General features: G+C 41.0%; 1 protein-coding gene and 1 long non-coding RNA gene across 2 annotated transcripts; one reads left to right on the top strand and one right to left on the bottom strand.

Annotated features, from left to right (window-relative positions):
• Nucleotides 1-2,327: 2,327 nt before the first annotated feature.
• LOC131837554 (uncharacterized) lies at nucleotides 2,328-12,545 on the bottom strand. Its single transcript, XR_009356158.1, has 3 exons — nucleotides 12,457-12,545; nucleotides 9,962-10,053; nucleotides 2,328-2,412 (listed from the first exon to the last, which is right to left on the bottom strand). It is a non-coding gene; the product is annotated as an uncharacterized LOC131837554 (long non-coding RNA).
• A 28,150-nt stretch (nucleotides 12,546-40,695) lies between these two features.
• BLID (BH3-like motif containing, cell death inducer) lies at nucleotides 40,696-116,027 on the top strand. Its single transcript, XM_059170920.1, is given in 7 exon segments — nucleotides 40,696-40,789; nucleotides 41,608-41,754; nucleotides 88,730-88,854; nucleotides 88,857-88,970; nucleotides 88,972-103,275; nucleotides 104,261-104,446; nucleotides 113,138-116,027. Coding segments are annotated over 5 exon segments (558 nt in total). The 3' UTR covers nucleotides 89,050-103,275; nucleotides 104,261-104,446; nucleotides 113,138-116,027.
• Nucleotides 116,028-144,179: the final 28,152 nt, after the last annotated feature.

Raw genomic sequence — 144,179 nt, 5'->3', positions numbered from 1 at the left:
AAAAGACTCCCTGGTTGTGACAAGGAACATATATAGGAAAGAAACCCATGTGGGTAGCACAGGTACAGTCCACCTCAGGTGCATGGGCTCCATGAAGGGGAGGAGTTTTCTGGATCTTGGTCCTTTATTCACAGGGTGACATGGGAGTCACTAGACAACTTAATCTTTATGAACAAAGCTGGCCATTCATTTGCTGGACTTTGGTCAGTAGGCAGTGCAGAGTCACTGTGTTTGGACTCTGACCAGTGGGCAACAGATCTTCACCAAGAGTGTTTGAACAGAAGAGTGACAGGATCAGGGGCATTCATTGGGAAGGCTAAACTCTAAGTCGCACGTAAAATGGATTACGGTGGTTAGATACAATTACTGGGAAACCAGTGGCAAGAGATAGCAAAAGCCCAGCAGAGAAAATATGAGAACTTCACCAAGGACAATTGCAGCAGGAATAAAAGAAAGGGATTAATGCAAGAAGACGTGGAGGAAGAGTGGTCAGAGCTTGGCAACTCAGCAGCCACAAAGGAGGGCTCAGCCAAGGGAAGAATGAACTCTGCCATGGTCACTAGCCGTGTCCCCAGGGAGCCACTGGGCGCTTGTCCAATGGTGGGGGGTTGGGGGGAATAATTGGAAATTCTGTGGGGTTTTTTTGCTAAGAAAAAAGGAGGGATCAGCAGTGGCCTGTTAGCAGTGCATACTTACCCCCATAACCTATTATAATGGGTGGAATGGGTCCTTGATAAAGGGTGAATCAAGATCAGAAATAGCGTGTTGGACACAGGTTTGCATTTGCACGATGGGCAAAGCCATTGTGTGGATCCCATTGCTGCTGCTATGCCCCCCCACCTTAATGGGGATGATATCTAATACTTCACTTGCTTTTTGTTAGTGGGGATCTCTGCACACAGAAGTGGAGAGAATTCCACAAAGAACTGAGAGGAAAACATTTAACAGAAAATGCCATGGCAACATCCCGCACGAGCAACAATATCAGGTGACTTGCAGTGTTTTAAATTCCTCCCCCTTTCACTTTTCTCGTCACCATTTCTCGACTCATAAATCCAGGGCTCTGATGCCAGATTTCCTTGGCTTTAACAGTGAAGTGAGGAATGACTTGCAATTAAGTTCTGTGTTCACTTCTGTTCTGCCACCTGAAGACAGAAGGCCTTGGGAGGTGGAGTGAACGTGGCATCTTACTGGGCTCCACAGTTAGAGATTGTAGCATGGGAACAGTGGGCATGTCCCCAGGGCCTCTCAGATAACCTGGCGGCACATTCTTTTATGCTAACTTCAGGATAAGAAAGAATATTCTTTGGATAGACAAAACCCAGATGACTAAAGCTCTTTCTTTAAAAGAAAATCCTTTAAAGGGGAGGGGAGGTTGCTCTTTCTATGATCCAGATTGATTTCTGGCCAGGGACCTATGAAATCTCCTGAAAACGAACAGCTTGTGAGGGTCTAGCTATCTTTTTCTTTTTCTTTTTTTAAATTTAATTTTATTTTTTCAGTATTCCAAGATTCATTGTTTAGCTGTCTTCTTAATTAAAGACAAGAGATCTGAATACTTCTCATACCCCGTTTGGTTTTCCATCTTGAAAGCTGCCTTTAGCCCAAGATGGTCTTTCTTTCCTTGGTTGAAAAAGCTCAGATCTATACTTCAATAACTGACACAGGAAAACTAAGCATCCCTATAGTTAAGTCAGGCGAAGTTCAGTCTGTGAAAGTTCCTCCAAAGCACAGGATTGTGGTTACTTCCCATTGCCAGTCCCCAGGGGGCCTGGAGCTTCTGGATGAAACAGAGCTGGGCTCCCAGGGAAGCCCACTCCTATGAGGGGAGCCAGCATTAACCCTCTTGCTCATAATGCCAGGCTCTTGAATAAGGGCGCTGAAGTCAGCTCAGGGTCCTCCAACGTATTTACCCATCTGAGAGTGAGCTTTGCCCTGATTCTTTGTCTTCTAAATTAAAAATGGCGGGTTTGATCTCAGAACCCTTTTGTTTGGGTAAGAAGGTTCAGTACTGGATGCCTACTCTAGGTATCTCTGGACATGTGCAAGTCATCTTGGCCTGTAGGAACAGTTCAGATTTTCCTTTCCAAGAGACTCTGTTTCTCCAGTCTGAGAATACCTTAGGACCCAGAGCGTGAACCTACAGTGCTCTTGCCTTCATTAACCATGAATTGATGCCAAGAATTGAGGATGCACTTCTGTAATCATTCCGTTGTTGTTCCTGTTGTTGGAAGGCTGCTTGGCTGATCTTGCAGGCACCTTTCAGAAGCAGTCAGTTCTCAATGATCTGCACATGGATTACATGCTTTGTGAATTATTCATGGATAATTTTAAATTCCAAATGGGCTGTGGCACTGCTTGACATGCTTCCATTAAGAGATTCCTCCATGTCCTCCTTTGAGCTAGAGATACCTAGGGAATGTGATGCGTTCTGATATTAGCATAATACAAAATAAACCAGGACCTAAACTTATTGAAAAGCCATCCTATAAAAATTTGCAAATCAGAAAAAAAAAAAAAAAGCTACTTTGGAGCAATCCCCTTGTGGAACTGGATTACTTCTGCCTAAACACATCCCTCCATGATTACATATGGCCTGTCATTTCGATACTGACTCCGTCTTCCTTCCCAAACCAGAACTTACAAAAATGTAATTGTAATGTTATGAGAGGTTATTGACACATATAAATTCTTTTGCCAACTCTAGATCCCATGAGGCTTGCACTAAAAGCTTCCCTAGCCCTTTCTCAAAACAGTCTTCAAGGGAGCTGACTCTGAGCCATCTTGTCCATCTTGGATAGCATGAAACCCAATCAAGCAATGTAAATCCAAAGTGAAAATTGTTCGTGCCTCCTCCCCTCTTTGGTAAAAGCATCCCATGCTTACTCCACCTTAAAAGTGGAACGTGCCCTTTTTGTGTGCAGAGACTGCCCAAAGTGGGCCCCCTGATCTTTCCAGGGAGGGAATGTAAGCAGATCCCTGAAGAAACCACTCAGCTCAGCAATTTTAGGCCTTGTTGTAATTGGCCTGGCCTAAAAGAACTCAGCAAACTGCATGTGTGCCAAGGAAAATGCAAATGCTTCCCTGAAACAGGCGTTTAGGGTGGGTGAGAGAAGGCTCATCTGTGAACCCATGAGAAAAGCAAGACAGACAGAAAATTCAGGAAATCAGAGAGGCTCCTTAGGGACCATTTCTTTGACTTAGCCATGGGTGGTGGCCACACCAACAGAACTGGTCAGACCAGGCAGGGCGAGAGGGGTCGAGTGGGGAAGATCTTGAGTAGGAGGCATTCTTCTTCCATCACAAGTCTCTCTTGTTTCCCTCAAGAGGTAGAGCTAGTCTTCTTGCCCAGTCTGGCTCCCCATGGGTTGCCTCCATGGTCCCTTGCTGGACTCAGCATCCACCACCATCCTCTGGAGCCTGGGAAGTTAATGGGGGTACTGCTTACTTCTGATTCTCTCTGGCTTTTCATGTCTCTTTTCTGTAAAAACTAGAAACCCAGTTTTGTATGTCTGCTATTTTTCTCCACAGCGCCCTGGAATTCTCTCCAGTTTCTTTCATGCTTGGCTGCCCTCTCCTCATTCCTCTTTATTTGTGACCTCCATGAGAGTGGGCCCCTGTCGTCCCAACTGCATTCCTAGTGCTTACCATGGCCGTTGACCCATAGTAGTTACTAGGCAAATGACTGTTAATTGACTAACAGTAATACAGATTACTATGGGATATTTGACAACGTGATTTCTTAGTAGTGTTTTATTTCTATTTCTGTGACGTAGCTGAGCATATGGGAGGTGTTTAGTCAACACTGGACGGATTCAGATTTTTTTGATGAATGAACAGTCTTCCACAGCCAAAAAGGTACTCTTGACTCCTCTCCTCTGAAAAATGAGCTAGTCAGGGTCAGCTGGGTGGCTTAGTTGGTTAAGCATCTGATTCTTGATTTCAGCTCAGGTCCTGTTCTCGGGGTCATGGGATCAAGCCCCCAGTCGGGCTCTACTCTCATTCTCCCGCTCCCTCTGCCCTTCCCCCTGCTTGCTTGCTCTCTCAAATAAATAAATAAAATAAATATTTTTTAATAAAAGGAAAATGAGCTAGTCAGAGAAATGGAGAAACCAAGTCCTGTGATGAGTCCAGCTTCCTTGCTGCCTCATGCACTCACATCTTTTCTGGGCCTAGGTCTCCCTTCCCCTCATCATGCAGCCTTATCCCCACCTCTCACCATCTCTTGAGATCCAACATGGTCTTGGAAGCAGCTCTAAGACCTCCCTGGAAGCTCTCTCTTCACTTCAAATTTCCTTTAAATTTAAATTTTAATTTACCTTTAAATTTCCCTTACCAATCTCCTGTTTCTCTTTCCCCCTCCATCCCTAACCTCCATGTCCTTTCCTCAACCATTTCATACCCTCTGTCCCCTCTACTCAAACACAGGTGCATTCTTGAATGCACTGTTTTTCTCTTCTGCCACCCTCACCAGCTTTCCACTTGAATTTACAGCCCTGTCCTGGGTCCCCACATGCAGGCTGTTCCAGACACAGGCTGCCTGCCAGGACCTCAGAGCTCATGCTACTTCTTCCTCACCCACAGTTTTTACCTTGTTTAGTTATCTTGCCTCTAGTCTTCCGTCTCCCACCTTGCACTGGAAGGCTTGCACACACATGCAAAAGACAGTATAACACACAACAATTTCACCTGCGCTTTTACCAGTAATGTGTAGAACTAGAGGTGATATTTTAACTAGAGATGATATTTTTAAAATTTACTCTAATTCTGACTTTTAAAAATCCTATTCACTTAGGTTCTGTATTTGTACTAATGGTACCATTTTTCTTTTTCCGTGTTTCCTTGACTTGTTGGTGCATTCGGAATGTGTACCTTTTGCTTGCTCCACATTAGAATGGCCTGTGATGAAATTAGCTTTGGAGGTGGCTTTCAAACTGAGATCAGGTGGTATTCAGTTGGGGAAGATATGGAATGAATTCAAACAGGAGGGGTGGGGGCGTCCAACAAGAAGACTTCTAAATCTCTTTTTTAAAACCTGAGATTCTCCTTAAACTGAACAGAACGTAGGAGTTTTACCTTTTCCTTTGTGTTGTCCCCTCTACAGAAGGGCATTTGCTGCACCTAGGAGGTGCTTAAATACTGGACTTAGCTGAGACAGTGAAAATAAATAGTGCTGTTCGAGGGAGAAAAGAGGACAAGGCAGCAAGGCTACTCTGGATGGAGGTGATCTTATTAGGTTGTGAGATCCCTCTGTAGGAGTCGAATGCTTTGTATGCAGATCAGATCGCACACAAACGTGTTTCTTTTGTCCAGCTTTTCCTTTCAGGCCTCGGGTTGATCATAGAAACAGAGGGATCCCCACGGGTGGTTGCAGTCCCATAGGTCTGTGTGCATGGCCCCCTCTCCTTGACCAAAAAACTTGCTCTTCTAGCCTTCTCCAGACAGAAAGTAATCTTTCCAGTCTAGGGTTGAGCTAGCAGAATGTTTTCCTTCTAGTGAGTCAGATAGCACTCTCTTAGAAATTTCTCCCCATTGGCTGCAATCTATTCCCTGATGCTCAACAGAGCAAAATCCCATCCCTTTTCTGAGAGCCCTTTGGACAGTGGAGGACAGCCATTATTTCTGATCGGGAGTTTTACCTTCATCTGCCGGAACACTTTCAATGTTCCCAGTTCCTCATCAAGTGATTTCCGGTCTTTTCTATGCTCTGGTTCCTCTCCTTTCAGTGGACTCCATTTTGTCTAGCACAGGGTTGGAATGGGGTGCTCTGGCCAGCTTTCTCACCCCATCTATCCTCCTGTTTGTTCTCTGGCCCCTGACATGGTGCCCATCACGTGCCCGACCTCGTGGTACGTTCTCCTTGAACAGAATCTCCGGGCTTCTACTCCTTCTTTCACACCATTCCTATCCCCCAAAGCCCTCAGTTCTAGATCCATCTGCATGAAAGGGGGTTTTGTTTGTTTGTTTTTGCAGCTTTCCTTGAATTCTCCAAATCCTCATTGCTGTTTTATACTTGACTTGAGTTGATAACGAAGTTTAAGTGTCTCCGGGGCTGGTTGCTTTTTTTCCTATTTAGCCCAGAGCCCAATATAGGTCTGAGAAACAGATCTTGAGTCTGTGATCAGGAACCATATCACGAATCAACTTATCATCCTCCTCTTTTTGGTGGCACATAACTCCTGTTGTCTCGGGTGTTTGTTTTGTCTTTATGCCTTCAGTGTCTGCATTGCTTATGGAAAAAGAGCCCGTGAGGAAGGTTTTTAATACATGGAGTTTTATGGTTTTATTCCAAGCTCAGTCTTCCCACGTGATTCAGTATAGAGCTGCCACCAACATCAAGGAGCGAGTGGAATTTAGTAGGGATCAGTGGGAAGCAGCTTGAGATTGGTTTGCTGAAACTAATATGGGATGCTTTCGGTTGACCCCCTGGCCAGAGTTCCCTTGCCAGGACAGCTAGAAGAGTCGATGAGGCAATGTGATATGGTGAGAAGAGCTCTCGGCTTAAACAGATTTAGGCTTGATCCCTATCTCTGCCACTTATTTCATGGTCTGGTAACCACTGTGACCTCAGTTTCTCCGTCCATAAAATGGAGTTAACCTAACCTCACAACCAAGGTCTTAGAACTGGCATGATGGTGGAATGATGTCACAGGTCACAACCCACATGGCGAGCTCTGGCCAGGGCACTGCTGTCCTTCTGCAGAGTGTCTTTATTCCATCCCCACTGCCAGCCCCGGTTCTGGGAAAATAAGAAGCCCAGTAACAACCCCAATAGGCCATTGGTTGTTTTGACATTTTACACGATGACGAATTCTCTCCTGCAGGCTGTCTGGGACTTTCTATCTATGTCATACGCAGCACACTGTCCTCATGGCTGGGGAGTCCATCAGTGCTCCTAATTGTGCTGCTCATAGCCCTGCACTGGGGAAGGGCAGTGAGCATCATTTCCTGTTCTCTCCAGAGACAGAGCATATAGTCTAGACACACTGGGCAGGGGGAAGGCAGGAAAGCTAAGCCCTTAGCTCCACTGACTGTTTTCCTAGTGCCTCGGACACCTTACTTGGCTATGTGAGCCTCTGGTTCTGTTTGCAGAAAAGAGTAATTAATATATTTGATTTCCTACCTGCCTGCCAGGGTAGGAGAGAATGAATGAGACTGTATCTCTCTGGAGAAAGTTACTGTTTGGACATACATTGTTTCCATCAAGGTGGGGAGCGGTAAATTGCCAGGTTCCAAAAGGTGGTGCACCTACACTGGGGAGAGTCCTGGAGGCTGGACCTTCACTCTGCTCAGAGGACGGAGACCACGCCTGTCTCTGCAGAACAGCCCCTTGTGAATGTCTGACTTTATGATGCATTTGTGCGGGTGAGGGAATTGGACATGAGGCGGAGGCAAATGGTTGCCAATCACGGCTTCCCATACAGAGCCTATGTGCAAGCCCATGACTCACGCCACACTCACCTGGGCTCAGAGACCTCCAGGCACGGAGAGCTCTGTCTCCCCCAGAATATTCCCCTGATGAATGACGGAGGGTTTCAGCTCTGTGTCACACAGAGACACAGAGGCGCTTCTTCCTGGTGGAGCCTGACTGCCCCCCCCACCCCCACCCCCAGGCGTGCACTCTGCTCTTGGCCCTCCTCCCTCCAAGGCTCTGGCCCAGCTGTGTCCTGCCTTGCCATGCCCCGCATCTCCCACAAGGGGGAGCCCCCGGAGGGCAGTGGAATTTTGGAAGCTGAAGTTTTCTCCTCCTGTCCTCTGATTTTCGCGCTTGACCCAACTGTGAGATTTCTTTGTTGCAATGTTGGGGTCTGAAATAACACTTCTGGAGGCTGCAGCCGAGCACCACAGCTGATGCCATCTTGTATTGTTTGTTATTAATTACCTAGCATGATCCACAAAGAAGGAAAAGTAACAAAGAGCTTGAAGACTTTCCTGGCTCCCAGGCCCTGGATGGAGGCAGGCGGCCTCAGACAGGCAGAACCAAGGAGGTGCCCGTGACTGCACAGCCCAGGTAGGTGCCCGGGAGAGGACGATGGAGGGGCTCACGGGAGTTGGGGGACGGGGGTGTCAAAAGGCACAGAGTCCCCTGATGGTGGGAGGGTGGGTGGAGTAGACCAGGGAGAGTCAGGAGAGATTAAGAGGGGAAAGGCAGTGCAGAGAGACTAAGGGAGAGCAGAGGGAGGTGCCCCCAAAAGGAGTGCAAAAGAACAAAAATGTTCCTAGGATGTGATGTGGAAGGCTGACTGCGGAGCCGGAGCGGAGAGGGAGGGTGTGTGAACTGACTCAGAGACTTAAACTAGCTTGAAGTTGGCTCCAACTCTGCCGCCCAGAAACTTCAGAGGACAGGAGAGGCCGAGTCTGAGAGCGGGTGCTCAGCTGCCCAAGAAGATTCAGAGCGAGTCAGTATATGCCTGAAAGTCTGTCTAAGTCTGGGCCTTGTATGTCATGTAGCCACACCCACTCCGGACTCTGGACTTTCTAAACTGGAAGGAATTCTGGTCTGATGGCCTTTTCAGGTTCTCTCTGCTCCCAGCTACTGTCTCAGACGGTCCCCTTCTTCCCTCCAGGCTCCCGCAGTCGCTCTGGGTAATGGACCAGGAGTCAGAAGTGCTCACTCTGCTACTTAGCCAGATTAGCTTAAGCAAGGAGACGTCGGAATCCCCTTTTTCTTTGTCTATAAAAGGGAGATAATAATACATTACTGATGAGCCTTATAGGATTTTTCTGAGGATTGAATAAGTAAGATAATGTGAATAAATGCTCCTAATAGATTATAATTGCTAGCTAAATAAAAGATGGCATTAATAATAATTAATCAGTTAATATACCCTTACGCTTCTCAGTGGGGTATTTTTCTACTGAGCTTTGGAGGAACATGCGTGTACTATTTGTGGGAAAATTTAAGTACATGATCTCTAATTGTCACATCCCTTTTTAGAGCAACCTCTTTGGCAGTTAAGTGGGAAACTTTGTGTTCTTTCCCTTTTAGCCACCTTCATACATTCTCTTTCCCTAGTCTCAGCTCCAATTTCCTAGTTCACAAACATGCAGATGATGATTGATGGTGTCTGCTTGGCTATCTGGACGAGGGATTTGTCTGTGTCCTCGACACTGTGCTGCTGGCATACATGTCACAATGTGTCTCAGGCACCTGATCAGACTTGACTTGGAAGAAGCAAATAAGAAGCTGTGTTTATAATCCCATTGCCATATTCCCTGCCTGGAATGTTCTTTCCGGACTACTTGTTACTTACTCATTAAAATATCTCAGATGGGAAAATGGGGTTTATGCTCAGGATCAGGCTCTTTCAGTCAACCCATGAAGGCTGGACTTGGCTTTGGTACCTGTGGACACATTCACCCTTTCTTTGGGTTCCAGAGGCAGCGTGGTGTATGAGAAAGGTAGTGTGGACCGTGGATGAATCCCTTGACCCCCCTGAGCCTTCTCTTTCCATCTCAGATGAAGTTGCTACTACCCTTTCTTACTGCATCCAACTATACCTGTGAGGCACACATGAGATTACACCAGAACACTCCAGAAGTCTGTAACTCTACAGCGTTATATAATTATATATAAGGCATTGTCAGTGTTCTGCTGCATGTCCCTTACTAGTGACCTCCCCATATTTCACAACTGTAATTATTTTAAGAGCTGCCTGTCCCTGATGTTCATATATTCTCCTATTTCTTTTCTTGTCCCCCAACTGACTAATAAATTAAATATCGATAGAGAGTATTAAGTTTAAGTCATACACCTACTCTCCTTCAAAAAGTTTGTATGCTCTCTAAAGCATGTGCCTAGCTGCATCATAGGTCCACAGACTGTATTTTTCTAAAGCCACTATAAACATATATAGATGTTCCTTCTTTCCAGCAGGTACTTATTCCCCTTTTAATATAAAATACATGCAAATGTAGATTTGAGAAAACACATGGGCTGACATTCATGCAGCATACTCACTCAGAGAGCACAGTTAATGGGGAAGAGGAATGAGCACAGCACCATATCAGCATTTCAGCAATTCTGGAGTCCAGCAGTGACCGCAATACACACTTCATGTGGTTAAAAAAATCATGGATCAATTTCTTCTCTGTTCCTAGTAATGAATATCAATACTGCCTCTTCCAGACAGATGCTCAGCAGCTCCAGATATTTTTAAATGAGTTTTTTTCAAATACATTTGCAAAGTCAATTATTTTGAATCTCATCTGAAGCAATTAAAAAAAAAAAAAAAACATCCTGACATTTCAGGTGATATTTTTTCCCAAGTAAAATAATTATAAATAATACTAATTATGAACAGATCATTCAGTTACTCTCAGCCTGGTTCAACCTTTAGGTTAATAAACCAATCCATTAAAATTCATCTTGCTCAAAGGACCAATTTGTTAAAAAATGTAGTGACCTTTCACCACAAGTATGATGGATATTTTCTTTAACAATAATCAGAGCTGTCTTTCCCAGAAGAGAGTGTGGCCAAGTGGTAGACGTGGTCAACTAGGGGTCTGGTAATACTTCTAGATTAGGTACAAAGTGATGTTTATGATGACGAAGATGAATGGACAAAATGGAAATTCTGTTTCAAAAACTACCTTAAAGAGAAGTCTGAAAATCTCAGGACGATTGCTCAGAAAAACTGACAATATCATTCTTCACAGCAGGAAGGGTTTTAGATATGCCCCTCTGTCTTCCTCTGGTGTTCATTCTGTCCAAAGATGTAGGGCAGAGATTTGCAAATAGGGCTCATGGGCCAAATCCAGTCTGCTACCTCTTTCTGCGAATAAAGTTTTATCAGAACAAAGCACAGCTCTCCATTCCCATATTGTCAGTGGCTGCTTGCCTACTCCAAAGACAGTCCAGTAGCCACAAAGGGTCCTAAAATATTTATTATTTGGCCCTTTACAGAAAAACTTTGCCAACCCCAGTGGTAGGATGATGAAAGACAAGTTATCTTTGAATTTCACAACACCAACTAATATTTGAACAGCACCTTACAGTTTATCAAGTCTGTTATTTTGTAACAGTATTATTATCCTCCTGTCACTGATGAAGACATTGCAAACTTTCCCATGGCCATACGGCCATTAACTGGTGTAGGTAGACCTTGAGCTTCCAAAGACGGAAGGTTGCTGCCCTAAGGGCCGCCATTGGAGCAGCAGTGGAGGTGGCTCTCAAGCCACAGTCATGGTTGCCTGTCTCTTTCAGCCACCCAGATGTGGTCATTGCCATAGGATAGGAGAGGAAGTGATACTCCTGACATTCCGTTCCCTCTTATCTGACCTTGGCCTGGGTGATTTTACGCTCGTTCTGCGTCTGCGTCCCTCTTCTCATCATCAGAGCAATACTAATAAACAGAAAGGAGGAAAAAAAATGCTTTGCAGTCAAACAAAGCTAAGCTTTATTGCCTCAACTCTCACTTATCCATACTGAAGGAATGTATCCGCCCCAAAATTGGCACCGTGGCATGGATATTCTGTAACAAGAGGAAACAGAGATGTCTTTGTTTTTGGAATATGCTATCTTTTTTTTTTTTCTTTTAAGTTTGCTTTTTGAAATGGCAAATCCCCTCTTAATTACACACTGCTTTTACTCGGTTTATTATCAAAATTATACTCCCCCCACCCCGCCCTGAGCTCTTTTCATCTACTAGCAAGGTGAGCCATAAGGTGCTAGATACTAGGAACAAGGAAACCTGGAAGGAAGACCTTGCCTTTGAGATCCATAGACCTAAAGCACGTTGTTTGCAGAGACCAAAGGTTTTGTTAACCTTAATGCTTTCTTGGAATGGAAGTAAGGGAGACAATAATAGAGATGGCAATAAGACACTCCTATGTCAAACCTTCTCTGTAGGTTCCAACCCAAAGATGAGGATTGAAACAACTGAGCTATTTCACTTTTTCCACCCAACCAACCTTCATCTGGAGTGCCCACTGTGGTAGGTGCTACAAGGAGTGGAAGGAGTATCACGTTGACTAAGCTCCAGATACTCTACTAACTGATTTATTAGAGAAACAAGCATGTACATTTGTGTTTATAATACAAATTAAAAATAAGTAACAGAATGGAAGTACAAACAAAATCTGAGCGTGCTCAAAGGAGAAGTTGTTTCTTCTTATTAGACAGTCACTGAAGATCTTGTGGAAGAAGTTTGCATTTTCTGAGACCTGAGCATGTATGGGTTTTAGGCATTTGGGAATGGAAGTAGGTGGGCGTTCTAGGAGCAAGCAGAGAGAACAAAGTCATAGAGCAAAGCATAGGACTTGTGTGTGATCAGAAAACCATTCACTGCATTTCAAGCATCTTGTTACACAGGAGTGGAGGAAGATAAGGTCAGCAAAATAGGTCAGAGTCAGATTCTAGAGGGCCTTGAAATGTAGGTTAAGAAGTTTGGTCCTTACTATGTGAATGATGAGAATCAGTCCATGTTTTTCTGCAGGAAAATTGCATGATCATACCTGTGATCTGAGAAAAGATGTAGCAGATGTTTGGAAAGGTCTTGGAGGCCAGGTCACCAGTGAGCAGCTAAAGCAGTGGGCCAGGTAGGATGAGAAATTTACACCTTCATCTTCTGCTCTCCTCAAGAGACAGCTCCTCTATAACCTGATTATAATAAGGTTATAGCCCTGGCTGAGGGCTTTCTGAGGCCACTTATTTAATGGCATGCCAATGGCATTTACTCATAAAACCAAAAAGCCATTGGGGCCAGAAATAGGGGTTTTGGTTACTTCCCCAGACAGGATGCAGTTGGGGTGATTATACATGTGATTCATTGAGGTCGGGAAACAAGCCCTCCACAAACAAACACCCCTCCCCTCTAAGCCCAGTGACTCACAGCTTCTTCAGCTTGGAAAGCTCTGGACTCCAGGCAAAATTTGAGGTATGATGTTAAATCACAATTCTTCAGTATTCATTGTTATAAGAGAAATATTTTTACTCATTCTTTCAATTGTTCAAGCCAGGAACATTGATTGAACTCTTACTGTTTTAGGCACAGAGAATGTGGAGTTGCAAAACATGGTTCCTGACCTAAAATCTTTCCCAGTTTATCTGGGAAAACAGCATCAAAAAGAGGTAGAGGGATGCCTGGGTGGCTCAGTGGGTTAAGCCTCTACCTTCAGCTCAGGTCATGTTCTTAGGGTCCTGGGATTAAGCCCCACATCAGGCTCTTTGCTCAGCAGGGAGCCTCCTTCCCTCTCTCTCTCTGTCTGCCTCTCTACCTACTTGTGATCTCTCTCTCTTTGGCAAATAAATAAACAAATTTTTTTTTAAAAAAAAGAAGAGGTAGAGTATCCAACAAATGCTATAATAAAGAAATGCAAACAGTACCAGAGGGTCAGAAGAAGGACCCCTAATTGCTTTGAGAGTGGAAGCATGGCTTTGACAACAGGTCTGAAACTGTTTATCATGTATTCATTCATTCATTCATTCAACAAATAATTATCAGGCACTTCCTGTTTGCCAGGCATTGTTCTAGATGTGAGATTTCATAGTTTTGTGGAGTTTTTATCCTAGAAAGAAGATCCAAATATTAAATACACTTGAGAACCAAACAAGCAAATCTCTACCCTCAGGCAGTTTACATTCTTGTAGAAGAACATTTCAGAGAGTAGCAACTAGCACTTTGTTCCCAAAAAAAAAAAAAGAACATAGACAGAAGGAAGCATGAATCCAGCCCTTGGAGAAAGAATGGAGAAAGATGCCTCAGGTTTGGGGGTACTCAATATGACAAGAACGCTTATATAGAGACCCAAATTAAGATGTACAAGTTGCCTTGACATTCTTTGGCTGGAGTTGACAGGCAGAAGATGGATACTGTTCTCACATAGAGATACCGAGAACTGAGTTCCCAGACATTCTGACTTTTCAGCGTCCATCAGGAAACTGAGTGTTGTGGTTCGGACTCTGACGATTTTTCCGTACCTTCTGTCTGAGTGTTCTGTGATGGCCCAGTGCCATGAACATAAAAACTCAATATACTGGCTCCCTCCTTGCTTAAATAATATTCAGGTCAAATTCTGTAACAGCCAACTCTGACTTGGAGGTCATGCTTGATTCTCATTTTATCAGGTTGTCTAAAGTAACCAGGCCATGAGGTGGTTATTGTTATGGTACTCGTTGGAATGGGATTTGACCTATATAAGGAAAAGAACTAGGACAGGAATAGCTCTTCAGCCCATTACAGACTTGGAGAGATCCAGTATAAGCAACTGCAGAATCACAGAGCTGGAAGGGACTCAAGGTGACTTAAGGTGATCCTGGCACCTGCCTCTGGGCACATATGTGCCTGTCTGGAAATTTAATATAAATTCTAGAACTTATTATTTTAACAATACATAAAAGTTTACCCATCCTGAATATAGTTTCCTTTTGGGTAGTGATGCTGCCTAGCCTCGGACACGACATCTTTAAGAAGACCTCAGAACCTATAGCATATTCTTTTGGATATATTTAGTAGAGGAAAATCCTTGTCTTTGCAAGATGTTTTGCATTTTCAAAAAACCAAATGCCATATCTAATTGGTCCTGCTGAATGATACCATTTTTGATTAAAAGTGAATTTAAATGCAGCTATGAAATTATGAGGTGACATTTTTGTTTTGCTCATAACTGGTTCAAAAAGACCTTAGTGGCAATTGCAAAAGTCATAAGCTTATATTCCCGCAGATGGCTAACTTGAGGGCACATGAGCTCTGGTAAGCCGGACTGTTTCTCACTCTCCTTGGTGAGCTACTTGAGGTCGAGGAACATGCCTTGTTTGTTTCAAAATACCAGCCTACCACAGAAACAGGTGTATGTCAGGGGCGATTTGTTGAATGAATTAAAAAACAATAATGTCATCACCTCATATTCACATCATGAATTCTTTGTCCATTTTTATTTATTCTTTTTTTTTTTTTTTTTTTTTTTTTTTACCACAGCTGAATCCCAAGATCACCTCTTACCTTAAGGCTAATTAGCCAGCAAATGGCAAGGCAGTACTCTGTTGTAAACAGAACACTGTTCTGAGAAGAGAGTTCAGGTTCTGGTGTAGACTCTGTTTTGAGTGGCCGGGGGAGTGGCTTTGGAGAGGTGCCTAAGCCTCTGTCTCCAACTTATTCCATCCTTTATTAAGAGATGGAACTAGATGATGGAATGTTCCATCTGAGGAATAAAATATAGAGGGGTTACTCTGTACCTATCTCTGTATTTGTTGTGGGAGAGTCTCTTTTTAAGGTCTTGGTGTTGATCAGGATTCTGTGTTCACAAGTGACAGAAACCCATCCTGACTTAGTTGAGGTACAAAACCACATTCTGGAAGGGCAGGGGTATACCAACCTCCAGAAATTACCAAAATCGGGGACTCAGGTGCTAGTTACCATGACACACTTTCTCCAACTTTGTCTTCAGCTTCCCTCTCTGGGTCAGTTTTATTCTCTCCCATCTGCTTCCTCCATGAGCCTGGAGAAATGTGTACAACTTCTGGAAAGTTCCCTGTGCAAAAGAAAACAAGATTCCGTGGCTGGTGGGTCCTCTTAGCACCAGGGGGCTAGCCGGCGAGAGGGGCAGCTCATCCAGAGAAGGGGTTGCTGTAGAGCCAACACAACAGAGCCCCGCTAAAGCCTGCCGTCCCCATTTGTCTCCCAGTCCCAGCCTCCTCCTCTCGTTCCGTACACATCGGCTGGTGACCTTCTACTCTTCTTGGAGGCTCTACTCAGCTTCACTGTCTCCGAGGGCAGCCTGCTTGGGCAGCACAATTCCTTCCTGTCTGTGCTCCCACAGCACCTGGAACCCATCTGTACCGGGAAATAGAGCTCCTCATGACGCTGGCCCTGGTCTATTTACAGACCTCTCTTTCCCAGGAGATTGGAAGCTCCTCCAAGACACTAACTGCCTTAATTGGCTTTGTGTCAATTTATCAGATCTATTTATCAGATTATTTATTTATTAATTATCAACAGCCTACTGTGTACTAGGCTCTGAGGATTGAAAGACAAGTAGCCCAAGATCCCTGTTCTCAAGATGATCAAGGTCAAGAGGGAAACATGATGAATACAATAAACAGACACTTGCAGGGTAGTGGGTGGGATGAAGCCACCACCGGCATCTGTGCTGGTGCTACGGGAGCCCTGAGCACACAGTGTAGTCCCCCCCTAAACAAGGATGGGGAGAGGGAGAAGGCCAGAGGACGTTTCTAAGAGGTAGAAGGAGGCTGCGCCTGGTAGGTGCTGGGTCCTGCTGAATAAGAAGATTGAACCTGTTCCTGTGGGGGTTGGGGGTAGGGAGTATTCTTTGCCATAGGAACAGCCTATGCAAAGCTCAGGGATGCCTGAAAGTAGGATGTAATCAAAGGCTTCTGTTTGAATGGCAGAGGTAAGACAGAAATACGTGAAATAATTGGGAAATAACTTTCCAATGACGTCTTAATTTTACAGTACAGTCCACTAGGGGTATGGAAAGATTGAGATCACCAGGGACTGACAAAGGAAATCCTTCAAAAAAAATATGGGTATTGATTCACCTCATGGGGAGTTAGTACTAAATCTGAAATTAGAGAGTCTGAGTTTGAATCTCACTCTGCCAGGTATTAGCCTGGTGATACTTTCTCAATCTCTACTTTATCATTCTGAAGACTCTCAGAATTATACTGATAAAATAAGACACGTAAATGAAAGTACTTAGTAAACTGTAAGGCCCATTTATAAACTTGCTATTCTTTAAATCTGATTATCTTTAAGACAGAGAGTTCTTAATTGACAAGAGTATTTGGAAGATATGAAAAGATGCATAAATATAGTTACATAGAAAGATACGATATTCATGCTAAGTGTTGCGTTAATTTTACTTACTGGCTCAAAATTTTGGTTCATGCTATTGCAGAATGCAAGTTAATGAGGGGATGTTGGCTTCTTATTCATTGCTGATTCTGAGGATCGGGTAGAGAAACACTGCCTCAGGGTATGTGGTTGGACTCAGCTGGACATGTGACATGTGGGGGATTAAGTCATTTAGATGTTGTGACTATCAGGTGTTCTCTCTGCTAAGGGAACTGCATTTTTTGTAGGCAGGTTTGCCTAACGATTTCCTTCTAGCAATAGAACCTTATGAGGTAAAAGTTCTCCTTCAGTGCCATGATTTCCTTCTTTTAAATGGTCATAAATAATCATGGCATTTTAAAGAGTTGTGCTGGTACAAAGGACCTGAAGAAATGTAATCCCTATGTGGCCTGTGTGTGCCCATCTTACCTCTGGTCAGGTGTGGGAGAAGGCGGCTAAGTCCATCCAACAGATACAGAATGAAGGGATCTGAACTCTTCAGGTGTATCTCAATGATTATTGATGAAAAACTAAAATTTAGTTGATTCAGTATGTTCAGGAAAATCAGTGAATAATCTTTACGCCATGCACTCCTTCGGTTCTCCAGAGCTCTTGCCTAGTGTGTGGAAAGAAACGCTTGCCTTGTTGTCCACGTCTACCACCAGTGCTAACTCTGAGCTGATCCTTACTGGAGAGGATGACTCTAATGCTTTACTATGTTTCTGTGAAGGCCACCCTGAGAAGCATGGGATAAGGCGTTGGAGATTTGTCACTCATTCTCATTCAGTGAATAGCACACAGAACCTGGATGTGGAGACTCACGGGTTTGAAGACATGGCGAGTTGGTAGTCCTCTCTCTGCACCCAGGGTTTGATCTACCTGGACCTCACTCTTGTGATGGCTGCCTTTCTAAAACTTACCTGAGGAAGGAGAACCTGGCTCCTTCCTTGGAACACTAGGTCTATGAGATGTTAACTCAAGTTCCACCAAATAACAAGGTAGTTCTTCAGTCAAACAAGTTGAGAAATTTTGACTATATCCCCACTGGAGATACAAAATGCATATTAACATACCAAAGGCTGCAAAAAAAGTTGAACTCTGCTTTCCCAGAGTTATTTAGCTATAAGATTGTTTTACTTAGTAATACTCATTAGCTTCTTGAGTACCTCTTGTTCCTCCACAGTACAGTTTGGAAAATGCTGTTCTTAGAGAAGTTTCAATCCCAATGGTTCTCTTAAATATCCCATTCTTTATTAAATTAGAGGTTTCCAGGAAGGGAGGCTACAATAAGCGGTCTTCTAGTCCATTTATCCAATAAAGCCCCATTTCCAAGTTTAATTCAGGAAAAAAAAAAAGTTTTTCTTCTTTTCCATTAGATTGGATAGCGCTCATGGAAAATCCATTGAAAATGTTGAGGTTGATGCTGCTTCTTCCTCCTCTCTGCTCTATTTCTTTCCTTTGTAAAGAATGAGTCTGGGTGTGATTTGGTAACTATTATAGTTTGTATTAGATGGGACCCAATAGAAACCTACTCGCCAGAGACAGAGTAATAGCCAGTAGTTTTAGCCATAATCACAAAAAAATCATTTCCTCTCCTTCAGTCTGTCCGTTGCTCTGTGACTGTGAGTGGTATCTTTATTTTTTAAATCTTTATTTATTTTTTTAAAGATTTTCTTTCTTTATTTGATGGGCGGGGGGAGAGCACGAGCAGGAGGATCAGCAGGTAGAGGGAGAAGCAGGCTCCCCACTGAGCAGGGAGCCTGATGTGGAACTCCATCCTAAGACCCTGGGATCATGACCTGAGCCAACATGACCTGAGTCTAACAACCGAGCCACACAAGTGTCCCGTGAGCCGTATCTTTAAAAAACTGTTTCTAAAAAGTGCTAAGACTGTGTTTTCTTTCCGTAACCTCTCCAAAGCATCCTTTTTTTCCTACCCACAAAACAGGAAGATACTAGACAGTGGGATTCACTCCCCTCAACACATGTTTTGTTTTATTCATCCTCTCAGAGGTTTTTATGCTAGCTTTCTTCTCTTATCACTGATTTCCCCTGCATCTCTTCAGATTTATTCAGTTCATAGGACATGATTTTACTTATGATGACACAGGACTTTGAAGCTGACCTCATTCCATTCATCTGTGTATCTTTTCTGCCAGCTAGAATTTAAAGTTGATCAGAGGTAGGGACAATATATTTAAATCTTTCATATTGTCTTCAAAATCTCACGTGCAGTGCTCTGTACAGAGTTGACACTTATGTATTTGAATGGGTTTAAGAATACTTTGCATGGAGTGAATGTGGGTTTAATGTCTATATATCTAGAACGTGGATGTTGGAGTCCAACTGACCTGAGTCTAGTCCCAGACCAAAGAAGTATGTGTGTTCTTTACCAAGTTACTTATCTTCTCTGAGATTCCATTTTCTGTTTTTTTCCCTTAAAGATTTTAGTTATTTATTTTAAAGAGAGAGAGAGACAAACAGCATGTGAACAAGGGGAAGAGCGGGGGAGGGGAGGGTAAGGGAGGGGGGGAAAGAATCTCAAGCAGACTCTGCGCTGAGTGTGGAGACTGACACAGGGCTCGATCTCACAACCCTGAGATCATGACCTGAGCCGAAACCAAGAGTTGGATACTTTATCACTTGAGCCACCCAGGCACCCTGAGGTTCCATTTTCTTTTACATAATGGAGATACTATATCTTTTTCAAGGAATACATGATGCGAGTAATCACTAGTTTATGTTCTGGTGTCCTACAGGTCTGGGTTTGAATCTCATCTCTGCATTGTGCCATCATCTTGAGCAAGTTAACCTCTTTAAGGCTCATTTCCCTATCTGTGAAGCAGGGTCTGTCATAGGATTTCTCTCCTGAAGTAGTTTGAATTAAATGGATTCAATGAAAAAATGCATGTGAAACTTAGAATGAGACTCCATACCTAGTAAGAATTCAATTACTGTCAACTGTTACTTTAGAAACGTGCCTAGTATACCCAACACCAGTGGGCCACCATTGGCAGACACTCTCTAGACCTATTAGAAGATAAAGGAAATTATTGTGCAACTTTCTCATGTGAATGACGTTCTGACTCTTTTAGCTATCTGAAATGGCACCAAGTTCTTCTGAAGAAAAGGCTTTCTTGGAAGGATCATGAACATCTGGATTAAAAAGAGCTTACATTCTCAAAGTGTAGGGGTTGGAGATATTTTTTATTGAACATAGCCATCTTGTGATCTGATTTCCTCAGGATATGAATCAGAGAGAAAAAACTGAATTTTTGTCTCAGAAAAAGAAGGAGGACAGGCAGAGGATTTTTCACTGGTAAGGCAATTTACACACTTGTCCTTTTCATAGTTAGTCATGGTCTATGATACATTTCATAGCAATGCCTATGAGTTTCCAAATCTGGAACGAGACTTATCAGCCAAATAAGGGATAAAGAAGAAAAGTCTTTTAATCCACCTAGTTACCATTCACAGAATTCTAGAAGGGGAACTTCAGGAAAATGACTGTGCTACACCCCACTTGCATTTGTTTCTTTAAACCCATTGAGAGAGAATTAGCTACTCACTTTCCAAATACCTTTAGCAGAATAGCAGAAGAATTCCATCACCAGCCCTACTGTTTTGTAAAAAGTTCTTTCTTCCTAATCTTTCCCCGAAACCATTTTTCTTTCCTTCTATATAACTTGAAGCTCACTCTTCTTTTTTTTTTTTTTTTTTTTTTTAAATATTTTTATTTATTTGACAGACAGAGATCACAAGTAGGCAGAGGCAGGCAGAGAGAGGAGGAAGCAGGCTCCCTGCTGAGCAGAGAGCCCGATGTGGGGCTCGATCCCAGGACCCTGGGATCATGACCTGAGCCGAAGGCAGAGGCTTTACCCACTGAGCCACCCAGGCGCCCCAACTCTTCTTTTTTTGCTTTCATATTGGCTGACCTAAGTTCACCTTAAAGTGTCATTGTAAACTTTTTAAAAAAGTTATTAGAGCTTATCCCTTAGTCCTTTTATTTTTCTAATCAAGCAAATTCATTTGAAAAGCTCCCTTAAGTCTGGTTTTTGCATACATCAGGTCATTTGAGGTTACTCTTCTGAGGGTGTTCCCCAGATATTCTAATAATAGAATAAAAAACACCAAACACTTTGTTATATTCACTAGGGTACCCTAGGACCTATTGCCACTCAAAATTCATTATAGGTGCTTAAATAAAATGTCAACTGAATAGATTAATATGGCCTCAGGTTTATAAAGCTTCTTTATGAAAAAGCTTTAACTTTCTCAAGAACTCTGTCTAAGGTTCTCTTATTTGCTCAGCGCTACCCCCCCCCCCAATCTTTTTCCCTCGATCCCCAAATCTTGCTTTTAGTTATAGACATAGAAAGTGGCAAAATGGAGGTCTGAGCTTCGGTCTCCAAATCACATGAGTTTATCGACTTAGTCTGAGCGTTTATTTATCAAAGCAGAGGTGCTAGGGTTTTGAACAATATAGACCCTCAAACTTAACCTCATACTCAGAAAATGAAGAGAAAAATGGAAAGAGTGCATATCCACTCTAACAGGTCTTTGTCTGGAACATCTGAACATCATGATTTTTTTAATTGCAGAATGTGATTTGTTCATAGAGACCTTTTAGTCTTCTCTGACCAACCGTGATCTCCAGTTTTCACTTCCTTTCTGCAAGCTTATCATTTTTTTCATGTGGCATCTCTGCCTTTTGTTCTGGGTATGAAGTATTAACAAGACGTGACAGGGCACTTTTAAGCTCTTCATCACCAAGATGTCTCATGGCGCCTCAGCTGAGTGTTGCCTGATCAGTGCGAGGACCTTGGGACACCTTGTGATGAAAAACTTGCTGCTTCTACAGGTTGTGTGTGTGCGTGTGTGTGTGTGTGCACGTGCTAAAATCAGCCATCTTTACCACGTATTTCATTGATTTTTCTAGAACTTACAAAGGTGAGTATTATATGATCAGGGAGACAAGGCCTTTCATATTGAGCTCTTCAAAGGCAGGACCCGTGTCAGAAATTTTTGTATCCCCATCTCCTAATCCATGTCATGGCACAGAGCAGGCACTTCATCCATAGTTCTTAACCAAAATCCGAAACTCAGTCTAGACTTTGTCCATAACAGTATGTCCTCAGATAGGTCACTGAGCTTATTACATACTCTATAAAATGGGATTTCTGTCTACTTTTGAAAGACCAATGGGAATGTGAGAGTTCCAGGAAATTGGGCCTTACACAATATTTGTGTTAAACTTCACAGACCAGATGGAGTTTAATGCTTAAGTAAATAACTTACAAACTGATGGCCCTTGTGTGTATACTCAAACCAAGGGGTTCTTGGTGACTTACTTGGGGATCAGTATTTTAAATGAGTATGTCACTTTTGGATAAATCCCTACAACCCTCCAAATCTGTTTTTTTCCTTAATTCACAATCTGCTTGGATCATCTTTATTGTTGGAATGGAATTGTCAACTTGAAGATATGCTGAGATGTGGCTTGCTACAATTTGGGTTCATAAATCTTAACAGGAAGAGCCAGGAATCCAGTGGCTAAGAGCATTGTGAAATCATTAAATCAGGTTTCTGGAATATGTGAGCAGCCTACTACTTTCTCATTAATCCGAGGCAGAATGCCCAGAAAGAGTATTTCATAAAGGTTAGTGCAAGAGGAAAGTCCACTGACTCATTGTTGGGTGCTGGATGACCTAGGAATTTATTGCATTTATCAATGAAAGAGATCTGTATTCTAACGTTCTTTTACTGGGGGAGTCATCATCAACTTGTAAAGGAACAATTCTGATGATTTATCTCATGTCGTTCTCTCAGTGGTTCTCAAACTTGAGTAGGCATCATCATTACTTGGAGGACTTATTTTTTCTTTTTAAGGGATTTTATTTATTTTAGTGAAAGAAAGAGCACGAGTGAGCAGGGGAGGAGCAGAGGATGAGGGAGAAGAGGGGGAAAGAATCTTAAGCAGACTCCTTGCTGACTGTTGAGCCTGACCCAGAGCTCCGTCTCATGACCCTGAGATCATGACCTGAGCCAAAACCAAGAGTTGGACACTTAACCAACTGAGCCATCTAGGCACACCTAACCTCCTGGAGGACTTATTAAATCACAGATAACAGGATGTGTCTCTCAAATTTCTAAATAAGTAGGGCTGGGGTGGGGTGGGTTTCCACAGTTTGCAATTCTAACAAGCTCCCAGGTGGTGCTGATGCTGAAGGTCCAGGGACCATGTGCTGAGAACACTGTGCTACCTGAAGATTGTCGAGACTGGTAAAAATAAATATTCCTTGGACCACTGCTCTTCTCTGAGACTACTTTCATAAAATGGGACCTAGATAACCATCAGTAGCACAAACCACAGGCAGACATCGATAGGTCAGAGTGTCTATATAGAACTACTATAAATATTGGAGAAAGAAACCCAGAATTGTCTTGTTGTTGTTGTTTCATGTTGAATATTCAGCCCCTTCATGATTTTGTAGAACCCACTGTTGTGGTCTTTTCCAAACTTCTTCTTGAGTCATCTGAAAATACTGCCTGAATCTTCAAAAGCAAAAGAGGGAAAATTTGTCTGCATTTTCCCCCATATTGTCATTTTTGGTTCCATATTCTTTCCCAACAAATGGACCATGTTATCCCAGTGTTCTTGCCTCTTGCTTTATGATCTAATTAGATACTAGCCAATAATCCTCTATCAAGTGATTTTAAGTCATGTACTTATTTCAGACAGGCATAATGTCATCAATTCAGATTATTTTCCTAGAGCCTATTTCATTCAATTCAGTTCAGTGCAATTTAACACCCATTGACTGACTATATGCCAACCACTATTCTGGATGCCTAGGAACAGGCATGACCAAGACCACCTACAGATTTCTGCCCTTGCAGAGCCTACAGTCTAGCAGAGACAGACAGATAGTAAACATAATACATAAACCAATACATTATATTTCTGGTGGTAGACCCTATGGAAAAGAGGAAATGAAAGCAGGGCAGCGAGGTTTAGGACTTCAGGGGCTATCAGGGGAGGGCTGTGTGTACACTTGAGCAAAGGTCCTCCAGGTAACACTACAAGCACGTATATATATCTGGGTAACTGTGTGACAGACAAAGAGAATTGCCGATTCAAAGGCCAAAAGGCAGAAGCTTGCCTGACATACTTACAGAATAGCAAAGAAGCCAGTGGGGCTGAAGCAAAATGTGTGAAGGGAAAGTAGTAGTATATCTGAGAGGTAACAGAAGCAAAGTCAAGACCATATAAGCAAGGCTTTGTAGGTCACTGGAAAAGACATTGGCTTTCATCTGAGTGAAATGGGAATCACTGCGAGGTATTGACTTTCAATGAAGGATCTGTCTGAATGTTGTATTTAGAATAGACTGAGCAAGGCAAGGATAGACACGAAGAGAATGAGACAATGCCAGTAACCCAAGCAGAAATAATGTGGCTTGAGCCATGGATTGGTCAGTAGAGGTGATGCGTAGTTCAATTCTGCATATATTTCTGAAAGTAGAGTTCAGCAGGACTTCGTGACAGATTGGATATGGAGTGTTAGAGAGAAAGTAATCAAGGTTTTGGCCTAAGGGACAAGAAAGATGAAATTGCTATTAATTGAGATGTAAAAGGCTGCAAAAAAACAGGCCTTCAGGGAATACTGGGATTTGGGTTTTGGATGTAGTGAGTGTGCCAAGTCAAAATGGTTGTTGATCATGTGTATGTGGGGCTTGTGAGAATATACTGGGTACATCTGGGCTACAGATGGAGTTGTCAGCATGTTGGTATTAAAAGCTGTGAGGCTCAATGAGATTATCAGTGAATGGGTATGGATAAAATAGTGAAGGCCAGGACTGAAGCCTGGGGGTCTCCAGCATTAAGAGATCAAAAAAGGAATCACGAGGAGAGATGGAGACAGAATGGCCATCAAAGTAGGAGGAAAAGTAGGGGGTATAATGTTCTAAAAACCAAAAGAAGGAAGTGTATCAAGTAGAGGAGAATGAAAAATAGTGTCTGTTGAATGCTGATAATCCATCGAGTAAGAGGAAGATTGAAAATCTACCACTGAATTTCACAACTAGAGATTATCAGTGACCTTAATGAGAACATATCTGGTACAGCGGTAATGGTTAAAGCCTGGTTTAAAAGACAATGCTAGAAGAAGAATTGGGGAAATAGTGAGGAAAGCTGGCTCTTGAAGTTCCTGCTAAGGGAAGCAGAGAAATGGAGCAGAAACAGGTGGAGAAAGTGAGGTCAAGCTGAGGGTTCGGTTGTGGTGATGGTGTTTGTGTTGGTTTGGAGTTGGGAGAAATAACAATATGGCGCACTGCTGGAAATGATCCAGTAGACAGGGACAGATTAATGTTTCAGGAAATACAGGAAGAATTCCTTGAGCAATTTTGTTGGGCTGGCAAATGGCCATAAATCTAGTATCCAAGCAGAAGATTTGGTCTCAGAGAGAAATCAGATACTTTCATCGACAGGATTGGGGATGTTGAGGGACACTAATGCTGGTGGGAGAGGAAGGTGGAGTGTTGAGACCCTATGCAAAATCCTTTTCCACTGCCTCAGTTTTCTCCCAAGAAGTAAGAAAATTATTCAAAAGAAAATAAAGCCCAAATATATGCTTCTACAAATATTTATTCAAAAAATAAAACAAAGCCAAACACAATATAAGAAGTATGCAATAAATGTTTCATTTTAAGAGTTTTCCTAAATGAACTGAACTGACCGAGACTTGAAAATAGAAATGTAATGTCTGTTCTATGAGGGAACCCTTCTTTTCTAACTGTCTCAGTATCAAGCAGGCATTTTTCATTGTCTCATTAATCTTCAAAATTGTTAAAAATTAGGGGTGTTCGTATAGAACATTTTTTATTTGACAGTTCATTGTGCATAAATGTCCATAATATTTTTTTTGATGGTGGATGTGCGTGGAGTGATTTCCGTGGGAATTCTACAGTGATCTCTTGCTCTTCATTTCAACAAGATGGCTGACCTCTACCATCTTATCAGTTACCATTTGGCACTTGGAAGACATTGGCTGCAGTTCTTAAACAGATATTAATAGGAGTTTTGGCCATACTTATATAAGATAAGGTCTTAAACTTAATCAGAGATAGGAAGGACACATATGATTAAAAAGAGAGAGGTATTAGACCCTTTAATCTAAATTATGTTTCCTCTCTGGGGTAAAAAAAAAAAAAAAAATATATATATATATATATATATATATATATATATATATATATATAAAAACACTTTCTGAAGGATTGAAATTATATCTTACTGCTTTGCTTGAACAAAATTTACAAAACTCAATTCAGAAGGCATTGCATAAATGTTTTGCAATTATAATAAAACACGTTTAAAAAATACTTAGTGGGGGTTCTTCATTGCTGAACCAAGTATGTTTGAAAAAAATAAGAATAACCATAGCATTGAACTCATAGGATTGTAGGGGAAGTGAAATGAGATTACCCATGTGAAGTGTTTCTTACAGCACATTGTTCATGGTAAGGGCCCAATAAATTATGTAGTAGGTATAAGGTGATGTGGTTCCTTAACAAATGTAAAATAAATTGTCAAAATTAGGGGAATATTCCCAGTTAGTGGTGTATTTTTTAGGGAAAGGTGGTGGCAGAAGGCTCCTATAGCCCCGCATTACTTTATTGAGGACCGGTGTTTAGCCGCGGAAGCATATAAGGACCCAATCACAAGAAACAATCACTGAGCATTATGTGCAAGGCATGATAGTAAGCATCTGAAATATACATTGTATTTGATCCTTATGATAGACCTGCACAGTAAGTTGTGCTAATTTTGTAGAGGAGGAAATTGAATTGGGGAGACATGAAATGCTACAATAGGCAAATCTGCAAATTGCCAAGTGAATTAAAATACCAAGCTGCCCACGAAAGAGCAAAATCCTCACCAAGATCACGATGTGATTTGACTTCTAAGTCCACAGTCTTCTTTCTACTACTATTCTACCATCAGCTTGCTCATCTAAATCCAACTCAAATTCAAGTGCATATTGCTGGCTTGGTCAGAATCAAGGAATCCTCTCACTTTGCTGTCTATCATGGGATTCAGCTTACAGTTCTGGACATGTATGTGGAAAGGACTTACACCTTGATATTAACAGAGCTTGAAGACAATAGGAAAAAAAATCTCACCTTTTGCCCCATGAGAGAAAAAGCTCTTCCCATTCCTGAAAGCTATAATATAGTTTCTTTAGAACCTGGCTGTGCTTCAAACTAGTATTGTTCTGGTTGATGAAAAAAAGAACGACCCCTCTCTCTTCCTACAGGAATGCCACAATGAAAAAAACAAAAAAGCAACAACAAAAAAGAAAACCCAACCTAATTTTAAAGATTTTCTATTCAGAACAAAGAAAAATCAAGAACAATAACTTTCTATTTTTAAGAAGGAAACCAAATGGTAGTATCTTGGTTTTAACAGCTTTTGGGAGAATTCTAAAGATGTAACACTCCCCTCATTCATGATAATCAGTTTTGAATACTGAAAAGCTCCATTTATGAATGAAGGAGAACAGTTTGGCCGGCAGAACAACTTACAAATATAATATTTAGTTCATGAATATTATGTAAATTCAATAAATTCATTAAATAATGAATATATACAGCATAACATTTTACACTTGAATTTATTCCAGAACAGAAAAGAAATCAATGTAAGCGTTTTGGAAAAAAGTGAATGTAGAAGTATCAACTCTCCACTTCTCAACCCTTTAATATTTTTATCTTAGTATGTGAAAATGTAAGCTCTCTGCTTTACCTATAGTTAGCCACCTAAAATAGGAAAAATGATGCCAGAGCATCAAAAAAAAAAATTTTTTTTTTCCTTTCTATAACCTAGGTGGGAGATGCAAAGTTCTCATCTGGGAAGGGGTGGGAGAAATGCCTGGGTTTCCAACATGAGTTTAGTAAGAGAGTAACTATGTATAACCATATGACAGATTTATACTTCAGTAGGAAAAGAAAATGCTCATTCATGTCTGCAAAGACCAGTTGAGGACAGTTGAGAACAGGAGAAGATGCTGTTAACTAAAGCACAGAGCTTAATGGCCAAAAGGGTTGATAAAGATAGAAATTACTTACTAAGAGGAACTGTGACTTTCTTTTCCTCCGAAGAATCTAAAAAATCTGCTTAGCCTGCTTCTCTGATAACCTAGGGGCTCTTCCCCTGGGGGAGACAGGCGTCTTGCACGGCTTTTTCTCTTGAGCACATCAGAGTCCCACCTCCCCATCCCCATCTCAGGACTTGGCTTATACGGCATATGGCTTCTATACATTATGCCACATGTGAGGCTTGCTTGGCTGTTTCTCATGCCCAAGGGCCAGCTCTCTTGCCCCCTTTGGCTGTTTGCAGAAGGCCTGAAATATCTCAAGAGAGAGGAAGAGAAAGAGGAAGAGAGCAGAGACCTAACTCAGCTTCCTCCAGCTTTCATCCATTTCATCTGAGCACTCCCTGACTCATCCCTGAGTTCTCCACCCCCAAGCAAGGTCCACCAAATCCCAGCCCCCCCCCCCCCCCCATTCATTGTGGAACATTTTCTTTAGCAGTGTCATCTTGCTCTGAGATGACCAGGAATGCTGATTGTATTCGAGTTCTTTCCACCAACTCTTTGAATTGTTGTTGCCCTTTGGCAAGCGCCCTGTCACCCTCCAGGCTCGGAGGCATTCTATGAACACCTCATTCCATGTTACTTTCCTTGTTTCTTTTTTTGTAAATCCTCATTTAGTTTAGAGCAAGTTCTCTCTCTCTCTCTTTTTTTTTTTTTTCCTCCAACAGACTTGTCTTGGTAAAGATGGAGAAGAGCCAGTAAACTTGGCTTCCTCGCTTCTGCTCACATGAGTATCATTTATATTTCTAACTATTATGCAATTGTCATTCAAGCCCTGTGTTTCCCCAGGTTTCTGTGGAGGAACTGTCTTGTTTGATCTTTGCGATGCTGGTACCCTTGTAGAATTACCCATAGAAAAACTTGATGACACTTCCGTGGATCTTGTAAAATTCATCTTTGGGGTAATTTTACGGTGTGTGTTTTCCCCCTTGAATGTTTAAAAGAGCTGGATTTCTGTCTCTTTGCAGAGCTTTCTAGCAGCTGTGTCTCATTTGCTTTGCAAGGGCATTGGAAGAAATTGCTATTTTGGAAGCTTCTCAACATATGGGATAATTGTATAAAGCACTTTACAGTTTGCATAGTGCGTTCCCATTATTTTACCCAGTTCATTTCTCAAAGAAGCCCTGGCCGTGTTGATTATATTTTTCAGAGAGAGAGAAGTAGAGGTACTGAAGAAGTAACAGAAGCTTGGCAGGTCAATTTAGCTCACTCTGGAATTAATCAACAGATTAAAATCTCTTCTTTCAGATCCTTCAATACCCATGATCAGAAAGCCTCAGGCTTGAGACACCTGGTGGTTCAGTTAAGCATCCAACTCTTGATTCTGGCTCAGGTCATGATCTCAGGGTTGTGAGATCGAGCCCCAGGTCAGGCTCTGCACTCAGCGCAGAGTCTGCTTGTCCCCCTCTCTCTGCGCCTCCTTCTGCTTACTTTCTTCTTCTCCCTCAAGCAAATAAATAAAATCTTAAAACAAACAAACAAGTATGTGCTTGGGTGGCTCAGTCTGTTGAGTGTCTGACTCTTGATTTTAGCTCAGATCATGATTTTAGGGTCTTGGGATTAAGACCCATGTCAGGCTCTGCGTTCAGTGAGGAATCTGCTTGTCTCTTTCCCACTGCTCCTCTCCCTGCTCAAGAACTCTCTCTCTCTGGAATAAATTTAAAAAATCTTTAAAAATCCCTCATGCCCTTTGATCTAAATAGGCAGACAGACATACTTTCTGTGCATCTGCAGAATGGGTAGCTAGGCTAGTGTTAGGTCTGCCCTAGCCAAGCATTATCTGAGGGACTGAACATCGGCAACTGGGCTGTTCAGCTCTGGTATTCAAAGTGGTAAGTGGATGGCTCGAAGCATCAGATTTAGGATCAGACTGCCTGGGTGGAAATCCAACTTCCAACCTTTATCAGCTGTGTAACATTGGATGAGTCACTTAAACTTTCTCAGACTCATTTTTCTTATCTGTCCAATGGGGACGTTCATCACTACAGCGTGGAATTGGTGTAAGGCTGAATGGATCACATCCAGGCAAGGCTTTAAGCACAGCACCCAGCACACACTGTGAGCCCTCAGTAAATGGTAGCTAGTACCATGTTGTGGGCCCAAAGGGGCCACTGGGCCATTCTTTCCTAAGATTTACTGAAGCGGATTTGTCTCATGAAATTACACATATGGCCCCGTCAGGACCAGAGAGAGTTGGTGGTCCTAAAGAGGAGGCTTATGGGGCAGACAGAACTCACTAGTATTCGCTCTTCCCTTAAGAATTGTGATATTTATAACTTCTGACTCTCTGTCATTCTCTTCAAGACACAAATGACGATGTTGCTCCTCTTGAATAATGTGGGAAATTCACAAAGGGCCCGGTAACGCTGGTACCCACAGCATCTTAACCTAGGATATTTGGGATGGTAGCGCACACAAAACAGGCAAAAGACGACCTTGGTTTTCTTACCATTCCTGGTGAGAGTAGGATGTAGAGGAGACAGCAGAGACATGTCTGCTTGTGAATGTGTTCTCGCTGAAATACAGAGGACTGAGTCCTGCATCTCTGCAGTTGTCTGGGTAGACTGAGCAAAGCGCTTTGCTGTTCTGTGCCTCAGTTTCCCCAATTAGAAATGATGATTATAACATCCACAGAATGACCAGTTGGTATGCTATTTGCAGGGGTTTTCCCATGGCAAGTGCCATGTCCTGGGAAGCTCTTTAGTCCCATGAAAACTGGGATGGTTCATGCCCTAAATATTTGCCTCCCGGCTCATCATGTTCACCGTAAGAACAGTGGATATAAAGGTGCTTTGGCATTTCATGGACAGAAGAGTATAATCGACTCAATTCTGAACACCTGGGGTCCCGAAGTAGTGCTTTGGGTTATCGAAAGAAAAACATGGCAATAATATAGTATGTCACTTCTCAAGTAAGAGTATCACACTTTCATTCTTGGTGCATAATTGTATAAACTGCTTAGATGTATGTAATGTGGCCGGCAATATCCATTCATGGACTCTTGTATGTTTAAATCCATGCAACTAAAGGCACACACAAGCATACCCATATGGGAACAGTTAAAATACTTTCAGGTCATGTCAAGGATGATTTGCATCCGAAAGACCTCATATGAAATATTTTTACTTGCTGAAAAGTTCTGTTTTTCACTGAAGGCGTATTTTTGAAATACAGTGATTAGTGATTTGTCTTAGAAAACTTCAAAGAAAAACAAAATAGTCTGGGAAAAATGGTATAAGGGACCGTCTACCTGGTATCTGCAAAATGAAGTTTTCACCAAAGGATAACACTCTATTGCCAGGAATCAGCCTGAGGGGCACCGTGTTCAACAGATGTGAAAAAATATTACCTAGTGTGCACACAGGGGAATTAGTCTCCAAAAAAAATGATTCATTTTGGTATTTTTCATAACATACACATTGCACTCGAGTGGAACTTGAAAATGTACAAGTGTGTATTTGCTTGAAAATTCAAATGTTTTCATTGACTTTTTTCTAAAGATCATTTATTTATTCTTAGTGTTCCAGCATTCATTGTTTATGCCCCACACCCAGTGCTCCATGCAGTCCGTGCCCTCCGTAATACCCACCACCAGGCTCACCCAACCTCCCACGCCCCCACCTCTCCACTGACTTTTGTGTTTTACCTAGAGGCATCCAGCCAGAATTCAAGCCGGTATAAGACCTAGAAATGCCAAAGTGAGGCTTCTTGTAGACATGCATAACAAGATAACTAATGCATAAATAGTACGTATTAATTAGTAAAGGCATAAAAAAGAGTAAGTCTGGTCCAACTCAGTTGCCTCTATTAAAAAAGAGAAGTGGTATTTATTTTAAAAATTAGACTTTAGGGGCACGTGGGTGGCTCAGTGGGTTAAGCCTCTGCTTTCGGCTCAGGTCATGATCTCAGGGTCCTGGAATCAAGCCCCGCATCAGACTCTCTGCTCAGCAGGGAGCCTGCTTCCCTTCCTCTCTCTCTGCCTGCCTCTCTGCCTACTTATGATCTCTGTCTGTCAGATAAATAAATAAAATCTTTTAAAAAATAAGACTTTAAAAATAGAACACCTTTTTTTCTGCTTGCCTTAAAATAGGACATGTGACCCTCTGAGAAAATCTTCAGACACTCCAAAGACCCTGGACGAGTCACTCGATTTTTCTCTATCCCCGAGGACTGAACTGCAGCCTTGGGTTCAAGGAGGACACTCAGTTAAACCTTGTTAACTTATACTGAATGTTCCATGTGTTCGTCCTAATTCAGAATTACATAATGAAACCGGAGTGAAAAGGGCATGGTCCACCATACCACATTCAACTTTTCCCCAAGGAATGAACTACTTTACCTCTCAGATAGCAAAGAACTCATTCAAAAGCAGGGCTGAAGGCTGTTGGAGTTATTGTTGTTTACATTGCCCTGGACAGAGGAGGAATTATGTTGGCTTCAAAGGCCTTTTCTTTTACCTCCCATCATGGCAGGCGAGTGCAGGAAGAAGCCTTCATTCCGCTCCTCCGTTTCACAAATGGAAACCCAGAGGAGGGACCGATTTGCCCAGGGTCACAGATTCAAACCTTCCCACAATATTTCTTAGTCTGAATTTAATTTTTTCACATCTCACCAAATAGAGCTGTAGGTAATTTTCCTGGCTTTTTTTTTTAATAGTTTAGGAGACACCCTCTCCGGCATTGCTACATCCTCAGTCCCAGCCCCACTACTCTTTAAACAACTCTGCTTCCTTCTGTCATTTTCTCTGCCCTCTGACAATACACTTGAAGCTCCCCTGCAAGGCCTCAGGCTAAAGGAATCTTCTAGATTCCCCAAGTGCTGTATAAATATGAGGGTCATTCCCGTACTTCTTCCTAGGCCAACGGCCTCTGTTCCAGTGATGTGTAGCTCCGTGCTTCTACTGATTTCTTTCAGGCCTCTGAAATGTGAGGCAAGTCTTTGCTCTATGGTTAGTTTAGCTGATGATGAGGGCAGGCTGAAACTCGTGATAGGGCTAGACAGAAGCTGAAGCAAACTGAGGTCAGAACTTGAAGAGAACCTCTAAGAAGACAGATTGCCAGTGGCTCTTAGAGCGTCCTTCCCCTGACAGCGATGAGGCCTGAAAGTAGAAAAATGACGGTCTCCTATGAAGGGCACATGAGGGCAGAAAGATTTTTCAAAATTTGGCCCCAGAGAGAGGAAATCTGGTTGATATTTATTCAGCCCCTTCCTTTTAAGTCTTGATTACCCTTGGCTCAGTTGGTGCTGAAACTTACACACGAGCGACAGGTGATTCTTATGTAAGAATGGAATCTCGGGCGTGATAAATTTGGTCTCGAGAAATCACAGCTCAGTCGCTGCAGATGGCAGTGTCATGATGGCAGAGTTAGAGAGAGAGACATCCTGCCGGGCTGTGGGCTGCCTGTGAGATGGCTACTCAGTTCAGAACTGTCTGAGCCAATTCCTTGAGCCTCAAGGTCATGACCAAGGGGTCCAGCCCAGCTGAAGGGTTGACATTCATTCTAGCAACTTTCTCCCCTACTCCCTTGGACGCTGCTCCTGACTCATTCCCACTCACAGGTCCAGCAAGAATCAGGTTATGTGTTCTTTGTGAATATCTTTATAATTTGGGGTCTTGATCTATCGTAATTCGCCTCCTTTGGGGGTGAATTTTGTGCTTGTAAAGAATTGCTTACACTATAGAGTTCATACAACCTGGTTGGTTTGGCCAAGGAGACATTTCTACCCAGTCCATCCCTGTCAGGTCCTGCAACTTTCAGGGCACAGGCTTTTAGACATAGTTTTGAGGAGCCTGGAAATCCCCCAGAATGGCATATACACACAAAAACTGTGAACATATTTAACCCCTTTCTAGGGAAAGCATCTACAGTGCTCATAAAATTGTTCTGGAGAAGTCTGAGATCCATCCAACAAGTTACAAGAGTCACCAGTGTAGATGAAAGCAATATCCTGAAGGCATTACTTATTCTCTTCAAACTAGATTTTCCACTTTGAATTTTAGATTGAACTTGACCAGAGATTAGAGACTTAAGATAAGCTTTGGAGTCAGACTCTTGATTCTGTCTTAGACCCTTGCTCTACATTTCCTCACTATGCGACCTCAGACATGCCCCTCCTCTGTGCATCACATCTTTATGTAGACAATGGATAAAATATCGCCTACCTCATACTGTTGTAGGTGTTAAATGGGAAGATATGTATATGTCTTGTGATATACCTGGCCTTTGTTTACTGTTCCATAAACAGTGGCTAGTAGTGGTGGGAGTCACACAGAGCTCATATCTCTGAAGCATGTGGGAAACGTGAATTATTTTACTAGGCATTCTCTTGTCCATTCCCACTCTCCATTCTTTTTTCTTTAAAGATCACCACAAACATGACTTACTTTGAAAACTGTCGACAAGAATGGCTTTATGTGAGGATATTTGTCATCCTGGTATTATGTGCTGCTTTTCTACTTGGGATTTGTGGCCGACAGTGTCCTATCTCAGTCTCTTGTTTTAGAATCAATACTTCTGTAGCAAGTGTAATTTTATTTTGAGATTGTCCAAAAAAATTTCTGAAGAGAGAACATACCAAGAGTGAAAAAACTATGTTTATGAAAATATCACAAGGGCTCAATGTGATGTACTAGGAAAACATGCCAGCAGATTCCACTGTTTACCCATGAGATATATATCCTGACTGTATTGATAGATACTATTCAAGGGAATGTGGAAAATTCCTTCTATATGTGCACTTCTCTTGCTCTAGCTCATTGCCTAATCCACAGAAGGTACTTAATAAATATTTGTTGTATGGTTGGATGTACATTATATTTTCATTATAACACAAATACCATACTACTTACATCATACTTACATTGAGCCAATAAGGAAAATGCAATCCTCCCTCATGAATACTTTTATGAACATATTTCTGAAGCTTAGCTGACTGATAGGCAACTAGAAGAAAGTGCCTTCTACATCTGTTTTCTATGCCAAAAAGGAATTTTAGAGAATATGGGTGTAAGTCTTTGGAGCGAGCCTTTATAAGTGTATGTGAGTTGCCATTTAGTTTGTTAGCTGTTGAGTTTTGCAATTACACCCATTCAGGTAGAACAGTACAATAGGAGCCCATGAGAATCTTGTGGATGTGCCCCCTTCTCTCCTTCTCTCCACCTTACTGTTTATAGAAGAAATACTAAGCAAGAATCACAGTGACATTGGCTTGCTGGACTTAGGGCTGAGACCAAGTAAGGGCCGGCATGTTCTGCATGAAATTTCTAGAGCCTTTCCTCCCAGTGGGAAGACTCATCTGAGGAGTTAGGGGAGAGATAGCTGTGTTGCCAGAAGAGCTGCCAGCAGCAGCTGGCTTCTTCATGAGAATGATTGAACCTAGAGCGTTGGCATCCAGAAGCAAGTCATCATGAGGGAGAACCATAGAAATGGGGAGGTCACGGGAGCAAAAAAGAATGAAACAAAGAAATGATCCCCCAAGAGGACAGTCTTTCTTCTTTCCTTTATTGCAACTCAAAGCCCTGTATTTACCTTTGATTACTCAGAACTGTATCTCAGGTGTGTCTCCCATGTCACCACATATGCAGCTCTTCAGTCGTCCCTGTCTTAAAAGAACATAGAAGCAAACACAAGGGGTTGGTTCTTACCTTGTATTTCCATTTGGGAATGTGGAAAAGTAATCAACATGTATTGGGCATGTACAGGTACCAAGTAATTTTACTTATTCTCCAATTCAGCATGTTTTAGGTGGGAAAATTGAGTATGCACAGGTTAAGTAACTTATCCAGAACGGCCACCTAAGTGATGGGACTGGGTTTGAAACCTTTGGCTGTTAGCCCCTGCTTTTCTGCATGGACCACCTCAAGGCAGATAGGAAATCCTGGAAAATGAAACAAAAAGACATTCTTGGTGATAAGAAGTATTTGGTTTGAAGATGTATTTTCTTACTTCTTGCACTCCTTTTCAGTACAGACCAACACTGAGAGACAATCATTCATATATCTACACTTGTAAGCCCAGGTCCTCTTCCATTTTACCTACTCAACAACAGTAAAGTTTCCATTTCACAGATATGGAGGTCAGGCTCTATGTCTGCACGTTTGATATTAAGCAGACCACGAGGCCTCACAGGAGAGATGCCTCTCTAAGTGCCAGATCAAAGAATTGTTGTGGCCAAAACCAGGGCACATTGGTTTTCTTCGTACCCATCTTGACGTTGGAAGGAATTGCACTTGAGCTTGAATTCATTCTAAGTCAATATTATAACTCATTTCTGGGTCTCTTTTTCAAGTAGCTTTGTTTAGTGTTTGAGTGTTTGTCCTTCTCTCTGGATAATTTCTCAAATGCCTTCCATCCTCATCCTTTATCACTGCCACTCTTCCCTACTGAGATTGAATCCCTGGTACAAAAATCATATATTGAAGGTCAGGTACAAGTCATTAGCTGTCTCTGTGAAAACCAAGAGAAACACAAACTTACCACTTCGCAGTATTTGTTAAAACATACTGACACAGCTCCTGGGTTGGTGTCAAGGTCAAGGAGGTCAGCCCACACTTGAGCTCAGGCATTCGAGTTTGTCCAATGAGTCAGCCAAATGGGAATGTTGGGGTTTCTTGGCTGGATGTGTGTCAATATTTCTGTGTATAAAAGATGTCTATTTGCTATACCAGCTTTTGTCATCAAGCTAAACCATCAGCTTAACATGACTAATGCCCTGAGTACACTTATCTTTTCAAGAAGTTCCTTGCTTGCAGGGGCAGATAAATTTTGTTGAATATTTTTTCATCTTCTCTTTTCTTTCCTTGTCACTCCCTGATTATCCACGGTTTCCTTCATGCCTCCTCTACAACCCCTACAAGAGGCAATATACTCTTTCCTTGCCGAGTGCCAGTGCCAGCACACGTGCAGTTATTTCCACACATCTGCCTTCCCCACTAGAGTAGACATTCCATGCACACCCATTTTTCCCTCTTCTGTATAATTCATCTTCAGGTCGCTGGTGCCATACAATGGCTGGCACAAACTAGGCCCTCAACAAATATTTGTTGAATGAATGTAGGATAGAATGAATAGAAAAGCATGTTAGTTTATTTTGCCACACATTTGGCTTCACTGAAACATTTGGGTATCTTTCATTCTAACTGCCTCCTTCCTTCCTCAGTCAGTATTTATGGAGCATGTTTGATGTGTCAGGCACTCAAGAATATGCCAGTGTGAGTGAGACATGATCCCTACTGCTTTGGAAGGTCCAGAGTGGGTTGTACAGATCATGTTGGTTCTGAGTCAGGTAGCCGTTTTGTACAGATCATGTTGGTTCTGAGTCAGGTAGCCATTCTGTATGGATCATGTTGGTTCTGAGTCAGGTAGCCATTTTGTATGGATTGGATCATGTTGGTTCTGAGTCAGGTAGCCATTTTGTATAGATCATGTTGGTTCTGAGTCAGGTAGCCATTCTGTATGGATCATGTTGGTTCTGAGTCAGGTAGCCATTTTGTATGGATTGGATCATGTTGGTTCTGAGTCAGGTAGCCATTTTGTATAGATCATGTTGGTTCTGAGTCAGGTAGCCATTTTGTATGGATTGGATCATGTTGGTTCTGAGTCAGGTAGCCATTTTGTACAGATCATGTTGGTTCTGAGTTAGGTAGCCATTTTTGGTGAATCACCAGTCACTGTGGGTGGAGCCTGGAAGTGGCTCTTTGTGAGAGGATGTAGAGGAGGAAGACATTACCCTGATCTTGAGATGCTCACAGCTTCTGGGGTAGTGAATGAGTACATACATGAAATATGTAATTGATGCCTATCCTCTAAGTAGTGAGGTATGTTAGAAGTAGCTAAGTATAAAGCAATGACGTCTTCCCCCAATATGAAACCTCCCTGATATTTCCGTCTAGTATATAATTTATATGCCAATATTTCTTCTGTACTACTATGTGCTCAACACTAAGCCGGGGCTGCACACATGGCAGTGAAGAAGAAAAATGTGAGACTTGCTTCTAGGAAGGTGTAGGCCAAGACACAAGTGTCTGACTCATACCTGAAAATGAGAGTGAATATGAGTGAGCAGGAGTGAGTGTATCAGAGAGGAAGTGAAGGGAGGGGCTGGTAAGAAAGACAGAGACTTTCTTCTTCATTCCCCTGGGTCTAGGTCCAAAGAATTCCAAAGAGATGACCTTAAATCCAGGAGTTTTAGCTCTCTTCCTTAGATTTTTTTTTTTTCCAGAAAGAGGTTGATATTGTTGTAGTGACAGAAGGTAAGTTTAGTAGAAATATAAGAAATGTCTAAATAACTCCAGTAATCTAGGTTATTGGAGAATTAGCCTATCTTCAGGTGTCTTGTTTCATTGTGAACTAAGACTTCCAATGAATTTTCATTTAGCCCCTTCAGCCTACTAACCATGCATTATCAACATTTATAAAAAAAATTTTAGGGGCACCTGGGTGGCTCAGTCAGTTAAGCGGCTGCCTTTGGCTTGGGTCACGATCCCAGCACCCTGGGATCAAGTCCCGTATCAGACTATTTACTCGGCAGGGAGCTGCTTCTCCCTCTGCCTGCCACTCTACCTGCCTGTGTGTGCTCTCTCTCTCACTGATAAATAAATAAATAAAATCTTTAAAAAAAATTTTTTTAAGTCTCTTCCTACTTTTACAATGGCTAGAAGTGTTAGGTCTTGGGTTCATTTAGTGCATATTTTCTTGGTACTTATTATATGCCAGCCAGCATCCCAGGCCCTAGAATTCATCACCCTTAAGTCACTGACCCTGTGCTGCCATTGATAATACTGGTTTCTCTTCTATAAGATATATTTCAGGGGCACCTGGGTGGCTCAGTGGGATGAGCCTCTGCCTTTGGCTCGAGTCATGATCTCAGGGTCCTGGAATCGAGCCCCGCATTGGGCTCTCTGCTCAGCGGGAAGCCTGCCTCCCACTCCTCTCTGCCTGCCTGCCTCTCTACCTGCTTGTGATCTCTCTGTGTCAAATAAATAAATGAAATCTTTAAAAAAAAAAATACTGACCTAATGCTTAAGGTGCCTGGGGCACAGGATGGGCATGTTCACATGCATCATTTCGTTCCCTTCTCCCAATAACCATGGGAAATAGAGCCCATTATTCTGATTGTATATATCAGAAAATGGGGGCTCTGAGTGACTAATAAGTCACCCAAATATTTAAATAGTGTACAGAACACTTCAGTACAGATCATTTGATTTTAAAGACAGTACCTTAAGGAGAAATCTCAGAGTATTCTTATTAAGACTTAGAGCCATGTCTTGGTCACTCTAAGAAAGTCTCTTCCTACTCTTACACTCTGAACACTAAAGGAGGGGTTAATTTGGTTTTGAATTTTGTCCTCTAACCCTCTGGGATTTACTAGTGGATGCTATCACTTGCCATTTTTTTGGCCTGCTACACTTTGAACATGCTAGAGAGTCCCTCTTCAACTCAGCCATCTGTGCTTTTGGCTTTTAAATTCCATGAAAATGGCTGGACACATTCTTCTTATTTCATCCATACCCATGGCCAGAGGGAGACATTCTATTGGCTCTTTCTGGTAATCTTTCCTAACACTGTTTGCACTATCTGTTCCGCCTTCCCTTTCCTGTGTGTGTGTATTCTCTATATGTATTTTCTGTATTTTCTCATAATCATTACATTGTATTAATGTAATTATAACACAAATGTATTAAAATATTAAAACCGCATTTTTTAATCACTAACAACCAACACCCAGAGAATGTCCTTAACTGTTGATTTTAGTAATTAAAGGATATTATAAAGAGCAAGCAAATAACAAGAAGCTTCTGAATTTGAAAAGTATCCAATAAATAGAGCAAAGACCCACCAGCTGAAACCGGGTTTGGATTGTCCATCTCGTATGGCTGACATAGCGGCCTACCTAAACACAATGGATTGGATTAGTCCCGGGCATAGAATTTCGCAATTTAAGGAGCATTCAAGAGCCAACCCTTACACCAGAGAGAAGGAACTAAACTCTGGAAAGGTTAGTGATTTGCCCAAAGTTAAACAGGAAGGCAGCATGGGATCTAAAGCAGTGAATCTCAAAACTTTTATCTAGAGATAAAAACCAGATTGTTCCAACGCAGATTTCCTAAATCCCAGTCCCGGTTACTCAGATTCAGATCAGGAGTGGGACCCAGGAGTCTGCATAATTAACAAGCTTCCAGGATGATTTGGCAGCTGGTGGTCCTGAGGCCACGCTTTCAGGAACACTAATCTAGACTCTCTGGCCTCGAGACAGTTTCTTCCCAAAGGACTGTGTTGCCTCCCTACATTAGAAAACATTGCAAGCGGCACAGAAGACTCTCTGATTCCCATTAACTCTCTTATTTCCTGCCTCAACAATTAATTCCTGATTGCGTCATTTCACTGAGTAGGGTTCCTTCCCTCACGCAGCCCCCATCATGTGCCAGATGCTGTGCGCTAGGAGCTAAAGATATACAGATTTGAACCCAGCTCTGCTTCCAAGGAGCTCAGACTTAGCAAGAGGAGTAGCTACCGCGTCTTGAGGCCTTGCTTTGGATGTGCTTCTCACGCAACCATCTCTTGTCTCACCTTTAAGCAAGGCTGTACATAATAGCACAATGGTTTGGGAGCTTCTCGTATGATAGAATCATACATATTCTCTGCAACTTGTTCTTCACACTTTAATCTGTCTTGGAAGTATTTCTTTGTTCTTTCTTTGTACATGTCTAGTCTTCGTCACGGCTCGGAGAGCGTTTCTCAATACCGATGGACCATCCTGCCTTGAACCACTGCCGTCTTGATGAGTCTCCAATTGTTTCTGTTTTCTCTGACTACAAATATTCCCACAATGGATTCCGGAGTAAATATCGTTATCCTCATTTTACTTTGTCCAGCGTCACGCATTGGCAGAATTAGGATTCCAGTGGAGGCCTGTGTACCTCAAAGACCACACAGTTCCTTTCTTTTCACTATTATGCCTTTTAGTAATTGCAGTAGAACGGCTTTGGTGCTGGTTGAAGTGGGTACCATGCGATCCCCAGAAACCTAGCTGCTGATGGAACCTCGGGCAGGGTCATTTGGGGAAGTGATACTTGAACAGAATCTAGAAGTCTTATGAGTGGAGAGGAAGAAAGCCATCAATCATACCTATTGATCACCTACTAGGGGAAACCTGTAATACACACTCTGGGAGAGGTTCATAGAAAAAAAAAAAAGACATGCTATTTGCACACCCAGATCTAACAGTGGATTTGTGGGTGCGAGTGTGCCTACACGTGTGAAAAGTACTAGAGTAATAAGCGAGTGAGAACAGTATGAATAAATACCTACCTCATTTGGCAGCCGTGGCAGACAGCTGTCCATGAGTAGGCCATGGGGTCCTGTCTATGTGGCATGCCAAAGAAATTTGCCCTCTTAGTGGCTCAGTTTCTCCTGGAATGAAGAAAGTACTATCTATTCCCTGCGTACTTGACAGGGATGTGACAAGGCTTGGTTAATATCTGTAAATGTTTTGAGCTCCTCTGAGGTGTGTGTTCTGTAAATAGGAGATATTAATAGCCGCCGTCAGAACTGAAACAAAAGTGAACTGGGCTATAGCCATTTTCTAAGAAAGAAACACAAATGGCCACAAAACATGAAGCCCACACTGGGTCCATCACATTGACCCTTCTTTAAAAGGCAGCCTGGATCTCATAGTAGACATCCCGACGGCTCAGGCCCTGATCGCAAGTGGAAAAATTCAGGAAACTGGCTGGATTTTCCAACATTTAATTTCCCAGCTGATTACTATGATTAAGAGCCCATCTGGCACAGCCCGTTTGCAAGGTATGTGTGAGCAGGGAAGTGGGACTCCAGTAAAGGCTGAGATCCAACAGAAAAAAAAGAAAAAAGAAAAAAAGAAAAGACAAGGCATGGTGGAGCCAGTGCCATTTTGGAGCTCTCTGCTAAGATGTTTAAAGAGGAAATTTCATTGTATTAGCATCAGTGAGGCTGGTAGGCCATATGCTGTAAGAAAGGCAGTTAGGGAACAAGGCTTTCTCTTTCTCAGGGTTTTTATGTTAGCTTAGTGTGGATTTTGTGGTGCCTTTGTCTGCTACAGGTCTGGAGGCTGTGAACCTGTTAAGAAGAAAATCCAGCTCTGGGTTTCAGTGGCAACATACCAACATCTGTACCTGCAAGTTCATGGCCGCTAAGTAGGCAGTGGCTGGGGAGACACGCACTTACACTCACATATTGTGGTGGCGGTGAAATTTAGGACAAGGGGTTCCTTGCTCCTAGACCTCCAAAGGAAGCTCTGGGCAGGGCGTGGAGGAAGCCATATGTTAGCTCTCCCATCTTCGTGGCCCCCTCAGCATAACTACGCTTTCAGATCAATTCACAGGCAAGTCAGTCTGGTAAGCACTAATCGGACTTACAGATGTGCAGAAAAACCAAGGTTAGGACGCTCAGCTGAACTCCCGGATGGAGTTTCTTTTAATTCTCTCTTACCCAGGGGATTCTGTGTAAACCCATTCCAGACAGATTTTTTATTTTACTTTATTTCTGAGCTCTAACGAGGCCTTCCCTTTGGGAGTCAAGCCTCCAAGTCTCACTGAAAATTCCTACCTCAAAGGTAGAGGCTTCTGAGTCCTGTGGTCACCACTTCTGCCGGGGACTGAGGTCCACAAGGAAAACTCATCAGTGACTTGATCTTAATCACTCACTGTGTGTGCACAGGTCACTGAGGAACATCTGGTGGGCTCGACCTTTCATGTCCGTTTGCCAAATGGATTCAAGTGGGGGCTACTGGAGGACCCATCTGTAGGCCTCTGTGGTGATGGAGGGATAGGCTAGCTAGTGGTCTGACTTGTAAGGAGAAGGATCTGTAAGCCTTATCTATTTCACTCAGTCTAGAAAGGATTGATGACCTTGCCTCCCCCCTTCAATGGTTGGAAGATCTCCAGCTTTACAGGCTATCATGCTGAGTTTCTTTGGGTTGGGGCTAGGAAGGTGTCCTCCACCTCCTCTCAGAAATGTGAAAATAAGTTGGCTTTTCCACAGGTTGGAATCAATACCTCATTGCCCTTGGGGAGGTTCCCACCCTCTCTCTCAGGAAGGTGGATTTCACAGCCCATAATGTGGAGTTCAGCAGAGAAAGCTAGATCAATAGGAGTGAGAAAGTCTCTGATGTGGTCCCCTTAGGCTTCCGTTTCTGAAAAGGGACTTTTACTTTAATTTACTTAGACCATAGACTTAACTTCTACCTTCTTGAGGAGCAGAAGTCCATTAGCAAACTTCTAAATTACAGTGAGATCTTATTTACAATGATAAGGCTTCCTCAGGGCCCAGGTATTTCTGGTGGGCTCTGTCTGTTGCTCAGTGTCCTGGATAAAGGGTTGGTCTGCTGATTTTAGGCCCTGTTCAGCCAGAGCTGTCTAACCTCCTCAAAGGAGGGAGCCAGACTAAGTCAATGAGGCAGGATGGCAAGTACCTGTATCTCATCACGATGTCTTCTCCTTGCCCCAGCTTGCCCTCACCTGGGACCAAGAACCTTCCAAGCTTCCCAGGATAAGTAGCAGTGCCGATCTGGATCAGGTATATTGTCTGGGGAGAAGTCTTTGTTCTAAAAGGTGTTGTCTCACATAGAGATTTTGAGGAGAACCGAGGAGAACCAGATGAGGATAAATGGATTTTGCATCCCACGCTACACAGAAACTACTCTTTTTCATGATCTTTCTTGCCTTCAACAGAGACTTAGCCATCAGATTTGCATCTCTCAGCGACTAGGAGAAGAGGATGGCAGTTGTTTTCGTTAATTTTTTTTTTCTTGGACCTTTCTCTAGTAATTTGGAGTGTTATCTAAAGATTGTGTGAATAAGTTATAGGAGATAAAAATCTAACCAGACTCTTTTATGATTAGCTAGAAGGTCCAGAAATTATATAATAATAACAATAATACTTTCTGGGAATCCCAGAATTTATCACACAGAGGCTCCTGAATAGCACCTCCCCACTGTCATGAAGAAGTCAAAGAAATGTTGCTCCAAGAGGAGTTTGGGGTCAGGCGGGACTGGCAGATATTAGTGTATGTGCCATCAAACTCTTTCCGTCTTGGCAGTGATAATTTACTAAATGCTCATAAAACTCTTTCCTACTGAGGTCAGATAGGATTTCAGAATCTTTTCAAGTTTGTACTCCAGACAGCCCCTACGAGTCGGTCAGAGTTGGCATAAAGGACTCAATTATTAAAAATAAAAATATGAACTAAGTGACATCTTGCATTCTTCCTGGCATAATTAACATGTTTCAAGAAGGAATTTTGGACTCGTTCTGTGGCTTTGCCAGCCTTGTCTGCTTACAGATGGTTTAGATGGGATTCAAGATTCAGCTTTCCACTTACCCCACCCATCCCTGTCCACCACCCCAAAAGCATCACACCAAAAAAATGGGAAATATGATCTTGCTTTTATGAGCCATGAGGTGATGTCTGGTCCATATTAAATGTCAGAAATAAATTATTTATGGGAGATGAAAATACAGAGATGTGATTATATTATGGATATTAATCGTACCCAAGAATAGCATCTTCACCCCCTTGAATGCTCCCTGAGGGACATAATAGGTTTTCAATTATATGTTATAACCACTTGTCTTGGGAATATATAAAAAATGTGTATTGGCATTTTACATGGGACACTTAGGATGTGATGTCTTCTTCAGATCTTGGATTTATCCTCTCTTCGGTCCCGCCCCGTGTGTGAAAACAAATAAAAATTAAGTGAGCAATAACGATGACCCCAGGTAATGGACAGATGGACTGTAGTCCAGGTCTAGATAGCAACCAATTTTTTGCAGAATCAGGAGTCTGTGACCTCTCTGTCACTCGTGATCAGAGTTACGGCAACGCACAGTCACCGGGCCTAGTATGTTCTAGTAAGAACATATTGCTGGAGACCTTTCTCAACCTTAATTGACCTCTGATGTCAATTGAGCATTTGGCGGTTTATTCTTTGGGGGTACCCAAGATGGCAGCTGCTAGAGCACTTACGGCCAGGGTTTCCTATACCTTGGGGTTATAGGGAGCATACAATGACTCAGTGACAAGTAAGGCAGAATGAGAAAAGGGACGCCATGAAATCCCTTCAGCCCGACCTAGGACTCTCTCCCCAGTTTGGGGACGGGGCAGGCGGCAATCTTCATTGTGATGCTGCCGTTACAGGAACCCATGAGCTTTAGGAAGACACTTAACTGTCCTCTGTGCCGGTCCTCTGTCCCAATGTGAAGCAGGAATGCCAGTGGGCTGAGGAGACACAGACTGGGTGATGTGTAAAGCATTTTGCAATCTGAAGCATTAGCTCATAAAAGATGGAGAGGCAAAACATTCTGTTCCTTACCCTGTGCGTGGGGCATCAGACTGAATTTCAGGGTGGAGTAAGGGAAGGTCACTTTACAAAATGTGAAAAAGATGTGGTTTTTGAACTCAAGGCTAGAGATGAGAGATTCAGATGGTACACACACACACACACCCCTATACTCGTGTTAAAAGTATCAGTTATATCACTTTATACTTTGAGATGGGTCTGGGTGGCATTATAATTCGCCAGCCAATGTTAATAGGGCTATTTTTCTTCCTGCATCTCAGGGAACAGACTCATTAGAGATTTTTAAATACGATGTGAAACACCATATTTTTTTTAATCTAAAAGTTATCTGAATGAACTCGTTCTGCCTCTGATGCAGGCTTTCTTCCAGGCCAGCCTAGCCACGTCGATCATGGTTTACTGGTATCCTTCTCTTTCCACAAAGAATTGGCAGGGTTGGAGGGAGGGCAGGTGGTGCTGTAATGAAAGGTCTCTAATATGTTTTCTGTTCTTTGGGGACTTTGAAAAAGCAGCAAGCCACCCTTACGAAGAAAAGCGTGTTTTTGGCAATCTAGACAGAGAAGGGCCCTCCACTGCAGGACCAGTGTGGTTGCACTGATCCTGTAAATTAGTTCTTCTTCTCTTCGATAACGGAGGAACGTGGAGCATCCCAGCAAACATGTCTTCATATTAGAATGAGATAACCTTCTCATTCCCAGCAGGCAGGACACATAGGCCAGCAGGCGATGAGGCAGGATTTCTTGGGCTTCCTGAGCAAATGAAGAAAAGGCAGGTGTCCCTCCACTGCCCCCAGGTCAGCCAGGTCACAGGGTAATTGCCCCGTTGCCTGCTGGGAGAGGCCCACCAGGCCCTCCTCCCTCCAGGTTCATTTTTCATTTTGATTGAGTTATGAGGCTTCACGCCACAAAACATCAGAGGTCGTCAAGAACACCAATGATCCCCTCTTCCCTAAAATCCAGGCCTCGGTTTCCTGGAGTTGTTTGGAAGGGGTGGGCAAGCAGGGCTGGTGGCTGGGTTATGTTTTTCTCTGCGAGTGGCAGGAGCGAAATCTCCATCTTGCTAGTTTAAGAGTCGCCTGGCTGGCTGATTTCAACTGAGGCGGAACAGCTTGCTGTAGCTTTGACGTGTGAAGACCAGATAAATGTTGGCAAGAGGAAGAGATGGGAGCTGCGTAGCCTTCTTGGAGCCCGCCGAAGGGACACACCCAGCCCTGCACACTGAATGCAGGTGCTTTTCCCATCCCTTTGCTGATCCCTTGTCCCGTGTCCACCCCTGAGGATTATGGCTAAAACAGCTGTGGGCTTGGCTGTTTGGCCCTCACTGGAGCTTTTCTGTTGTGGCTGGTGGACAGACGTTACGAACTTCTCTAATCTGGGAAGGGACCAAACAGATGCTCGTCCTCCAGCTGTCTTGGTGTGTGTCTTATTAATCTGCCCGTGACAGTGACACAGGGACACATGCACCCATACATAAACACACACACGCAGTCACACACACACACACGCACAAACACATACAGGCACACACACACTCAGACCTGACTTTGGTTTGCCCCAGCACCCTGAGTAATGACTTGGGCTATGTATTGTCTACTCTCTCTGTGTCCTAGGGAAGATTTTAGAAATTCTAATACAGGAGGCTGAGAAAGGAAAATATTGGCTTCTACAGTACAAACATCTCTGTTCTGAAAAGAAATGTTAATTTTCCCTTAAATCAAATGTTGACATATATCAGCCGCTGCGAAAGATGAGTCTCTATGGGAGGAAGGCCCCTGCTCCGGGGCAAGGATATTGGGCTGGAGTGTCTCCTCCGAAAGGCTAACCAGTTCAGAATCTGAACAGGTTTGCTTTAGAGGTTTGAGGAATCATTGCAGTTTGCTTTCAAAAGCTGATCTCTCTGGGACCCACTCCTGAGCAGGGGAGCCAGAACAGGGGTTCCACAGTGGAACCCCTACACTGGCCTTTGTAATGATTCAGGTACTGCTTACCTCTGCAGGGAATACAGGATTTTACCTGGAGGGGCTGGTGGGGGGAGGCAAAGGGCACAGAGAAAGGATGTCATGCCCAGACGAAGAGGAATTTCAGGTGCTAGGTGTCTTACCTGCTGCTTTCCTCACTGCTCCCAAAACAGGCAGTCTAAGTATTCTTTGTTCAATACCTATGTTTTAAAAATTCCAAATTAAGTCCCCCCTGCAACTAGGCGCACACGCGTGCCTGCGCGCGCGCACACACACACTCACACGCACATGTGCATGAACACACACGCCCTTTTAACTCGTTAAGTTTGAAAGATGATGATATATACAAGCAGCGGGCTTTGCCAGTCTGCATGGTGAAGGCCAAGATTAATGCAGGAGGTTGGTGCAATGTTGCCGCAGAGCAGCGTGATCAGAATACAAGATGGAGCAGAGGGGGAAAGGCCAAGAAATATGTCTGTGCCTGGAGTTTACACAAGTCTCCTTAGCAACTTGTCTGAATTTATTTTTCCCTTAATGTGTGTGGGTTTCTTCCAAACGCGGAGTGAAGTGGGAGTCGGGCTTCTAACCGTCCTCGGTTTCTCTTCTCGGAGGGTGGAATTGTTGCAGTTGGTAGCAAACGCTTCTCTCCCTTCCTGGCTCCTTCCCGCCACTCCCCCCACCCCAGGACCCCTCCCTCCCTGAGGTGGCTCTGCTCCTCTTGCATTGTGACTTTGTGGACTGTTGGTAGCTTTCCAGAAAGGCTCATCTCTGCGGGGGAATGGGGGGGCCTGTTTCTGATGGCCACAGCTGTTCAGGTTTCTGCCACGGCCTGGATGCTTCCAGGACACACGTTCCTGCCTGTGGCGTATGTGTGAATGTGCCTGTTTATATGCCCGGGGGTCACAAAATGGGGAGTAGCTATGTGGCTCCCTTCCTGTCCACGTTATCTCTTGTCATTTTTTTTTTGCCTTGTTCTGCTTTTGCAGCTCTTACCTCTTGCCCCCGCCACATGCACATGTGTGCACACACACGCACGCACACACAGACATACACACATGTGTACACACGTATAGACATGTGGACATACACAAATGCACACCCACCCACACATATACACACCTAAACACAGGCACACTTACACACATGCACACACATGCACACACACAGAGGGTCCTATAATTCTAATTATAATATAATATAATTAGAATATAAAGCTATTAGAAGAAAATCCAACAAACCCTGACTTTGAGGAGTCTGCATGTTGGATGTTATGTGCTTGGGATTGCTTCGGGAAAGACAACCAGGAATACTGCCATGGTTTTACTCACACTGCTTTCTTTTGAAATTACTCTGGGGGTGTAGAGTTGCTGCTTCACTGGAGCCAGTGTCGAATGTAAATCTTAATATTTCTCCTCCTGGCCCCTTCCTCTCTTGAGAGTCAGGGGGAAAAAAAGAAAAAAGAAACCTGGCCAAAACACGTGAAGGTTTGATTTTGGCTCTTTTACAAACAGATGTTGCTTGTCATTCTGTTGTTGTTAAGCAGGCACCAGATTGGACCAAGCAGCAGTGTGTGTGTGTGTGTGTGTGTGTGCACGTGCGCGTGTGTGTGCATGTGTGAAAGAGGGGGAAAAGAAAGAGGAAGAGAGAAGAAATCGATCCTCGGAGAAGTTGAGAGCAAGAAGTAGATAATGTAGATTAATATTTTTTCTTTCCAAACTTCACGGTGGCAAGGACGATAGGCAATCGTGTTCTCCTTGGTTGGTTGTTGTTCTGAAGAAGAGGGAAAGGTGGAACTTACTCGAGGGGTGGGGAGAGCCTGGGAGGGGAAAAGCTGGCCTTTCGTGGGCTGAGAAATGGAGGCTTCTGAGGCTGTTCAGATCTTCCTCTGAGTAGATCTATGCCCTGCAGGAAGGCAGAAAGGTCTTTCTGTTGCAGCCGAACCTGGTTTCTTGTGTTTGATGGCTGTAGGCAACCTGGCAGAGGCTCTAGGCTCTCATGTACTTTTCCCCGGAACAAGCATCTCATTGTTACATGGTCAAGGTTCAAGGACATCCTGACTCTTTGCATATTACTTATCTCTTTTCTCGCAGGGTCCAAGGGATTTAATTGTCAGTTCTTTCCCAAGCCTCTTTGGACCCCCACTTAATTCATGGCTTCTGTATCGCATTGCAGGCTGCTTTCTCATGAGCAAAACATAGCTTTGAAATTAAAAGTGTTAAAGTTGGCTGACATACAGGAAGCCTTGTGCAGTGTATAGTTCATTTATATTAAAGAAATGACAGACGTCTGATCTTTAAAAATCTGTATCTCGTATTTCCGTATCAGAACCAGGGTCTTCTGTGTTTCTGAAAATTGGGATTCTTTGAAGAAACCCTCCTGGCTTTATTAAGCCATGTAGCTAGAAAGGAAAGTTGTAGCCTGGTGTCCTTGTTCAGATTTTAAAGAGGAAGAAAAATTGTCATCCTAAGCAAACTTAACTGCTTTTAAAAGTGAAAGTCGCTTCCTTAGCCAGCTGCACACGAGACAACTTGTTACTGGCAGCCTCCTTCTCTTTTGTTTCTTCGGGTGTGTCGAAAGCAAATTTGCCTCCAGTTCCTCACTCTGAAATAGTTGATCTCTCTTACACTGCTGTTGAGGACGAGCTCTGAGTGGGTTCCAGACTGTTCGAGGAGCGGGCTGCTTTTTTTTTTTTTTTTTTGTCATTTAGAAACAAGCAGAGGGCATCCTTTGTTTTTGTCCACTCTTATTTTGTCATACCATTTTCTTGTCTTTGTTCTTTAGGTGACCTTGCCACGCCTTCATTTTTCATTTTACATAAAATATTAATTTTTTTTCATGCGGGTGGGGGATGATGGTGGGTGTGATAGGGAGATTATCGATATCAATTCTCATTTTCCCATCATGGCATTGCCTGGCCAGTCTCCTCCCTCCGGCTCCCTTCTGGTCAGTTTTTCCTGGGCAGAGAAGAATTAATTCTACCGAAGCTAGCTGGCTTTGGTGACGGAGCCCCTGCAGTGCTCGCACGAGAGGCGCTCCCATGCTGGGGTCTGGAGTCCCAGTGGTAGTGTCGCAGGTGGACTGCGCTCACGGTGACGCATGGCACCAGTGAATATCTCTTGGAGCAGCGATTGCGGGATGTGCCTCTTTGTTGAGATGATTGGATCTTCCTACGAAAAAGCAAGGGCTACAGAGGGTGGGAGAAAGAAAAGACATCAGGAAACCAGAAAAGCCATAGGGAGACCAAAGACTGCCCGTCTCCCCGGCTTCAGGATGAATGCCAGAGGGTAGATTTGAGTCTTTTTTGTAGTTGTTCTTTTTGTTTTTCTTTCCTTTTCTTTTCTTCATCCCCACCCCCATCTTTTTCTCTCTGTTTCTCTTTTTCTTTCCCTTTCTTTCTGCCTCCTTTTCTCTTTTCTTTCCTTTCTTCCTACTTTTCTTTCTTCCTTTCTCTCGCCACCCCCCCTTCTTTCTTTCGCTTCTCTCTTGCCTTCCTTTTTAAAAAGTTCCCTTGAATTGCTCTGTCCCCTCGGGACAAAGGAGGTCTGCTGAGATCCGGGACAAGAGGTACATCTTTAAAAAAGAAGGAGGGTGGAGGGCAGGAAATCTTTCTGTTGGTGTCGTTCTACTGACATCACCATGGATTTGGTGTTCAAGTCCACAAGCCAGGCAAAACTCAAATACATTTTCCCTTTTGCAAGCAGCTGCACAGTGAGTTTGCCTTCCATTAGTAAAGGAACAATGAAGGAAAAGCAAACCCTGCGTCTAAAACATGGCCAATGAAAGAAGGTTGGAATGGAAGCCAAGAATCCTGCTGTGGTGGAAGGGGGATAGACTCATGAATTCTCCACAATAAGTTATTTTACTTCTTTTAACAGCCCCATCAGCAGAGACAAATAATGACTCCTGAAACATTTCAGAATCAAAAAGTTAAAACGGTGTTTCAGTGATGCTACATCTTGCCAGGTAATGATTGCCCAACTTGATTGTACCTTAACCGTTCTTAATTATTGATAGCCTGTCTCTTTCTCATATTTAGCAAATGAGCGGTTTGGTATAAAACATTGGAATTTGTGAATATTCTGAGACCTCACATTCCTGTGTGATCATTTTTCCGGTATAATCGTTCTCAGCGTTTGTCGATAGCCAGGGAAATTCCAGGAAAATATGTGAAAGTGACTTATTTGCAGAACCTTTATAGCATGTGTAGTTTTGGAAATTCAGTAAATATAATGTTGCCCAGTGATTTTCTAGAATTATATTTATTTCAGTGTTTGGTGTTCCGTTTTTACCTCATTCCAGAATTAATTCTAATTTAGCTTTATCCAAGAATTGGGTGACAAAAAGAAACCAACCGATGAACAAACAAAAGAGTCTTGATCCACTTAAAATAATTTTATTTTCCAGACGCGGGCTAATGGTTTGAAGATATTGGCCTAGCAAGATGGCAACGAGCTTAAAAAATGGGATTGCCAAGAAGTTGCTTTTCTCAGGTAATAGTGTTTTCCCTTAACTTCCCCAAACCTTCCGTTTCCTCAAGCACTGCAAATTTTAGGGGCACGCCTGAGTGCTTTAGTTCTAAAGAATAACTGCATTTTGAACTTGATTTTTTTAAAGTAGCAAATAGCTTTATAATATTCATAGCAGAGCAGTCATGGCATTCAATTCTATGGAATTCAGGAAAAAAAAAATTGAAGTTATTACTTAACAGTGCTTACTTCTTTTGACAATGATTTAGCCAGAACTCATTTGAAACCGTCAAGCACTTTCCTTAAACTCTGTGGCTATCTTGGGTAATTGAATTGAAAAATGTAAATATTAGAGGATTGTCTCTAAAAAACCTACCGTGTGCTCTGAATTCCTGGAAGATAGGGCTTGGATAACGAGCATAATAACAATATTGACATTTTAACTTTAGTCCTAGATTGGTAATATAGCATGGCGTTTAATGCAGCTATCCCCATCCCTTGTCCAGTGGCTAAGATTTGAGCTCAGCTAGCAGGATACAGGCAGTTTCCTTTTAGTGGTATTGAAGGACTTCATGCCACTTAAAAATGTTTAATAGCACAAATAATATATTTGCTTGAGAAATTACCTTACTCTGCTTTGCCATTGTTCATAAGCATTCAGCTTGCATTTTCCAACTTAATTATGACTATTACTATCTAACAGAGCCCCACAGAATCTTGCTTCATAAAGCAAGCCAAAATTTCCTCTGAAAAGAACTTTTCTTTTCCTCCTTAACACAGAGAAGGTTCTTGAAGGAGGTAGTCAATTAATATTTTGGAGAAAATACCTCCTTCCGAACAAAGCATTCTTCTATGAGTCAGGATTTGACCTATTTTTTCCCCTGCAATCCAGATATCTTCCGATTTTTTCTTTATTTTCTATAATTAAAACGGTGGATTGTTTGGAAGCTAACATTACAAACCATTTGGAATGAGTAGCTTTTCTCTGTCCTATATTTACAAAAAAAAAAAATTTTTAAATTTAAAAAAGAGATGCCCCCAATTAAAACATAGCATCACACTCCTTTCTTTGAGGTTTGACGATGCAAATGTATGAAGATGGCTCTAATTGAATGACTAAGTATAAAACTTGGACAGATTTTATTTCGTTCATTGCAAACAAATACTGCATTCCGTCTTTTTAATAAACCTGATAATAGTAGCTAGTCCTCATCACTTTGGAAGCCTGGAATGGTTATTTTTCACCCGAATGGGAGTTCCTCTGTCCCACATGCTCCTACAACCCTTCACAGTGTGCAGAGTGCCCATCCGCAAATGCTTCTGGACCTGTGCCTTTGTCAGAAAGATCAAAGGAAAAGAAGAGGCTTGGGGTTCTTTTTAACATCTTTCCTTTTAGAAAGGAAATCAGCATTTTAGAATGAAGCCAAGACCTCTTGGAGGTGATTGGTTTGGACCTTACTTAATTCCACTTGCTATCATTGTTGCTTTGGATCTGAAAGTCAAGCCACAGAGTTGCACGAAATTCTCAGTTTGGGGAACCTTCACCACATGAATAGGCTTCCGGGAATCCTACCCACGGCTCAGTCCTAGTGAAGTAGGCAGATGATGGGGTATCTGAGAAGGGTCACGTCTCAGGTCCTATTGGTCCCTGCCGTTGGTGGGTTTTGTATTCTCTTGCTTCCACCTTTCAGTATGTGTGCATAAGGGCCCGCTCTTTTCTCTAAATAATCCCCAAACTCAGCTTTTTTGTACTTAGTAGAGCCTCCCAGAATCTTGAGGAAGTCTCATGCTTATGTCACGGCAAAGGAAGAGAATTTTTGTGAAAGCCAGGATCTATAGACATCGCTTAACAAAAATTTAAAAGTTTCTTCTTAGGTTGGGTGAAGGATGGAGGCATATGTTTTTCCCAATATCTAGGGAGGGCGATTATTTTGCTTTTTATCATGTGTCCTAGAAGTGCTTATGATTCAGACTGTGCCTTTAAGAAAATTCACAAAAGGAGCTGTTAATAAAGCTCCTTGGTCTTGGATGTCCCATTTTTATGTGTAGAATATTGGCTTGGGAGAAAGAATGCTCTATTGACAAATGTAATCATTTCATAAGGCTTCAGAAACAGATCCATCTTCATATCCTTGAATAGTTTTGGGGGGACAATTACACAACTTCTTTTCCAGTTCATATTTTATAATATATGCCCAAACTTGTTCTGTGTTAGTAGTGTTGGGACCAATAATGGGGGTGGGGTAGAAACAAAAACACAAACTTCTCCTGAAGATGAGTCTTCTCATTTAATATAGCTAGAAATCTCCTCTAGAAGACTTTTCAGAAAATACTTATCAGCCTGTTGGTGATGCTTGTCAGTTTATTCCGCCTGTTTTCCAAAATGCAAATAGAAGGGAGAAATTCACCATCATTTTTCATGTAATTACAGGCATTTAAAGGAAAGAACTTGCACTTGGGATTTCATGTCTTTCTCAATCTCTGTCTCTTTTCTCTCTCTCTTACAATCTGATACCGCTTTGGCCATATTGTGTGCTAAGGTCTGACTAAAAGAGCCTTTGGTAATATTAAACAGTCACCCGATGAGATTTACCTAAAGCCAAGTGTATCTGTGGAATATGTGAAAACCGAGGGACCTGTGTCGGGGAGAGCACAGATGCTGCTGCTTAACCTTTGCCCTTCTAAGAGCAAGATGAAGTCTTTCCATTTTGGACATAAAACACTAGAATGGCAGAATCTTTGATTGGACTAATGGCTTTAACGTTTTATTTTCAGACATCTCAAACCCCCAAACGAGAGAAGATACTGAGGCCTGTTGCCACAAACCCGTAGATCCGAACTTGTGGTGATAGTCCGCACAAGCTTGTGTCTATAGGTATGTGTCTGTTAGGCAATCTCACAGACCGCGGGTTTTGCCTGTATGCCTACCCAATCCCCCTTCCCATCCCTTTCATGTCCTGTCTTCCCCTTAGAGTCTTTTAAGAGTGGTAGAAATGGAAGGAAGGGCTGGTACGGGAGAAAGGATTCCTTTTGCTCTGAGACGGCTGGGACTCTCCAGTCATTAATTTATAAGCTCGCCCTCAATTCCCTTCGCTCTTTAACTATTCTCAGCTCTCAAATTGAGAGACGGGGCTCACAGGTGAGGCAGCAAGGACTTTGGGTGACTCGGCTTACTATTGAGGGATGAATAAATAGATACCTAACCAAGGGTCTGTTTTGTTTCCTGTGGGCCTAATTGTTTTGAAAGTTACTGTGATCATTTTTGGAAACAGACAGAAGCTCCCGCCCGAGACCCATCTCACCCTGGCTTGACTTGTACCTTGCGGCCATTCTTTCTCCCTCATTGTTCTCGAATCCATCCTTATCTTTTAAAATAAAATTAACCAGGGGAATGGATGCGCTGAAGTCTTTATACTTCTGTGCGTAGCCAGCACTGTAAGAAAAAGAACTTTTTTATAAAAAAGAGATAGCCTGTTGAGGTCTAACTTCATAGTTGGCTAGAGTTGTAAGTCTTCACATGTTTAAGAGGCTGGAATGAAAATAATTTTATCCCCTTGCCTCTTAAATGTCACCATTGTGCCAGGATTGGAAAGCCAAACTGACTGCAGATCAAAGCAAAAGTGGCTATATTTGTCTCATTCCAACAATGTGAGCTGAGGAGTCTGTAAACAGAACCCAGGGTGAAAAGTTGATCAGATTTGGATGACTCTTAAACTCTTGCATTCCCTTCTGGTCAAACATGGTGCCAGGAATTCCCTTTAGATTGTTTTGTTTTGTTTTTGTGTGTGTGTGTGTGCAGACTCTTGTAACCAGAAGGGCCAATATAAAGCAGTTACTGAGTTACCAGTGGCAAAAAGTTTGAAATGCTCATGGTAACATTTTATTTCATTAAAAGCTCTTTTCTCTTCAGAGCCACACTACTCTGGGATGGGAGAATTCTTTGCTTCTATTACGTACATAAAAATGAAATGTTGTCTGTTGAAATTGGGAAGGTGTAGGTACAGATCCCATATGTTTAAGGAGGAGAATGGAATGTTCTGCAAACGCTCCACATGGAGGATATGGTGTACATACATTTCCTTTGTGTTTGCTTGGCATAGCATCGAGGAAGGCTGTAGACCTCAGCTGCCAGCTTGCCGAGAAGTCATTACTTCATTATGGAATGATAGAACATGACATCCAGAAGAGAAAGATTGTCCTCATTGGCATGTATCATGTATAATTGTTTGCCCAAGGCCTTGATCCACCCACTAAGCCAACAATCTGCTTGGTTGGTTTTACCTGCCTTTTTGAAGTGGTGAACTTAGAATGGATAAGCTGCTAGCAAATTAAACTTGTACTTTCCCTGGATAAACACTTATCTTTGATAAAGGCAAAATCTTGTCTCTACTCATCATCCCTTTAACCTGCCATTAAAATGTATTACCAGTGGGACCAATGGAGTTCATGAATCCAAGGGGAGGTTGGGTTGCCTATAGTCCCCATACAAAGACACCAGAAAGACTATAGGTTGGCCGTGAGGTGGCTGCCAGGTTGTTTCTTTGAAGGAGGTTTTTAAGACCCATTACCCCAAGAAAAAAAGATTATGGGGAGCAATCTTTTCAAGGTTTCTAAAAGACCTAAGATATTATTATTTGATTCATCTGACTAGAAAATATTCTAGTGGAAAACCCAAAGCCCCTGGGCCCTGGCCACAAGAAACAGGATATTAAATATTTTACATGATGATGCAATTCAGTATTTTTCCCCTCCTTCCAGGTCCATGAATGAATGCTTCTGTAGATATTAATTATTCCTTTGGGGCTCCCTCAGAGTGGACCAAATATTCTACAGGAAGCTGCAGAAAGTAAAATAATTTCAGGTCTTCCCCAGAAAGACTCTAAAAATATATTTCAGTAGTCTGTGTTGCATGGAGGTATACAGAGAATGAGTATAAAACAAAGTAGTTTTATTAAAATCCTCAAATTATCAGTACCAAAATACATTTATGAAGCTATAGCACCAGGATATTGTGTGTGTGTGTGTATCTGTGTGTGTGTGTGTGTGTGTGTGTGTAGAGAGAGAGAGAGAGGGAGAGAGAGAGGGACAGGAAATTATAATTCTTATTCCAAGCATTTGATAAAGGAATTCAACCCTCATCACCAGAGCAGTGGGAGGTGCTGATACTTTGTTTTAAAAGAGTTTCTTGTTTTTATTCCAAAATAAATAAATGGATTTTTCTATGTGGGAAGAAAATGGTAGGTATGGGAAATAATTAACTTGAATTTAAATTTAATATAATTCCTTCTTTTTCAGTGTGCTTACTAATAACTCCCTAGTACCTGTTTGATCCTATGAATCTTTGTTGGCTGTGTATGGTATTTAACCTCATCTGATGTACCCTAGCCTCTCTAATTAAGATGTTTTAAGCTTTTATGCCTGAAATAGTGTTGAAATTTTACAGAGAAGTCAATATGAATGACTCTAAACATTTCAAAGATTTATCAACATCTAAAACGGTGCTCAATAAAGTAAGGTTAGAAGGAAGTTTCTTGTTTCTTTTGGGATAGCCATATGGCAAGAAAAATTATGAGATTCAATCACTCATTCACCCAGCAGAGTTTTATGAATGCTGACAGTATTCAGTACTTTGTAAAATGGCAAAGATATGACTGTGACTTCAAAAAGAATGGTTATTTGGGGAGGAGCCCCTTTGTAGAATTTCATGTCAGTTACCAGATGACTTTTAATGAGTCACGCTTTACTCCTAACAGTTGCCCAGCTTCCAAATACCTAATCAGGTACAGAATGTGTTTACTCATGGGGAGTCCCCCCCCCCATTATCTCAGACATCTGTAGCATTGTTTGAGACTCACCCTCATTTCCTTTATGGGGAGTGCTGCTGCTAGCACTTCAGACCTCCATGTTCAACAGATGGAGAGTCTGTAATATATGGATTCCGAATTATCTTTGGAATCTGGTTTTGAAAGTTAAAGTGTTTAATAGATTGTCTCTACCTAAAGATACATAACTACTGTTCTATAAATGCTACTTATTTTATTTTTTACTTCCTTCCTTCAATAAGACTTTTTATGACATCATTCCATATCATAATTGCATGTTGTTATTGCATGCCTACAAATATTTACACTAATTATGTAAAGAGCCATAATTGCACTAATACATGATAATGGGCTAAAATCAGTGTAAATAAACAAGGAAATTCACACAACCAAAAGAGCAGGGTATTGAAAACCATTAGTATTCTAGCAGCAACATCTTTCTGTCTTTGACCCCTAGAAGAAAATGAATTTTTCCACTTCTGGATATTTAAAAGCTCTGTAAGCTATACATTTAGGCCAATATACTGGCACGCTAGCACATCAAAACCTATACTGTCTTTGTTCTGTCTTCTTCGGTTAACTCTTATGGGCTCTTTTATTGCCTTGTTTTCTGTTCTTAAAGGTTAGGCCTTCACAGTATTTACAGAATCAAACAAATGGTCAGTGCAAGGAAAATGAAAGAAACTCAAATGCAGAGGAAAGACAATGACTTACATTTTCTTCTAGTGTCCTAGTGAATGTTTAATCTTTTTTTTTTTTTTAAAGATTTTATTTATTTATTTGACAGAGAGAAATCACAAGTAGATGGAGAGGCAGGCAGAGAGAGAGAGGGAAGCAGGCTCCCTGCCGAGCAGAGAGCCCGATGCGGGACTCGATCCCAGGACCCTGAGATCATGACCTGAGCTGAAGGCAGCAGCTTAACCCACTGAGCCACCCAGGCACCCCGTGAATGTTTAATCTTAAATGTAATTGAGTGTCAGGAGGCAGAGGACTCACAGTTACTCCTTGAATTTCCATATGAGATCCAGGACTTAAGAGAAACTTGTCAAATTGAATTCAGCCATTCTGTGATTTCTTTTCTTTCTTTCTTTTTGTTTTGTTTTGTTTTTAACACCATACTGTGAAGTTACAATATAAGTAGCAGGACAAGAGATACGACATAAAAATAAAAATCACCTGGCCTTTATCTTTAGGTTCATTTATACTCTCACTTTACCCATTCATTCATATGCTTTTGCTTTCATACAACAAACATATTTTTAAGTCTCTTCTTTGTGCCAGGTCGTCAGCATTCAAGTAGGGTTAGATTTGCAAAGGTGAGTAGCACAGCCCCATCTTTGAATAGCTCAAGGGATAATAAAAGAGGCAGATAGATAAATTATAATGCAATAGTGTTAGGGTTAAGTTAGAAATGTGCATATAAAATTATGAATGATCAGAGGAAGAACTCTTTGAATGGAACCTTGAAGGATGAATGGGCGTTTGCTTGGTAAAACTAACTTACCAGTCTTTCCCCAGAACCACTGATCCAAGAGAGGCAGTCTCCTCAAAAAAGGTAGCCCCATTCCTTGATATCTGCATCAGGGAACAGGGTTGGAAAAATTGGGCAAATGGTCCCTCTCCAGGTTAGTAGAGCAGGATGATGAAATACCAACTCTACAGCATTTGGGTCTATTTTTTTTTTTTTTAAACATAATCAGCACCATAGAACTATCACTCATTTATTTACCATGTGCTTAGACACTCCTCCATCTCTGTATACCTGGTCCCAGCTTCTCTATGGAACAACCTTTACCAGGCAAAGCCAGAGTCCAGCTAAGCTATGAGGAGATCTACAGGCCACCTGTAGATCAGAGAGCCTTCCTCATTGGGAAGTGCAACCCTGATCCAACACCAATTCACCTGGAAATGGGAAACCACCATCAAGCTGTTAAGAAGGAATCTGTCTGCTGCCCCAGCATCAAACTGAGACTGATGATAAAGGGAAGACCCAGTTTAAAAATCAAAAGCCAATAGGGAAATATACTCTATTCCTTTAAAGGGGGGGGAAGTCAACATTTTACACATTGCTAAATTATTGGGGAAAGAATTTATACCAAAAAAAAGTGCTGAAACAGTCAACTCTGGAAGGAGGGGCACTTGATAAATATGAGAATTATGTAATATTATGGTAAATACTGTTGAGTGAATGTTCAGCATAGCTTCTATGTTGTTTACCTCTGCTTTGCTCATAATCCTAGTTCCTATAACTTTTCACCATGTTTTGGCTGAAGCTCTTTCCCCTTGGGTACTGACGCTTTGGAGATTACAGTTGTTCAGTTTCACAGTAGAAACAGTTATTTTCCTAATTATTTTTTCAATTGTTCGAGTTTAAGTATTGGTCAACTTTTATATTCTGTTAACAGATGCCAGAGGGCATTAGTTTGATCAGAATAAACACCACTATATAACATTACCATAATTCTGATGCACCAATAATATCAAGAAAAACAATCCTTAGTATTTCCTCCCTTCTTGTATGCACAGTAATCTCAAGCCAAGATTCTTGTGTTATTTTCCTCTACTGTTGGACCCTCTGATGTGTTATCTCTTACGAATGGCCCAAGTAGCTGACAGCATGAAGAACTATTATAAGACTAACTTGTCATTTCATTACCTAAGAAATGGTAGCTTTCCAGCCATTGTGACTGCATGTTCCCAGGTTGAGGTAGTAGGTTGTATAGTTTAGAATTACATCAAGGGAGATAACTGTACAACCTCCTAGCTTTCCTTGGGTCTTGCACAAAGCAACATGCCAAGAACGATCATGATTCCTCCAGGCCTTTTTTTCTAGGAAATTCTGTGGAAGGTAAGATTGGGTACAGTGGTTCTACTGGCATTTTAGAATTCAGGTTTTGTTTAATTCTTGTACCCATCCTGTATTTTCATGTTCTGTTTCTTTGGGTTGGATTTAGTTTTACCAAAAACATGAGATTTTGAGGGATTCAGCTTATCAGTTATCCATTGTCACAGTAATGCTGCATAATAAACAACACAAAACCTCCGTGACAAACAACAATAAACATGTTTAGCTCATGAGCCTGTGGGTCAGTGACTTCTATTAGACAGTTTTTCTGGTCTTGGCTGGTCTCATTCATTCTGGCTGTCAGCTGTAGGACAGGGTCCCTGGGATGCTGAGGTAATTCAGTTCTATGCCCTACACGGCCCGTGTTGCAACAAACTCTTCCTTGCAAACTCTCATGGTGAAGGCAGAGGAGCAAGAACAAGGAAAAGCCAAAAGGCTTAAGTATTTTGCAAGCTTCTGAGGGCTTTACATTTACTAATACCTCATTAGTCAAAGGAAGTCATATGACCCAGTATGGAGCCAGAGTAGGAAGCGCTAGTAGGTTCTTTGGCAAAGGACAGGGACTCAGGAACACATGACAGATGGTGGCCATTTTTGTAGTCACGTTGTACTTTCTTAGAATTCATCAGATTGAAAGTAATTATGCACCCTCCGTCCTAAGAAGCTCCCAAGATAAGGAGCCATGTTTGTGAATTCACATTTAGGATTTTGGGCTAAGCTGGCCTTAGTCTGAATGTTATGTATATCCCTGTTAATGAGGTGTATTCGAACCAACTTCTGTGGGAAAATGCCAAGAGACTGGACTGGTAATAATTGGGGATTGACTAAATCAGAAACAAAGCTCAGTGATTTCATGTTGATAACTAGTGTCAAGAATGACAGTCATTTGGCCTTAGAGTGAACTCACACGATCAACCCAGAGTATATCAGTGACAAAGCAGCACTAGCAACCAAGTCTGTTGACTAGGATGGGGTTGCTCCAAGCCTAGATGCTTTCAGTAGAAAATGCAAAAAAGTAGTCAGAGGTACTTAATGAGGTTATTTAATCCATTTGATGACTTTCTGGAATTTTAATATGCAACATATGTAAAAGAATGATTTTGTATATTTTAGTTGTAGCTCACTCATGCTCGCTCTCCCTCTTTCTCTCTCTCAACTACCATTAAAAAAGAGACGAGATCCCTGTGTCACCATTATGATTCCAGGCTCAAATATTTTCATAGTGATTTATGGTATATGTTAGACTACTAAGAGGTTCAAGGATAAGTAGCCCCAGCTTGGTGTTAAAGCACAGCTAGAGGTTCAGGTTTGTTTTAAGCTACCCTGAAAGTCTACTATAGAACTGGGAGTCATACTAAGACTCCTGTACGGTCTTCATTTCTTCGTTTACTCATTCATCCTTTAGGAAGGTCTTTGGCCTTGTTCTAGAGGACATTGTCATTATACATTTATTATGAGTTTGACATGAAACACAGGTATTAACCTGTATCTGTGTTGGCTTAGGGTTTGTATATTAAACATTTGTAGCCACTTGACATATAAGGACCTACTTAGTACTGTTTATACGTTTATAAAGCTTTTTTTTTTTTTAATCAATTCATCTTCCTGTACAAGACAATAAGATCCTTTCCTGCAGTGGCATGACCTTGAGTGATTTCACACAGCCATGGCTCCCTAGAGCCAAGGAGTATTTAGGGTCATGCTTTGAAAACAAGCTAACTTTCATATGACTGGATTTCTACTGACTAGGTAATAAGGATGTACCCACTAGATTTCACATAATGCTCTCTTTGCTTTTAGAATGGCTGTGGTCTCTAGGAGGTCATAGTGTTGCCATTTTCCAGCCACTAGCCCATGGGAGGACAGAGTTTGGGAACTGCGAGAAAAATAAATTGTGTTGGAGGCCACTTTAGACATGTCTTAATCTAAGTTATAGCAGTACAGGATGGGTAAAGTATTCTTCAACATGAGTCATTTCTTATCTTCATCTTTGGTGAGTATGTGTTCTCTTTCCTCGGGGGAACTGTTCACTGCATTTGACATCTGGTAATCATTCTTGCTTCCAGAAACCACAAATACACCATAGTATAACACAAATGACCATAGTATCTTCTGAGACTTAATTTTAGCTAAAAAGAAAAAGAGGTACTCGTGCTACACTTTAAAATATCATCAAGAAATTAAAACATCTATTTGGGTGGTGCAAATGTTATTTTAATTTTTTGGAATGTGGTGATTTCATCCAGCTGTTTTCTAGCACACCAATAGACTTCAGAACGTAATGTGTTGCTGGCATCTTGACTGTCTTCATCCATCAGGGAACATTTCACTGACACGATTTAAGGAGATCTGGCCAGTTAGAATAGTGAGTTTGTACTTCTTCGTCTGCATGCATCAGATTCTTTTTGACTTTGACCTGGTGTATTAGTAGAGACTTTTAACTACTATGGGATAACACCATTGATCTCCTTCTTGTTTGGAAGTATGCACTTCCAATGTTATTCTCGGAAGGACGAACCCTAGCTGTTTCAACGTTGGCTTTGGTTTAGTGTCTTCTCTGGGCTTTCTGAAGAACCAGAAAGAAATGAATAAACTAAGGTTTTCTTATTCAACCAAATATATATTCTCTAAATATTTAGTACAAGTTTGACCTGCAACACCTTACTTCATTACCATTCTTGTCCCCAGTGTTCTATTTTCCCTCTGTCTCTTCCCTTCCATATTCTAACCCTGCTGAAATTTGTTTTTCTCTTTGGAGTAGGACCGACCTCTGATGGTCTTTACCTTCCATTTCTCTAATAGATTTCCGAGTTCCATGGAAAGCTTCCTTTCAATAATGTTTTTCAAACTTCAATTAATACAAATCCCCACAGATCTTGTCAGAACACAGATTCTAATTCAGTAGGTCAGGACAAGGCTTGAAATTCTGCACTCCTCACCGACTCTTACGTGAAGCTGAAGTTGTTGGTATAGAACATACTCTTGGGTAGCAAAGTTCTACATGATCACCTGCTTTTGAACCCCAGGATATCTGGGCTTTTAAGCTGAGGGCAAGAAATTTGGAGACAGCTTTCCATCTTTAGATAAGTACAGCAATTTCGCCTCTAATTGTAGTCACTAAGCTTATCTTTTAAAAATATCTTCGTTCCTTTCACCAACAGAACTCAAGATGCAGCCCTGTGAAAGTTGCATCTTAGAAATAGGGACACTATGACATTGAGCATAGTCCTAAAGACTTTTCTGGTTACAGGGATCATCCATTTCACACATCCTTGAATAGCAAACGTAAAGAGAATCCAGCCAGCGATGTGAGTACAGGTACCAAACCCAGCTCTGCCATGCTCAGATCATTTAAGATTTCTGAGTGTCAGTGTCTAAATATATAAATCCGTGGACTAGACCCAGACCATTTCTGAGACACCTGTACTGTAGAATATCCTACAATTCTGGATCTGTCATTGAGGAATCTTAGATGCCAGTGACTACAATCTTCCTAGCCTCCATATCCTTTTGTTTTATAACATGGCAGGGGATATTCCCAGTTCTGTCTCCATGCTGTCAAAGGAACACGAACACAATGGTAGCATTTGCAGGTACAGTGACCACATGAGCTGCCAACACTGAAAGGCCGCTTTAAAGCAATGGAAAAAGTAGCCTAAGAAAACAGCAACTATTAATCCTCTTGGTCCTTCCATGTTTATAGATCACTGGGGTACTAAAGAAGAGTAAATTAATTTCTACCTAGTTAATGTCTAAGAATGGGGTACATTAAAGCACTGAATATCATTCTCCAGTAGAGGTTATCTCAGTGGTGAACAGAAGGGGGTATGTGGGATATGTGAAATTCCCTACCTCCTTCCCCAGTTCCTGTTTGTGCTCTTTCTAAACAAAAATTATGGGCTTCATGCTCCACCACCAACTGCAGTATGGAGCACACGAGAGCCTCTGTGGCCCTTCTCAACCCTTTTACATCAGTCACAGAACTCCCACTGTTCTGTGCTAATGCAAAATGCAATAACGTTTAGCATCAGGACATCTCTGAGTCAAGAGGTTAACGGAAAACACATCTCCCATTGTGTTCCTGCAGCTCTGATACTGTTAATGGCGAAAACACCATGGAGACAAATAGATCTCTCTTTATTCAGGAAGCTTGGGGTGAAGAGAAAATATATATGACACCTTTGCAACACGAGAGCCCTCTTTATATGGTGCATTAAGGAAGGGCGGAGGAGGGGGAGGGTCACCGACATCATGTTTGATAGGGCTTGAGACTCCTCTGGATGGAAAATTCTGTCTCTTCCATTTTCTTTCTGTTGCTTTAGTAAATAGTTCCAGTTCTGGTAGGAGGAAGTGCGATTTAACCTTTCAAGGGAAAAAGTCAGGGTAAAAGACTTCATGGGGTATTTTCTCAAATGTGACCAAATTGCTCTATGAAGACGCAGATGCCTCTTTCTTTCCTATCCTACCTTTGTGCAAGCTTGCCCTTATCTGTTGTGTGCTTCAGATAGATTGTGGGCCAATATGCTTATAAAAGGGATCCAAAGCAAAAAATCACACACACAGACACAAAATGCATTATGATTTTTCTGAGATTTCACTTGAAAATTACCCAAAAGTAAACTATGAGTTTTATATGGCCATATAAAGATCATATGGAAATTTATTTATATGGTCTTATTTTCCATTCACTTGAGAATGCCCCTCAGGAAAGTCTTTGTCAAAGACACTTCCTGTTCCTATAGAACATTCTTTCCCCAGTTTTATTTAGATATATACTTAATATATATTGAGAGGCATACACTGCTGTAGAAATTAAAGGCATACAGCATAATGGTTTGGCATACACATATTCTAAAATGGTGATAGTAACAAGTTTCATTAGCATTTATTGTCTCCTGTAGATATAATTAAAAAAAAAAAAAGAATATCTCCTTGTGGTGAGAACCCTATAGAACTTTAAAAAAGAAATTTGTTCTGAATTTGTTTCTGAAATTTGTTTCTGAATTGTCATCGGAAACTAAATTTAGGATGCTCCATTTCTTGAGGATTTAAAGACTTTTCACTCTGGGGAAAAAAAATTGTGGTTCAGGAATCCTTTTTAGGGGTTATCTATAGAATTTAGGGGCACAAAATCATGATCAAATATTCTGTGTCATAATGTATAGTCTCTGAAACGTTTGGAGGGTATAAGTTATCGATTACCGCCCACTTCTGTCCAGTGACTACACCGGCCTTAGTGGGGGTTGGCGGGGAGGGAAAGAGCGGGCTGTGCCTCCAGCTTTCACACCGAACTGGACATTTTTAGACCTGTTTTCCAGCCAGCCTGGTCCATTGTGATACTAGTACCCTAATTGTTGATTCAGTTGCGTCAAGGGCAGCCAAATTTCATGTATAAAAGTTCACCAAGTCCAGGAAGGAGGGAAAGGAATTCCAGAATGACTCATTGTTTAATGAATAAGGCCCCAAGTGTTCTGCGGTTGCCATTTTTAAACTTGAATAAAATGTATAGAATTCAAATCATAGCTTACATTCCAGATTGGGGCAGATGAGGATCAACGGTGGGGCAGCAGCGCTACAGCATTATGCCGCGTCTCGTCAGCTGCTACTAAGGAACTTCAGAACCTAAATGGGGCACTCATGATGTGTGCTCTGAATCCTCCAAAGGTTTAAAAGTCTTAATCTATTTGTAGCTTTTTATTATTGAGTAATGAAGAGCTGTTAAATATTGGAACCAATATGCAAAACACATATTAAATCAAGCATAATTCAAGGAGAATAGATCCCCGAAGACAGAACAGAAAGGTACAAAATGAGTTTATAGGAAGTCAACTTCCATTGGGGGTGGGAGGGAGAGTAAACTTTTTATTACCTTTCATGACCAAGAAACAGAGTTTTTTGGTTAATCAATAGCGTTTTTCTCAAAATGGTCATGTATAATAGACATGAATGGCCAGTTTAAAAAAAAAAATATTTTGCTTAAAGCTAAGATTGTTCGAAATACAATGTAATATTTCTTTCAGATTTATAAATCATTTCGTGTCTCAGCACACATTCTGCCTCTGATTTATCTTTAATCTCAGTTATTCCCCTAGCTCATGCTTTGAAATTACCTTGCACTTCAAGATCAGCACCGTCAAGCTAAATTAATGTCGTATACTTAGGTGACGTGTGGAAATGCCAGTTATAGGCCTCAGCTTGGCAGAATACTGGTTAAACTACAGTTTAACTAGTTTATGTCCTATGGCTTAAGTTGGAAATTCAAGTTAATATTGACTGTGATCTCATCTAATGAGAAAGTGCCAAAATACTCTGTTGCCAGTTAAACCCTACCCTTCACCCATCTACCAAAACATTTCCTTCTGAATATAGCACATACATTATCCTTTGAACTTGTGTGGTTCTAAATTTGGCCCGCTCTGTTGGTTGCTCTCCGCCTTGCCAGATCTTCCCCGTACCTTTGTTCATCCTGGTCTGTGTTCTCAGAGATTGTTAATCAGGGACTGTCTCAACAGTCCCTTTGGCCCTCTGGCTTCTGTGTTTAGCCAAGAGGAGGCACCAGTAGGACACCCCAGGGAAAGTGGAGATAGAGGTCTGGTACCTCATCCCCCTGACCATCTTCCTGCAGGCCATGGGGTTGACCTGGCTTTGTTCCCTGCTGAAGGTTGTGGCCACTCTGACAGCCCTAGGTCTCCCTCTAGCTTCTGATACCCCCGCCCCCCCCGCCATTCCCTCACACCTCACCTTGGTGATGGCTTTTCCCTGCTGTTAGTACTTGGACATTTTTGCATCTTACTGCCTTTCTTAACTCTGCCCAATCTTCACAAATAATCCTTTCACTGAACTTCCCTCTGTTTCCCCATCTGAGTGTGTTACTTTCTTGTCTGGACTCTTGATTTTCTAGTTCAAGTTAACAGAAGCAAGATAACAGAAATTAGTCACTCATTTTCCATCCTGTGTGGGAGATGAGGGATGGGGGAGTAGATAGTTATCTTTTCCATAATACTGTAAGCTCTAGAAGGGCAGGGACCATATCTAATACCTCCTTTATAATTCTTTACAGCACCTGCAAAGGGCTCAGCTCACAGTGCGTGCTCAGTGCACATGGAAAGTCTCACTGAGTTCCTCTGAAATCCTCAAATTTGTTATAGGCTTAAATGGAATGTAAGTGCTTGACTTAGGATGTGGACTCCAAGAAGTCAAGGACCACGCTATTTTTTAAAACAGCATTTATAATATAATCTAATCTTCCATGACATGAATATCAAACCCACTCTGGAAATTCTAACTCCATAAAAATAGACTGACATCATGGGTTAGGTTGGTTCATGTTTAGTAGATGAGAAATAATTCTACTTAAAATGTTTAGATCTTATTTTCCTTTTGCATTACCTACTTACCCTCTACTATATGTTAGTTTTCCTACCTATGCTATTTTTATTTATTTATTTATTTATTTATATGGCTTTCTCCGTAGCAATGAGGTTGAGACTGAAGAGTAACATTGACAATTTTCTGAATATAATCTGGGTGGAGGGAACCTAGAGTATGTGTCTGAAATAAGGATTTAAGAACTTCAGGACAAAGGGAATGGTTACCAGAACATGTATCTTCACTATTTTCTTTGGGGTTCCTATTACTGATTTGCTCCTTGACTTTTGCTCTAACGCCAAAGCTCTCCATACTTTATATTTCGAAATTACTCCCAACTTCAGGAAATGTAGGAACTGGGAGCGGAAAACACTTTGATCTGTAAAGTAGTCCGTTGTTAATATCCTAGTGTGTTGTATTTATTTTCCACTTTGAGAAGATCAGGGTTTTTATTTCTACTTGCTCTGAAACTGGTGAAAATAGATTAGGAAAAAGTTAAGAAGAACTTGCCTTTTGACTTTCTTTACTGAAAGGAAACTGCCTGGCTAGTTCAAAGAGCAGATGCCTTACTGTTCTTATTTTACAAACAAGATCATTTCTTCAACAAGTAGAGGCAGCTGGAACATGGTCAACTCAGATAAGTTAAGCTTTGTGTCTCCCTGATAAGTGAAACTGTTTAATGATAATTTTACTCGTCCACTTGGGAAGTGACCAAAGCACTATTCGATAAGTTAAAATTTTTAAAAAGCGTGGAAAATACTTTTGCCAACTGTTTCTTCTTGGCCTCTTGGCAAAGATCAACAGTTACGTTCCCTATCTGGGGACTATCTCTTGTGGGCCAGACCGGATGATCTAATAGGTCTTTATAATCTCTAAATACTGTGACTTTTATCCCCAAGTGAACTACATAGTTTATTTACATAGAAACACATTCACAGGCTTAAGGAAATGCAGTATGACTAATGCGAAGGAAAGTGAGCCAGAATGACTCAAGTGACTTTTTTTTCTAAATAGGATAAGTAAATTAAAATCATAGACATCCCCTCTAGTTCCCTTCCAGCATCTCAATATGTAGATTTGAGATGTCAGAATTCCCCAGTATGTGAATTATTTTTCTGCCACCGGCAAATTATAAACATGTTGTCCTGTTAAATCAGTAAACCTTTGCCGTACTTATCAAGAAAGCTCTTCAATGGAGATTTGGTTTAATTGTTGTTTTAATTTTACATTCTATCCTAGGCACATGGGAAATTAAAATGTTGGGAATGATAGAAAAATAAAAATTGCTGGAAAAATACAAGCATGATAAATAAAGCATAATCACCCTGCATTTCAACTTTATTAAGAATGTGTTTTTGTGCCTTGGGCTACATTTATCAAGGCAAATGAAGCATTGGGAGGAATCTCAATTTTTTAATAAAAAAATTGTTTCCTCGGGATCGTGTTGGCAAAGACAGTGTTTTAAGGAGTCTTTTTTCCCCCTCTGTGTTATACAAATATTTTATGTTTTCTACATCAGATGATACTTTGAATTATCTATCTGGGACTAAAAATAAGTGGCTTTGTTGTTGTTGATTTTTTTTTTTAATATATAATGTATTATTTGCCCCAGGGGTGCAGGTCTGTGAATTGTCAGGCTTACACACTTCACAGCACTCACCATAGCACATACCCTCCCCAGTGTCTATAACCCAGCTGCCCTCTCCATATCCCCCTCCCCCCCAGCAACCCTAAGTTTGCTTTGTGAGATTAAGAGTCTCTTAAGGTTTTTCTCCCTCCCGATCCCATCTTGTTTCATTTTTTTCCTTCCCTACCCCGCCAAACCTCCTACTTTGCCTCGTTGATTTTTTTTTTTTTTATAAATCAAATTTCCCCCATACATGACTTTGGGTCTCCTTAAAAATAAATATAGGGATGGTCAAGAGATCTTACTTCCAGAGGACTTAGAGTTTCTCAACTGATTACTTGCTCAACTTTCTCTGGCATACACAGGTTCAACTAATGTGGTTAAGAGATACCAAATAAGAAGGCAGATGTCAAAACCTAGTATTATCCATGAATTGTGTTCCTAAGCCAGTTGGGTAAGCTTCAGGCCATTTATTGTTCAGAGGAGGTGTCTGGATGCTGATCCTTTCAGATAAAAATGGTCATAGTGAGGAATTCTGTCTGGGGACTTGATGATCAGTCCCTTCTATGGTGCTTTCTGCTTCCCCAGTCCTGATTTATCATCTGAAAGTCCATTCTAGTTCAGCACTGAGGAGAAAGGCCATATAAATACAGTGCATTACTTTCTGACATCCCGTAACTTAGTGCACAATTGATCATGTTGCTTATCCTTAATTGAAACCATTTCTTAAAAGATGATAATTTTTCTGTGGGCTCTCTTGGAGTATATGCTACAAGTTCCAGTAAGTCACTCCCAACCCTCACTGTGTCAGGTGAAGACCTCTCTCAAGTCACTTCCCACAATAAATTCAATATGAAACACCCCATATATGCCTCATTCCGCAGTCTTAAGGGTAAGGGAGAGTATTGCTCTCTTTAGTGCCTTTTACTTACTTATCTCAGTTTGGTGGTTCTTCACACTCGACCATGATTTATCTTTCATCTTAATTACTCTCATAGTTCATGCTTTGAAATCACCCGAAAACTCAGATCCCCGCTGAGGGCCGGGTTCACGGTTGAGGGTATGTTTGTTTTGACTGTTTGTGTCCTCTAAAGCCAAGCTCAAAGGTCACCTTCTCCCATTCTGTTTGCCTCTCACCTCCCTCAGGCAGCTCTTCCTTTTGTGCTCCTGTAACACTTTCTTCAAACAGCCAGCATATCATTAGATGAGTGTTATACATGTCTGTTTTACTGAGAGCTTTGGTGAATTCTTTGATGGGAAGGACATCATTTCAATCATCCTTTTATTCCCAAGCTGACACATAATAGTTGCTTAATAAGTGTTGGCTCACTTGAACCAGATTTTCTTTCAGTAAACAATTTTGACAGGCCTGTGATTTAGGAAATGTGAAACTCAGCTAAACATTTGCACCCCACGTTTAAGTTCCATATTGTATTCAGAAGCATCTACGGTCTTTTTCCCTTTCATTCCGCTGTTGTTTCAGGGCACAAGATTGGCTCTGAAATAGATTTAACAGCCAAGTGAAAATAGGACACCATTAAAACTTGGCTTTTGAAAAGTTTTCTTAGGATATTTGGGAGTTCCCAGAAACTCAAGTGTTCGGTAAACTGTGGATACACAGTAGAAGACCCGAAGAGAAATATTTTAATGCTTATCAGAACAGATTTGATAAGAAACTGTATTACTCACGTGCAATTTCGCTGCAATGGGATGAAACTTACTGGGGAGGAAGTCTCCCTTGACGAGATCTGCCCTTTTATGCATTGTTTATTGAGTGTAGATAAAACCATCATGGTCATGAAGATGATGAATGGCTTTGCTTTGATGTGACTAAGCTTCCCCAGTTGTCATAGCTTCCTACTGAGCCACATTTTTACTATAGTTTCTGAAGTTTTTTTAAACTGAGGAATATGTTTTACAATGGTGGTGGTAGTGATAGTCATGATGGTGATTCGTTTCATTAGTATTTGTTGTGCAAATGGAATAAACAATGAGTACTGAGTTCCTTTTTTCACTTTTCAAAATTAAGAAGTCCTTCTAATTAAGTTCTAATTAAGTGAGGTAGTATCACAGTATCAATGGCATCTAACAGTGTTTGTTCAATATATAAGTTCATTGAATACATTTTGTTCATATATTACCTTTTATTTTTGAATCCCAGGAAGGAAATAAATACATCTGTCTGAAAGACAGTGCAACCCTGTCAGTACAACCCTGACCAGAGAGTTAATAATGTTATAATAGTTTTCCTAATCAATTTCATTTCATTTTATCAAATAATTGTAAATTTATGGTTCTTTTCTCTTTTCCTCTATGTCTTTTTTCTCTTTTCCTCTATGTCTATATCAAGTTTTAATTTATCAATGATTAATATCAATAATTGGTCAATAATTAACATCAATAATACTGGCCATTAACAATGTATTGTACTTGCTCAATTTTCTCTGTTGTACATGGATTTTATATATATATATATATATATATATATATATTCCTCATATCCATTCATTCAGCTGATAAATAGTACTTTACTGAGCACTTATGTTGCACTTATATCAGGTGCTGTAGTAAAGGCAAGATAGATAAAATATTTCTGCCCTCAAAGATCTTGAAATATATTGAAAGGAATAAAATAATTACAAAAGGATTACTTCACAAATACAATATATTTCCAAAGGGCTACAGCGAGTTAGAAAAAGAGGATATTTCCAACTACAGAATTAGAGGAGGCTTCAATGAAAGAGATGTATTTTGAGCTGGAGCTTGAAGAATGGGCCAGATTTTGAGGGACAGAACTCGGGATGAAATATTCCTGATAAAGGGAGAAATGTGAAGAAATTAGCAAGAAGTAGGACTTATTTGGGAATGGAAATAGTCCATTTGGGCTTAGACAAATTAGAAAGAAGAAAAAACTTTACAGGTAATCAGAAATCAGTTCGTAGAGGGATTTGAATGCCATGTAAAGGTGTTTGGAGTTTTGCCAGGTAGCGATGGGGAGCAGGTAGGTTGATTAACTGTCTACTTAAGGTGATTAATTAGTGTGTAAAGTGGACAGGACGGGATGTAGGGAGACTAGTTAAGAATTTATTACCATAGACTTAGGTGATCTCCGTATCAATCTGAATAGAGGCTTGGCAATATGTGTAGAAAGGAGGGAATGCTTGGCATGTCCTGTCTGTGCAATTGGGATTCAACAGTAGATGAATCAGAATAAGGAGGACAAATACTTGCTGAAGGTTAATTAAGTAAATTAATTTATTTTGGACTTAAGCAGTATGGTCTTGTGCGTTTTCCCAGTAATATCTGGCAGGCCAGGGATAGAAGCAGGGGGGAAAATGGCGATCACTCAGGAGCATAGTTTGGAAAAGGAAAAGCTGTAAAAGGTCAGAAGATAATAGATCCTCGGGTTCTAGTGAAAGCATCATTGAAATGACTTGACCAAAGTTACTGACAAAATGGAACTCAAGCGGAAGTACAGCTAGAAGAGAGTGATAAGCTGGGGGGATCCAAAGGGATTTTGAAGTCTCTTCGTCACACACGGAAATCAAATGTGTCCAATAATACAAGGGAAGAGATTTCCTGAGGTTGGAGCCATTCCCGAAGGTGAGCTCCGGGGGTGGCCATGGGTGTTGTTGACTACACTGGAAATGAAAGGAGATTAATATCATTGGATTTGATGAGGTCAGGGTGCTGGAACGGCCTTCAGACAGCAAGGAAGGAAAGACTGTAACTGAGACAGAACTGAATTATAGAAGTGAAACACCTCCAGATGGAATGAAAGTTCAGAGACAAATGTCCATGAACTGTCTCCATCTTGAAGAAAACTGGGATATGAAGACCGGGACAGTCTTTTTTTTTTTTTTTTTTTTTTTAAGATCTTATTTATTTGACAGAGATCAGAAGTAGGCAGAGCAGCAGGCAGAGAGAGGGGGAAGCAGGCTCCCCACTGAGCAGAGAGCCAGATGTGGGGCTCGATCCCAGGACCCTGAGATCATGACCTGAGCCAAAGGCAGAGGCTTAACCCACTGAGCCACCCACGTGCCCCAGACTAGGACAGTCTTAACGAAGAAGCCCCATTCTTGCCGCCAGGCTCTGATATGTAGCAAATCCTCAGCCGCTTTCACATTTTTTCTAAGAATTCAATTTGTCATTTCAAAAATGCAAGTAATGTACTTATTCCCTTATTCGCTTAGGGCAAAGGTACCCCAAGTTCACAATCACGGGACATGTTCAAGGGTGCAATCAATACTCATTTATGAATTCCATATTTTCAAATTTGCCAACTCATTAAAACGTATTTATATTTATACACCCAAATGAATACTGGCAATGCTTTTGTGGTCATTTGTAGACATGCACAGAGCATTGAAAAAATATGTCACCCGATTCACACGTTCCCAGCTGAGGTCAAACAAGGTGATGTTCTGCCTTCTCATTTCAGCTCTTATCTTGTGTCCTTTTCGAGGTCTGTTTAGTGTCACATTTTTTGCAGTTTTGCACTTTTTTGTTGATGATCTCACCCTTTAAAATGGCCCCCAAGTGTAATGCCGAAGTGCTGGCTAGTTCCTAAGCACAAAAAACTGTCCTGTGCCTTATGGAGAAAATGCATGTGTTAGATAAGCTTCATTCAGGCAGGAATTATAGCTGTTGGCTGTTGGTTCAGTGTTCATGTATCAACGATATATACTAAATAAGGTGTCTTTAAACAGAAACACACATAAGTCAAGGTTATGTATTGATCAGTTGATGAAAACATGACCAGAGGCTTGCAGGAAACTCTCCCTGTATTTGCCTGGGGAGCAGTTCTTTGGTATTCACTAATTCAGTGTTTGGGGGCAACTCTGTAGATCTAACTACTGCAAATAACAAAAATCAAGTGTACCTTGTTTGTTTGGGTTAAAGGTCGCTGTTTTAGTTGTTTAGATCTCCACTCAAATTCTTTATCACTAATGACCATTTTCTCTTCAATGTGTATAAATTTTGCATAGATACCATTCTCTTGTTAATTGGTTGATGAAAACCCAAAGATGGTTTAGTTAAATTTTTATTTTGAAGGAATTTTAGACTCATAGACAACTTACAAAATAATTGTACAGTGTTCATCTGAACTTCCCTAATTTTAACATTTTTATAACCATTGTATAATGATCAAAACTGGAAAATCGACATTATTATAATCCTACTAACTAATCTTCAGACTCTGTTAGAATTTTTCAACTTGTACCTCTAAGGCCAAGGTCCAACCCAAGGTCCAATACTACATTCATTCAGTATCATATTTACTGTTTCTTTCAGTTTGTGACATTTCTTCAGTCTTTACTTGTCTTCCATGACCCAGACACTTTTGGTGGTTACTAATGGTCAAATATTTTGCAGACTCTCCCTCAAGGTTTTTTTTTTTTTTTTTTTTTTTTTAAGATTGTATTTATTTATTTGAGAGAGAGAATGAGAGAGAGAGAGCGAGCATGAGACGAGAGAGGTCAGCAGGAGAAGCAGACTCCCTGCTGAGCAGGGAGCCCAATATGGGACTCAATCCCAGGACTCCAGGATCACGACCTGAACCAAAGGCAGTTGCTTAACCAACTGAGCCACCCAAGTGCCCTGTCCCTCAGTTTAGATTAACGTGATATTTTCTGATGATGAGATTGTGGCTACTTATTTTTTACAAGAATTCCTCAGAAGAGATGATGACATCATATTGGGGTCAACGATGTCAATATGTCTTACTGGCATTGTTACTTTTGATCACTTGATTAAGGTAGTGTCTGCCATTTTTCTTCACTACAGAGTTACAATTTTTCTCTTTGTAATAAGATTTTTTTTTAATGTTAAAATTTTCTAGAGTACTTTGCAGACTATCCAGAAGCAGAGTATCACTAATCAGTTCAGTGTTGAGCACAGTGATAAGCACTTGGCTTAATTTTATATGGTAACTTTTTGTTCACCAGGAATGGACGGTCTAATTGGGGAGTTAGCTATGGCACTCATTAAACAACACTGTACAAGGAAAGATAAGGAAAAGTACATTGTGGCAAATGGTATGGCACAGAATATAAAAGCTATAGGAGTAGAGACATAGTCTTGTGGAAAGTGATAACACATGCAGGCTTTGAAGGGCAGTAGGACCTTTCAAGGTGGAAATTTATAATTCAGCGCAATATATTGAGTACCTTAGCTCCTTGAGAACTGTGCTAGAATCCAGGAATATAGAGATAAAAATCAGAATTCCTACCTTCAAGAAGTTCCCAGTCTCAGTGAGACAGAGATGTCTGATTGGAGAACACATATAACCAGCGCTATAGAGACAGGTGAGCAGACGGTATGATGGGTGTGGGAGGAGCAATACCATACCTTAGTAGTTCAAAGTCAACCATCTTCAGGTTGTCTACACTCTCCACACTCTAAGAATGCCCCCCCAAAATATATTCCTGTGTTGTTGTCACTCAGTCAACATTGGAACAGTTTGAGTCACAAGAAGTTACCTTCTCAATACATCTCATTCCACCAATGGGTCTAGTTCCTCCCTCTGCTGCTGCAGGAAATCATTCTGCTCCCTGGCTTTTGGGGTCATTTTGTTTTGTTTTGGGATAATCCTAAAAGAAGAGATGTTACATCTTTTTTTTTTTTTAAAAGATTTTATTTATTTATTTGACAGAGAGAGATCACAAGTAGGCAGAGAGGCAGGCAGAGAGAGGGGGGAAGCAGGCTTCCTGCCAAGCAGAGAGTCCAATATGGGGCTTGATCCCAGGACCCTGAGATCATGACCTGAGCTGAAGGCAGAGGCTTAACCCACTGAGCCACCCAGGTGCCCCACATCATTTCTTAATGTCCTCTTTTCAAGAGAAACATGAATAAATCTAATACTATATCTGATTTCTAGATCCTTCACGATTCAGCATGTTGGCTTGGTGTGTGTTTCCCTTATAAATAATCCATAACTCTGGACCCTAGTCCTCACCCTCATCCTGATCTCCTCCCCTGGAAATATTTTAAAATAATTCTACTAGGAGGTCTTCCCCACCCAGTTCAGTTGGAGTTTTAAGCCTAGCATTCAAAAAGTATTTATTTCTGTCATATTTGGTGCTCTTCATTTTGACCTCTTGTGGGAGTTCTCTTTGAACTTTGATCTTGTTGTCTGGCATAGCTTTTATTTCCCCTCCCTTTTAATGTCTGAAGATTTGATAAGAATATAATCTATTTTTATCCAAGAATTTAATAAAATAAATGAGACAGGGTCAAGAACAGAGCTTTTGGGCAAACCATGTATGTCTGATCATCTCACAGTATGCAAAGCTCTCACCTGTACTTTCATGCAGCCTCCATGTTTCTCTCGGGAGGGAATGCTTGGTACGGGAAGAGCAGGGTGTGCTCATTGACAGTGTTGAGTCTGACCCAGCTAGAGCCCAAGGTAGCATGTTGGCCAGCATTTAGAAATCAGGTTATACTTCCAGGAAAATGGCTTACAGTATGTCATATTCTAACTGCCAGCAAGAGTCATTATGGTTAATGACAATTCTCTAATGTTATACTGCCTGTGTGGTTTTCTCACATGCATGGTCTTATGGATATGAAATGGCGTAAGTTGTCAGTGAAAACGTTGGGTTAGGGAATGATAAAATAAAAGCAAAGTTTAAAGCAGAATATTCAGGCACCTCAACGAGCACTGAGTGGTTGAGTTGGTTAAGCATCTGCCTTTGGCTTCAGTCATGATCCCAGAGTCCCAGGATTGAGCCGCACATAGGGCTCTCTGCTTGGCCCTGCCTCCACTCATGCTCTCTCTCTCTCTCTCTCTCTCTCTCACTCTCTCTCTTTGAAGTAAATAAATCTTTTCTTTCTTTCTTTCTTTCTTTTTAAAGCAGAGTATGTATTCTGTTAATGGAACTCCAGATGGACTGGAGGGGGAAGAAACTGGAGAGAGGGAGGCCAGTAGGGAAAATGCTGGCGTTATCCAGGAGGTGAGGAGGCGAAGAAGGACTTAGTCAAAGACAGCAGTGAAAAGTGGAGGGGAAGGAAGAGATAAAAGACGCATGTCACTTTTGTAAAAATGGACTTGGGAAGGGGAGCAGAGGGGCAAATCAAAGATAACTTACACCTTCTAAATCTGAAAGAACAATGGCTCAGTAGACGGGAGGAAGAAAGGAATCGGTATGGGGAATGCTGTTTAGCCGAGGTTGGTTTTACTGTTTTTGTGTGACTCGGTGGTAATGAGAAACAAGGGTATCCCAGAGGGGAGCCTAAGACTATAGAGTTGTCATCCGTTAGTAGAGAGAGAAGGGTTTCTGTGGAATGCCGAGTTTGAGTAGAAACTTAAACAGCTTCCTTTGTGGTACGGCAGAATCATAGGATCACAGCAGTTGTCAACACCCCCTTGGTTTTCTGGCTCATAGGTGGATTATTGCAAAAGTACTAAGTATTATTTCTGATTGAATCAAGGATCTCTTAACTTTGCAGATCTTCTTAATATGTTGCAAATGGCAAATGTGGTTATGAAAATCTTGGACATGGAGGTTGGCTAAGACAGATTATGTCCACATCATAGCATGAGTCATAGGAATAAAATCTTGGAAATCCCGTTTCTGAACCATCAGCAGAGATTCTAACAAAGCTATCTACCTACTTCTAAATAGAACATTCTGCTTTTCTTCTTTCAAGGAATGTTCAATTTGTAGTCTCTCTACACCCACTAAAAAATGAGTGCAAAGAGAGGATGAAAAAAATATGAACTTGGAGCCCCATTAATTAGCCTTTAGAGAAGATGCTGTTATTAAGCTCGTGTTCATTGTCATCACCAGACACTCGTTAAGCCCCTGACTGTGCTTATACATGGGGCACATGTCACACAGCTGGCCCTCTCTGATGTAGACCCCACATGTAACAGCAAGAGAGAACAAAATGTACAACAGCCACATCAAAGTAGTAAATGAGCCCCTTTTCAATGACGTTAGCAGTTCCTCACCTATCCCATTTTATCAAGGAACAAAGTCCTCTAAGAAAGTAAATGCTTATCAGAATAAAAGCTATCTATCCGGTATCACAACATGCTTCTTAGGGTTTCCAAACAGTTTTCTGCCCCTAACCCACTTGATGGCTAAGGGTCATCTTAGGAAAGGGCCCGTGTTGAATTCTACGCCCTCTTAAAGTCTTTCTTTGCTTTTTGTTCTTGGTCATCTTAGTATTCATGGTTGGCAGTTGCCTCCTTTTGTCTTCTAGTGCCTTCTTTCCCTTCCATTGCTCCCCTGTGCCACTTAGAGCCTGTGTCTCTGAAGCATAGGCCTGGGGAAGCAGTTAATTAAGATCGAGGGAAATAGTAAGTGAAATGAGTCAGTGTATAGTTCTGAGTGGGGCTCTCAAATAGAGGCGTAGAGTATTGTGGAGACATCCAGCTTGCTACATGGAATGTCCAAAAGCACATGCTCTGCTCAGTGCTATAAGCTGGGTGCTGGGAGGCTGTGGTGGAAGAAATACTGACCTCAGGGTCAGGGAGCAGGGTGTGTTGCTCTCTTTACAGTATCGATTATTAGGTCACAAGTTAGTGTGTGTTTTAGGGATGGAAAGTGAAGTCTCGTGTCTGGAAAGTGGAAAATTATAAACTTTCCCATAATCAATCATGTGCAAAAGAAATTAAGCTTACTGTAGAATTATAAAAACAAAGATAAGTATTATATTCCCATCCTGAGAGCCTTCTCTCAAAGGGAACCCTGCTGCACTGTTGGTGGGAATGCAAGCTGGTGCAGCCACCCTGGAGAACAGGATGGAGTTTCCTCAGAAAGGTGAAAATAGAGTTACCCTACGAATTACCCTACACAGCAATTGAACTACTGGGTATTTACCCTAAAGATACAAATGTAGGGGCACCTGGGTGGCTCAGTGGGTTAAGCCTCTGCCTTCAGCTCAGGTCATGATCTCAGGGTCCTGGGATCGAGCCCCACATCGGGCTCTCTGCTCAGCAGGGAGCCTGCTTCCTCCTCTCTCTCTCTCTCTCTCTGCCTGCTTCTCTGCCTACTTGTGATCTCTCTCTCTCTCTCTCTGTCAAATAAATAAAAATCTTAAAAAAAAAAAAAGAAGATACAAATGTAGTGATCCGGAGGGGCACCTGCTCCCCAATGTTTATAGCAGCAATGTCCACAATAGCCAAACTATGGAAAGAGCCTAGATGTCCATCAACATATGAATGGATAAAGAAAATGTGGTGTGTGTGTGTGTGTATGTACACAATGGAATACTATGCAGCCATAAAAAAACCCTAAATCTTGCCATTTGCAATGATGTAGGATAGAACTAGAGGGTATCATGCTGAGCAAAATAAGTCAGTCAGAGAAAGACAAGTATCATATCATCTCTCTGACATGAGGAATTTCAGAGGCAGGGTGGGGGAGGTTGTGGGGGAAAAGGAGAGAAAAAATACTGAGGGTTGCTGGGCAGGAGGGCAGTGCGAGGGCTGGGGTGGCTGGGATCACCCATTGGGGAGGGGAGGGTATGTGCTATGGGGAGTGCTATGAATTGTGTAAGACTGATGAATCACAGACCTGTACTCCTGAAATAAATAATACATTATATGTTAATTAAAAAGTTATTTTTTTTAAAATTGAGTGCCTTCTCTCAAGTACATACCTATACCTACACCATTTTGTTAATTTCACCGGTGGCCATTTTTATTAAAACAGGCTAAAGTGTTGTTTGTTCACTGATGGAAATACCATTGTTTTCAGTGCTTCTAAAGAGTATTGTCCCTACTAACCATGAAACAATGCCAAGAACCGAGCACTGAAGGGTAAGCTAGACACACAACCCTCAGGTAGAGACGGAAGAAAGAAACAGTCACTTCGAGGATCACAACTGTGTTTTATTATTGAAAGATTAACAAGTACCATGATTAACTCAGAGCTTTAGGTTTTGTATTAAACTTTTCTTTTAAGTTATTTGTGAGTCGCTAGAAATATCCAGGTGGGCTTTTCATGTGTCAGGTAAATATGTAGCATTCTTTTCTTGCTTTGCTATTTTTTGGTTTTTCTAAGAATGAACATGAAGTCATACTCTTCCTTCTCATTACTATTTTAGAGGAAAAAAATTTAAGTTTTAAAGTTTGTGATAATTTCTAGATTGGCTATTTTCAACCGATACAGAAATAGTTTGATTGCAGCCATCATTTAAATTCCCTGTAGTAATATCAATATTAAGAGAATCTGTTAGCTTGCAAATTAGAACAGTGTTTGTATTTCCAGTGGTGACCTTGTTATTTCTCTTCAGTAGATCTGTACAGAGTACCTGAAAACACAGCATTCCCCTTTTGTACATGGCTGAACTGGAACCCAGAGAGGACTAAATACCCAGGGTCACTCTGGAACATGGATAACATGAGACCCGCATTATCTGGAAGGAACGGAACCAGAAGTTCAAATAAGCAGGAAGGGTTTGGTGACAGGACACTAAGGTTCTAGTACAGAGCAATAAGGTACAGAAGAGGAACAAGTTGAAGCAAATAGAATTCTAGATTTTAAAGGTCAGGTGATTAACAGGGATATATTAACAACCAAAACTGAAAACCAGTCTTAGTAATAGAAGGTTTCCTGTCTTCTCAGTGTTCCAGGGTTTGCTGGCATAGGTGGCTCTAGGGCCGCAGAATTTGGCCACAGCCGAAGTCCAAAGAAGAATCCTGCCCCTCAATGAGACAAGAACAGAGAAACACAGATTGCCTCATAGTCAGTTTTATTTAAGTGGCACCCTGAAACTGTACTTCTCTTTCTATGTTCATTGCATAGTTTCTTCCATAAACTTATGATATGGGTTGCTATATTTGGAAGACCTTTCTCTTAATCTTAGCAAAACGATTTCAGGAAAAATTGGGAGAATTCAGTTCTAAGTACGATCCCACTAAACCATGAGAAGAAACAACTTTGAGAGTTTTTTTAGAATAGCTCCCTGGTACCTGAGACAGCATCAATGCAGATATTCCAGTATCTGGGTAGGAGGCCATCAAACTTGATCTGTAGAGGGCCAGAGTGTACATATTCTAGGCTCTGTACATCAAATGGCCTCTGTGGCAACCACTCCCTTCTGCCATTGTGGTGAGAACATAGCCATTGCCAAGAGCAAAAAGTGGGAGCCAGCAGATTTCAGGACAACAGGTAGCAGGACGGATGTGGCTCAAGAGCTGTAGCTTGCTGACCCCTAAATCAAAAGAAATTTGTTTACCACCAAAAATGTATTAAAAATAAGCCCCTCTCTTCCTCTGTGTCATGAAGAGTCCCTCACCCGTGTACCACAGAACACAAAGAAATAACAAGGCTTATCTGAGGTCTTCCATTCCAGAACTCCTCAACAAATATAACTGCTCTCCCCTGTAACTTGCCATTTTGGGCAAACATTCGTAGCAATCGATCAGTCTATGAAAGTGCAATTAGATTGTCAGTTTTCTTTCTGGGGAGAGGGATGCCTGTGTTCTTGTACTAAATGTGTCTGGTTACTTCTTAAAGACCATCTTCTAGCAATTTTCCTTTTCTGAGCGACTGAATCAAGGAGCCTCCTTCTGCCTTGATTTTCCATAGTCGGGTGCCCTTGCTGTATCTTTTATTCTAGTTTCTCCTGGAAACCTTCAGACCGGGACCACATTTACCCACCACTTGTTTATCTTTTGTGTGTTTGGTTTTTGTTTGGACAATAGTTGGCTCTCCATTGACTGCACTCCTCGAAAGCAGTGGCATAGAAAATCCAGAAACAATGCAGTATCCCCAAGTCACTGCTATTTTGGAATGCTTTATGTGATTTTTTTTTTTTAAGTGGAACACATTTACTTTGGTAATTGTATCCTTCCCAACCTAATATTAAAATCAGCTCTAATTTCTGGAGTAAGTGAAGTAACATAGGAGCATGTCTCTGATTAGGAAAATCATTGGATGTGGATAATACTTATACAGATAATAAAAGATTTGAGTATATGAACAACCAAGTAACAGTTGGCATGTCCATCCACAAATATGTTTGGAAGCCCCACTATTTGTCATGGATATGTCATGTGTACTGAGATATTATTAGGTTCTCTCATAGGTGTTCTCTGAACCTTTCCGATAACTGTATTGTGGGGATATTGTTATTTTTGTTTTGCAGTTTAGGCTTTGAGAGGTTAAATGACTTTGAGGGGTCTCGGAGGGATACATGATTGGGATTTGTACTTGGTCATCTGGTAGTAGACCTAACACTCTCTAAACAGCTGCCTGTTTTGGCTATATACTGAGGAACTCTATGCAACTCAGGAACATCATTGCCCTCCTTATTTCTGGACACTGAGAGGACCAAAGATATAAATACAAGACAGGGTAGCTGCCTGGAGGAAATTTGTAAAGTATTTTCCACAACAAAGCATGTAGGCATTTACTCGTCTGTGTCTTTGTTCCTACGCTTCTCTCTGCATGGCCCATCTTCCCCCTGTCCATCTGCTGTCATTCTTCTCAATATGTTTAGCAAATATATTGAGATATAATTTACATGCAACATACTACATCCATTTAAAACATACAATTGAAATAAAATAAAGTATACAATTGACGCATTTTGACAGACTTGCATCTATAACACAGCCATGACCATTGACATACAAAACATCTTCATTGCTTCCACAAGTTTCCTTGGGTCCCTTTGCGGTCTGTCTTCCTTTTACCCTGGCCCTAGCCAAGCTCTGATCTGCTTTTTATCTCTGTACATTGGTTTCCTTTTCTAGAATTTTGTAGAAATGGAATCAGTGTGGTATATACTCTTTTGTGTCAGGTTTCTTTCATTCAGTATGAAGATTCTGAGACTCACCCATACTGTTACATGTGCAAGTGATTTGTTTCTTCTTATCAGTGAGTAATACTTCATTGTGTTGTGGGTATGTAACAATTTGTTTATCCATTTAGGAGTTGATGGACATTTGGGTTGCTTCCAGTTTTTGCCTATGATAAATGAACCTTCTATGAACACTAGCTTGCACATTTTTGTGAGGACATATGTTATTATTTCTCTTCAATAAACCCTAGGAGTAGAATTGTTGGGTCACGTGGTAGATGTGTATTTAACTTTATAAGAGACTTCTATTGTCCTCAGTGGTTTGCCATTTTGTATCCCCACCAAGAACATATGTGAATTCCATTTTTATGTAGTCTTCTCAAAACTTATTATGAATGGTCTTTTAAATGTAACCATTCTAATGGGTGTGTAGTAGCATCTCGTGATTTTAATTTGCATTTCCCTAGTGACTAATAACTTTGAGCATCTTTTCATGTGCTTATTGGCCTTTTGTGTATCTCCTTTTGTGAAGTGTATAAATTTTATCTTTGTTATTAGTTATCATTATTATTGGGTTATAAGATGTCTTTATGGATGCTAGATACCATTCTGTTATAGGACCTGTTTTGCAAATATTCTCTCTCAATTCGTGGTGTGTATTTTCATTTTCTCCACTGTGTCTTTCAAGGAGCAAAGGTTTTGTATTTTGATCAAGTCCAACTTAGCAGTTGGTTCCCTTATAATTCTTTGTGTTTTTGTGCCTGATCTTTATCTTTGCCTACCCCTAAAGTTTCAAAGATTTTCTCTTATGTTTTCTTCTAGAAAATTTATAGTTTTAGCTTTCACTTTAAGGTTTGTCATTTACTTTAAGCTAACTTTTGTATAAGGTGTGAAATGAGGGTGAATGTTTATTGTTTTCTATACAGTTAGCTTGTTTTCTGTGCAGTTAGCACCATTTGTTGAAATGACTTTTCCCCCATTTAATTAATTGCCTTGGCACTTTTGTCAAAAAATTCAATTGACTGTGTCATTGGGGGTCTATTTTTAGACTCTGTTCTTTCCCATTCATCTGTATGTCAATCCTATCCTCCAATACCACACTGTCTTTATTCTTATACCTCTATAGTGAATGTTGAAATAAAGTAGTATGAAAACTCCAGTCCTGTAAAACTACTTTGAAAAGCCTAGAACCTTTGTGTTTTTGTATAAATTTTAAAATTGTCAATTTCTGCAAAAACAACCAAATCAAAAAGTGAAAGAAAGCTTGCTGAGATTTTGACTGTCAGAGTGATTTGAATATATAGCTCTATGTGGGTAGAATTGAAACCATAATGATATTGATATCTTCCTATCTATGAACCCTGGTATGTATCTGCATTTCTTTAGGTTTTTATCTTCTGCCAACAATATTTTGCCCTTTTTACTGTAAAGATCTTACACCTTGGATTAGTTTCCTAGGGATGCTGTACCAGATTTTCACAAAGAGGTTGGTTTAAAACAATAAAGATTTATTCTTGCAGTTCAGGGGACAAAAGTTCACAGTCAAGATATTGGCATGTTCTTTCTGGGCTCTTTAAAGGAGAAATATGTCATGCCTAACTTCTGGAGGCTGCTAGCAATCCTTGTTATTCCCCAGCCAACCTCTCTGCTTATCTCTTCACATGGCCCTCCCCTTCTAGGTAGCTATGTTGTCTTCTTTTCTGTCCCTTACAATGACACTGTCATTGGACTAGGGAACAGCCAAATGCAGGATGATTTCCTCTCAAGATCTTTACCTTAATTGCATCTGCATAGACCCTTTCTTCAAAAAAGGTCACATTCTGGGGTTCCAGGTAGACATACATTTTGAGAACCACAATTGAACTCACTATATGCCTATTTTTGAAAATTTATTCTCAAGTATTTTATGTTTTAGGGTGCTATTATAAATGGCTTGTAATTCTTTGTTTCCAATGATTTGCTGCTTGTATCTAAAAATATAATTGATGTGTATGTATTCTTCTATCTTATGATTTTGCTAAATGCAGTGATTAGTTCTGGTGATTGTTACATAGAGTATTTTAGGATTTTCTACATAAACAAGCACAGCAGTTATAAATAGAGGCAATTTTACTTTTTTTCTAGTTATGCCTTTTCTTTTTCTTGCTTTATTACAATTACTAGGATGTCCAGTGAAATGGTGACTAGAAGTGATAAGTGCAGGACTTTTCCCCAGCATTAGGGGGAAATAATTTTATAATTAGGCATTAAGGATGATGTTTACTGTATGTTTTCTTTACCTAATGCCTGTTACGAGATTTAGAAATTTCCTTTTTTATTCCTAATATGCTGAGAGGCTTTTTTTAAAAATAAAAAATGCATATGAATTTTTTATTAAATAATTGTTCTGCATCTATTGAAATAATGATGTGCTTTTTTCCATTTATCCTACTAATATGATGAATTACCTTGATTTTTAAATACAATCCAATCTTACATTCCTGGAATAAATCCTAATGGGTGATATATATATATCTATATATAGATATATATATAGAGAGAGAGATATATCTCAAGATGTGATTTGTTAAAATTCTGTTAAAGATTTTTGCATTTATGTTTTTGAAGGATATTGGTCTATGATTGCCTTATAATTTGTTTTCCAATTTTGATTTAAAATATATTCCCTCTTCTATTTTTCAAAAAGGTGTGTAAGATTAGTGTTCCTTCTTGCTTGGATATTTGATAGGAATCACCAGTCATACCATTTGGTCCTGGAATCTTCTCTGTGGGAAGGTTTAGATAATAGATTCAATTGCTCTGAGAGATATAAGGCCACTTAGATTTTCTGCTTCATCTGTGTCAGTTTTAGCAAGTACATTTTTCAAGGAATTTGCTCATTTTATCTGTGTTCTGACCTAGTTATTTTATATGTTAGCCTAGATACCTTCTCTTCTTTAACCTTTCCCAGATACCCCCAACAGAAGTGACTTCACATTCTTTGTGCCACTACTTTATCTGGTATCATTTGTACTCTCCACCTTCCTTTGTGGTCGTTTGCCCGTATGTCTCTTTATATTCTAAGTTAGGGGTCTTGAAGTGCAATGATTGCATCCCATGTATCTTTGAGTCTCTGACACTTTATATGGTGCTTGGCACATAATAGATACCATCCGCCCCCAATGTTTAATCAACCAATTCCATTTACCATTGTCTTATTTATAGTTACACACACGTTTCTAACTTCCACAGAAGACTATGCAAAAATGGCAAGTATTATTCAATGTTCATATTCCTTTTATGTCTTATATTTAGAATAATTTTTAAAACTATTAAATAAAATAGACCCATTGAACAGCATAGAAAAGTCAACATTCTATAAACTCAGAAAAGAGAGGTTAAATGGAAATCAGGAAAGCATGCATCAATAAAGGGAAAGAAATAAGGAACTCACATTGTTGAGTGCTTACCATATGCCAGACATTGTCTTAAACAATTTATATTCCTTGTTATCATTTAACCTTAAAGTAAGTAGGCATAGAAAATGTTACTGGGGCACCTGGGTGGTTCAGTTGTTTGAGTGTCTGACTCTTGGTTTCAGTCATGATTTCAGGGTTATGAGATTGAACCCTGCATCAGGTTCCACACTCAGCAGAGTCTGCTTGAGATTCTCTCCCGCTCCTTGGCTCCTCCCCAACCTGTATGCACCCAGGCATGTGCGCACACTCATTCCCTAAAATAAATAAATAAATAAATAAATAGAATGAAACAGGGTCTCCTACTTCTCCACCATCTTGCCCCTCCCTGAATCTTTCTAAAAGAGGAAAATTTTATTATCCTCATCTTATAAATCAGGAATCTGAGGTGAGGTTTCAAAAAATTAAGTATTTTGGCAGAGTCCACAGAATTATTTAGTGGCAGATCTGGGTTTCAGATGCAAGCCTGAATGATTCCATTATCATCTTCTTGGTTTCAATTTTACTTTTGCCCATTTGGTTTTCTACAAGACGCTTGGTGGATTTTCCCAAGTTACCTTTAAATTCTACCTTTGCCAGAGTAAAACATTCTGTGATTCCTTGGTTAAGTGTTGGGATTACTGTAAGTTTAGAAAAACTCCAAAGTATTCTTTGAACACTTATTCTGCCTTTAGCAGGAAATATCCAGAAATAGAAAAGAAGATTCCAAATAGCCTTATCTCAGAGTATGCTGTGTAACTCCCTGTTGTCTCCCTCCTACTCATCAGCCTTTGTCTACAAGCTTGCCATTATTTTGATGATAGCAGATGCAATACTTCTGGATGTGGCTGACTGGTGGGTATCATTGGTTCCTGAGTTCCTGCCTACATGGCATGAGGACAATTAAGAGTCCAAGGTTATGAAAACTCAAGAAATCTTCATAGCTTATTGTGAAAGGAGAGGATATTTCCTTACAGATGATCTTACTTTTGTATATGTTCCATATTTGTTCTGTTTAGAAAGGCCTGTGGGTTACTTTGTGTAAGGCACATTCTTTCTCCTTTTGCTTTGATAAAAGATATTTGAAACACCAGATCCAATCACATAGCACCTTTGCTACTGCTAACTTAGTTGTGTCTATTTTAAGTCTTCTCTCTCCACATGGAGTACTCTACAAGTCACCTAATCAGGGTTACCTATGATAATCAGGCTTTTCCCAATTAGAAATGTGCCTAATGCGCCATTTTCCCAATACATTTTAGCCAAAGAACTGGGAAGGGGAGGCAAGTTTTTCAGCGATTTCAGTCTATCCATTGGAACAGGAAGTTTCTGAGGTCTTCCCAATGTCAAAAACAACAACATCAAAATAACAGCATTTATTTCTTTATTTGGGTACAATACCGTGGTCAGGAACTTGGCTACTTCACCAGAGAAATTATTTGCCATACATCATTGAAGAGATGACTTAATTCACGCTCATCATTCCCCCCTAGTCTACCATGGTCATGTATCAGAAGCACCAGACAAGGCAACTGGATACATTTTCTTTCTCTTGAAATTGTAGTCTCTGTTGGAACAACTCTCTTAGGCAACCACAGCTCTAGGTTTTTTCTAAGAAATGAAGCTAGTACTCCCAGGGCTGTTCACATTAGGAATCAAAATCTAAAGAAGTACTCCTGCCTTTTCGATGTCAGAGATCACCATAGAGATGTTTCTCAATTTGAGGCAGAAGATACAGCTTTTCTGTGGTCTGAGAATCAAACTTGTTGAAAGGACATTGTCATAACTTAATATTAATCAGTAATGTGTATTCACAAAAACCTGTATCAAATGATATTCCACATGGAGGCAGGAGAGAAGGGGTTGGAATGAACACATGAACCCTTGGAAGCTGTTTTTCAGCTGGGAATTTTCGAGTAGCCACTGGAAATCAAGGGTAGTACCAAGGATAGTTGGAGTTGAGAAGAACAGAAGGCCAGGATATATCTTTTCTCTTCCACCTCACATTGTGCTTAGACAGTGCCCAGTCTGTATAAGAGCTACCCTATAAAAAGTTGCTCAGTGAATAAATGAATGAATGAACGTTTGATTCCAAATATTTCCTTACTCGGTAGCTTCAAATTGTGGTGAATTCGTTGCGTTCTGTGTGGGTATTGTAGGAAGCCAGGAAAGCCCTTTCTATTAGATCTTGGAAACTCAGACTGTGCCTTGTACTGCCTGGCTAGGACAAGCTTCTGGAGGTTCCATTTATCCAGAGGCAGAATGGACCCTCTTCCTTGCTACTGGAAAATTGTTGCCAGTTTCAACAAAGAGACTAAACTACCTAAGGAAACAATGTTTCCTCTTACAAGGTACAATCTTGGCTCCTCCGCCATGGGTTGGGGGGGGGGGGGTGGTGGCTGTTCTTGGAAATGTACTCCAGAGACTTTCTTATTTAACCAGGATTCAAACTGCATTGCTACATAATTCCTCCTGCTGAGGCCCTATGAAAGGAATGAGTTGGGACAGATACAGCAAGATAGTAGGATAAATTTCGCCCATTCTTCTGGCTATACTACACAGGAGTGAACTTGATTTCAACAAGATGACCCAATTCTTAGCATGCTTTTCTACCCACTTTCACCCATAACGCTTCCAAGTCACTGTCTGATTCAAGATGTGCAGAGAAACAAAATGGAAAAAAAGACAAATTGGCCAGTAAAAAGTAAGATGACATTTAAAATAGTTTGCAAGTTAATGGGGGGAAAGGGGTATTTTGTTTAAAAAACAAAAATAAAAACAAAAAAAAACCCCCGTGATTAAACCTTGGGGTGGCATAGCACATCACTATCCTTTTGTGGTTTTGAGTGTATTTTATTCATGCACTGGAAGTAGATATTCGTCATACTGTTAATAATTGTTCTACTAAATTGTACTCAACAGTGTGCATCTCTGTAACCTTGTTTACTATTTTCTTCCTGTACTTTTTTCTTAAGCTCATTTCTGAGGGGTGGTTGGTTCACATAAGCTTTCAATTTTTAAATAACACACACAATCCGTTTTTTTTCACTAGGCATCTTTGCTCAAAGTGGGGAAGAATCAGATTGTGATTGTGGTGTAAATCAGTCAGTCCTTTTCTTCCCTTTACAAGAAAAGCTGTGGGTAATAGAAAAGAGAACTGGAGGAAATAAAAATTCTACGGAGGCTTTTATGAATTCAGTCATTAGAGTCAGAAGAGCTAGCTAGCTCCATGGAGTGAGGGAAAGAGAAGAAAATGCAATTTTTTTTTTCTTTTAAAGAGCTGTTACTTTAAGCCTCTCTAGTATCCCCCTTCTCTTCCATCCAGTATCCTGGTCCCACCCAGGCCTACTGAGAATCCAGGGCTGGGGCACTTCAGAAGCTGGAAGGGGAGTGAGAGAGAGGCTGTGGGTTAGCCTTGCCTGGTCATCAGGAGAGGTCCAGGCAGAAAGGCTGCCTAGAGAGCCTCACTCTGACCTCTCTGAAACCACATCAGAGAACCTCCAAAATGGTATCAGTCATCCTGAAACTTGATCGGTAAAGAATTTTCAGCTTAATCTTAAGAAAAAATAAAATACTTAATCTTATTGGGATCTTTTGAGGCAGGAAAATCTGATGAGAAGTAAACATTCCCTATATTCCTATGCCTTGGGTATGCTCCTGGAAACACTGGAGGGATTGTTTGCCAAAAAGTCTTGGCAGTGTTCAAGGATGGCTGGCCAAGTCATAAGAGAAGGAAGAGAAGAGGTTTATGTGGTACTGAGTCCAGCATTGTGTGTAAAACACAGGTTTCAATGTAAAGAAATCTGTTGCACAAAACCCTTGGAAAACATAGCATCATCTCTTTTCTGTACTACCCCCCCAACAAGTACCCTGTTCCTCCAAAAAAATTTTTTTAGAAAATAAGGAAAAAATAGGCGGGAATCAACATGACCTTAAGGAAGCGAATCCCTTTGTTTTAATTTTCTTTTCCTTTTGCTTTTACATTTAAGAGTTAAGACGACGTTTCAGCAGAGAATTGCGGAGAAGGGTAAAGGGAAATCAATAAAGTTATTCTGTGACTTTTCCCAGGAGGGAGCTGGGTTAATCGAGAACGGCCTGCTTGGCTATATATCAAGTCCGAAGAGAGAGCAGGAGTTGATTTTGAAACAGATTTCCCAGCTAAACTGAAGGAGATATATGTAAATATACATGTATGAACATACATTCATGTGTAATTTTTACATGAGTGGTGTGTGTCTGCATGTGTCCTATTATATACATTCTAATGTATATGAACAGGATATATGACGTGCACACACATTTAAAAAGTAGATGAGAAAATTCCTTTAGGTCATTAATGATATTGGACAAAAATTCCTCCAACAGTAGTTTCTAGATATTGATCTAGGATCCTTTTACACTTTATAAGTTTCTCTAATAAGTCCTTTGGCTCCCATAGAAGGAATTTGATGTAATAAAGCCTAAAGTGACAGATGAAGGGATGGAAATCAGATTTCCTGACCCAAGGCCAGTGGAAGTGTCTTTGAGGATGAGGAAGCTTCTGAAGAGTCTCTCTGGGTAATTCATGTGGTTACTTTCTCTAGTGACTACAGAAATTTCTAGCGGGTCTATAGAGCTTCTGGAAGCCAAGTTGGCCAGGGCACTACTTGATTCCATTGGGTCATAGTACCACATTCTCCTGTCCACTGGAAGCAGCAGTGGTTTCTTCTGGACAGACTTGGACAACACAGTTGGGTTGGAAGCAGGATACCTGAGTGTCAGTCCTGATGTCATCTTCCCATTGTGATCTTGAGTGAGTTAGCTATCCTTTCTGGATATCAGTTTCCTTTTTTATAAAATAGGATGAATAATTCTTGCTCCTTCCAAACAACTTCCTTATTGCCCAAGAATCTTGTCCGCAATTCTTTGTGCCACTCAATGCTCAGATTTTGGAGACCACTAAAGGGTTATCTCCTTTCCATGACCAATCTACTGGGATTAATCCCACCATTCTGAAGCCCTTCACATTTTTCTTCTCTCATTTTGGATGTTCAGATTCTGAATTGTTTTTAACATCAGCGAAGATGCTCTATTTTCTTTCTTTCTTTTTTAAAGATACTATTTGTTTATTTTGGGGAGGAAGAGAGAGATCATGAGCAGGAGGAGAGGGAGAGTGAGACTATCTCAAGCAGACTCCCCACTGAGCCCGGAGCCCAGTGTTGGGCTTAATCTCATCACCCAGAAACCATGACAACAGCCAAAATCAAGAGTCGGTTGCTTAACCAACTAAGCCACACAAGCACTCCTCTATTTTCTAAATCTAAATGCCATATGTATTGTAACTGTTAAGAAAATACTTTTGTAAGAGAATGGAATCTAGACAGACAGAGAGGGACTGTGTGGAGTTCTGGAATTTCCCTGGAGGAAATTTCATAGTGTATCTAGTCTAACCCTCTGTTTTACATCTGAGGAAGCTAATGATCTGAGAAGTAAAATGTATTGTCCAAGGTTACTGTGACAGAATTAAGTGGAGAACCCATGTCTCTTTAACTTTAAGTTCTGTATTCTTTCCATTGGTTCATGTGTCTTGAGACCACTATAATTAGAAATCGTACCTGAGGGGTGCCAGAAAGAAGGAAAGAAAAGGAAAGGAAAGAAAGTAAGTAAGTAAGAAAGAAAGAACTTGAAGGTAAGTAAGCAGACCAGATAAAGATATCTCAACCTTTGGTTTTCTCCAGGGTCAGATTCTAACTCTTTGTGCGTAACCTGACCAACGTGGCTTTAGCATCCTCATGAAAGATGAAGGCTTCCTGGTTGCCAGAGCCTCTTCTTTTTGTCCCTTCCTGTCCCTTAAGCCCCAGCCCAGAATCTGGATCTAATTGAATTCCTATTTTTTTTAAAAGATTTTATTAATTTATTTGACAGAGAAAGAGATAGCAAGTAGGCAGAGAGGCAGGCAGAGAGAGAGATGGGGAAGCAGGCTCCCCGCCGAGCAGAGAGCCCAATGTGGGGCTTGATTCCAGGACCCTGAAATCATGACCTGAGCCGAAGGCAGAGAGGTTTAACCCACTGAGCCACTCAGGTGCCCCGAATTCCTATTTTTTCATGTCTATTTTGGACATGGTTGCATTTGCCCCATATTTCATAGCTCTTAAATTCTATCTTTGAGTTGACTTTACCCATTTCTTATTCAACATTTACTGGGAGTTTACCTTGTGCCAGTCATGTGCAGTTGGCTGGAGATACAGAGCCATATCTCACAGTGTTACATGTCCTGTGTGAGATATGTTCCCATCAGATATGCTGGGGGTGCTGGGGAGGGAGATTCTGGGATCATCCAAGGAATCCAAGAAGCCAATTATCCAGTGATAATTGCCTTTACTCTCTCATCCCCTTCCTTATGAGGGCAGGCAAGTTAATTTTAGATGATGATCTTTTCCAGGGATTTTTCTGCCTTGTTTTCAACAAAAGAGAAGCCATGTGTAGGATTTTTCCTTTACCTCCATGTCCCCCCCAGGGTTAGATAGTCTCACCATGAGTTCTCTGAACAAAGCGGGTTTCCCAGTACTTCAGTCAATTCTTAGGGGGTTGCAGAAAGCAGGTCCTGGGGGCCCAGAGATATGTGCAAATGCAGACTAGTTGTGGGGAAGATATTGTCCTCCCATCATTTCCTCCACAACTTTAATTTTTCAATCAATTTTCTTTGTCTTCTTTGGTTTTAAAGACATCGACAAGTTGACACCTAGATGTTCCCTAGAAACACCCAAAGCTCTGTTCACATTTTATAACAGGACACTAGCCAGATTTTGTTTGTTTTGTTTCGTTTTCAAAGTTCTTCTCCTCCTTCCTTACCTTAGAATTTTCCTCACTTTTCCATCAAATTTAAGACATGGATTAAAGACATGAGACATAAGACAGATTAAACTCATGGCAGAGGAGGAAGATCATCAGTTAAAGATTGCTTGCCTCTGTATGATCACCTATTGGTCTGTTACATAGCACTGTGACCTAGATTAGTATTAAGTTCCCAGAAGAGTACAGGTGCCACAACAATGTATAAAGCACCTATTATGTGGCAGGCTTGATGGCAGCCAGAGTAAGATCACAATCAGTGCCTCTCTGTGTAGTGCACGGGAAGTATCTGCAGAGCTGAGAGACCCGTGGGCCCATAAATTCAACAATTTTCCAGACTTGGGCCAGGTAGTCAGAATATCACAGTGAATCTTGGAAGACTTAAGTATGCCAGAAAATTCACTTAACCTCCCCTCATTTGGGAGTGCGGGGTGGTTGCCAACAACAGTTGGTTTGCTCTGTACCTGCCTGGGTTGGAGCCTACAGTCCAACATTTCAGAAGGGCAAAGCAGGAGACCCCAGAAGGCTGGCCTGGCTCCCTCTGACATAGTTCCCTGTGGTCTTCGTGTCATTGCTATTTGCTGCATGGAGAGACTCTTTGATGCGTGTTGAACGTGCCACACTTAAACTCTCTGAGGTAGCAGTTTCTACCTTTAAAATATGCCTTGATGTCTCCCCAGAGTGCTCCCTGCTCATCCCTATTCATCTGTCTCTGTTTGAATCTTAGCAGGAATTCTGATGCTACCAAGGCCCCTTGGTCCCTGAAATGTATCTCAAACTATGTTTTGGTGTTCTTTTAATTTTATTAATTCTGCACACTCAGTGCTTTTGAAAATCATCTATTTCACAAAAGCTCAAGTAAATTTAATCGTATCTTTTTGAACCCCTTCCTTACTGTGCTGCCATTAGTTAATAATGGGGGAGACCAAAAGGCACGGGGTCTGATTATTATTAACGATACCTCAGAGTCGCACATACTCACTCCCAGTGAACTCTCGGCAGTTCATACACATTAGCTCATTTTTCCTCACAACAGCTGGGCTGGGAGACCTAGATTCTATTCTTGGTGCTCTAACAACCTTCTTGGGAAAGGTATTTAGCCACTAATTGCCTCAGTTCCCAACTATGAAAAGGGAATAATGATATGAGGATATTTGCTTTTCCTTCTCCTTCTCCTAAACCTTTAGAACCTAAAGAGAAAAAAACAAAAAACAAAAAACAAAACAAAAACCCTGAAGAGACAAAGTCTAAAAGAGAAGGAGGAGTGTGTCTTGACTTTATGTCCATAATGAAAAGGTGAGATACAGTCCTAGGAGCATGACTAGAATCCTTGAAATCTGAATTGTGATTCACTCTCTGCTTACGGATGGACCATCGCCTTTGATACCTCTCTCCTTTATATTGGAAAACACTGAGAGATCCACAGCTGGTGAATATTATACAAGGGGCCCAATCATCTACAGAGCATGAACGGAGTCCGCAAAGATGTCTCTAGGAAGCATGGCATCGATAAGACTGGATTTCAGATGAGAACACTCTTGGCTTCCAAAGCCTTCCTCTTCCCCCGCCTCTCTCCTTTCCCTCACAACCTCCAGGCTTTGTAGCGATTTCAGAAATATATACCGGTAACTCCAGCCCAAGTCACTGGCCTATATCTTTGGTCTCATATCATCTCTAGACTCTTGGCCTGGCAATCTCAGTCTTCAAAAGTTCCAGGGGCCGAAATATGCCTCTTTGTTTGCCAGCCTAAATCTAATGACTGAAAGGCAGAGAACCTAGACCAAAATAGAACTTGGCTCTTAGAAGACACGTGTCAGCCAAGAATAATGCTTTTTATAATGGCAGGCTCAGTTCTGTTAGTGCACAGGTAACAGGGATCTCACCCTTTAGAAGGGGCTTGATTTTCTCTATTTTTCTCTCTCAGTTTACCCATTGTTACGTAGGAGCAAGAGCTTCTCTCTTTTACCTGTAGAGGCTCAAAAGGCTACTGAAATGTACTACTTGCCAATTGGTAAAGTCATATGGAATGAAACATAGATTACCTTCCCAAGAGCTTCCCAAACAACATGGCCCCATCACATAAACTCCAGACCTTGCATAGAGTTAATCTGGATGCCAAGAAGAGTCCTCTGAAGCTCCCCCAATGAGGCAATGGAATTATTTTATATATTCATATCAAAAATATTATTTTAAATATATATGCTAAAGACTTCTCTCACCATTGATTTTCCCTAATATTCTAAAAGGCTAAGGAAAAAAAAATTTTTTTTAACTAGGCATAAATTCAAGTATTTAGCCTGATATTACTTAAACTGACACTTGGAACTCTAAGGGATTTGGGGTCTAAAATCTGCCAAATGACTTCTTTTGAGACCACTTGAGCTAGACTGCTGGTACCAAACACTGCTCCCTACTGGTTCAAAGTCTCGTTGCTTCAGGGAAATGACTTTGCTGATACATGCATAAGGCAGCTTCCTCCTCCTCCTTGTCCTGGGAATATTTTTGCCAATTAATGAGGGACTCTTGCTAATGGAGTTGAGATACAGTTCACATCTAAAGTATGTTTAGAGTTTAAGGGCACGTCCAGCTCTCCCTTGAGGGTTGCCATCAGCCCCCTAAGGGGATGCATCTTTTTTTTTTTTTTTAAGATTTTTATTTATTTATTGAGAGAGAGTCAGTGAGAGAGAGCATGAGCGAGGCGAAGGTCAGAGGGAGAAGCAGACTCCCCGTGGAGCTGGGAGCCCGATGCGGGACTCCATCCCGGGACTCCGGGATCATGACCTGAGCCGAAGGCAGTCGTCCAACCAACTGAGCCACCCAGGCATCCCAAGGGGATGCATCTTTAGAAACTTAAGAGGAGTTGAAATTCTAAAAGTGCATTATTGCTTGTGGAAGGACAGACTGAACACTGTCACGTTCCCCCTGCCCTCCCCTAGCCAGAGATGGGAGTTGCCCAGATGAAGACGAGGACGGAAGCTAGCCTGCAGAGCATATCACTTATACATACTTAAATATTCTTCCCTTAGGCAAAGTAAGCATGTGTCTAACCTTTTTTTCACAATACATATTATGAAACTCTGGAGCCTTGAGGTCCTATGGTCACGAACCATTTCGAGCTTCTCAGCCTCATTTTCTGAAATGAGGGCATCTGAGCTGGGTTGCTTATCTCAGATCTGGACTTACCCACACACTTTAAAGTGCAAGAGATCTCCCTCCCTGCATGTAGCCCAGAATAGTCCTCACAGCCACGTCATCTTGGACACTTTATCACTTGATATTACCTCCTAATCCACAGATCAGGGAGATTTTAGACAGAATTCGTCTGGCTTCAAACAGAAACAGATGACTGCAGAACATTTAGAATGAGTTTAACAGACCAATTTGCCATTTTTCAGAAACACAAATAAACATGGCTCTACGTGGGACCTCAGCCAGAGTAGAGTCTTTGCAAATAAGACTGTAATTTGCCCTTTATTAAATGTTACTTTTTAAAAAAATAAATAAATAGATTTTATTTATTTATTTGACAGAGAGAGAGAGAGAGAGAGAGATCACAAGCAGGCAGAGAGGCAGGCAGAGAGAGAGGGGAGAAGCAGGCTCCCCGCTGAGCAGAGAGCCTGATATAGGGCTTGATCCCAGGACCCTGAAATCATGACCTGAGCCGAAGGCAGAGGCTTAACACACTGAGCCACCCAGATGCCCCAAATATTACTTTTTAAAGTAACAAGAAAAAAGATTTTATTTATTCATTTGAGAGACAGAGAGATAGTGAAAGACAGCATGGGTGGGGGTTGGGGAGAGGGAAAAGCAGGCTCCCCACTGAGCAGAGAGCCACATGTAGGACTCGGTACCAGGATCCCGGGATCATGACTGAGCCACCCACATGCCTTAAATGTTACTCTTATGTGGCATTAGACTAAGCATCATTCCAAAGGTTATTTAGACATGAACTTGGCTCTCTCAAAACGTTACGACCAAAGCCACATCAGCATACAAGTTTATTAAAAATCTTTTGCTGCCCGCAGATACTGTGCTATATACCAGAAACAAAAGTGACCACGTGACAACCCCTGTCTCTATTCACCTTGTATTATGGGGATAGAGACCGCATAGTCTATGGATAGTGCCAACACCAGGGCCCCCTTCCTCTCCTCCAGCTAAGGGAGTAACACTACCTAGCACAGGGCCTGACATACAGTCAAGTACTAAATAAATAATTATTGGCCAAAATGAGCTCAATGAAAAGAATGAATAAATGTTACGGTAGATTAAGTACAGAGTGCTGTGGAAAATACATCAAAAGAGAAACTAGACTAGTTCGAGGGGATGAACTGTAGAAATTGTTAGTTACACTGAGACAAGAGTCAAAGAGTCAAATGTTGCAGAGGAAAGTCCAGGCTGGTGGTGTTAGACCTGGTTCAAGTCCTAGCAGTGCCATCAAGAGTTGGGCCATTCTAGCTATGTCATATCTTACTTCCTCCCTCTGTAAAACACTGGTGATGGCTTTGGGAGACTAAATTAGATATTATTTATCTATAAACCTCTGTCGCAAAGAAGAACATCAATAATGGCTATTGGAGGAGTAACAGAGAACAGAACTGCAGTGCTCAAGTAATGAGTCCCTAAGTCGTGAGGTTAAGAGCACAAACGTTTGAGGGATGGATGGCAATGATGAACTTCAAGTTCGTGGTGGCGGCTAGGAGAGGTGTCACAGAACTTCTCAGCTTCTAAGCCTAGATAAGGCGGGGGAAGGGCAGGTAGGTGACTTACGGGATTTGTCTTCCTCTTCCAATCCATCCCCGAAGGCTTTCATATTCACATTTTAACTGTAGACCTATGTGGGCCTTGCCTGTCGCTGTTCACGGTGGGGCATATACCATTTCAGATAATTAATAATCTGAGGATATTGTGATGTATGGAAACTCGATGCAGATTATATATGTGTTTGTGTTTATATACATATGCATAGAAATACATAATAAAAATGTAACCTTTTCCCCCATAAGTTCTTATAAAAATTAGCTTCTGTTGCTTATATCTTAAATGTCCACAAATGTTCCTGACCCCTTCCTTCGGTTCTTCCTTCCCCGCATGTCCATTAGGAACTTTCCCACTACGTTCGTGTAGTTAGATCAGTACACACACACACACACACACACACACACACGTGCATGCATCCACACACCTGTTCTCTACTAGCTTCAGCTTTTTTTTTAGGTGAGCTTTGGGATATGCCCTGAGTTGAACTGGATTGTCAGCTCTGTTAATAGGGGAGGATCAAGGAGGAGACGACGTGAGCCACTGACTTTTGGGTTTTCAGTCCCTGACACGAGCTGCGACTCCAAGGACATGGCAAAACCAAAAAATGTCAAACCAGAAAGTGCGGGAGACCAAAGAAAGGGGATGGCGGGGGCCAAAGATGAAGGAAGGCACCGGGCGTAAAAACATTTTAGACATAAAAATTGGGGGAGGGGAGAACTAGAGGTGGTTCCGATGATGGTGGGGGAGGGAAAGCCATTGGTGGGGCCTTTGAAATTGTGCCAGGAACCAAGAGCCAGGGGCAGTGGCAGAGGGGAAGGCCAGGTAGGACAATTAAAACGGAAATCTGGCTCCTTCCAGCGCAGCATGAAACAGGGCTACAGAATTTGCTGCAGTGGGAGGTGGGGCCAGTCTGGCACAGTCTGTGCGTTTGAAAGGAGCAGGGCGGGTTGGGGAATGCCAGTCAGCCTTTGTAGTTCTGAGCTCAGAGAGGGGGTGACAAACACTGGGCTTCAGGTCAGAAGCCTGGCCTGGGTGGCTTTTGGAGAAAATTTCCCTCTGCTCCCAGACTCTTAAAATCCTCTCATCACACCACTGGCCTCCAGTCACAGCATAAACACGTGTCCTGGAGATGGCCCTCCAGCAGAGGTTTCGGCCGTGGTACCTGTTGGCTGACTGATGGGATCCTTCTCCTGTCCTCCTCCCTAGACATCCTGACGGGGGCTGAATACAGTTTTTTTGCATATTTCCCTTTACCCTTCCCACATGCTTCCCATCTCCCAGACTCCTAGGGTTAATCCCCAGGACAACCTTGCTTTGAAAGAAAAAATGTGGTGAGCCTCCTAGAAGATTTGGATCTCAGAAGCCTCTGTCTGTCCTGCTTCAGCCAGACACCAGACAGCGGGCTCAAGGAGATGGACACTGACAGAGAAAGAAGCAGTAAGTTTTTGTTGTTTGTTTCTGAGGCATAGTTGCTCTCCAGAATTAAGGCCCCTGAAGGCATGAGGCTTTCTTTTCTTTATTTTTTCCGCCTTTCCTCTTCGTTTCTTTTTCTTTTCTTTCTTTCTCAGCAGAAGTAAATACTATCCCGTTCCCATCCTGGGGCTGATTCAGAAAAGCAATTGAATTAGAAAGCGTTTCTTCATTGATGTTCGTATCTGGGGTTAAAAATATCTGAAGTTGATTTGTGCGTGCCTATTCTCAACACTGTAATATTTTAAAATGTATCTGCATTTGTTAAAGTAATTTGTACTGATTGTTCTTCTCCAGAATAAATACTATCTATCTGGCTGATTGATTGTAATTATGATGAATTTGTCCCGGCACTTGCATGGATGTCTTCTTTGAGGATTTTTGTGCATCTTTGCTGCTCATCAAAGGGAAGGCTAGAAGGACTTTGGAAGGAGGGTGTGGTCGGGCTGATTCAGCTTCCTTCCCGGCCCATCCCTGACTCCTTCCCTCTGCTCCTCCCTCTCCCCATCTCCTACCCTGGCTCCTCAGATCCCTCCTGAGCCAGCTGTCAGTGAAACGGCATTTACCTTTCATTTCGTATCACCTGTGTTAGACTCAGGCAGGTAGGACACCACTCCCCACAATCAAATTCATTACATTTGTAATCTCAGCATTTTTTCAGACCAAGGCGGAGGAGACCAGACTGTTACTTCCACTCCTTAAGCTTCTCTTCTCCTGGGATTATTAGCCAAGATAGTAATAACAATAGTAATACTGTATTTAGAAACTCTCAGGCACACTTGATCTCTGAGAGTCGTACAGATGTTAACTAATTAATCCGTGCAAGAGAGGTAAATATTATTAACCATGATGGAATATACCTATGTATATGCTAAGGACAGCAAAATAGTTCACTTATTTATCACGGTTCACTTGCTATAGTCACTGGTATTTTTAAAACACCCATCATAGATACAATAATTAGAGATGTGCTTTTGTTAACAAAACCACTACCCACTTCTAGCGTACCCTTGGGTACTAAGTAATTACCCACTTTGTGTGGTTATCTAGCTCACTAATTACCCACAGAAATTGGGGTCAGGTGTTAACTGCTTGAAATAAGTATCCTCCAAAGACATCGCTGAGTTGTATAGAGAAAATGATGTGTTCAGAGCAAAACTTTCATAACTCATATATTTGTATATCTTCGTAAGCGGAGCGAATACCGACCGGGGCAGATCGGCTCAGCACGTGAAAATCATGCTGAACTGTTGTGGCGATGGCAGGGAGGTTTTGGAGAGTCTGGGGACATTTCATCCTCTGTTGACCTTTCCTTTCTGAAGATGAGTGGAAGGACAGGGGTCCCATAATCTGCCCTTCATATGCACGCACACTAAGACAATTGGTGAGTCTGGTTAGGAGTGATTCATTTTGGCGGTACAGGGAGGCACCCAGTGAGTCAAAGATTTTTTTTTTTTTTTTGACAGCTCCACCCATTATGAGTATACTAGCATGTTTCTTTTTTTCTCATCAGTCTAGTGCAAACACACTATTAGCCAAACCTGAAAAAGATTTTAACCCAGTCCCCAAGCCTGCCAACCATCTCTTTCTCCTTCCCAATAATGACAAAAAGAAAGAAAGAAAGAAAGAAAGAAAGAGAGAAAAGGAAAGTATTAAAGGGAATCCAGCACTATGATTTTAAGTCTCTTTTTGCCTGGATATCTTCTCCCTCCCCCTCCCTCCCCCTCCCTCCCCTTCCCTCCTCTTCCCTCCCCTCCCGGTCCCTTCCTCTCCTCTCTTCTCCTTTCCCTTCTTCCTCTCTCTGTGTCTCCTCATTTGTGTTTTTCCTTCTCCTTTTCCTTGGCCTCCAGCTGTGCTTCTGCAGGTCTCCCGGTGAGAGACAAAGCATAGTGTCTGAACTGAGCACAAAGAAGCTACCTTTAAAAAACATCGACTTGGGGGAAACCTGCCTCCTCAGATACCTCCCTCCCTTTCTTGCTATTTACAGAACTCAGCCTTACACTTCACACAGGCCCATTGTCTGCGTGATTCTAGCCAGGAAAATCAGGTGAAGATGGCCATATACCCACTGTGTGTATAGATAGGTAGAGACCCCAATTATCAGGAGCTACCTGTTTTCCGGGATCATCGTGTAGCCGAGCTTTGAAAACGCACGCCCACAGACATGATGGGAGAGGCTCCCCTGTTCAAGTCAGGATGTCTTTCATTTTTATCTTGTGCCACTTTTTTTTGTCATCGGAATGATTACTTATCATTATCAAGGGGCTTTAGGCTGATCAATGGAGTGTGTATGTATCTGATGGACATTTGAGGAGAAACCCTTCAGAAAGAAGGAAAATGTCTGCAGTGGAAGTCGAGGGTTAGTATGAGCTACAGTGACTGATGAGTTCATTTCAAAATCCACGGGCACGTAAGTGGTAAATTAGTACATACAGCAAACAGAGTCAGCAAGCAAAGCCTCCCGTTGAAAGGAAAGAGACTTTGAGCATTGTAGTCATCTCACGCCTGAAGAGAGTGCCTATTTTAAATATAGATTCGAATCCCTGCCCTTTTATCCCTCTACATGCCGATTTCAAAGAAGTATTTGGGCACTGTTGACTTTCCATCCGTGAAGAAAACCCACCAAGATGCAGGAAACGTACACATGCACTCCAACATGCTTAGGTGTTTTAGATGCTCGTGGGATGCGGAACAATTAGGCAGAGAACTGCACTGTGGTCTCTCTTCGTCACTCCTCCCCCCACACACACACTTTTTTTCCCCTCCCTTCTAGAAAGCGTGATACCTGATCTCTGGGTCTAGCAGGCTGAGGATTTTTCTGTATTTGTATAATACAATGTCTGGCCTTCCCCCTGACCTGCTGGTGTATTTTTGGTCTCATTAGTAGTCAGAAAGATGCTTTCGTGTATCCGGGGCTGCGAGTCAGGGTGAGACATACAACGGAGAGAGGGAGTGAGCGCGAGAGGATATTAGAAGGGAGGCTTGTCTCCAAGATATGGAAGGAAGTGGGAAATGACAGGACGGCAAGCTTTGTATGGAGGGGCCTGGCAGGGCGGGGGAGCGGCGGGGAGAGCCAAGTGGATTCTCAGAAAAGGAGGGAAGCCGTGGAAGAGCGAAAGGTGATTAGAGGGGGATATTGATTCCTTATTCTGCCAGAGATTGCAGCAAGCATGCGAGGAATCTGCACCATGGTTGGCAAAAGGAGACCCTGTAACCAGACACTCAGGCTTTCCAGGAGCCCAGGGAGAGAGCGGAGAAGAAAGGGGGCAGTGTGGTCTAGGAAAATTCAACTTGTCGCTGATTTGTGCCTGATGCTTGCTGTCCGTCAGCAGCCTCCCTTACAATCTTTTTTTCTCTCTCTCTCCCTTTTTTTCTTGCCTTCTCCTTCTTCACTGAAGCCTAGGGGAGCCAGCAAAGATTAAATGTGCTTTCTCAAAGGCAGCCACTTCATGCTGCTATGTCGAAAGGGCCATTATTATTATTATTTTTAATAGTAAAAGAAAACGGGAGAGAGAGGCTGAGACAGAGAGAAGCAAGGTAGGCTGATGACGGACTAGCTTTTCTGGGAGGAAAAGGAAAGTGAGGGAGAAAGGAGAAATCCTGAACTGAACCGGACGATCGTGCCTGAGAAGAACCTCCAGAGGTGAGAAAAAAAAAGTTGTCTTGAAGATGGGGGGGTGGGGATGCTGAATAGACCCTGTGCAGAGGTAAAGGAGGCATAATTTAGCTGTCTTGCCCGTTAGGATTCTGTTTTGCAAGAGGGGGGAGACGGGGAAGAGCCTGGAGCTTTAATGGTTTTTAGTTGCATATGGAAATATATACGAAATATTTAGCATTTTTACCAAGTGCTGGAGGCCCTTGCAATGCCTCCCTCCCAGGGGCTGCTTTGTCATTCTCTTTGACTAGCCAGCCATCTACCTTGCTTAGGCCAGAATAAAAGAAGGAAAAAAGAGGGAAGGAAAGAAGGAAAGAAGGGAGGAGAGAGAGAAAGAGAGGGAAAGAAAGAAAGGGAGAGAGAAAGGAAGAGAAAGAGAAAAGAGGGAAGAAAAAATTTAAAAGAGTCACCTACCCACCCAGTTCCCCTCCCTTCCCTTTGGATTTTGGAGGCGACACAGGGAGCCCCTGGCACAGAAAAGCTCCGCTTCCAGTCAGAACGGGGGAAAAGCCACTCTCAGGTACAGAGCCGGTAGGTTCTGCGAAGATGGAGGGGAATTAGAATTCGGATTCCTCTGAAATATTGGCAAAAGGCTCCAAGGGTTCGGCGGCGGGAGTGGGGCGGGGGAGACGGATCTCCCCAGCCTGCACCCACCCCTTCCCACCTCGCCTCCCAAATGACAGCCTGGTGCTGCCTCTGCCTGATTTGGCCTTGGTTTCAGCCAAGCAGCTGATGCAGCCGAGGCCCCGTTTGCAGGACCCACTGGCAAAGTGCACGCTGCAGAAAGAAGGAAGAAATTTTTTAAAAGCAGCTCTGGGGAGGTTTCTCATTCTTAAAAAAAAAAAAAGAGAGAGAGAGAGAAAAAAGATTTTTTTAAAAAAATTTTTAACCGAATATTTTCAAAATTTGATCCGTCCCAGCCCCTCCCTGCACGTCCACCAAATTGCCTTTTTTTTTTTCTCCCTCGTCAAAGCATAAACTACAGAGTCACAGTCTCTAGATTTGGTGTAGCGCTTCCTGCCCCCGCCTCCCCTCCCCGCCCCGTGGTCGGTCCTCTATTGAAACACCTCGCCCAGGCTAGCGCACTGCGAGCTCGCATTTCCCCCCCTTGCTCGGAATGGTGTCACGGGAGGCTGCAGCCCCGCTCCGCTTCCAAAGGGTGAGTTTAAAACGCTGTTCGTATTTATACTTTCATGGCCTCCGAACCCTCCTTCTTGGTCTTCTCCTTCCGAAAGCCTGATGTCTATGATTTTGCATGCGGCATGCTTGGCCAGAGGGAAAGAGCCGCCTCGTATTTTCCTTACCGTCAGCCGCGCTGGTCGTAAGTTCAAGCTTTGAAAGGGCATTTTATCCTGATTTTCGACCCTGGTTTTAAAAAAAAGTCAGCATCTCTCGGGCTATGTACATTATTTTTCATTTTAGTCAAACTGTTTTGCCCAAAGCTTCCAAGAGTTTTCTGTGATAGACACGCGGTGGTTGTGTTCAGGTATGTATCTATGTCCACGGATTCTGCGTATGTGTGTGTATGAATATATTCTATTTACATGGACTCTGAATTCTGTGACCTAAGGAAGCTTCGAGAGCGAGGGAGTACCCTGCCAGCCACCTGTTTGGTGCCTTTTGGTCATGAACCTGGAGCAGAAATTGCCTGTCATTCTCGTTTTGCTTTGCTTTGTCTCAAGAAGGAACAATTTGTGGCGCTCCTCTCAATCCCTGAGACCCTAACTTGTGATGTTTACCGTTTAAATCCACGGGTTAGGCTCTTGGGAGCTGCGAGTCGTGCCTTGGCATCCTGGACCTTTGGTGGAACTTTTTTCTTTAAAGCAAAAACAAAAGAAAAGAAAGTTTTCTGAAGTGATTGAGTGCACCTCTGAGGTTTGCATTGTTAGATGCGGTCAGGTGACCAGAAAGTGGCAGCTCCTGGATTTCTGTTCAAGTAGGTATACATACATTCTGTTAGAGGAGCGCGTTGGCTGCTCTGTGTGTGTGTGTGTGTGTGTCAGTACCGGTGCCCGAGGCTTGTGGAACTCCTCTCCCATGGTCTGTTTCTTGAGAGCAACACGCAGTACTATCAGAGCGTAACAAGAACAGCTCAGTACCTGGTGCTTGACCTCAGAACATATTAGCTGAAGTCCCAGCATGCCCCGTGCCTCCAACTTTTAAACTCAACAGTTAATCTTAAAATTGTGTCCAATTAAAATGGGCATGTGGACATGTTACACATTCAGTACTCACATGTATGTGTCATATATGGCTAGACAGCGAACACGCAGACACAGATGGGGGGCAAACCAGTAGTTTAGGCTAAAAGATTAATAGGCTAAAAATTCTTCTCTTGCTAGTCTACGCGGAGGATGAAATTTACGGTGTTCATAAAGATTCAATTTGTATTACTTTGCAAGATTTTAAAAAAATAAGAGGAGCGATGTAGCCTCCTTGCTGGGCATCTGTTTTAAAATGTTATACACCGCAAGTTTAAAAGCAATAGGGATTGGAAATATATTTTCTAAATACGTAAATGGAAAGAAATAACAAGGGCACACATACATATGCAGTTATTGTATCTTTGGGAGTAATCAGTGCCCATTATTCTTCATATAAAGATTGGAAAAAATTTATCAGGATTTAAATTCAATCTAGCAAAGTTATTTATAATGCCAAACTGTATGTTTAAAATAATCTTCTCTTACGGTAATTGTTTACCTAGTTTGCAGTTTTCTGAAAACGTAACTTTTCGTGACAGAATAATTTTAGTGATTAAGATCTGTCTCATAGTTGAAGAAGAGAAGCAGGAACTTACCTTTCCTTTGTTGCGAAAAATTCCAATATACAATTTTATTTAAACCGTTTGGTATCCTTGAGCCAACATTTATCTTCTATTTTTGGAAAAGACCTAAATCAGTCCTGACTTCAAATGCTTTCTTCCTTTAAAGACTATATTGGCTGTAACCTCATTTTATACGTGTAGTCGAAGGTTAAGGAAACTGTTCTTTTCCTGTGTGTTTTTTTTTTAAGTGTTTATTGCAATTTCAGTCAATGACTCCAAATCGTAGTGAAGAAACCATTTTGTATCAGAAAACTGATTCGAGAAAATGAACCATGCAACAATTGAACCATGCCTTTTGTTGAAACCTCTTGTGTAGTCGTACTATTTAAATATTACTTTCCAGCCTTTGGTAGCCTGGATATGCTTCAGAGAAGAGTTACTTGATTTTCAAGTGATCCTTTGGTTTCCGTACAATGGATTAATGATTTTTCCCCATCTTAGCGGGTGTGTGTGCATAGGTATTTGGAAATTGTGGAAAGGAGTCTATTTAACTTATGGATATATGTTATCACATGATTCATATCAACTGTTTGCAAAACATTTGGTGCTTTACTAAGTCAAAATGTATCTGCCATTAATTCTATGAAAATGTATGCCCGCGCCAATAAAAACATGCTGGATATCATTCTTCTGCGATTTTGAAGGGTAACAGGATAGTAATTTAATACAAGTGATACAGTTTGTATTCCAAGGCACTCTTTCGGTTTTTCACATGTTTTCAGGTGGATTGCTCATGCCCTGAGGTTGCTACCACCACTGATCACACGGGCATTTGGGGAGTGCACAACGGCACACGGGATTTTTGTATTTCAGCGGGGGACTGCTCCAGTGTTAAGGGCAGGTTTCTCAACACCCCTTCTTCCTCACGGAGCCCATCAGCGAAGTTCAGTGAAATGAATAACATAATTGGTGGTTGGTTCAATCACTACCAGTCTAGACTAGCCCAGACGCATCAATTAGAGAGCGCTGTCTTTTAAAGGGGGAACGCAACCGAAACAAGCAGGGCATTATTGATACTGATCTTTAAAAGTGCAAATCCAGCTTGGCAGATTAAAAAAAAAAAAAAATAAGGCGGGGAATTGGGGTGGGGGCGGTTTGCGTTGCGGGAAGAAAAGAAAAAGACGTGAACTGGAGCTTTCGGACACAGAAGGACAGGAAGCTTGAGAGAAAAGGCGTGGATAATGAGTGCAAGGCAATGCAGCACCTCCTTGGAACACACAGTTACAATTCAGTTCACAAGGCATACTGGTTCACCATATTTTTAACTAGATTCTCCCCCTCCTCCTTTCCTTTTTTTTTTTTTTTTTTTTTTTTTGCCTCTGTTTCCAAAGAAGTTCCAGCTCAAACCCAATTCTGTTGGAAATTTAACAGCTCTAGGAAGCTCCACTGAGAAGAAAGCCAAGTAATACGAACCAGCCAAAACTCCTTTTGCAACATTTTTCCCCCAAAAGAAAAACACAGAAGATGTTTATTTTTGAGTCTCTAATTCTACTTAAAAAAAAAAAAAAATCAACAGGACTAATGAACAGTGCTCATTTTAAATCCAGCACCTGGGAGCTAATTTTATGGGCAAGACACCTTTAGGTAAACAGTTTTCTGTCGAATACAGTAAAATGATGAAGAACGTAACAAAAGGCTTTGGTAATTTGGAAGAGGGGGGTGGTTTTTGATGGAGAAAAAACAGATGATTTAGAAAGCGTTAGGAACACATCAAGCCCCAGGGAAAGAAAATGTTTGATTGGTATTAATTAAAACACTGCTAATATATTCTAATAAAATCAAATTTAACATTCTAAACTAATCCGCTTGGTATGTCAAAGGAAAAGAAAAGTATTATCTTATTTGCATCTCTGCCATCCAAATGCATTTGCTCATTCAGCAGAATTAATTTTTATCACCAGCCTGTTTAATCTCCTCACAGATTTAGTCAAACTTATTCTTTCAAACTAAAAAGGATCGGGGTTGCGGGGGGGGCGTGGAATCCATGGAAGGTGTTGGGAAGACTAGTGACTGTATTTAGTACTGGCTTTATATATTACCATGTCCTTTTCTCATTTGCTGTAGTGGGTGTGGAGGAACCTGTGAGACTGAGGGGGGGTGATGGATGATTAATTTTCCTCTTTCTCTTCTACCTACTGGGTTATTTGGCAATTTCAGTTGCCAGATTATTTGAGTGGCATTTATTTACATGACTGATGTTGCCCTGTTGATTAATATCTCATTTATTTCTAATTTCAGAATCTATTTTATTACAAATGCCTTATGCCCAAAACAACAACAACAACAACAACAAAAACCGCTCTCATGCCACATACCAATCGCTTCTTCTCAATTATTTGCAACTATGGTCCCTCTAAGAGAAAGTGGGGAGGTGAACGTGAATTTTTTCTTTTTCACTAAGAACTGAATTCTTTGTTTCAATTTTTCAAGCCAAAATTTCTACAGAAGAATGTATATTTTCTGAAATGGCGAGTTTCACGCCCTTTATTGTTAAACTCTCAAAATGGGTAAAACTGTCCCCAAATGACATCATAGCCAAAATGTTTCTCCCTCATTAGTCTCTCATGACTATGATATCATATGTAAATATGTGCCCAACACAAAAAATGGATGGGCCAGAGATATTGAGGGCCACATTTGTGTATTTCACAAGTGTGGGGTTCTGCCCAGTCTCAAGGAGATGCAAAGCCTCAGACTACAGTCCTGACGAACTGCCTTCTTTGCTTCATTGCCTTTTTCAGTTCTTCAACATAAAAGAGCAGTCGCAGTTCGGTTTCACATGTATTGTTCTATAATCCAGGCAATAAATGCTAATTAGTAATGCTCAAGGATCCGACCATTCAGAGTAATTATCATAATTTACTTCTTCCTTGTTAAAGACATTCCTTGCTGATTAAAAAAAAAAAAAAAAAATTAAATCACTTCCCCATTGCACCGCAGTGGAAATGCACTGGAGAGATGTCCAAGGTGTAGTAATATCGTTCCGGCCGCCTTCGAAGTCACCGATATGTGCCTCTTAGCTTATCCCAAATGGAATGGCAACTTAATTTCTAAAAAGAGATTCATGTAAATGCATAAAGTTTTGCATGTGCACCAGGAATGCATGATTTTTATTTTACAAACCCCAAGGCTCCTCCTTCCCGGCTCACCCCCTTTCTAAAACCACTTACTGAGCAGAACAAAGGAAACTGCTAACTAGAGAGGCATCATTAAGTGTGAACAGCAGTAGCATGATAAAGTATGTGATATGACAACATATTTCATTGCACAAAAGTGCAGATAATTAAATAATTCAATAGTAACCCTGACTAATTAGCAAAAAGATCTTTAAGGAGGAATCAAGAAAATGGATCCAATCCACTTGAATAATATGCCCCATTCTCCCAGGTCACAAATATATATTTGGTTATTTGATAATGGATTGATTCATACAGAAGGATGAGGACAAAAGCCTGTTCCTCAAAATGGAGCTTGGATCTGGCATCCTCTTTGGGACAAATTAATCCTGTGTTCTAGAAGAGCAGAATTTAATGTAGAGCTCTCTGTTTTCAGTTAAAGGTGTAATCCTCCGTTCGGTTGCACATTTCTCTTTTATCAGGTGTTCTAAAAATTCGTCAACCCCTTCGCTTTTCATATCATTGCCTCAGAATATGTGTATGAAGCCGCCTCCACATTTTCTAATAAGGATCGTGTTTTAAGTTTGCTTCTTGCTTGACGCAAATAAGGATCCTATGCACAGAATGCATAGGATAAATAGCCATGCTGAATATTATATTTGGTGGAATCGCCCCCCCTCCCCTGCCTAATCTATCAAGGTAATATTCCCGGTTTCATTGTTCATTGGTCCTTTCAGGGAGAGTTTCGGCTTTTACTTGAGGGTTGTAAGCACATTAGAGGAATAATTCCCTCTGGATACTATAGAGAGGGAGCCACCTGCAAAATGTTGATGCTGTTATTGAAATCTCAAGTGGAATCAGCTTTCAAAAAATTAGATATTAGATGCATCCGATATAATTTGCAATGTGTAATTATACTAATGTGCACAGAGTTGTGTGTTGCTTTACATGTTGCCTACTTGAGATTTTTTTTTTTTCCCCCATGGGCATTTCTCATCATTTGAAATGGCTCCTGAGTAGAATGTTCTTAAAATCATCTTTCAAAAAAAAGTCCTTGCTAATTAATATAAGAACATAAGAGCTCTACGGTCTGTGCTGTCATGCAAGAATGAATGAACATGTGTGACCCAGATATTGGAAAGTAATGATCTCTAAGAATGTTGTCATTGTGGACCCTTGAATTAGTTGTAAAATATTGCCTGCTCTTGATGGATTTAGTCTTCATTCAGACTTTGGACAATTGGTGAAGCAATGGAGAATATTAGAGTAGTAAATCTTATTCATAAGAAATCCATTTCCTTTACCGGGATGAGATAAAATGCCAGGGAAATGGCTTTAGGCAGAGATCATTTTAACTTAATCAAAGTAACCAAAATCGTAACAGTAATGAACAACTTATTTTCCATTTTTTCCCCCATTTTGCATGGTGCATGCTGAATCACTGAAACTCTGCTAACTTAGGTCATTTACACACTAACATCAACTTCCCTTTTGGTGTCTCGACATGGTGTTCCATTGGACTGAAGACCCCCTCCCCACCAAGGAGCCGGAAAAACCCAGGCAGTGAAACAGTGAGTTGATTGGTCAGCCTGGTGTTTGGCACTTGCTATATGCCCAGTAGGTGAAGAGGCTCTTGATGCAAATTTGGAGAATCATTACCATCAGATCACAGAAGGACCCTGAGCTGGGCTACGCAAGGGTCCCAATTTACGCTTTACGCTTATACTTTGGGGAGACAAAGGATTTCAAGGGAGGCTCATGTTGAGATGATACAAGATATTACTCATTCCAATTAAGTAGGCAGAGGCCCCAAAGAATCCTGATTTGTTAAACATTGAACTCATAATAGACAGCAAAATACGGTGGTTCATATTTTTCTACTATTTACTCTGCAAAATATATTTTAATGATGGGGCCCATGTTTAAAAAAGGGGCATTTTGCATGGGCTGTATCCCAAAGCAATGCATTGCTTTACCTTTCATTTGCTCATGTACGCAAGGACTTTCCATCATGACGCTACCCACAGGGGTCAGCAGAAAATTGTGCACGGCGTCCTTCCTGACTCCAAGAACAGTATAATTTATTCACAAATGAGTCTTACCCATGTGTATCAAGAGCTCCACGCCCCACCTTCCCAATCCGTGTTCACAAAATATGGTTCTAAAACCTGTAAGATACATTTTTAATTTCTCACCCAGGATCAGGTGTCGCACGCTCGATCAGAACAGAAAAATACCCGTTAACCATATGTAACACTGGGCTATTGATTAGGTTTTAGAAAACAAATACACCTGCCATCCAGAGACCCATCTTCAATATATTCCAAGTGTTTAGGGCGGATCTGTGATATGGGGTAGTATATCCTTTTGGCTGTGCCTAACTCATTATGCTTCTTCATTGTGCTGGCATAATGAAGAGGCTGACAATAAAGGCTTTAGTTAAATTAAAATCCACCTGCAAAGTATATCTCATTCATAACAACTTCCGTAGAATAAAAGAAACATTAATACAGCTCTCTCCAAATATCCTTTCCTGCACAATGAGTGGGTTGGATTAGTTGGTCTCTAAATGTTTTTACAGCTTTAAGAATTTTTGAAGCTACTCTCAAATACAGAAATAGAAGAACAACTCCAAGACCCTTGAATCCAAAGTCCGTTTGTACCAACAGTTGTCTTTCAAGGTTATATTTGACTCCACCTCCAGGTGCCTTATTTACTAACGTATTTTGCCTTGCTGCTAAAACAGTAAAGGCTGAAGTTCATTTTCAGGAAGGGCAGTGACAAAAAAGAGGAACAGCTGAAGAATGAAAAAAGCTACACAGTGGGAGAAGGAAATTCTTGATCTGACTTCTAAGCCCATGTCCTTCAGCATTAATGCAGAAGAAACCCAGACAAGCACCTGCCTTTCTATTTTAAGACCATATTCTTTGGTCCTTCTGCCTTCATTTAATTTCTTACAGCATGGTTTTGTTTTACCCCATTGGGTTGACGCCTTGGAGTTCCACGTTTCCCTTTCCACTCGATTCATCTGAATCATGTTAATATTCCCTTCAAAACTCTCAATAGTCACATTAACCCACCACGCTTCCCAAATTAAATCTTAACATGCTCAAAACCTCCTGAAAATTGCCCTGCCCTATTTTCCAGAGCCACTCCGAATGTATAATCTCTCCTTGAATTAAGCAAGCCTGCTCTTCCTGGCTTCCAAGTCTCTGAATGAGCCCGCACCCTGCTTTCCTCCCTGCATGCTCTGTCTCGGCCACATGTGCCTTTCAGAAACCTTTCTCTTCTCTCTTGCTTTCTTTCCTTCCATCCACCTGCATTCTGTCTTCCTTCTTCCCTTCCTTCCTTGTTCCATTTCTCCCTTCCTCCCTCTCTTTTGTTCTTCCTTTCCTTCTTTCTTCCACGGGGCACAATGAGTCATGCTCTGAGCCAGGCACTAGACCTATAAAGCCAAATACAAGAAACTGACATTAATTCCTAACAATTCCAGTGACTTCACTCGCCTCTGCATTGCTAAGCCCTTCTGTCCCCACAATCATTTTATTTTGCTTTTAGTCTTCGGAGTTCTTTGAATTTGTCCCTAATGTCCTGCGTTCTTTTGTCGTTCTTCCTCCATGTCCTATTTCAGTAAGTTGTCTGTTGGATAAACCTGAAGCTTCTCTTATGGAGCGTTTCCTCCCGGAGGGATTAGCGTGGGGCGCTCGCACACTCAAGCAGTGTTGTGGCTTGACTGCTCCTCCAGCGACGTGAACAGTGAGAGAGCGCTACATTTTTGTGGTGATGTCGCATTTCGTGTGTACTTAGAAATAGCACGCCCCCCCCCCCGAGGATCCTCATGTTTACTTATTTCTACCAAAGAGTCAATGTGATAACTTTTCTGTGACATGTTCTGTTATTTTTTTAGTTGTGTTGACGTTCCTTTCAGCTGGTCCTCTAGCCCCCGTCCTCAGGAAGGTCTCCCCAGTGAAGGGACGTAAACGGCACTGGACACAGCTATACTGGGGGATGCTCAAGCCAACTATGAAGTTGAAACAAAGGAAATGATCACCTGAAGACACCTCTTCTGCTAAGCATCACCCCCAAAGGATGCAATTTCAGGCAATAGAGCTCCCAGAATACGAGGCAATCTTTTCAAGAAACAGAAAAAACTTCCCAGTGACATCTAGATTTCTAAGGAGCCAAGGACTTCCCCTTCCTCATGTGTATTCCTCTGTTTGTGTTTTAATTCAGTGGGACACTCATTTCTAAAATATCTCCCCGGTATGGATATGCTTATTAATGCACCAATTTTTAAAATAGAAAATTGCACAAATGTGTTCATGTTTTAAGGAACAAAATTAATGCTATAAGTAGGTTGATTTCTAGCCCACAGACGGTTTGATCTGAAGAGTGACTTAAAGGAATATAAAGTACTTTTGAAATAACAAGGTAGTCAGAGGCAACCCAAAGGCTAAAATAACGGTGGAAACTCATAAGGCAGCTGAAAAATACCACCGTATCCCACCTGACACCAACCAATTAATTATTCTTTTAATCAAGCAAGATAGGTTCCAAAGACATGGTCATTACTTCTAAAGAGTGTAAATCCAGTTCTACAGTGATACATAAACTTTTGAAAAGATCGTAACAAATCAGGTCTATAGATGTTAAGACCACAACGAAACAAAAGATATAAAGAAAGAGCTTGGAGGAAGTCACCATTATCTGGCAAAACTAGTCTGTTTAGGGAACAGAGTTCCCAAAGGAGGAAAATAAAAGATGAATCTTAAAGAATGTTGAAGATTTAGGCGCACCTGTCTGCTCAGTTGGTAGAGCGGGTGACTCTTAATCTCAGGATTGTGAGTGTAAGCCCCACATTGGGCATGGAGCCTATTTACAAAAAAGAAGAAGAAGAAGAAGAATATTAAAGATTCAGATAAATGGAAAGGAAAGAAAAAAATAGAATCCTTTAAATGAATGCAATATTATGAGCAAAGCCATAGAAGAAGGAATCTATGTGGTGAGTTTAGGGAATTATGACTATACATGTCTAGTTGACTTTCAGTGCCAGTGTAAATATGCATATACAGTAAGGACTTCACACCACACCTCCTCTCTCTCACCCTGAGTGTCACCTAGAATCATCATCAGATTTATTTACCATTAAAGCAAGTGACAGTGATTGGTGGTAATATGAGAACTTATGATTTTTCTGTTAACTCAATAATAGTTGGTATTTTTGGAGTTCTTACTGTATGTTAAGCATTTTACGTATGAACTCACTTAAGCCTGCAACTCAGAACAACCCTGCAAAATAGGTATTATTATCCTTGTTTAAAAGATAAGGTTTAAGGAGGTCAAGTAACTAGCCAAACTGCCATATACAGGGTTCTCATTCAGAACAGTGATTGCAAAACTCATGATCTAAAGCACTGAGTCACAATATTGTGATCAATGTTGCAGTATTACCACTTGAATATTACTTGATCGTTTTTTATGGTAAACAAATAGCTACATTATTCAGTTATCCTGTCAGTTTTTTCCAGTTTTCTGCTCAAATCATGTTAGAATGATGGAAAGAATTTTCATGATAGAAAATTGAAAGAATTGGAAAATAGAGCTTATTGGCACTTCTGGCTTTTGTTTTGGCTTTTACTTTTTTTTTTTTTTTTTTTTTTTTACTAGATGTTAAGTAAATTGTTCTTTGTGTTCTGCAGAAAATCTCAAATTCTTGAGAATTATCAAGGGGGGGGCACTTAAAGGTCATCTGTTGTGATGTGCTTTTCTACAGATGACAGATCAAAGTTAGAGCGACTTACAGAAGATCACACATTTGCGTTTGGCAGGGCTAAACCAGAAACCAGGCTGTCCAGTTTCCTCTCAGAGGCTCTTAAAGTATGCCACGCTGCCTAAATGAAGGATGAACTTGAGTTTGATCAAGGAAAGCATTCTCTCTGGGTGATAAAGGAGCACCGCACTTAGTAGATTACTTCAATTTTGCATCTCTTTGGCTTCCCACCTCAACATGAAAAAAAGCCAGTTATGAACTAGCATCTTTTGACGTAGCAACTGTCAATGATCCATCCCCAGAGAACATTAATGGCTCAAGTTATGTGTATAATGTCTTCAATGATATCCTTAAGTTATTTGGAATTCTTAGCTCACCTAAACAAACCAGATCTTCTAATGAGCATTTTCTTACCCAATTTCATGCACAGTATGTATTCCTAAGTGCTTCCGCATGAATATTTATACGTGACTGTTTCAATAGTCCTTATGTTTTTGAAAAATATCGATGGTTATTTGCTATTTTAATCCTCACTTATCCTTGTAACTAACTCAAGGATACTTCAGCCCTAAAAAGCTAGAATTGAGGAAATATCACTCTTCTCTACCAGCTCTTTTGCATTTAGTTGGCATTTAGTAATGATTAATAAAGTGGTCAGCTGAATAACACAGAGGTTCAGTGGGCAATTCCATCTTGAAGGGGTCAGTTAAGCTGGGTCTACTTAAGGACAAACATGTAGGTGTTTGGAAGTACCTGCATATTTGACTGTTGTAAATTTCCACGTAAAAATCTGGCATTGTCTGACATAGACCTTGTGGCTTGGGTCATCCTGTTTTCAAAATGATGATTATTGGACACATCTCGCACAGTTCTCATTAAGTGAGTTCATAAATAAGCAGGTTTGTTTGTTTGTTTGTTTGTTTTTAAAGAGTAGCCAAGCACAAGATGTGACTTTGTTGACATTTTATGAGACTTTGTCATTTGTCCCTTGAATCCCCAATAAAAACAATGTTGTATCAACTGTGAACCTGTGTTGATTTCTTGGAAGAGCATGCTCTCATAATTTCCTTTCACTAGTGTATATCAAAGCTAATTCCAGAATCCATGAGGAGCAGTTGGTCTGATGTAATGGGAAAAACTTAAATTTAGAGACCATTTCTAACAATCTTATATTGCCCTTTTAAGAAGTGGCACTCACTATCCCCTACCCAGGTCAGAAAGCAAGGGGTGGTCCTTCTCTTTTCTCCTTCCAACTGTCAGAAAAATCAATTCGATTTTTCCCTTCTGTTTGCAAATACATCTGCTTCTCTTCATCTTTCATGCAACTGTTAAGTCACCCCTCATTTCTCACCTGGACTATTGAGTCATGCTTCCAGTTTTTCCCTCCACACTGCTAAGCAGCAGCCACAGGGAAATCTCTCTAAACCACAAACATGATCATATCATTCCACAGTTTCAAACTTTTCATCTGTTTCCCATTAACCTTGAAATATTGCGACACCTAAAGTCCTTCATATCCTGGATCCTGGCCCCCAACATCTCTGTCTGGACTCCTCAGGTGCCTGTCTCCCACTGCTTTTCTAGGTTCTTGCCATACCTCTTTGCCATTTTTTAATGCCCTCCTTCCCTTCTGGCCTTTCTCACATACCTAAACCATCTGCTTAGTACTCTTTCCACTGCCCTTCCAGATGCCATGTCTTGGTCTTTGGGTCTCATTCTGGAAGTCACTTCACCTTGGAAATTTCTACCCTGATTCATCACTACCCCTCCCTAGGATGGGCTTCCTCACATAGGAGCTTTCCTAGCATTCTGTGCTTACTTCATATTAGCATTTATCACCCAAATTATGATCATGATATCAGTCTCCCCCAGGGCAATGTGAAATTCTAGATCTGCCTTGTTGGGTAGGGGAGATACTTGCCACAGGTGACTACTGCAATTTAAATTCACTAATATTGAAGAAAATTAAAAATTTGGTTTTTCGGTTGCACTGACCATCTCTCAAGGGCTCAATAGTCAGATGTGACTAGTGGTCACTCCTTTGAACAGCACACATATAGAAAACTCTATCATCGATTAAGTTCTATTGGATAATACTGTTCTGAAAGGCAAGTATACTGTTTTGTTTGTCATTTCATGCCCTAGATTTGAATCCTATCTAAACTGGAATCCTGTCTAAAATGTGTCATCTGACCACAGAGAAAAAAAAATTAAGTGAGTGACTATTTTTTTTTCAATTTTCCCAAGGATGATATATAATGAAAACTATACTATATGCATAGGAAGGAAATTAATTCATTACATGGTAAGACGCCCAGGACAGAGAGGTTTAATTCTGGTATAAAACCCTCATGGAGAAAGTCTAAAACAGGCTGTCATAGTGTGTGTAGTGCAATGTAAGCACTTCATAATTATCTGCCGAATGAATGAATGACACATCTGGATTCTTAGGCATTTCATTTTACTCATTTTCACTTAGATGTGTGGAGTCATGTCGAAGACACGTCTTTCGATTCCAAAGGGCCTCTTCTCTGGAGGATGTGGTGATAGTTTCCTCACTTTCATCTCAAGGATAGTTGAATTGTATCAGTGCAATAGGATTACCCATTCGTTCACTTTCCTTCATTGTTTACACTAGCAACCAGTAGCAGAGAATTGAGTCACTATTCAGTGACTAAGATCAAAGTGAAAATGATCAAAGTAAATACCATTTTTGATAAGCCCTATTTCTTTTAGGAATTGGCCAAAGTGCACTAAAAATGTTGATCATTCCCTGAGCACCTATTATGTCCCAGAGGTTTTGTTAGGTCCTAAGGATACAGGAAGCAACGAGATGGACACAATTTCTGTGTTCGTAATGAAACAGTCATATTATTTCAGTTCCTCTCCCTGTCTTGTACCTAAAGCAGGAGTTCTCAATATTGGTTTCATATTGTAATTACCTGGGGAGTTTAAAAAATATGGACACCTGAGCCTTTCATCAAAGGTCTCTAATTTAACTGGTGTGGCATATGGCCTAGGAACTGGGATTCTCTTAAAGTTCCCCACATGATTGTAAGGTGCAGCCAAAGTTGAGAAGTGTTAATTTATGAGGACAAAATCTTGGGATGAGCTCAAAGATTAAGAACTTTGGGTATTGATGACTGATAGCCTATTCAAATCGAAAAGAGAAACTTTAAAAATCATCTAATGTAGCTACATTCTATTCATTAGTCCTAAGAATATAAGCTAGTACTTAAGAATCACAAAGGTGTCTGGGTCAAACAGGCAGTTCATGAGTGAGATAAGACCTGACCCTGGGTTTCTGACTCTAACACCATGCTCTTTTTGCTCCACTAAGCTGTCTCAGGGAAATAGAAAATATAATTATCTTCAAGTCAAGGGACAGCCAATGTCTACTGTGGTCATGCCTTTTTAAAGCAAGAACTGATTTTGGACCAATTTGAATCCTATGTACTCAAATTTTCTTGCCCATCAAATGTGAGCACTATAGATTTATTTTTTTAGAGTACAACTTCTTTTTTGGGAATACACACACACACATTTATTTATTTATATTTGTATTTATAAAGAGAGAACTCAGGTTCCCAGGGGCCTTAACCACAGTCTTACAAATTCAAAAAAATCAATATGCGTGTGTTCAAGTCCATACACACTAAGAAGGATATTTTGCCTTTAAACTTGAACTCCTGAACAGCAAAAATGATAGTAGGAGGAGACAATAAGAGTGCATCGTGCTCTCACGTTCTCTGTCCCCACCCACCTTGTTACAGGACACTCCATTGAGTTTAACATTTCACAGCATAGGTAAAAATCTCCAGTCTGGCCCCATGAGAAAAGCTGACTCTGAAAAATATCTATCATTAAAAAAATATATATTACCCCTTTTCGCAAGCACCACTCCCTATTTGCAGATGCTGTTCATAGATCACGAGAATCCAGGAACCAGAGTCCACTCTTCTCCGTCCATACAAGACCATGTAATGCAAAAGTGTCTTTCCTTTTTTTAAGGTATCAGAATAAAACTCATGTTCACATGGTTCCTTCGAAACATATTTCAGTGTTTGAGAGCCTACACAGTTGGGAAATTCTGTTTTATTTCGATCCCAAATCCCTCACGCTATAGTTTAATCCCATTTTCTGTTGTTCCCTGTGGAGAGAAAGAACAGCTGGTCTCCATTCTCTCTAAACTCAATCCCTTCAAGTCCTTAAAGACACCTACCTCCCAGCCTTCTCTTCTCTGGAATAAATAATAACAGCTCCCATCAGGAAAACGTCTCTCTTGCAGTGTGCGTATTTGCTGCCATATCACATATATTCATGCTTATCACATAATGTTCATAACCAAAACAAGCCAAGGCCAAGAGCAAAAACAAGCAAATGTAACATTGTTTTCATGAATGAAGTTACAGATCCAATAGATGCTGAATACATAGCTGTGAATGATAATCTTCCAATAATTATGTGCCAAAATTATCATAATTTCTTTTAGGAAGTATTGGCAATCTGTTGCTTTTGGAGAGGTGAATTAAAAATTCGACAATTAGGTTTCAATTTCTTTTATGCAAGTTCTCCCCATGCCCTACAATGGAATCTTCCATTCAGCATTCCACAGCAGGAGCCGCCATGGCTTTGACAAAAATAGATACAGTATTGGAACATTCAGTCAATGGAGTAATCCAATTGTCTGAACATTCTTTTCTGCTTTGTCATTTACATTTTAATAAATCCCAGAATATGTCAAGCTGTATCGAGTTGTACCAAGTGTAGCTAATAACATGCAGTTACCAGATGCAATGAGGAAATCATAACATGCAAGCCCTGAGACACATCAACACTTGGTTTGTGTATATTTTTAGGTTCCGACGTTTTAAATAGGGATACTCTGAAAAATTTAAAAAAAAATAGATATTTAGCTAAATCCTTGCTATTATCAACATTTTGTTAGTATATCCAGTTTTCATAAAGGAAGCTGTGGGAAGGGGATGCTACACTAAATTGATCTAGGAATGCTGGCATCTTGTCAACCACAAGGATGACACCGGATAGCAAGCGAAATGTAGAATGTTAAATGATCTTATGACCATTTTTCTCCAATTCGCTGTGTCCCCATTCAGGAGGCTCAGAAAATCACATTTTAAAGTCACTTGGCATTGGACAATGCCAAGATTTCTGGCAAACCGTCCTGGAAAAGACTGTGTGTGTGTGTGTGTGTGTGTGTGTGTGTGTTGGGGGGTGTGATTATTATTACCTACTATGTATAACTTGCCCTGTGCATATATTAACCACCAAGTATTTCAACACTTTGAGAAATTTGCTATCTGGTTTGAAACGGAGCCCCCTGAATTTCACAACGTGGCAGAGCTCCAAGGATAGTGGAGTGAGTCTCAGCAGGTTGGTGACCCCTTGACAGGTGTGCGTCTGGAGAGGAGAGTTCCTCAAGGATCACAGGGATGCTGTCTCAGGCTCCACACTCAGTGCAGAGTCCACTTGAGATTCTCTCTCTCCCTCTTTCTTTCCCTCTGCCCCTTGCCCCTGCTTGCACGCTCTAAATAAATATCTTTTAAAAAATCACATGGGACATGAGGCTAAAATTCAACTCTGGTTGTACCCTCTGTACCTAGTTATCTGAGTCACTTGTGTTAGCACATCACAAAACTCACCTGAGGCTTCTTCTTTCAAACTTCTGATTATTATCATTACTATTATTGAGATATTGAGGCTTCTTCTTTCAAACTTCTGATTATTATCATTACTATTATTGATACTAAGTAAGGACCAGGGTTATATCTTGATATTGGGTAAATCTGACTAGTGTTAAACTTGTAATAAACCCAAGGATTAAAAAGACCCTTTTGGTTTTTGCTGATGCATAGAGCAATTTCGGGGCTTGCCACAGAGATTGTGAGCAGTACCCCAATATTACTATATGGGGTCAATATCACATTGAGGAGAACGATATCAAAGCTCAGAGCAGTGCAATGATGAAAACAAAAGTGCAATGAAGAAATACACTTGGTGTTGTAATCCACAAATGAGGTTATCAGCATTTCCCGATTTCCAAAGTTTTCTCTTACTATACCCACGATGTGAGAACTGATAGCTTTAGTGGGAAAAGTATGACCTAGCCAATAGCAGAATGCTCACAATATCTTGAAGACCTCTAGAGAACGATCCTTTGCAACTTCCCCATACATTTAGAATATGAGCGAACACTTGTTCTCCCTCATAAAGTACTATCATGATTATAGAATAATGGGTTATAGCTTTGGATAACACTTGATGAACTTGAATTTATCAACCCATGATCTCAGTCAACATTAGGGAGAATTTTAGAAGGCATGCCAGATAGAGAAGGTCAAAAGACAGAGCCGACAGGTTTATTTTCATGAATAAAGTTTCTATCTTCCAGGTCTAACTCCATCAATAATTATTTCCTTCAAAATTTCTATGGATAAGTTGGCTCTTCTGTAAAATGAGCAATACGGTCATTGACTCATTCTTGTTTTACAAAGATCTTGAAAGTAAATGTGGCAAAATGTTTTAAGAAGTCCTTCCTATTTTCAATATTATCTCCTTGTCTTTAACTTTTGACATTTTAATTATCGTGTGTCTTGGTGTCTTGCTGAGGGTCTCTTTGATTCCATATTATTTGAAGCTCTCTGGTCTTCCTAGATCTGGATCTTGGTTTCCTTCCAGAAACTTACATTTTCAAGTACATACAGGCATACCCATTTCAGGTATATTCATTTCAGAGATTTTAGGTACATTTTCGGCTATTATTTTCTCAAACATGATTTCTGCCCCTTCCGCCTTCTCTTCTTCTTCTGGAACCCCTCTAATGAGAATATTAGTCCATTCAATGTTGTCCCATTGGCCCCTTAAGCTATCTTTACCTTTTTTCCTTCTTTTTTTCTTTTTGCTGCTCTGATTGGGTAAGTTCCACTGCCTTGTCTTTGAGTTGACTGATTCTTTCTTCTGCTTTCTCCAGTCTGTTATTAAAACCCCTCTCATCAGTTTGGTTATGTATTTTCAGTTCTGCAAGCTCTATTTGGTACTTTCCTATATTTTTCATCTCTATGGAAGTTTTCATTGTGTTTATCCATTCTTCTCTTTGGTTTAGTGGGCATCTTTATGACCAATACTTTGAACTCTTTATTGGGTGAATTACTTATCTCCATTTCATTAAGGTTTTTTTTTTCCTGAGGTTTTATCTTGTTCTTTCATTTGAAACATATTTCTGTTTCTTTGTTTTGCTTGACTCCCTGTGCTGTTTTCTCTGCAGTAGATGAAACAACCACCTCCCAGTCTTGAAGGAGTGGCCTCACGTAGGAGGTGAAACTTGTTGTTCAACACTGCCCAAGCTTTTTGTTGTCTGTCCAAATTTTGTGCTTGTCCAGTACCCTATTATATTTTTAATAGCTCCAAAGGCCTCCTTTACAGAAAGACTGGGGAGAGACAGGCAGCGTGCCCCAGTCTTCTGTTTGCACAGTGCCTGGGATGGCATTCTGCCAAGAAACATCTCTGACTGCCACAGTCCCAAAGGACTTAGGAATGCAAATCCTCTTGGCCATCAGAGCCAGGCAATCAAGATTACATCCCATTGGCTTTTAACTACCCAAGTTAATAGAGAAGAGCAGGGATGCAGATGTTGTAAAAAAATTAGTATAGTTTATAGGATGCACTTATGCTTTTGCTTTGACCAAATTTCCTTTTGGATTCTAGATCTGTAAACTTTCAATGATAAAGAATCCAAAGGACAATGTAGTCCATCTTTTGCTTAAATTATCCCTGTAGGTCTATAGCAAACTACTTTGTGGGTTAGCAATTCCACCTGTGGACAACTTGGATCATTTAAGTAATTTTTCCTTATATTGAATCACAGGAGGCTTTTCCATCATTTTTTCTTTAAAAAAACATTTTATTTATTTATTTGACAGAGAGAGTGATAACAAGTAGGCATAGAGGCAGGCAGAGAGAGAGAGGGAGAAGCAGGCTCCCTGTTGGGCAGAGAGCCTGATGTGGGGCTCGATCCCAGGATCCTGAGATCATGACCTGAGCCAAAGGCAGAGGCTTAACCCACTGAGCCACCCAGGCGTCCCCTTTTCCATCATTCTTAGTTTTACCCATGGATCACAGAGTTTAAATCTGATTCTCTTCTACTATCTTCTACAGATACCTAAAGGAAGAAATTCTATACTTTCCAGAATCTCCTTTTCTCTAGGCTACCTGGCTCTAGCACCTTCTAGCATGTTCTAACGCCCCTCCCACCCACCTAAGATAGTGGCATTATTTCAAACGCCTTCATCATTCTTATTAGTCTCTACACTACACTCCCATTTGTCTATTTGACCTTTAAAATGTGCCACTCAGAATTGAATGCGATTTTCTAGATGAGTACTGATAAAAGGAGAGCTGAACGTGATGATCACTTTTTTAAAAAGATTTTATTCATTTATTTATCAGAGAGAAAGAGAGAGAGAGAGAGAGAGCACACAAGCAGAGGGAGCAGCAGGCAGAAGGAAAAGCAGGCTCCCCACTGAGCAACAAACCCAATGTGAGACTTAATCCCAGGACCCTGGGATCATGACCTAAGCCAAAGGCAGATGCTTAACCAACTGAACCACCCAGGAGTCCCTTGTGATCACTCTTTGAAAAGGATTTTCCCCCCAAGTAATAGATTTCTATGAATAAAGCTTCATATTAATCTTCCTGGCAACCATTTAGCAGTGTTGACCCATATCATCTTACTCTCTATTAAAACACGTCTATTTTATACATGCTGCTGTCAAACACCATTTTTCTCATCCTTAGATGTAGCCCATTATTCTGTCTCCTAGTATCTTTTTCTGATCTCAATTAAGATATTTGATATATCAGATATTTCTCCCAAAGTCATCTTGCTCACATATTTGACTCAAACTTCCCCAGAGGAGATCTTGGGAAGCCTTGTAGAGTGACTTGTGGAAGTTAGGATCCCAAATGTCATCTCCCAAAAGTATCAGTCTAGTAATTGTCAAAGAAAGAAGTGAGTTAATCTGGCACATTTTAAGCATTTTTTTGGTTTGGTCTCATATTTATATTATTACATTTACATGTTTTTCTTAATGACTACTGATACTGAGAAATAGCCGTCTAGATAAATGATGAATAACAAGGGGATTGGGATCCATATTGTGCGTCCGGCAATCAAAAGAGGGACATTCCATATGTGAAGAACTGAGATCACTAATGCATGTGTTGATGTTTTAAGTAACTGAGTTTTCTTCTTTCTTGCTCTGTTTGGGTTGATAAATAACCTTCTTTGAAAAAAGAGCTTTCCAGTAAAAGGAATTGGAAATCTTTTGTCTGTAGTCCATAAGGATATTAATATGCCCACTCATTTCTGCACTTAACTATCGCACATAAAATAAAATAAAATAAAATAAAATAAAATAAAATAAAATAAAAGTAAATGTGTCCCAAAAAAGAACTTGTTTCCTCACTGTAGTAACAATTCCTTGTAAGAGGACAGGGAATTACATAAGGGGAATATGGGCTGGCACCTATTCAGGAGTTTGGTTACCAAAGCGCCTAAAGATACATAACAAGGCATTTCAACTCAATTCAGATTGTTAAAATGAATTGAAATTCATGATAAAGCAGCTCCACAGTCTGGCCCCAGAGGACAGAATTCTTAGCAAGGCTCCACTGTACTGTGCTATCGGATGGTAATGCTATCCAGAAACAGTGAAAGTCCCCTTTTCATTCCTCCTCTCATTCCTTCTTTGCTGAAACTGGCAATTCTTGGTCTGTACCCCATTTTCTCTTGCTCTTTCCTTTTTTCTTTCCCCCTTCCTTTCTCCTCCAACTCTTCTCTCTTTCTTTTTCTTTCCTATTTTGTTGTTGTCATTATTGTTGGCATTTCTCTCTCTCTCTTTCTCAAACTGATTTTCGGAAAAGTTATGGCTCTTTCCACTAATTACGAACTACTCAAAAGCCGATGTTACTTCAGTTTTATGTGTGTACGTGGCTTTGTTTCTTATGCTACTGTTCTCTTGGGACTTCATCTTTGAATAAACCTAGGTTAAAATTCCATCTGAAGATACCACCACATATAGTTACCAGGGCTCTGAACATTCCTTGAAAGAAAAAAAAAAAGAAAAGAAAAGAAAAGAAAGGAGAAAAGAGCCCTCTCCAGATGGCTTCTGTGCTATCTGTCCCCTGAGATGCTTTCTCATGTCCATCTGCCATCATTTGGTAGCGTTGAGCGGGGGAAGGTTCAACAGTCAAGGTTCCACTCCTCCCTTCTTTTCTGTTCCAGTGACTAACACAACTCATTTTCATGACTCTTCTTTTTTTTTTTTTTAATATTTTATTTATTTATTTGATAGAGATCACAAGTAGAGAAGCAGGCATAGAGAGAGGAGGAAACAGGCTCCCTATGGAGCAGAGACCCTGATGCGGGGCTTGATCCTGGAACCCCGGGATCATGACCTGAGCCGACAGCAGAGGCTTTAACCCATTGAACCACCCAGGTACCACCCAGGTGGTACTCTTCTTGAGACCACCACTCCTGTTCTCTAAATGGTTCTTAGCCTTGACTGTGCATCAGAAGCATCTTGGAGAATTGTTGAACCACAGATTGCTGGATCCCTTCCTCAGAGTTTCTGACTCTGTAGGTCTGGGATAGAGACCAAATATTTGCATTTTTATCAAGTTCTCAGGTGATGCTGCTTCTCTTGGTCATGGGACCACACTTGGAGAACCACTGCTCTAATCCTGGACCATTATTTTCCTCCCCTTTGACAATCTCTCCAATGGGATAAATGTCAGTTCCCTTAATCTTCCTTAGTAACATCTATTTCTAGAAGTTTTAATTATTGAGTGGCTGTTCTTTAATCTATTTCCAAATTCATATTTTGCTGGATGGCTAGAGCTGAATGCAGACTTTAGCTGATTCTGACATAATGAAAATAACAACAACCCCTTGTATTTCTATGACGGATTTCTCCCAAAGGGTTAGAGCTCTACTTTCTTATCTATTATCTTGTTTGTCTGCATAATATCCATGTGCTATTATCTCATTTTGGTGAAGAAAACATTTGAGGAAACAGATACTGGGCAATTATTGTAAGAATAAGCAGGACAAGACTCCAATGTACCTTTCCTGACTCCTAGGTCACGGTTCTATTTGAATTCTTTTTTTTTTTTTTAATTTTTAATTAATTTTTTATTTTTTATAAACATATATTTTTATCCCCCGGGGTACAGGTCTGTGAATCCATAAGTGACTCTTAATCTCTATTTGAATTCTTAAAGGATTTGTTTAATTTCTAAAATCCAAAGTCTACTTCAGTTCATTGAAATCAAGATGAGCTATTTGATCTATTAATACACTGTCAAAAAATTAGAAAATTGCTTAATTTTGTGTAAAAGCTGTCATTGACTCTTCATATACAAACTGAGTTTCATTTGAAGCGTCCCACTCAACACAAGCAGTTAAAACTCTTTGACCTGGAATTTTATTTCTACGTCCACAAATAATAGCTTTTAACCAAAGGTGAACCCACCTTTGGCTTTCAGTTCACTAAACTTACTAATTTGGGCATAGTTTGTCACCCAGTGTTTCCTGCTGTAGTAAAATAGCCTTCTACCTAGTTCTACAAATTGGTTATGACACTGTGTCATTGTTACAATCTTGCTGTTCACAAGGTAATTAGGAATTTCCACATTGGTTATTTATCTGATTCTCTGTGCTCTATGTTTCCAAAAATAAAAATGAGGAAGAGATTAGAGGGAAAGCAGTTTCTCAACATACCAGTTTCATTATTTACATTATCTAAAAGTTCTTTTGCTCCTCAAGCCCCATGGTCCTCTCTCTGTGCTTCCTTTATCCTTTCTTGTCTTCCCATTAGGACAAAGAAAATGAAGTGTCTGACAGTTTATGAAACAAAAAGACTGGATTAGATGGGTTTTTAAGGGTCCTATTGTTTGCCCCTAAACCATTGTTGCAAAAGTGAAAGGCTCCAACTGTTCTTCTGACACACAAATTGCCATCAGCAAGGTATTAGAAGGAATTTCATTTATTACCACCAAGAAAATAAATAACACCAATGGACTGAGTGTCTTTCATCCAAATTAGACTAACCAAATCAATTCAAATCATTAGAATACATTATATCCAATTATATATAAATCTGCCTTGTAAATAGCCACTTACCTGCTTGCCCAGAGCTATGTAATACTTTATGCTAAACCAACAGTTTAAAAAAATTATAGAATTGACTGGCAAAATATTTTAATGGGTTGTTACACATTTTTTTTACTTAATTCATCCAATAAACATTAGTTGAGGACTTACTATATTTTGGGAAGACATGCATGAATCATCTTGATCATGGTCTCAAAGTGCTCACCTAGTAAGGGAAAATAGACTTGTAAAAAAAATTGTTGCCCTTTTCTGCCTCTAAACTGCATTCAATTCTAGGAAAATTAATGGCGTGAGTTCCTGCCTGGTTTATGCATGAGAGAAAAAAAAAAAGATGAAGATACTGGTGAAAATATCCAAAGGAAAATAAAAGATGAAAATTTGCCTAAAGTTTCATGTCCAGTACCTTCCAATGACTTTCTCTAGTAAATGCAGGTTTTGGTTAAAGCAAAATGTAATGGGGAAGATTGGTCTATGCAGGAATGGTGAATATTGTATTCTAAAGCCAAATAGAAATGCTTTTGGGGGGAATTAGGTGATATGCATTAAGGAGGGCATGTGATATGATGTATAATACCCAGTTTATACACAACTGATGAATTATTGAACTCTACATCTGACATTAATGAGGCACTATATGTTGGCTAATTGAATTTTTTAAAAATAATAAATTCTTTAAAAAAAAGAAATGCTTTTTAGATTATTTGGAATGTTGCAATCCTGTTCTGTCTGTTCTTATGGATAATTAAGTTAAGTACATTAAAAACATTTTCAGGGGAATCACTAGCAATGAGGAAACATATTTATTCTTTGAATTATGTTTCTATTTCAAGACAGGCCATTTACTTAGGTAATAATATGTTCTTTCCTCTATATATCAAGATGGTTTGCCTGATTCATGCATAGCTGAACACATATGTCAACAATGTGCATGGGTCCACCCACACTTTCTTTAAACAATGCTCTCATCTTCTTTAAACAATGGCATTTGCCAGCTGGACCTAGGCTGAACTATCTGAGATCATGGTTCTGGTGAGGACCGACTAGAGTTTGTGGAATAAACCTAACTGGCTTATTTAGGGATTGAACTTCCAAATTTATGAATACCTAGTCCAAATCCAGCTGATCATAGAGCCATGTAATGCATAAGAAGCTTATCTTCTCAGTGCCAACTTTTCAGTAACTTCTTGAAAAACACACAACCCCAGCACAAAACATTAATTGAGATGAAATGTTAATTTTGAACCACCACCACCCCCCCCCCCCGCCAAGGTGGATTACAGAGACCTCCTTCAGACCTTTAAGAGAGAAGAGCTTCTACTGCCTGTGGGAGCCAAGTCTAGTCCACGTGCAGCTGAGGGGGTGGGGCAGAAGGAAATGATAACTCTTTATCAAAGCTAGTGCTGATTTGTATTTCCCTGATGGCTAGGGACGTTGAACATTTTTTCATGTGTCTGTTAGCCATTTGAATGTCTTTTGTAGAGAAGGATCTATTTATGTCTTCTGCCCATTTTTTGACTGGGTTATTAGTTTTTTGAGTGTTAAGTTTGAAAAGTTCTTTCTATATCTTGGATATCAGCCTTTTATCTGTAATGTCTTTTGCAAAGAACTTCTCCCAGGGGCTGCCTCTTAGTTTTGTTGGCTGTTTCCTTTGCTCTGCAGAAGTTTTTATCTTGATGAAGTCCAAAAAGTTTATTTTTGCTTTTTTTCACTTGCCTTTGGAGATGTGTCTCGAAAAAAGTTAACTGTGGCCAATGTCGAAGAGCTTCCTGCTTCTGTTCTCCTCTAGGATTTCAATGGATTCCAGTCTCACATTGAGGTCTTTCATCCATTTTGAGTTATCTTTGTGTCTGGTGTAATGGAATGGTCCAGTTTCATTCTTCTATATGTGGCTGTCCAATTTTCCCAACACCATTTGTTGAAGAGACTGTCTTTTTTCCATTGGATATTTTTTCCTGATTTGCCGAAGATTAGTTGACCATAGAGTTGAGAGTCCATTTCTGGGTTCTCTATTGTGTTGCATTGGTCTATGTGTCTGTTTTTTTGTGTCATGCTGTCTTGGTGATCATAGCCTTGTAATATAGCTTGAAGTCAGGCAATGTGACGCCCCCAGCTTTGTTTTTCTTTTTCATCTTTCTTTTGACAATTTGGGGCCTTTTCTGGTTTCTTACAAATTTGGGGATTTTCTGTTCCAGCTCATAGAAAAATGCCAATGGTATTTTAATAGGGATGGCATTGAAAGGGTAAATAACTCTGGGGAGTGTAGACATTTTAGCAATGTTTATCCTTGCAATCCATGAGCATGGAATATTTTTCCATCTTTTTGTGTCTTCCTCAACGAGATACCAGTTAGAATAGCAAAAATTAACAAAACAGGAAAAGACAAATGTTGGCAAGGATGTGGAGAAAGAGGAATCCTCTTGCACTGTTGGAGGGAATGCAAGTTGGTACAGCCTCTTTGGAAAACAGTATGGAGTTTCCTCCAGATGTTAAGAATAGAGCTACCCTACAACCCAGCAATTACACTACTGGGTTTTTACCCCAAAGATACAGACATAGTGAGAAGAAGGGCCACATGCACCCCAATGTTCATACCAGCAATGTCCACAATAGCCAAACTATGGAAGGAGCCAAGATGCCCTTTGACAGTTGAATGGATAAAGAAGATGCGGTCCATATACAATGGAGTATTACTCAGCCATGAGAATCGATGAATACCCACCATTTGCATCGACATGGATGGAACTGGAGGGGATTATGCTAAGTGAAATAAGTCAAGCAGAGAAAGACAATTATATGGCTTAACTCATAAGTGGCACGTAAGCCAAAACACAGAGGACCATAGGAGAAGGGAGGGAAATCTGAAAGGGGAGAAATCAAAGAAAAGGATGAACCATGAGAGATTATGGACCCCGAGAAGCAATCTCAGGGTTTCAGAGGGGAGGAGGTTAGGGGGAGGCGGTAACATGGTGATGGGTAGTGAGGAGGGCACATACTGTGATGAGCACTGGATGTTATACTTAACTAATGAATCACTGAACACTCATGAAAGACTAATTATGTGCTCTACGGTGGGTAACTGAACATAATACAAAAATAAAAATTAATAAAAAAATAAAAGTAGTGCTGAGTAAAAACTTCAGAAGTGGCTTTTGAACCCAAAAGGAAAGCCATAGAATAAAACAAATCACCTTTTCCCAAAGTCACTCCTTTTTGCCTTTTTAAACATAACTTGTTTCCATTTCCAATCCTAGTCATCATTTTCCATATTTTCTGAAAGTTTTTGCAATGATCATAGTCTTTTTATGAGCTAATAACCATGAGTAAGTAATACTTTCCAACTTATTTTTTGGTTTGTTTGTTTATAAAGTTCTGGGATTGAGAACTTCTAAAGGTTTGTTATCAGGCTCTGAAAATGGACATTTCTGATGTATGGGATCAGTTTGGGATCAAGGCATTGCCGAGCTCTGATTGGTCCATTTCCTTATGGTCTGACTGTTAGAGTTGCCCATTCACAAAAGTGTGAGTTAATCATGCTTGCAGGGAGGAAGTCTTGATGCTTTTTATTTTGTGTGTAGATTTTGATCACCTTTTCTTTGCATCTGGTTAAATACCCAACGCCATACAATTCTATGCGTGCCAAGGAGGAGATGCTCCAAGTAGGTGCTCATGTTTATTTTTATTGTCTATCTGGTGCAAGTGGCCCCTTTATGCACAAAGTATATATAGTGACTTTGCGTGAGACCAAAAGCTGTTTACTGGGAGCCAACAGAGGCTCTAGCCCAACAGAGAGTCTGGTTGAGCAGCCTCCCTCGTGATGTTGGATGGGATTTTTCTCCCGCATTAACCCACTTAGTAGTGCCTGTGCCCAATCCTCACCTTTGTCACACATCCCCTCTCTTTGGGACCTCAGGTTCAGCTCTCCATATTCATTAAAAATATAACTGATATATTAATGCTTCTTTAAGATATTATTTAATAAGGTGGGCTCCTCCCCTGGGTATTAGTGCTTTAATAAAGGAGACTCAAATGCTGAAATGCTGAAATGACTTAACATCTCAGAAAGAGTTCTCCCATGATAGGTTTTCTGACACCGAGGCAGTCCTGTGGGTGAAGGAGGGAATGGGGCAGGCTAAATTACTTGTCCTTGTGTCTCTCACCACCACTTGCCTGAGGACAACTGCTGAGCAGACAAAGCTTATTTTTTGGACCCAGGGTTTCTACTTTTACACTCCTTGTTTTCAGTGAGCTGAACACTCGGCGTCTTCCACCTGCCTTCAGATTCAAAGCCACTGAAGTTTAAGAGGTGCTGTGTCCAGAAATGGGGCTCTTCTCTCCAAGTAGGCATTTCCATCATTGGGTCAGAAGAGCTTGACAAGTTCATTACACCCACACAGGGAGGTGGAGAAAATACTCTACTTGTCTGGAATGTACTGGATGTCTCTCAGAGTCCAGGGACACCATTCTGATCCTAAAAAGTTCCCCGTGGATACTGAATAGTTAATGCTGTGTCTCAAAGTTCTCAATGCACCTTCTCCCTTTCCTCTTCCAATTCTTGAGAACTTTGACCATGAGCATGGACCACAGAGGTCATCCAGATAACTCCACCTGCCTTGTTCCACTTTTTCCAGGCACAACCTTTGGCTATCCCATTTATTTGCCCAAGTTTCGCTGGAAGTATGTTTATAAATAAGTATCCAGACAGTCCCAGAGACACAGACAAATCACCGTGAGCCCCTCACATTTAAGTCCATCCAGCCTTTACTCTTCTTTGCTTCTGTAACTTCACACATCCAGAATGGTGGCAACATCACATTGGGCCAGGACCTAGACACAGGCACGTGTATTCTCATGAAAGGCCAAGTTAGAGGTGCCTGGGTGGCTCAGTCATTACGTGCCTACCTTAGGTTCTTGTTGTAATTCCAGGGTCCTGGGATGGAGTACCACAGCAGGCTCCCTGCTCAGCGGGAGCCTGCTTCTCCCTCCCCTCACTGTGTCTCTCTCTGTCAAATATAAAATCTTAAAAAAAAAGAAGAAGGAAGGAAGGAAGAAAGAAAGAAAGGAAGGAAGGAAGGAAGGAAGGAGCCAAGTCAGGAGAGCCTTTAGTGGAACTCTTTCCTTAAATTCTAAAAGCAAAATAAACATTTAACTGCAAGCCAAAAATATTTGTAGGTTAAAGATTTATGGAATTTATTGGAGACATCCAGAATGGTGATTGATGGTATACTCATCATTTCCTCCTTGTTGCCTTGTGTTTTTTTTCTCTGCTTATTCAGGTTTATTATTTATTCATTGAACTACTTTTTTTTTTTTCCCTCTCGTGTATTTCTCTGGACCATGCTTCTTACTGTCTGCCTACTTGGTTTGCAACATACACTCAAAATTATCAGCAGTGATGCCGGACCACTTGCCATCCGCACACAGACTGGAAACATCTGATTGCAGGGTAGAAATGCCTTTAAATGGCCATTCTATTCAGTCCCCTGCTGTCAAGTCACTACTCTGTCCATGATCAACTGCTATCATCATTCAAATCTGAATAGAAACATCGATTCCTCAAGGAAGGCTTTCCTGACCTCTCCCCAATTAGATCCTGTCCCTTTGTTTGTGTTCTCATAACGTGCTGTAATGTTTTTCTTTATAGCATTCATGGTTTGCAATTATATCTTTGGGCAATGATTTGATAATGCATGTCCCTTCCATAGGACTGTGGGCCTCGCAGAGGAGAGATGTGTATGTTTCACTCACCACAACATCCTTACCTCTTTGTTCAATGTCTAGCTCCTAATAGGTATTGATAAATGTTAATTCATAGTTATTATTGTTATAATGAATACTAACATCTATGATCAACCTTGGAAAACACAACCTGGCTATAGGTTTAGCATTTAGGTTAGAGATTTATAAATTTACCTGCCTTTCCCATCCATCACTCATTCGTTCATCCATTCATTCATTCAGTGCAGTTATCAAATAACACAAATCTATGTTGCTTGACCTCTATGTTTAAGCTCCCTTTCAAGCAAATGAGGTTGAAACAGTTAAAAACTCTGCCCATTGAATGAAATTGTAATTGTTCAGAGGGGAAAGGAGGATACAGAAATGATTCTGGGGGCACCTGGGTGCCTTAGATGGTTAAGCTTCTGCCTTCAACTCAGCTCATGACTCCTAGGTCTTGGGATCGAGCCCCACATTAGGCTCCCTGCCCAGTGTGAAGTCTGCTTCTCCCTCTCCTGCTCTACTTGCTTCTGCTCTCTCTCACTCTCTGTCAAATAAATAAAATCTTTAAAAAATAATAATTCTAATACAGACTAGAAGCTACTCAATACCCAAGAGCTGGAAGTATAGGGACGGCTTCATAGAGGATATTGCCTTCCGCTGAGACTCAAAGGCTGTCCGTAACTTGGACAGGTAGAGATGGAAAGGAATAGTATTTTATTTTATTTTTTTAAAAAATTTTATTTATTTATTTATTTGACAGAGAGAGATCACAAGTAGACAGAGAGGCAGGCAGAGAGAGAGAGAGAGGGAAGCAGGCTCCCTGCTGAGCAGAGAGCCCGATGCGGGACTCGTCCCAGGACCCTGAGATCATGACCTGAGCCGAAGGCAGCGGCTTAACCCACTGAGCCACCCAGGTGCCCCAGGAATAGTATTTTAGATGGAGAGAAGAGTGAGACTGAAGTTTGTGTCTTTATCCCTTGACTGCCATGTGCATGTATGGGAAACAGCCAGTATCTTAGTTATCTTGAAAGGGAGATAAGGCAGAAAGTGGATTTTGAAAGAAAGTCCTGGAAAAACTTGCATGCTTATCACAGAAGCTTAGAATTTTATTCTTAGGCCAGTGGGAGTGATTGGAGGCCTGTGAATGTGATGATCTCATCTGAATGGCGTGGTTGGAAGATTCATTTGGCATCACTGTATCTCATGGTTAAGTTGGCTGTTGTGCTGATCTCGGCAGCGTCGTCCTCCATGCTGGGGTCCCTATCCCTGCATCTCAGTTTTGGGGGGGAGCCTGAGCTTGAACCCCTGCTGCCCTGGCCTGGGTTCAGCTGTTAAGCTTCCCTGGCACGAATTGCCTGCAGACTGAAGCTTTGTTTATCACCTGTGGGGGCTCAGCGGACACACTTAGCTTTGGTCTCTCAACAGGTGGACTTCTCGTGACCCATCTTCTGAGCCGGGTCTTCCTCCGTCCATTTTCAGATGGGGAGCCCGATGCTTGTGAATCAGCGGCAGAACTGATTTTCCAACCTACATTATCCGATCGCTGGTCTGTAGCTTTTTCCAAAGTTCATACTCTCTCTTAACCTTAATAAAAAGGGGTCTGAACCAAAACACAACAACTAAAATCTATTGAAATTTAATTTCACCCTCTCTGTGCAGGCCCTGTTCTAAGTGCTTTTAGATGTCTTGAATCATTTAATGACCACAAAAATTTTGTAGGTAGATGCCATTATTCTTTATTTTTTAAATTTATTTATTATTTATTTTTTAAATTTATTTTGCCAGAGAGAGAGAGAGCTAGAGAGCACAAGCAGGGAGAGCGTCAGGCAGAGGGAGAAGCAGGCTCCCCGAAGAGCGGGGAGTCCAATGTGCGATTCAGTCCCAGGACCCCGACATCATGACCTAAGCTGAAAGCAGACACTTAACCAACTGAGCCACGCAGGCGTCCCAACACACGTGTCTTTTTAGTAATCACAGTTATATAAAGGGTTATCATCTCCTTTCACAGACAAGAAATAAAGTTCAGAAAAGTAAAGGTGCCCACAGTCGGAATGAGTAAGCCGTAGAGCTAGTATTAAAACAGGTGTGTCTGACTGCAAAACCCATCCGTTTGATGAACAAATTTTGGTATTAAGTGCCTACTATGAGCTGAACAGTCAGGCCAGGGAGCTGTGCTAAGTCAGCAGGACAGGCATGACCCCTGCCTCTAAGAAGCTCTCGGTCCAGCAAGAAGAACCGCTACCTCCATCACTAGCAGCACCGATGTGTGATGAATACCGCGTTGGAGAAAACGCAATCAGTGAGCCCCTTCCTCGTATCCCACAGGAGGCAAAAGTGCAAGCCTTACCTTGAAAAAAACTGTATGGCACATTTAATAAAACAATTATTTTCTCCCCTCAAATGTCCTTTCCACTCTAAATTATAAGGAGTCTATTTGAACAATGCACGGTCCTCATGGTTTGCAAAAGCACCACGATATCGAGTGTTGGACATTTGAAAACTATGAACAGGTGTAGTCCCAGGATGGCAGAAGCTTCGACAGAACATCGACGGTAGTGGGTAAAGTAGATGTGGCATGGGACTGTGCCTTGGGGATGGCAGCGCTGGGCTGTGGGCCGTGAGAGGGGTTTGTGTCCTGTTTACAATTTGTCTGAGGCTTCTTGGGCTCAGCCCAGCCAGATGGACTCGTCCTCTCAAATATCAGACCTGATCTTTTCAAATAAAACAGTACAAAGCACATTAAAAGCTTTGATCCGACTGTTTACTTTGCATTTGTGTGTGTTGGGGGAAATGGGAACAAAGGAAGGATTTATTGGGCCTTACTGTGGGTGGCCACACAGCCACTGCGCATGACGGGAAAGCGAGGCGTACTCTGAGCTGACACATCCTGGGCTCGCGGCTGCACTCAGACACCCCGATTCTCCAGTTAAGTCCCTGGCCCTTCTCCGTGGGCCTCAAACATTTCAATCTTCTTGTCCTTCTTGAGATAGGGACCCTTGGCATTTAGCTGGTCAGCCCATCCCTCGGCCTTGGGGCAGGTCGGAGGGAGTCAGACACCTTTCTTTAGATGCTCCTGGAAAAGAAATTTCTCAGCATCTGGGCGACGCGACCTTTCTTTTTCGTAAACACCTCCTACTTTGAAAGTATTTCACATCAGTTTACTTGTTCGATCTACGCTCTTCTGGAACAGGTGGTCAGTATACATACCTTCCTCCCTCCCTCTCTCCCTTTCTCTCCCTCTCTCTCTCACACACACACATAGACTCTACAGGTATTTCCACCACATGGATTAGAAAACTGAGAGCTTTGACTGCAGGGAAGAAGAATATGCCCATTTCCGAGATGAAAAGTACAGAAACTCAGAGAAGTTAAAAATTCTAGGGTTCATTCATTCTGGATATTGATACCAAATATCATATCACAAAGGTTCATAGCAGGCATACTGATTCCAAGGCCTGTTAGTTCGTTCTCCCCCGTGTGCTAGCCAGCCCCAGGCTTGCAAAGTTGAGAGCTTCGCGGGACTCTCGTCTTCTGACTTCCAGCTCCGTGTTCTTTGCTTCTACCAGTACCCACTGCAAAGTGGCTATTGCACTGAGAAAATCCTCCCTTATGTGTGTTTTCTATTATATGTGCATACACCAGAGGCAGGGAACCTCTAAAAGGAAAGCTGCCATGAAGGTTTTGTTATCGGTAAATAAAAGGAAATTATATGGGCAGCATATATAGGGTTCTGAATGGGAATTCAGGGACCTTCTAATGTTAGGAAGGAGAATATAGCAAAACATTGTAGCTTTATTTTCGTTCAACAGAAGAGCAACTCTGACTGCAGTACATACAGTGGTCAGAGTATGTAGACTCTCTGAGGGTTAATATAGAATTGTCTTTTTATTTCTCAGCTCCAGGTCACCTTCCTTCCCTTGCTCCCCCCACCAATTCCGCCTTCAGATAAAACTGTTGCACACCCAGCTCTTGGTCTCTGCATAGTTCAGGGGTAGGCACTAGAGAGGAAAGGAATTTAGAAATTCCAGGACAAACATAGTACCTCGGGCTTAATAAATTGCAGTGTCTAGTAAAATTAAATGCCTCTTTTAAAAAAGATCAGTTATTCCTAGATTTCAAGACAAATGAGGTATTTGGAAAAATAAAGATAACACATGATTGTTGCATGTTTATCAATTAGAATTTTAAAATATCTGGTTGGCGTGTGAGTGCCTGTGTGTGTGTGTGTGTGTGTGTATGTTTGAGAGAGAGAGAAGGAGAGAGAAACAGAGAGACAGGGAGAGGGAGAAAGAGAGAGAGGCTAGGTACTGTAATTTTAATTGCTTGTAATCTAACTTGCTTTTTGTTCCTTTTCTTTCTTTCTTTCTTTCTTTTCTTTCTCTTTTTCTTTCTTTCTTTCTTTTTTTTTTTTTTTTTTTTTTCGTATCAGTTAATCTGTTGGTTACATTTGCAGCCTTCCTTTGCTTCTGGTTTCATTTTCAGATGAAAAAATGCTAGGCACACAGCGCTGCTGTCTGGTTGCCATGGCGACCACAGCCTATTATCCTGCCTTGTCATTCATCAAGAAAGAATTGCACTTGACAGAGGGAGAGGAAAATGCCTGCAGTCTGCGGCACAGGAGGAAAAAAAGGTTCTCTTTTCTTCTATGTATGTAAAAGGTCTTTAATGCCCGTTTAGTTACATGTTTTATTTAGCATTATTTATTACTTGTAACGACAATAATTGATACCTGTAAAAATACCTCCCCTCCCCCTAAAGTATTTAACTTGCAATTTGTTCATTTGCCTTTGCTTTCCCATTTCAAGCCTACACCTAGTGCTGTACCCCACCCCCACCCCCACCGACACTGCTTCCACTCCACTAACAGAAACAGCCAAAAGATGATATTCTCCACGGAGAATGATCATTGTAAAGATAACTAAACAAACCTCTTCTTCCCCAAATTGTGTTTTATAATCAACCCTTCTCTCGCAAAATTGTGTTTTATAATCAACCCTTCTCTTGTCCCATTATTTTTCAAATGAATTAGTATGATACATAATCAATCCATAAATGAATATTACTTTTGATTAAGTGACTTCTCCAAGTGCGCGGTGCCTATGAACTAGAGCATTAGCAAAATGGTACAAAAGTACGGCGATCTTTCCGTGAGATAACTGAATATAAAATCATGATTGCTCTTTGCGAATTTGGATCCAGCCCAAATCCATTGTTCTTCCAGGCAAGAAAAGGTAATGACTGGTTATTTAACTATTTCTTGGCATGGCCATTTGAATCAACCCAAATTGTTTCCCCCCAATAAATGATGTAATAAATTCTCTAAGTTTAACTACCTAGGCTTTTATTGATTATTATTTTTTTAAGTCTGACATTTTCCCCCTCACCATTCACCTCTTATGATATCTGTAACCAGTGGGCCATTGCAGACAACTTTGTTCTGCTGGTTGCTTTGCCCTTCTTGAATTGCTTGATTTCCTTGGTGGACAGGAGCGGTTGTAAAAGAGGTGGTATTTTAAAGCTGATATCTCCTGAGCTTGGTGTTTGAATATCTGCTCGATCTTTTGTCTTGGAGATCAGAGAGCCCCTGGACAATCGTGATACTTCACCCTGAGCTCGTTCAACAGCAGCATTTAGCACCCCTGATGTTTTTGCAGTTAAGACACCTCACCTTGAATGTAAACGGACAGCTTGGTGGAGGAATTAAAAAACTTCTCAAGTTCAAGTTCTCTTCTTTTGGAAGACAACTTCCCTCCTAGAGGCCATGCTTCACTAGCAGACATGGAGACGCTGAAATCCTATTTCTACACTGTAAGTGAAGCAGAGAGTTGTACAATTACTCCGTCACTTTTGGTTTGGAGATGGTTCAGATTCTAACCTTCCCACCACTTCCTTAATTATCTGGATAATTCTGGCAGGAGGAGGTTTGGGGGTGGAGAGGGATACTTTTAACAGAATTAAATAATTACAGCTGTCAGGAAATTTGTCCTGGGTTTTAGATACTGCTACCTAATCATTCCAAACCTCTTGATTTTCAGCCCATCTAAGATGAGTTCCATTAATGCCGACCCCCTCAGCATCGCTTTATATACCTTGGGCATGTAAAATTCTAGAAGCCATGGAATGTTTTTCCTTAACCTCAATGTTTGGGAGAGCCAAAGGAAACAACAAAAAAGGAGAAAAGATAGATTAAGTTTAGAATCATGGCTATTTTCTGTTGGTTCTAAACTTTTACTTTAATATTGCAGCAACACCGCTGTTCATTTCCTGTTAAACTTCAAGCCCACCTTTTGATTTTCAAATGTCCCTTAGGCTAATGTTTTCACTAAAGAATGAAATGAACAGGCAGAAACAATTAAGCGAGCAGATACAGTGAAAACGAACACCATACTGCACTTTCACAGCAGAAATGGAAGGGTATGAAGGAATTCTGCTTGGAATTTGATCCTACAGGAGCAAAGCTCTTGCTTCTTGTCATTTTTCTTTGCCCACCCCCAACGATCACCACTTCCCCTTTATGAAGGAGGGAAAAAAAAAAAAAAAAACCCTAGGCACGCAAAAGAACTCCTAAATACTCACAGGCATGAGAAATATTTTCTCTGCCTGTTACTTGTACAGGATAATCTCCAAGAAAAAAAAAAAAAATTCATCTAGATATTTTAAACGGCAAATGTCTCCCAAAGCCTGTTAAATGTTCACATATGTCTTTATGAAACTGTAATATGGATTGTTTATACACTCTTGATTAAGGGCATGAACATCATTAAACAGGATCAAGTCAGTTTCAAGATGGAAAATTATAAAATCAGATACAATTGTAACCTACAAGAAAAAGTGTGCATTAAGAAAAAAGAACCACAAAACTTAATAATCTGTGACTTCCCATAAAGAGATAAACCAATAGCCGAAAGTGAGCTGTTAGAGAGCCTTCTAAGTTCCATCAGGAATTAACAAGGAAGTAATTAACTGTACCCCAAACAAATCTGCCATCACATGTTTATAGCATTTTTGTCACTCTATGAAAGCTATATCTTCTTTTTTAGCACCAAACTGAGAAATTTTACATGGCAGGACCTTGGCATTTCTATTTTTGGATTTACTTTATTAAGAAGAACTAAGTCATCCTCTGTGATAAATAAAAGCCTGATTACAGCAGCCAGGTAAAGGAGCTGAGAATGAGGTACTGTTGCATACACTTTGGAAGACTGTATTTTCATCTGACAACAGATCTGTATGACAGCATCAGGGTTGATTCCCATTTAAATTCAAACTTTATTTCTAAGATGGTATGCAGTGGGATATCGCCTTGTGAGACGATCAGAACACCAAAATACACAAAGTTCAAACCTTGGGAATGGCCTTTGTCAGGTTAAGACAATAGCCCAGTGATGTCTGGGGTACTGACATGGGTTAATCTGGATGATGGAGGGTATCCATAAAGGTTATACTGAGTGGAAGGCATGTTTTTGTTTTTTACTGAACTCATCCCTTAGTATTTTCCCAATGAAATACCTTTTATAAACCAGGGACTTTGTTTATTTTTATTGTTGTTATAGGTTTGTTTTTTTTTAATGCCAGTATAAATAGTTTTACTCTACAGTAGTGAGGATTTTGAAGACAGCGACTAATAAACATAAAACCAGCTACAGAAAGGCAGTAACATGGATTTTTTTATTTGAGATTCCAAGAGGGGATAAATTTGTTACCTAACCAAGGGCTGGTTATGTGGAAATTGACTTCATATAATAGGAAACATTTCCATGGAAAAGAAGGTAATTTATATTGGTTAAAACACCAAACATGACACACTTCCCCTTCTTTGTTACTTCTAAAAACAACAAAAACCTCACCTATGCGGTGGCTAGACCTGAGAACTCTTCCAGTAAACCATTCTTCTTCCAGGTGTCCTGATACTAGTCCTAGAGCACTTACAAAAGCACAAATGGATTTTTAGCTATCCATCGAAGCCATAAGTGGGTGAGGATATTTTCTTAATCTTACCTACAGCTGTATGTCACTGGCAGCATTTGAACTAAGCAAACTGAGATCTCCTCGTCATCTTTCTTGTCTTTGTAACACAAGAAAAAGTAAATCTAAAATGTCTTGCAATACAATATCACTTTTTAGATTATAGTGTTGTATTTGTTAAATGTTTAAATGAACTTACAGAAAGAAAAATATGGGCAGTGGTGACAGGGAAAACATAATGGCATGAATTTATTGAGATGGGTATCACTACATCTCAAAACTAATTACTATCATTTAAGATTCTCTTTTCTGGAGGTTCATAACAGCCTCCCCCAAAGACTTGTCCACCTAGAATCCGTGAATGTGGCCTTATTTGCAAAAAGGGACTTTGCAGACATACTTAAGCTGAAGAGATTATCCTGCATAGGGGTGGGCTCCACATCCAATGACAAGCTTCATTGTAAAAGAAGGGGAGAAAACACATAGAGACATGCGGGGGGCAGGGGGGTGGTCAGATGAAGAGGGAGGCAGGGAAGACAGAGGCGCGATGAGTCTACAAGACAAGGGATACCAAGGATTGCCAACAGACAGTAGAAGCTAGGAGATAGACATGAACCTCCAGAAGGAGCCAACCTGGCCAAAGATCCTGGACTTCTGGCCTCTAGAAAGGTAACAGAATATATTTCAGTTGTTTCGAGTCCTTCGGTTTGTGGTAGTTTGTACAATAGTTCTGGGTCATTCAACAATTAAAGCAAGAAGGGGACATATTAGAACACCGAATACAAGGGAGGACAGAATGGCCAGGCTGTTAGGTCAAGTATGTAGCTGGAACTCATAAACGACCAAAACAGAGGGTCTAAATTCTGCCAGGACTCTCCATCTCTCCCCTCTGCTTCATTGTCCCACAGTGACATGGAGACACTTGTCACTTGCCAGGAGACACAGACGCTAACGTCTCCTGAGGTTTCCATTGTATGGCTTTAGTCATCTCAAACAGACCCATTCCCTTTCATATTTCCAAGTTCTGTGGAAAGGTTCTACTTTCCTAATTCGGTTCATGCCTATCTCTGAACCAAGACTAAGCTGCCAAGATCTCACAAAATATGGCCATTCCAGAGAAAAGCATATAAAGAGGTCAAGGTGCTGGCGTGAGGGGGTCTAACACATGTGATCTTTTCTTCTTGTCTGTGATGCTAGAGCCACAAAGATATTTGCAAAGACATTTGTTCTGTGGGTACAATCTGGAGAGGACTCTGGGCTCTCTTATTTACTAGAGGTGTGACGTGAGTGAGTCACTTGACTTTTCTGAGCTTCTTTATCTTCTTTGGAAAGATAAGGATAGAGTCACTGTACATCTAGAAGGATCTCGGTCACGTTGGGGAAGGATGATAATAGAAGGATAGAACTTCAATGGACCTTCAAGTCAGACAAGGTCGATCACTTCATTTTTGTAGATGAGATTTCAGAAGTTAAGCTGGTAAGAAAACCGGGGCAAGAATTTAGGTTACTCAACTACCAGGTTAGTGCTCCTTTGTTATTTTGTAGGATCTGTCCCCATTCCTGTGGATATAAAAGAAGGTCTCATCTGAAGGGTGTCATTCAGCTAAGTAAAAAGCACCTCTCTTAGAACAGACACTGATATGACCCTTTAGATCAGATCGTGATGTAGGGCAAACGGTGTCAAAAAAGAAGGTGCAAAGATGTGCCTGAACGTAAAGATGTAAGGGACCCAGCCTAGGTACTTGCAAGAGTTTGACTGCCCTTAAGCTTCTAGAATGTAGTTATTCTGAGACAGCTTTCAGAAAGGAGAGAAAGAAGCCATCGTAGTATAAGAACCCTCTAATTTTTAAGCCATTTTTGTTCCTACCCCTCTACCCTGTGTTTATTTTTCTTTTGCCATCTCTTATTACATAATGAACACATTTTGAAAAGGCCCACTTGCTTCAGTGGTGCAGTGAGGAGATCTAGTGAAAGGTCTGGTCTTCTTTGGGCCAAGGCTGGGCCAGAATAAGGGCACCTACGGATATGTCTAGCGACTATAGTTCAGCTCAGTTTGTAAGCTTCTAACGACTTGATGTTCATACCTATGTTCTAAAGTTTTCTAAGATCAATTACATTCTCAGTTTGCTCTGAACCAGAAAGATCTACTCTAGTTTCTTGAGGATACCATAATCATAACCCATGGGACCAATCCATACTGTTGTGTATGTAGGCACAAGTGTACAGTCACAAAGACACACAATCTATAACGTGTAGCATTCCCAGAAAAGGGTTTCTGTTTTTTGTTTTTTTTTAAATTTAAAAAGAGCAGGGACAGAGGCAGAGGGAAAGAATCTCAAGCAGACTCCCCGCTGAGCATGGAGCCCAACTTGGGGCTGGATCTCATGACCTTCATCATGACCTGAGCTGAAATCAGGAGTCAGATGCTTAATGGACTAAGCCACCCAGGCATCCCAGGTATGCTTTTTTTAAGGCCCTATTCTGTAAGAAATATTGCTTTAAAGGACTACTCTGAGCAGAAGAATATTACCTGCATTTGCTAATAAGACACATTATTCACATAACTCTCTGCCGGAAAAATTTCAAAATGTTCTTTGACACAGAAATTTTTGAATATGGTGAAAAGATTGCTGGAAAATGATAGAAGATACACCTTAGTATGATGACCATATTGAGTTAAAACCCAGTTAATTTAGGTGTCCTTATAGATCCCACAAATGATAAATAATTCAACCTATGAATCTGATTGTTAAACTCCAACCCCTTCTCACTAGGTTTTGATGAGACAGATATTAACCAAGCCCTTTTGTTATTCCTTGATCCACCCTGAAACTTACTCCGTTGTTGCCAGTCGTCCTCCTGTTCACTGTTCCTTGCTGTCCCTGCCCCATAGCAGTCTGTGCTGAAATGGCTTCTCCCTTGCCGGAGCCTTTCAGGTAAATTTCAGTCCCAAAGTCTGCAATTTCTCAGATTTTGTAGATAGGAAGTCATGATTATGTTCGAAGGAATTTGCTCTTTCTTTCAATGGCCTTTGCAAAATGTATGCCATTTTATTTCTGCCAAAGAATGGCTTCTCTGTGTCTATGCGCAGGCCTGATGCCCGTCTCTTTGCATGCCTCTGCAATGCTCTGGGGCAGAAGGGAGTCTTACGTACACAGCCATTCATCCAATTCGTTGGACAAGTGTTTATTGAGTCCTTACTGGTCTTCCAGATAATGCTCTAGATTCTTGAGCTCCAGGAGCATACAAAATGGACCAAATTAATTGGTCTTCTTGGAGTAGTTATGTTCTATTGGGTAAAAT

The sequence above is a fragment of the Mustela lutreola genome, chromosome 1 (genome assembly GCF_030435805.1).
Source record: "Mustela lutreola isolate mMusLut2 chromosome 1, mMusLut2.pri, whole genome shotgun sequence".
NCBI classification, from domain to species: Eukaryota; Metazoa; Chordata; class Mammalia; order Carnivora; family Mustelidae; genus Mustela; species Mustela lutreola.
The sequence above is the reverse complement of the archived record's forward strand: the minus strand, read 5'-3'. Positions and strand labels throughout refer to the sequence as shown.